This window comes from Haliotis rubra, unplaced genomic scaffold, assembly GCF_003918875.1.
Source record: "Haliotis rubra isolate DU_JTF1 unplaced genomic scaffold, ASM391887v1 Scf523, whole genome shotgun sequence".
Taxonomy (NCBI): Eukaryota; Metazoa; Mollusca; class Gastropoda; order Lepetellida; family Haliotidae; genus Haliotis; species Haliotis rubra.
Window position 1 is genome coordinate 415,931 of NW_025767217.1, and position 144,179 is coordinate 560,109.

The 144,179-nt window shown below is 39.9% G+C and overlaps 7 protein-coding genes across 8 annotated transcripts; 2 read left to right on the forward strand and 5 right to left on the reverse strand.

Annotated features, from left to right (window-relative positions):
- Positions 1–17,194: 17,194 nt before the first annotated feature.
- LOC124252775 (dnaJ homolog subfamily A member 2-like) lies at positions 17,195–32,408 on the forward strand. The gene is made up of 10 exons (XM_046686432.1): positions 17,195–17,306; positions 20,307–20,366; positions 20,978–21,080; positions 21,240–21,372; positions 22,363–22,443; positions 25,850–25,983; positions 28,028–28,170; positions 28,618–28,816; positions 29,778–29,905; positions 31,031–32,408. The coding sequence occupies exons 1-10, from the start codon at positions 17,238–17,240 to the stop codon at positions 31,211–31,213; spliced, it is 1,233 nt and encodes a 410-aa protein (XP_046542388.1). The 5' UTR covers positions 17,195–17,237; the 3' UTR covers positions 31,214–32,408.
- Positions 32,409–37,790: 5,382 nt separating this feature from the next.
- LOC124252774 (xaa-Pro dipeptidase-like) lies at positions 37,791–67,666 on the reverse strand. 2 transcript variants are annotated; one of them, XM_046686430.1, is made up of 16 exons: positions 67,586–67,666; positions 64,028–64,232; positions 59,394–59,521; positions 58,296–58,359; positions 57,031–57,078; positions 54,185–54,246; positions 53,666–53,710; positions 52,303–52,378; positions 51,659–51,705; positions 50,769–50,837; positions 49,884–49,961; positions 47,649–47,797; positions 47,308–47,492; positions 46,573–46,680; positions 44,859–44,942; positions 37,791–38,213 (listed from the first exon to the last, which is right to left on the reverse strand). In XM_046686430.1, exons 1-16 carry the CDS (start codon positions 67,603–67,605, stop codon positions 38,064–38,066), a joined length of 1,518 nt encoding a protein of 505 aa, XP_046542386.1. In that variant the 5' UTR covers positions 67,606–67,666; the 3' UTR covers positions 37,791–38,063. The 2 variants fall into 2 exon arrangements, with proteins under 2 accessions (XP_046542386.1, XP_046542387.1); XM_046686431.1 differs by lacking the exon at positions 50,769–50,837 and adding an exon at positions 50,883–50,951.
- A 6,679-nt stretch (positions 67,667–74,345) lies between these two features.
- On the forward strand, positions 74,346–80,362 carry LOC124252768 (acyl-coenzyme A diphosphatase NUDT19-like). The gene is made up of 3 exons (XM_046686425.1): positions 74,346–75,185; positions 77,260–77,473; positions 79,898–80,362. The coding sequence occupies exons 1-3, from the start codon at positions 74,439–74,441 to the stop codon at positions 80,137–80,139; spliced, it is 1,203 nt and encodes a 400-aa protein (XP_046542381.1). The 5' UTR covers positions 74,346–74,438; the 3' UTR covers positions 80,140–80,362.
- A 2,261-nt stretch (positions 80,363–82,623) lies between these two features.
- On the reverse strand, positions 82,624–90,959 carry LOC124252770. Its single transcript, XM_046686426.1, has 8 exons — positions 90,704–90,959; positions 88,209–88,407; positions 87,507–88,021; positions 86,647–86,707; positions 84,880–84,949; positions 84,482–84,603; positions 84,124–84,244; positions 82,624–83,281 (listed from the first exon to the last, which is right to left on the reverse strand). Exons 2-8 carry the CDS (start codon positions 88,369–88,371, stop codon positions 83,170–83,172), a joined length of 1,164 nt encoding a protein of 387 aa, XP_046542382.1. The 5' UTR covers positions 88,372–88,407; positions 90,704–90,959; the 3' UTR covers positions 82,624–83,169.
- Positions 90,960–107,277: 16,318 nt separating this feature from the next.
- On the reverse strand, positions 107,278–109,232 carry LOC124252759 (macrophage mannose receptor 1-like). Its single transcript, XM_046686411.1, has 3 exons — positions 108,929–109,232; positions 108,160–108,351; positions 107,278–107,572 (listed from the first exon to the last, which is right to left on the reverse strand). Exons 1-3 carry the CDS (start codon positions 109,230–109,232, stop codon positions 107,346–107,348), a joined length of 723 nt encoding a protein of 240 aa, XP_046542367.1. The 3' UTR covers positions 107,278–107,345.
- Positions 109,233–117,551: 8,319 nt separating this feature from the next.
- Positions 117,552–127,892, reverse strand: LOC124252760 (C-type lectin mannose-binding isoform-like). The gene is made up of 3 exons (XM_046686412.1): positions 127,583–127,892; positions 121,228–121,419; positions 117,552–117,839 (listed from the first exon to the last, which is right to left on the reverse strand). The coding sequence occupies exons 1-3, from the start codon at positions 127,890–127,892 to the stop codon at positions 117,610–117,612; spliced, it is 732 nt and encodes a 243-aa protein (XP_046542368.1). The 3' UTR covers positions 117,552–117,609.
- A 2,561-nt stretch (positions 127,893–130,453) lies between these two features.
- On the reverse strand, positions 130,454–130,891 carry LOC124252761. Its single transcript, XM_046686413.1, has one exon. It carries the CDS (start codon positions 130,889–130,891, stop codon positions 130,454–130,456), a length of 438 nt encoding a protein of 145 aa, XP_046542369.1.
- Positions 130,892–144,179: the final 13,288 nt, after the last annotated feature.

Consider the following 144,179-nt stretch of genomic DNA (forward strand, 5'->3'; position numbering starts at 1 on the left):
TATACACCACAGTGATGGTATCGACAGCGCGTGGAGCCGTACAGCCTATGTAAACAAAAGATCACTACAGTAATATGAAAATATATCATTCTGTCACAGATGTTTCGTTAAATGTGCAATCTCGTCAAACAATGAAACAGATGAAAAACGCAATTTAAAGGGGCACTGATCCATGGTAGTCTCTTCAGCTGCCGTAAGACGATTTCCTGCAGACGCAACCGAGATTGGGCTACTGTCTGTAAGGGCAGCGGACATAAACAATGAGAAATGTTTACACGCCTACCAAAAGGCGCGTATATAAACAAAGTATTTTAACCTAAAAAAGCAGACACAAAGAACGGCCATCACATGCCGTTACTAAGTATTTGGAACTATCTCTCGTGGTTCTAGTCTGATCTTATTAAGGTATCCCAGCTGTGAAGACATTTCTAATGGGTGGATGATATGATGACTGAGACTGACTTAGATCCAGTTGCTGTGTTTTGAACTTTCAAATGACCTATGATATTAAAAATACGCTTTTGATTTATTTGAAGCCCTAAACTAAATCAACATCATTTTGTTACTGCTGTAATTACAAATTCCACTTAGGTAAATATGTATATAAAAATAATTATAAACTTTAGTTCACAGCGAATTCTTGTACACATATATGATATATATGCAACAATAAAGTTAAGTTTGTATCCGGGATCGGGTGGTCAGGCTCGCTGATTTGGTTGACAATGTCATCGGTTCACAATTGCGCAGATCGATGCTCGTGCTGTTGATCACTGGATTGTCTGGTCCAGACTCGATTATTTACAGACCGCCGCCATATAGCTGGAATACTGTTGCGTGCGGCGTAAAACTAAACTCACTCACTCACTAAGTTTGTATAATTAAAACAGCAACGACTGTTTAGTTTTTAAGCAACTAAACGTTGGGGCCATAAACCTACACCTGTTTATTTGTCATCTTGTACTTGATGGTCAGTTAATGAATTTATAACAGACATAATTAGTGGTAACACCACTCAGATTACCTGACAAAGGTTCCGATTTGGCTTTTCTCGTGTCTGTTTAACGTTGCAGATGTATTGCATGTTATGTATCATTCACGTGGAGAGAGGAATTATATACATGTACAGTGGATTTGTCCAAAGTTGGTGTTTGTGTATGTTGGTTTACTTACGCGGAAGGAATACACCCATATTCTGTGTCTGTGAAAAAACAACTTTTCCTTTGTTTAAAGAATTAAGGTTGAGCAATGAGACTTTAAGGATGACCAATGAGACTTTAAGGGTGACCAATGAGTCTTATTGCTGAAGAATATTGACAATTATTATGGATATACACATTCTTTTATTCTGTGGAAGGGACGTTTCGACATAGATTCTAATGTCGTTGTCAAGCAAGTGCTTGACTCTACATCAACTCAACTTCTAAAATGCCCATCAAAGAAGAGACTTATGGCTGACCAATGAGCTTTTAAGGTTGACCATTGAGACTATAGGACAATGTGAAAACCAAACAAAGTGTTACAAAGTTACGTGACCGAGAAACTATCACAAGTATACCGAAACGTTATATATATTATAATCTTGAACGACAAAACACATGGAACACGTTTCTTTGTCAGCTGCAGAGATATGGTATTAATGTGAATATTGATGGATACATAACAACGTAACTGCCCGATATTTGTTTGTATCTTATGCCGGTTGTGATTTACGATGTAGAGAGTTGTAGCATTGAACAGAATCATTCCGCTTCATGTTAAAACATTTACATTATCGTTGGGAGTTTCTTCGAGAGTGACAACGCATAGTTGTTGTTTTCACAGGCTTTTTGTTGTAGGTGTGTATGTGTAAAATATGAATCACTAAGGCGCTTTATAACATGCCTAGCTAGATATTAGTCATTTTATAAATTCACACGCATCTGTTTATGAAGCTTTCAAAGCGCTTAAAAACGTCATAATAGATATATAATAAGCTCCAAAATATAAAAAACGTACATTGAATTCCGTTTTTTCCCGATCCTGACACTTGGGAGATGAAACTGAACTTCAAAATGTTTGGAATTGCTATATACTATGTTATTTTGCAGTAACAGTATTTGTTGTATAACCAATTAGCCATCACCGAGTCTGACCTCCCGAAACATTTGTTGACCTCTAAAGACCAGCATGTTTTTATCTGTTCTAAACCAGAACCACAATAGCTCGAGGCCATAGTAACATCGTGACATTCCATTTGTCATGAAAACAAAGGCACACTGGAAGTCACGGTGATAGTACAATCATTACGTAAGACGTTTGATAAGTAACAATGGGCACGCGAAACACTAACGGTATTATCTAGGTATAGCGGTATATATTCCACAGCTGTCCTAAATTAGGGATTAACCCTGTGTGTTGCCATGGGCACGCGAAGCACTAACGGTATTATCTAGGTATAGCGGTATATATTCCACAGCTGTCCTAAATTAGGGATTAACCCTATGTGTTGCCATGGAGATAAGCTACTGCCAGTAATCCGAAATATTAAGAGTTGTGTTTTAGAATACATTAGAATAATGGTAGTGACGATGATGATGATGATGATGAATTTGTTTGTGAATAAAAGTACGCGTACAGTTTTCTTCATTGGGCCGCAGGCCTACATTCTTCATGAATAAAGATCTATCTAACTGAAAATACCGTTAGTTATCAATATCATAATGAAAAATATTGACCGAGCAAAGAATACTCCAACATGTTATTGTCTTTTCAATAAAATTTAATTCAAAACCTTTAAAGTTAAAAACAAGCAGCATAATACACAACTGTTTATGGGTACCTGAGTCATTCAATCTCTATAAAATCAGTAAATTTGCATTTTTATCCTCACATAGATTCGTGGCAAGAAATTTTATTCTTTTATCCCAGTCGTCACTAAAATTTCTTTTTATATAAAATTACCAGTTTACATTTTACAAATTGTTGCAGGAATGTGTGAATAATTTAACACTTCTTCACTTACATAAAATGTCGGAATAATCACTTTTCCCCTCTGCCTGTCATCCTCGATAATCTCCAGTGTATAGTTACGATCACTCTCCACTATACCCTAGATGCATCCACGGCTTGGCCCAATGATCGTATTACCTCCCTTGGCTGGATTTTTATCCAATCAGGTGTCTACGCTGGGAAGCTGAGCGAACCAATCACAACTCACTTTCGCTTCTTAAATTATCTAACCGTTTAAACTTGGCAACACAATTGATGCAGAAGTACTCTGAAAGAGGTAGAAGGAGTTCTTTTATATATTTTTTGAAAGTTTCAGACCTGTCAATTTGTCTGCATTATTTCCTAAAAAATCTGAGTGGCACTGCGAACAAACATTCGCGACTGCGACCGTTATCTTTGTTGACACTGGCAAGCTCGGATGTAACGGCGGCTTATCTGATTGGCTACTGTGAGAATGCGGAGCCAGCCAAGGGAGATAATAACATCATCGGGCCAAGCCGTGGATGCATCCAGGGTTTAGTGGAGAGTGATCGTAACGTATACCCTGGAGATTATCGAGGATGTCTGCCTGTTTGTCCGTTGTTCATCGTAGTGATGTATACATTGAGTGAAACACGCTGTTTTAACTTTTATCTACGACTACATACGTTTAATTATCACTGCCATATAGCTGGAATATTGCTGAGTGCGGCGTAAAACTAAACTCACTCATTTAATTATCACCTGCCAAACGCTCAGTTACGTGTAATACAGGTAACACTTTGCCCTATTGTGAAGTATTGAAAAGGATATCACTTGCCATTCAGACATTGCCCTTATAACAGTAAACTTAATCTGTCCATCGTGTAATCCGCATTGCTATTTCTCATCCACGACACCCGTGAAGGTGCGGGTTAGAATATTCGCCTTCAGTAACCCATGCATGTCGTAAGAGGCGACTAACGGGATCCGTAGGTCAGGCTCGCTGATTTGGTTGAGACATGTCATCGGTTCCTATTTGCGCAGATCGATGCTCATGCTGTTGATCACTGGATTGTCTGGTCCAGACTCGATTATTTACAGACTGCTGCCATATAGCTGGAATATTGCTGAGTGCGGCGTAAAACTAAACTCACTCACTCACTCTCATCCACGAGCGTGGTGGGATCTGCTCGTCACGCCAAAGACCCGGGTTCGATTCACACATTGTGCCCATGTGGGAAGCCTATTACTGGTGTCCGTGATATGCTGGAATATTGTTAAAAGCGGCGTAAAACAATACTCACTCACCCTCGTCCACATAAAGACATGTTGTGTTAGTCTTGGTCGAATTCTGTAAAGAAGATGTCCAAATGATTCGACGGCTTTGCATGTATGACCTTTTTCGGAACAACTTTTTCGTAGTATTTATATAATCTAGAAATTATTATTTAAAATGATAATCATTATCTTATAGATTTGCTTGAGCCTAATCTCGTATCATATAAATTTCATACAATTTTAAGCTGTTTTCTATCTTTCCATAAATCATGCAGATCATTAAGACCGTGTCCTTTGTACTTTGTATAATCGTTTTTTTAACTTTTGAAATATTTGTGAAATGTATGACAACAATACAGAAGAGGGGAAATCCTGTTACGGCAGATTTCACCTTCTGTGTTTTTTGATACATTAACAGCTAAATTCGTATTTTCAAGGGGAAGAAGTAAGAAGAACTTTCAGTTATTGAGGCAGACGAAATATATCACGTGGCAAATATGTCCGCAAGAGTGATTAGCTTGATCTTTGTTCTCCTTTACTCTGCTGTGGGCGTGAGAGGTCGCCGAATAAAGTCATTCGATTATTTAGATGAGTAAACAGCTGATGCAGGGTTTCTTTGGCCTATCTTGATGACGCTCTCTTTCTCACAAAAGTGTAGGGACGAGGTTGCATGCAGCGTTGACAGTGACGATATGTAAATAGTAATAAGTCAATGTTTGATGTGCCAAATTCCACTCATGTTCATATAACGCTACATAGATATTACTCAGACAACGGATCAGTTTGGACTCGCTTTTCTTTCTCGGGGACACGGTTACCCAGGCGCAACAGTTATCTCACGTCAGAAATTTATGATCATGGGTTCGGGTTTTAGGAGATGAGAAGAAAAAGGTACGTAGCTAATGAGAAGGAATCTGAAGAGCGAGCCCGATGGTGGTGGTGATGATGATGATGATTTGGAGATTCAAAATGTTTCCCTATTTCGCACACGGCGTAATTGAACATGGCGAGAGCGACACCAAATATTTTCAAACATTGTAGTGAAAACACTACACGTATTTTTAAAGTAAGTTCTTACATAAGCAACGGTTTTTGGTATTCTATAAAGATTATTTAAAGGAGATTTCTTTTGTGGCATTTTGAGAATAACATGTACGCGGGTTGAGCTAAACTGTTCATAAAAGTAAGAAAGTGATTTGCAAAAGGATTAGTTCTAATAGTATTTTCTTAATTATACATTCTTTCCAAAATAGCTCATAAAAATTTAGTACATACTCTTCTGTTCATTGCACGGAGTAATGTGCTAAATGGCTTGATTAAAATAGAATTCGTATTGTCACAAAAGGTAAGCTTGGCGGGTATAAGGAACAGGATTTTCTATCTCTACAAGAATGTCTTCAGACAGACTTGCGTTCAATGGAAGTCTATCAAGTCCACATGCAAAGGGAGAACGTCCACAGCAGGGGATTCCTGAGAGATGCCACTGATCACATCCACGAGGCAACAGGAGTAACCTCCGTGTCATCAGTATCCCCGGGAAACATGCACGAGCAGAAACAACGCCTGTGCAGTCCACGTACAACGACGTGATTGGCAGACAAGATGATGCCCATTTTTCATCTACGATTTAGAGTTGTAGACATTTTGGGAGAATACTTCAGGTTTAGTTGGGACGTTCCACCTCCTAAAGGGATGATGCGGGAGATTAGCGTGTGCTGGGCTGTACAGCTTGTTATTCTAGTAGGTAGAACCAGGACTGACTGACTGAGTTTGGTTTTACGCCGCTTTTAGCAATATTCCACCAACATCACGGCGGGGGACACCAGAAATGGGCGTCACACATTGTACCCATGTGGGGATTCGAACCCGGGTCTTCGGCGTGACGAGCCAACGCTTTAACCATTAGGCTACCCCACCGCCCCGGTAGAACCAGGAGCGTACCCAGGAAAGAAATGAAGTGAAGGCACAATTAAACGTGCGAAACTTATTGGGGGTTGTGGGCAAGGTACTGAAATTGAACTGCTAAATTTGGTATTCTAACAGTTATTATGGAACATATCTAAGCAATGACAAAATAGCTCTTTCAGCAAAAGTTACATACCAGCTGATTTACTTTTTATCAAAATAAAACAACTTTACATGCATTGTCTTGTTGCATTTTTCAGTTGTTGCATGTAGTGTTGTGAATACATATTGAACGGTAGAATGCTAGCTCCTGATTACTTTATATATAAACATAATTTGAACAAATAACAATTATGTGGATCAATGAGAAAAAGTCTGTACTCTGAGAAGTAAACTTTGTAGCTGTCAGCACGTTATGTAGTCTTAAATGATATCCATGCGCCTCGTCTTCCGAGCAGCAAATTGCTCAATGAGTGAGTATGGTTTTACGCCGCTATTTAGCAATATTCCAGCAATATCACGGCGGGGGACACCAGAAATGGGCTTCACACATTGTACCCATGTGGGGAATCGAACCCGGGTCTTCGGCGTGACGAGCGAACGCTTTAACCACTAGGCTACCCCGCCGCCCCTGGAGGTGCTGGGAGGATAGCCTTGAGACACCCAGGAATCAAGCTTCTGAACGTGGCTACCCATAACACTATTGTGCGCGAGCGGCGTTATTAAACTTGACCAGACTTGGGATCTGGCTTGCACAGGACCAGACGCCATCAAAGCTTGAAAACAATCTGTCACACACACCTGGACTAACATCTAGTCTTCTGAAATGAACATATTTTACAAAAACAAAATTCCTAAAAAATATAACAAAATGGAGCCCTGACACTTTCTTCATTTTCAGAATGTGCCCGAAACTGTGGTGATATAGACTTGCCACATATTCTAGACTTGCATGGGCTGCATTGAGTATATTCGTTCCAGGGTCTGTATGAGTGAGTGACAGACGCAGTCCCTGAACCTAACATGTCAAATACAGATCATGCAAGTGCAGTAAATATTTGGTGGTGGTGGTGGTGGTATTGGGTTTTACGTCGTGCTTGAGAATATTTCGCTCATATGACGACGTGCATGCGTGTGTGTGTATGTGCGGCTGCTTGTACTAGCCCAGACTGAAGCTGGTTTTATAGTGCTAGCTCACTGAGATACCATGCCGCAGTGAAGCATGAATACCCCACTCAGACACATTATACTGACTCCGAGCCGACCAGTCCTTGTTGTACCCATTAATGCCGAGCGCCAAGCAGGGACCAACAAGTACCATATTTTAGCGTCTTTTGGTATGACGCGGTCGGGGATCGAACCCGCGACCTTCCGCACTCCGGGCGGACGCTCTAACCACTACACCACGGAGGCGGTTAAATATTTGGTAAGTCATGAACACTGAAGTTCGGAAAATATAGAAAGTTCTTTGAGAATCATTTTTTTATATTGTATTTAGATAATCTATGAATTTATTTTTCCGTAAACTATTTTCATCTCAGAGACAAGATGTTTGTCTAGGTCAAGCGTTGTGTTGAATGTTAAGCCTTATGACGTCGATGAGTGTTTGGTACATGTGTACGGAAAGATGATAAATTTAGAATTCCCACAGGCAACATTTAGCTATACTGTTTTAACATTTCAGTAGACTAAAGGCTTTACAAATATTTTCAAGCTTCTTTAGTCGGTTTGAAAATAAACTATTACACTTTCTTACAGAAATAAGTCGAGCGGCGGGGCCTAATCTATTGTGACCAGTCAAATTAGGCAAGCGAGTGTGTCCTTCCTAGGGCTGGGACGGGTAGGAAAAAATGGAATCGAGTACCAGCATGTACTTACCCGAATCGGAATCGAGTACCCGGAAATGTATTGAATACAGTGCTACTGTCAACTTTCTGAATATTCAATCACGATTTGACAGAGATTATTATAGAAAACTTGAAAGATTGGCAATAAGACAATGAAACTGATCTTAGACTATACTGAGTCAAAAAAGAAACTTCACATTCTTTCTTCAGGGCACTATAAAAGAACAAGAGATGGTAAGATGGTTAAATGATTATTATTTCATTGCTGTGATCTGTGTACTCGATACACTGACAGTGCCATAATCAGTTCCATTAGGCTACACCGCCGTTCCAAAACATGGGTATAAAGAATGTCAAGTCAAAAGAATAAAAATGCGAAATTCCTCAGTTCAATATCGTGTATGGCCGCCCCGCCATAGGAAATTTCGTGTCAACATCGCGGTATGCGGCCGAGCATTATCATGCTGGAACTGTAGACCTGGGCCATGAGCCGCCATGAAAGGAACGAGTTCAGGGGTGAGCACCTGGTCGCGGTAAGCAGCAGCTGTGAGGTTTCCACGGATGACCAGAAGTCGGGAACGGTTGTTCCCACGGAAAGCACCCCACACCATGCAACTTCCGCCCCCGAATCTGTCGACTTCCTGTACACAACATTGGGCATACCGTTCACGACGTCGTCTCCAGACTCTATGCCTGCCGTCCGCGAATCTGAGGGTAAACCTGGATTTATCGCTAAAGACGACTCGATTCCAGTCTCTCTGGGTCCATCGCAGGTGACGTTGGGCCCACAGCAGACGTTGACGTTGATGAAACGGGTCAATATTGGCCCACGATATGGACGTGGAGAATGGAGATTGGCAGCCCGCAACCGATTTCGAATGGTCTGTGAGGACAGTCGACCTCTAAACATCTCAGCCCTGGTTCGTGTAGCCGGCAGAAATCTGTCACGTAGGTGACGTAGGACGATTTGACAGTCTTCTGCTCGTGACGTCACACGTGGACGACCCGACCTTGGGCGATCAGAAGTGGTGCCAGTTTGTTGTAGACGACCTCGCAAGTCATACCCAGTACGACGGCTGCATCCCATTGCTCTTGCGACGTCAATAACTGATCTTCCCGCTTGCAACATGCCAACGGCACGTTCACGTTGCACATTTGACAATCGTGGCATTTCAAGTAACGTTAGAACTGTGGTTTAAAAGTGTTTTTTCAATTATTGAGGGCAATGCAAACACGTGCATATGAAGAAAACTTCGATGTGTGATCGACTGCACGTGCAAAACCTGATTTGGCACTAACGTCATTTGCACGACGAATGGATGGGTTTGAGTGGGTTTTGCTTACGTTTTTCTAGAGTCGAAAGATAAGGATCCCATTTCGGATACATAGATGTATCATCAGAGAAAAATATTCATTATTTTTCAAATTACATTTTGTGAAGTTTCTCTTTTGACTCAGTATATTTAATTTACGTCTGTTTAACTAATATAAAGAGTAACACCATTACTTACATTCCACGGCACTTTTCGTTCCTGATTTTACCGTGACTTGACAACTCATTGCTCATGTGCAGATAAATTACAGTCGTTAATAATAACCTCCATTAACCGGAGTATACCAAAGATGTAATCGTGTGTTACGTCAATGAAAAAGACTGGTTATTTTGTCAACTAGTAGACAACTACCTTCAGATGTGATATTCTAACTGAACCTAAAAAAATTTACATGTAGACTTTATGTAAACTTAAATAGAATCAAATTTGATTGATGGAATTAGTGACTGCAGAATTCTATACGAGATTTTTTTTCACACCGGCAAACTGTAATGCAACTGAGTTCAGCAACATCGCAAAATGCTTCGCTGGAAAGACTGGTCATGTTGTTCTGTTGCGCAACTCGGTTGCATTACAGTTTGTCTATTATATATTACAGAGTACAGACTAATACAGGGTCGTGAATAACTCATTGGCCGTAAATGAAATATTTGTAGTGATAAAAAGTATCTAAATGCTATATTTTCACGTTTAAATAAAAAAGCCACAAAAACCTGAGTATCCGTCCCAGCCCCAGTCCTTCCGCCTGAACGCGCATGCGCAGTGGGATTACCAGGCTGACTAACTATAGATCTAAACATGTACATGGTAAGATCCAGGAATTTTAAAAGGGGGTTCGAACCCCCTGACACCCCCCTTTGCTTCGCCAACGCAAAAGAAATCTTCAATGTGGTCTTAAATCATTTTCATAGGAAGCGGACCCCACCCTCATCCCCCCCACCCCAATCCGCCCATGATGTGCCTTGCAATTACCAACAATTAACAATGGCGTTGCCCTGGATATGGGACTTACGGATGTGATTACCTACACGGCCCAGGGGATAATCGATTAAGACTATTCATGTCGTAATAATGAGTAATGATTTACTGTGCTGGACCATAGCAAAAGTGGTCGCTGTTATGCATGGATTACGGCGCACTTTAGCTAATCTACTTTTCCTTAATGACGTGTCACTCAGCAAGATATATACAGAGATGCAATAGTCGAGAAGTTCTTGGGCATTAGATATTTACGTCCTCGGAACGGCCATTATAATAAGTCAGTCTATGACTCCAAAATAAAACAGACTTAATGGCATTACAGACGGGTTTTGTGTTTTCTCCATTAGGAATTAATGCCATTTCTTTACGTTTTTTAGGAATTTGAATGTGTGTGTGTGTGTGTGTGTGTGTGTGTGTGTGTGTGTGTGCAAGTCACTAACATCTTTTAAGACTGGCTTCAAAACATTTCTTTTCAAGTGTCAATTTCCATCTTAAGCGCACAGAGCATTTCTTAGTGAATGATGCGTTATATAAATGCAATTCGTTTACTTCGAGGTGACAGGTAGACACATCAAGTTTGACACAACGGATTTGACTCCATCCATATTCAAAAGACGAAACCGGAATCCAATTTCACAACAAGTTCAAACTTTTAAACCATGAAGTTTAAAGTGTCGATGGTACGAACAAGTATTATGGTGTTACATGGCCTTAACCTTTAAAAGTAACACAGTCCCACAAATTAATGTTGTTTGACATAGCTGAATAGGGGTCATCGTGACCCAGCAGTGTTGATTAAACGTTTAGCACAGGTTATGTCTCTTATTACAAATCACGCAATATAGCTGTCATATCAATGATATAAAACAATCACTCATCCCACTTACTCTTTCTATTCCCAAATGTATTACATGCGTCAATCAATACATTCTGATCAAACGCAGCTGTTCCATTCCGGCACACTTATATATCATCGCAAAGCAATATCATCAAGTCTTCTCAGGCTTCAGTTGTCATTGAAGCTCTGTTACTTTTATCCACCTAGTAGTGTTGGTCCGATTAATTGAAATAATCGAAGATTGGTCGTAGTGACTAAACGACCAAGCAATCGATCATAATTTCTCATAATCGAACACAACCAATTTTGGAACACTTGTTTTCATTAACAATATTTTTCACATGGTTGGATTTGTCTGTTACATTTTGTTGGCACTACAAGTTCTTTTAAAGTCATTATTGAATTTATCTTAAAGGCTCCAAGAAATTTATGTTCCTAACATACTAGTCATCCTTTAATAATGTGAAATTTGGCCAAAACGCCCCAAAAGAACTACATGTTTTTTCCTTATTTTTATGTGCATTAACACATTTCATAAATGACGCTAACCAATTATTTTCGATGATTGATCGGTTGTAATGAACCAATAATCAATTATGAGATTTTAACCAATTCCCAACACTACCAACTAGTAATCAATACTGAATTTGTATATTTTCCAAATACTGTATTTTTAAACATTATGGCCAAGGAGTGAGCAAGTTTAGTTTTACGCCGCACTCAGCAATATTCCAGCTATATGGTGGAGGTCTTTAAATATTCGAGTCTGGACCAGACAATCCAGTGACCAACTGCATGGGCATCGATCTATGCAACATGTGTCAAACAAGTTAGTGAACCTGATCATCCGATCCCGTTAGTCGCCTTTTTGACAAGCATGGGTTATTGAAGGTCAATTCCAGCCCGGATCTTCAGGGGTCCTTGGTCAAAGAAACACTGTAGATTGTATGAAGTATATTGAGAAATGTTGAAAGTTGAAAAGGTGCACATTGTTTTTCTTGGTTGCTTGAATTGACAACTTGAACATGCTTAAATCGTACTTTTGACGTCTGAGAACACCTGGTGAACGTCCGCCCCTTGCCCTAACACATCAATCTCGTGTCCAGACACCGAAACCACAAACAACAACAACCCCAAACTCCACTCCCTCCCCCAACACACACACACACCTCATTGTCAGCTCCAGGGTCCCTTAGTACTCGAGGCCCCTTTTGTGTAATTATTTAATTCAACCTTATACATAAGTCTCGACAACACCAGAGTACCAAAGCCTCAACAATATGATGACATCATCAGTGAATGAGTGGCCAACTGAACCATTAATTCAACATCGCCGCCCGGATGTAAGACAAGCAATAGGGGTTGTTACTCCTGGTTATAGCTTGTTACACCACTTATGTAACTGTGTATGGTATCATGCCTACCGGTGGTGTACCGTTTGGAAGACAGGCTGGTGACGAGTTTTACCCGTGGCGCAGATCAGCTGGGGCAATAATACTCAATTACATACACAGTTGGTTGGGCTGCATTATTAAAACGGTTTATGTTGTAATAGCAGCCGCATGATGGCTGTTGATACCAATGTGTATACAGTAGCACTGATTTTTTAACTTTAAAAAAGTCACAGGGCACGAATTGTGAGATAAAACTGAAGATAAAACTGAAATATATGGATAACAAATATAGGTGAGGTGAGGTGAAATTGGGTTTAACGTCGAGCTTGAGAATATTTCGCTCATATGACGACGTGCATACGAGTGTATGTGTATGTGCGGCTGCTTGTACTAGCCCAGACTGAAGCTGGTTTTATAGTGCTAGCCCACTGAGATACCATGCCGCAGTGAAGCATGAATACCCCACTCAGACACATTATACTGACTCCGTGACGACCAGTCCTTGTTGTACCCATTAATGCCGAGCGCCAAGCAGGGACCAACAAGTACCATATTTTAACGTTTTTTTGGTATGACGCGGTTGGGATCGAACCCGCGACCTTCCGCACTTCGGGTGGACGCTCTAACCACTACACCAAGGAGGCGGCCAGAACAAATATAGATGCGCGGACACACTACAGTGGCTATAACGATGAATCGCCATGAGATGCGTGTCTTTCAAGTCCTAACGAAATGGATGAAGATATAAATCATCTTTCTCCTCTTGAAGACAATCCATTCCTCTATATGATTTGATTCGCGGCTGCTTTTGTAATCAGTAAATTTCAAGTTTATTTAACCTTTGGCCCAAGTCTGATTCGAATGAGGAGACATCCAAGTAAAACTGTCCAATTAATATCATGCATTTTAGAGACAATTTTCTTGGGAGGTTGAGAGGGAGAATGTAGTTTTACGCCGCCAGTAGCCATATTCCAGCTATGTCATGCCTAGGAATACAAAGGACTGACTGACTGACTGACTGAGTTTGGTTTTACGCCACTTTTAGCAACATTCCAGCAACATCACGGCGGGGGACACCAGAAATGGGCTTCACACATTGTGCCCAAGTGGGGATTCGAACCCGGGTCTTCGGCGTGACGAGCCAACGCTTTAACCATTAGGCTACCCCACCGCCCCGAATACAAAGGAAGAGGCTTCACACCATTCACTCTTGTGGGGAATTTAGTTGTTGTTCCTTTTAGATATATCAACACCACCGCAGTGAGGCTACTGCAGAATCATTTATTGCCGGCTGTTGTGGAACATTTGAATAAGGTGTACGTGGCATATGAAGTCAGGTGGAAACAGTGTTCCTGGCAGATCGGGGTCGGGTGGATCTTGTGTTCCTGGCAGATCGGGGGTCAGATGAATTTTGTGTTTCTGGCAGATCGGGGGTAAGATGTATCTTGTGTTCCTGGTAGATCGGGGGTAAGATGATTCTTGTCTTATTGGTAGATTGTCGGTCAGACGAATCTTGTGTTCCTGGTAGATTGTCGGTCAGATGAATCTTGTGTTCCTGAAAGATCCAGGGTCGCACGAATATTGCGTTTCTGGTAGATGCGGTGTAAGAAGATTCTTGTGTTCCTGGTAGTTCGGGGATCGGACGGATCTTGTGTTCCTGGTAGATCGGGGACCGGACGAATCAAATCGGAACATGAGTCTCATTAACCTGTTCAGAAAATGACCTACTTTTCAGCCGATCCGAATTTTCTCGTGTGACAGTGAAAATAGACATCACAAACAACTATGGTTACACTGAATTCCAATTCCTTGTTTCATAGGAAAATGGGATTTACAAATGAATTTTAATTTTAAACTTTAGTAACATCGTATTTTTACATTTTATGGCGAGGTGTAGGCAGCATGACCTTAACTAAGACGTCACAGACTGTCCCTGTTTGATGAGGTCGTAAAATGATTCACAGTGCATCTGGCACACTGGTTACACCTGTTATGTGTTTATTTGCGCTTATTCAATGTAGTTCTGTAACGCACAGTGTGATTGATATAATATCAAGTTCGTACCAGACCGCCAAACTTTTCTAGCGGGAGAGCCTCGTTTTGAGATTTCCATGTTTCCGTTTGTCAGAGTTCGCTGTACGACAGAGCACGCTGCACGCCGTGTTTGCAAGGATTACAAGGAGCGTAGTGTTGCAATATACAAGTGTTTAGATGTATCAAATAATACTGATAAATAATTTATATGTATTCGGTTAAATGAATTGGTCCCAAAATTCTGGACTGGTTATTGTACGAAGTTGCGCAATAGGACGGGACCCAGTCAACAGGAAACGCGACTGTTGTGTAACCAATGTTTTGACTTGCTTGTGTTCCTGGTAGATCGGGGACCGGACGAATCTTGTGTTCCTGGTAGATCGGGGGCCGGACGAATCGTGTGTTCCTGGTAGATCGGGGGTCGGACGAATCTTGTGTTCCTGGTAGATGAACCAAATGTGCGCTTGTTATTTTTCTCTACTAATAAACAAAATAGAGTCTTCATTTTATTCATGGCGAGACAATATAATAATGAGAATAATAATGAGAATATTTATAACCCGCCTTTTCTAGGCTAGATATCAGCTCAAAGCGCACTATCCGATCATTATTACTCCGAAGCTGTTTGTTAGGCGCTAGAAGGTTTTTAATTGTCTTACGACCTATTTCACCGGGTACCCATTTACTGCTGGGTGAACAGAGGCAATTTTGAACAAACTCACTTGCCTAAGGTGAGACCATATGTATCACATGTGCTTCATTGTGGGGCAGGACTGAAGTCCTTGAAACTCTCAGGAGTCAAACTGCCAAACACAGTCACCCATCCAAGGACTCTCGGCTCCCAACGTTTTAAACTTCAAATGATTGTGACCTGAGCTCTTTGGACAGGACCACACGCCACCACAATACTAACTGATAACAACATTTTAAAATAAGTTTCATTGTTGTTTCATTGTTGTTTCACAATGTTGCAGCTACGTGATCACAGTCTGAAAACAACAGTCGATCCTGTTATCATTACAACACTACGTCTGATTGTTATGATTGGACGCATTCGTGACCAACTCGGGTTATTCCGGGACAAGCCGAATAGCGACTCGTGCCCCTCTGGAAGGATTTCATATTGGCTCATGAACATCAGAACTACTTTAAACTAGAACGATAACTCTATCCCTGTTTGAAAATCACCGAAGCACATGTACATTGTATTGCTAGGTTGTTTGTTTTGGGGGTTTTGTTACTTAATTGTTTTAAAGAATTAAACTTCTTTGATACAACCAAAAGAAGGAGAAAAACATATTTGTTAAAGACATATTCTAATGTAATTATTACCTGCTGTTCACCTTATATTTCCAATTATGTTAATTTTCTTAATAGCGTTTAATCATCACAAATGGGAATTGTTTTATTGAATATACAAATAAAATAATAATTTTTCAGCTACATTAAATCCCAAAGCAGATACTCCAAAAATGACTTTAAAATATTTCTCAAACTGAACATTCGTGTAACCTTGCTGTCACACCCCCAGTGGAATTTTAAATGAATTCGCTGAGTAAAATATGAATGACCAAAAAACGTCGCCCCGTTATTTTTGTAGCCAAAATATATTTTACAAAGTCAGACTAAAATATCCCCAGAGCTATGAAATATAAGCCCAATGTTAAAGATTAAGGTTGATTAGTTACATACAAATACGATAGTATTGTTTTGAAACTCGTAGCGATTATAATTACATTTCCTAAAATTGGTCGAAGCGCACGTACAATCTCCATAACAACCCCCGCAAGATCGTCAGAAATACACTCAGTTGGACCCATGAGAGCAGTTATGTCAACAAACGCACGTGCGTGTATTTGAATCTCTCACCTTCAATCGCATGATTCGTATTAAAAACTTTATAATAGGCAGAAAAATCCTTTTAGATACGTTCTTTGTACTTTCAATATGACGATATATATTTTTCATGATTTTTTAAACAACGACATAATGCCATAAACGATTTAAAAGCTCGGGATTATTTTTATCAAAGCACCGCGCTCATTTACGGGCGTTCTGACTGATTTTCGCACATAACAAGTATCGAGTTGGGGACTTCTTGAGGCTACGGAAAGGGGCGAAATGTGACGAATGGACGAGGTGGGTCTTGTGGTCATGCTCGGATAATCGTCTTACAATTAGGGAGAAAAATAATGCTCATAATATCAATCACTGGTCCAGACTCGATTTTGTTTTTTACAGGTCACCATCGTATAGCTGGGATATAGCTATTGCTGAAGGTGGCGTTGACAATAAACGAAGTGAAATGCTGGAGCTTTATTTTGCTCACAGCACGTTACTGGTCATTTTACGTGTGCTTCTAATCATTTCAGCATGGCGAAAAAAACAAAAATAATATACACATTCTTTGCTGTAACTGGTAAGCGGTCTGAATGGTGGAGCTACTGTCACCGTGAATTATGGACATAACAAAAACACATCAAGCAGTTAAAATCTTAATTTTGATGTATGCAATGCGGGGCTCGAACTCCTATAATCGATAACGACAGTTTTAATATATTATTGTGAAGAATTTGGGGCAATGCAGGATAGCCTCCCTTAGATATACGATTTTCATAATAGAGGGCGCAGTTGGGTGACGTCACTTATATCCTTCTCGCTAACCTCGTGTAAGATGGCAGACACAAAGTTATACGAAATTTTAGGCGTCAGTAAAAACGCTTCCGATAATGAAATCAAAAAGGTAAGAACGGTTTTCGAAAGGGGGAACGGTATTCTTATAGCCTAACACAGTTCCTAACCCGAAAATCTGGTCTTTTATTGGCTTTTGGCTGTCATTTTGCACGTGACAAAGAATGTTCTTCCGTTTCTAGAAAGATTTTTTCGTCATACGTCCATTCATAGCCACCTATTCGCATCGCATTATTTTTACATAAACGTCACGGGGTTTCCCAAATATTTTCCTAGAATTATCTAATGAATTGATAGTATATTTTCAGAAGGGCAGAATGATCGGAGATGGTTTGAACAAACGCTTGGGTACATGTTCAGACGTAGCGATCGAACATGACAAACGCATAACAAAATCTGCTTGCTCATTCACCCAGCATGTTTTCATTCTAAGGGAGTTTTATCCACGACCTGCATATAATCATTTGTTCGAAGTGACAATGATTCTGATTAAAATTTAGAAGACATTGACCGTTATTACCAAATCATTATTGAAGTAAAAGTGGATTGTGATATTTGACCATTATTTGGGCCCAATACCAGAGGGTATTCAAACATGAAGAAATTTTTAGAAAATTTATCATTCCCATTCAACCTACAGAGAGTTCACATTCATATTTCCTTGATTTACTGTCTATTTCATTTTATAAATGTGATATAGGAACGTGGAAAGTCATACTTCCTGTTTTAGTTGAGATTCAGAGGATTTAGCCAGAGGGCAAACAAGATAGCTAAAGATATTTCACAATATCAAGCTTTCTGTATTAAGCCATCAGTGGGGAATGGTTTCTTTTGTCAAAAATACCTGGTATCAATATTTGATAGTTATTCATAAACACATGCTGATGATAATGACTTATGTAATCAACACTGCTTTGGGTAGAGATTTCTCACGGACGTCACAATGCTATGGCATCGCTGCACTGCAAATCTAGTGGTAATACTGTGTTGAGAGATTTGGATGATGAATAGAATATCACCCTCGTGTCTACTGATATCAATTATATCAACACTCGTTGATAAAGGTGAAAATATCCTCGGCAAGCCTCTGATATTTGTAACTTTATCAACTCGTGTTGATATAATTGATATCAGTAGACACTTGGGTGAAATTCTCTATTTACCCCCAACTGGTACATATTCTTCTCCTCATACTGTCCTGTCACCTGTTGCCATGGAAACAGTTTTCATATTACTTTGATGTTACTTTCTGTTTCGCACAAGAAATGCTTTACATTGCTACATGCTGGATAACATTTAGCTCTTCAAAAAATAAAATCCCAATATCCCCATAAATCATAATAATTGCCCATGTTCGTTTTAGTAACATGTTGCTATGTGGGTTTCACATTCATGTGTACCAGTAAAGAATCAGATTGGCAGATTAAGATGTTAGAAAATTTCTTTGATGGTTTCTTATTTGGGTTTCTTTATGGGCTGCTGTAAATGATCAGTGGCAGAACAATTGTTTTTGATAGTATTTTTCTCTAGGTGTGGAAAGTGTATCAGTAGCAAGATAAAAATCCCAGCACTGTCAATTTCAGTAGAACACGGATATAGCGTACAAACGGATATAGCGAACAAATTTAAAAGTCCCGTCAACAGTCCTTTATAATATCATTAAAATTATACGCGAATAACGAACTCGTGAGTAGCAAATTAACGGCTATAGCAAACTGATTTACTACCCCCAAGCCCAAATAACGACGTGATTAGCGAACTCACTCAGTGTCAGCTCAGCCACTTAGCTGTATACATCAACCTTGTTGGCGGCGAATCAACATTGTTCGATGGTCATTAACGTGTTTAACAAAACAAACATGCCGTGTTTAAAAGCTTGACTGGTATACAGGTTTTCAGTGCACTCTCGTCACTATGGCAGGCAAACGTAAAGCCATCACTTTTGACACCAAGCTTCAGATAATTCAGGCTGTAGATTCAGGTGTAAAATCTAAGACAAACATCGCCTTCGACTTTGGCATTCCAAAATCCACTCTCAGTTCCATTATTAAGAATCGCGAATCGATTCTTGCAAAATCTGTGTCAACTGATTTTGGCCCCGCCCGCAAAAGGTTTAGAGCTGCCAATCACCAAGATGTAGAAGATGCTCTCTACAAATGGTTTCAAGGGGCTAGAAGTGAGAACATTCCCCTAAATGGTCCCATGTTGCAGACTAAGGCAAATGAATTGGCATCTAAGTTAGGTCATTTAGATTTTAATTGCAGTGGTGCTTGGATTGACAGATTCAAACAGAGGCGTGGCATCGTATGTAAATCAAGTCACGGGAAAAGTGCATCCCCGACTGATTGGCTGAAACTCGCCTGCCTGGCTATCTTGAAGAGTACAAGCCTGATAACATTTTCAATGCTGACGAAACTGGCCTCTTCTACAAAATGAAACCAAACAGAACTCTTCACTTTAAATCTGAAAAATGCAGTGGGGAGAAAAATTCTAAAGAGAGAATAACATTGTTGGTAGCGGCAAACATGTCCGGGAGTGAAAAACTTCAGTTGTTAGTCATAGGCAAGTCAGCAAAGCCTAGATGCTTCAAAAATGTATGCAGTTTGCCAGTAACGTACAGATCAAATACCAAGGCCTGGATGACTGGTGAATTATTCACAGAGTGGATCAAAATATTTGTTACTTCAGCATATACGTGTCTCTACATCACTACAATCCAAGATGGCGGTCAAATGTGAATAACGAACACCGGATATAGCGAACTAAATTTCGTGGTCCCTTGGAGTTCGTTATATCCGTGTTCTACTGTACTTAGTTTTCATTGTGGCTTGGAAACCATGGTAACAGGTAGTAATACATCATTCATGGCAATATGACAGTTTTAACTTACGGAAATGGAATGAGAGTGATGACTAACATTGTCATGGCATGCTATGCATTTTGATGCAAGTCATTTGTTTTCAGTCACTAAACAGCTTACACAGTTGTGTAAAACAAGGTTATTTGAGGACGTTTGATGTATTGGCTAATCATGTAATTTCTCTTGTCACAGGCTTACTACAAACTGGCAAAGGAATTTCACCCTGACAAAAACCCAGAATCTGGTGAAAAGGTAAATTATTTGCTGTTTCAAAGGCATGTTACCCCAAGAACATCAGACAATATAGGTAAAATGTTTGTGAGTTTGTTGAATGAAAACATTGACAATTTAGATGAACTCCCAGATTTTGTAATCCTGTATGGATAGCAAGGACAACAGCGGGGAAAAGATGTATTTTCAGTTCTTAATATTAAAAGTTAGTTACAAATTATCAAAGCAGAGTGTTGTTTTTTTCATTCACATTATCATGTAGGAGTTCTATTCAAGGGGCAATTAATGGGATCAGGTGGTCAGACTCACGGACTTGATTGAAAAAATGTCATTGTATCCCAGTTGTGTGCCTGCCATCATATTGCTGGACTGTTGATCAGGGGCGGTGGGGTAGCCTAGTGGTTATAGCGTTGGCTCGTCACGCCGAAGGCCCGGGTTCGATTCCCCACATGGGTACAATTTGTGAAGCCCATTTCTGGTGTCCCCCGCCGTGATATTGCTGGAATATTGCTAAAACGGCGTAAAACCATACTCAGTCAGTCTGGACTGTTGATGAGTGCTGGTTAAACAATAGACAAACAAGACTAGTTCTATTCAATGTGGTTCATCGGTCATTCTTGAATCTATTTCAGTTTAAGGAAATAAGTTTTGCATACGAGGTACTATCTAACCAAGAGAAGAGAGAGACGTATGACAGATTCGGTCTTCAGGGTTTGAAGGAAGGTGCATCTGCAGGTAAGCAGACGTGTTTTATTATGAAGTTAATCTGTTTCAGCGAAGGTTTGAGGAACATTTGTTTACTAAGTCACAGAAATATATGTGACATTGATAGGAAAAACCCAAATCAGTCATTCATTTTGTGACTTCATACATGATATACTGAACTTGTTTCAGGGGGTGGCTTTGGAGGCGGCCTCTTCGATGACCTGTTTGGAAATTTCTTTGGCTTCCCTGGTATGGGAGGTGGTGGCGGCGGTGGAGGAAGGAACCGCAGGAGGCGTGGGGAAGATACCTTCCACCCTCTCAAGTAGGATCAATATTTTCATATGTCCATGTAATAGAAAATACTGTGGTTTGATTAGACTTGTAGGAATAAGAAATTCATTATTCTTCTAAAGCCTTACAAGATTCTGGATGACAAATGATCAGTGTCCTGGTAGTATATCAATTTGGACAAGCTGTCTTTATTCTTTGGCAGACTGATGTGCTATTGAACGTTAGTAACTCTTTAATCTGTTTAATAAATTCAAGGATAGAAATAAACCTAGAACATGTAAGAAACTTTCATTGGAAATTGTGACATATGGACAACCTTGAGTTTGTTATTCTGTGATCACCTATGTTGTTACCGTTAGCATTGAGGAAACTAGTTTGGTTAATCCTCAGAGGGTGACTATTTGGCACCCATGAAGATCAGGGTTAGAATTGGTCTTCAGCAATCCTTGTTTGTCGTAAGAGGCAACTAATGTGATGTGGTGTCAGACTCACTGACTTGGTTTACACGTCATTGTATCCTATTTGCATAGTTCGATGTACGTGCTGTTGATCACTGGATTGTCTAATCCAGGCTCTGTTTTTATATTGTATTGTCCAAATAGTGCTATCAGTTTAACTTTCCACACTAGTTTTAGTTGTAATTGTGATATTCTAGTTGTCTTACTGTCTTTTGTCGACAGGTTTTCATAATATACATATATTCCATTTCAATGTCAAATATGTTCTCGCGACGATATAGCTGAAATATAGTCTGTTACGTTAAATATTAACTCACTCACTCACTCACGTCCAGGCTCAATTATTTACAGACAGCTGGAATATTGCTGAAATATTGCTAGGTGCTGCATTATACAACAAACAAAATGTGATGATAGTTAAAAACAAAATCTCAAAATACTGTTTGGTTTTATTTGCATAGAATGTATGACAGCACATAACCCCAATATGATTTATCATAACAGTGTTTTGTATGTGTTTGTTTGAATGTGTTTAAGAATGGAACTTGTCTTTTATTTTTCAGAGTGTCTTTAGAAGACTTGTACAATGGTAAAACTGCCAAACTTCAACTTAGCAAAACTGTGATTTGTGGAAAATGCAATGGGTAATTACATCATTTCCTTTCTCTTTCGCGCTGATGTTATATTTTATTTCTAAATATTTTGCACGACCGCCTCCGTGGTGTAGTGGTTAGAGCGTCCGCCCGGAGAGCGGAAGGTCGCGGGTTCGATCCCCGACCGGCCATACCAAAAGACATTAAAATATGGTACTTGTTGGTCCCTGCCTGGCTCTCGGCATTAATGGGTACAACAAGCACTGGTCGGCTCGGAGTCAGTATAATGTGTCTGAGTGGGGTATTCATGCTTCACTGCGGTATGGTATCTCAGTGGGCTAGCTCTATAAAACCAGCTTCAGTCTGGGCTAGTACCAGCAGCCGCACATACACATACACACACATGCACGTCGTCATATGAGCGAAATATTCTCAAGCACGACGTTAAACCCAATTTCACCTCACCTCACCTAAACATTTTGCACAACCTTGGATGTAGATTCTACCTGGTAAAGTGATAAAATGTCTTTGTGATGGATGATCTTAATGACAGTTTTCAATCAATCAGTGTCAGGTGAATTTCCAGACACGTACATGTTTTGTGTACTACACTGCCCTTGAAACCACACATTGCTAGCTTATATCAGGAATATCAATTGAACCCTCTCCATTACCCAAAGGGGCGACAGTGTAGCCTAGTGGTTAAAGTGATCGTTTGTCACAACAAACACCCATATTTCCCACATGGGTACAATGTGTGGAGTCCATTTCATATGTCCATCTCCGTGATATTGCCTGAATATTGCTAAAAGCGTCATGAAACAAAACACGCACACACTCACTCACTACATTACCCTAAACAGTAAACACTATTCAAATGTCATAGTTATGGCCTGAAGAAACGTCAGTTAAACTGAATTCATGTTGTGATGTAAATGGTGTCAAGAGAATGGAATTGTGTATATTTTTGTGATTAACTAACACTAAAGTACTGTCGGAAATAGAAAAACACTGTATTCTCTCATTTATCTCTACAATTTATGTAGTTGATATGTGAAAGTGTGTAATATCTGTTAAACTAAGTTCCGCCTAACTACAGTCTCAGTGGTAGAGAGATGGGAAACGGAGAAAAAGGACTTTACTGAGGGGAAATTAGTGCAGAAATGAGCTATGCGGATTTTTACTAAGTCCAAAAAGACTTATTTGGAACAGACCATGGCTTTATGCAAATTTTTGTGCGATGATATTGTATTACAAAGGACACTTTTTAAATGCCCAGTTTGAAATTAGGCGTAGGTTCATTATAAACGATAGCTGACGTAAAAAAATAATAACTTTTATGCTGAAACTATTAAGGATGTAGCTACCATGCAGTCTCACTGTCACTATAAATACAAACAGATAGGAGGGGTCGCCACAAAAGCAGAACCTGGGGTCGGGCTTGGGGATAGAGATATCAGCTAAGATAAGATAATCCTTTAGGGCAATTATACTGGGGGAGGTACACGGCAGGTCATAACAATTTACAAATAATATCCAGTCCTGTCGATCTTCGGGTGGTCATGCCACCTATATACTATGATGCGTTTCTATAAATTTCGAGTATCATATTCTTTTACATATCTCAACATAAACTTTATGAATGAAGGACACATAAGATGTTAATCAATAGATGAGACATAGTCAACACACATGAAAAAGCACAAAATATCTTTGAGATGACCCTTTGTGCCTGTAGGCAGCACGTGCATTTCATGCCAGGTGAGTCGACGGTCCGTCGTCATACCTGGCTGAGCGACCTAATTGCCATCTATAGTCTGATCTATTGTTTTCAGCAGCTATTCGTATTTTTTGCCCGATTTTACTAGTAAACATGCTTTTCTGGATATCGTATTACGCACCCCACTGAGCGCCCAGTTAGGCCGAAGTGGGTCATTTCGACATATGCTATTTGCAATTGTGTAATTTTTAGGGATACAGAGTCACAGCCTAAAAACAGTTTTTTTTTTCTATTTCCGACAGTACTATAGGAATAGGACTAAGTGTCCTGTCAAGTAATAGGATGTTATTCATACATACTTGAATGTCCAGGTACATTATAGTAGTCATGTGTTGCTTCAATCTAAAGATAGTGGAATCAGGCTAGAAATACTGCCTTGTTTATCACAGTATATTGTGGTACACTACACCGCTGTAAAGAAGTTGATATTTTAGTTTTAGTTTCAGTTCATTTAGTCAGAGGAAAGCCCACCTAATATATGTTTCCAAATATTTTGTACTATACTTGGCATGTTTTATCATGATTTAAAATCAGTTTCTAAAACACTATTCTTTTATTAACTTGTATCATGTATCTTCTTTGTGTGGCATTTACTAGCTAGTATGATGAACAGGAACATTGTTTTATGGATTGACAACTTCTTAAATGCAATGGATGCGATATTTTGGTGTAGATGCTAACACCAGGATCACTTGCCTGTTCATTGTATCATGTATATGACCTGTATGAGATGAGAAGAAAATGGTTGGAAACACAATGATGAATATTCAAATACAGCAAAAGGAGCTCTCAGTTTGTTCCTAATGTTAGTGCATGAACTTGAGCTAGAGCTATGATCTCTCTGTTTATATGTTGCTACTTTATAGAAATAGTACACATAAAGGTCCACGTTAGAATATTGATCTTCAGTAACCCATGCTTGTTGTAAGAGGCAACTAACAGGATCGGGGCTACTTTATAGAAATAGTACCCATAAAGGTCAAGGTTAGAATATTGATCTTCAGTAACCCATGCTTGTCGTAAGAGGCAACTAACAGGATCAGGGCTACTTTATAGAAATAGTACCCGTAAAGGTCAAGGTTAGAATATTGATCTTCAGTAACCCATGCTTGTTGTAAGAGGCAACTAACAGGATCGGGGCTACTTTATAGAAATAGTACCCATAAAGGTCAAGGTTAGAATATTGATCTTCAGTAACCCATGCTTGTCGTAAGAGGCAACTAACAGGATCAGGGCTACTTTATAGAAATAGTACCCATAAAGGTCAAGGTTAGAATATTGATCTTCAGTAACCCATGCTTGTCGTAAGAGGCAACTAACAGGATCAGGGCTACTTTATAGAAATAGTACCCGTAAAGGTCCAGGTTAGAATGTTGATCTTCAGTAACCCATGCTTGTTGAAGAGGCAACTAACAGGATCGGGTGGTCAGGTTCGCTGACTTGGTTGACACATGTCATCGGTACCCAATTGCTCAGACCGATGCTCATGCCGTTGATCACTGGATTGTCTGGTCCAGACTCGATTATTTACAGACCACCACCATATAACTGGAATATTGCTGAGTGTGGCGTAAAACTAAACTCACTCATTATAGAAATAGGCCTATGGTCTTGTTTGAATGCGTCAAGTGGATATTTCCATGTTGTGGAATGCTGAAAGAGTTTGTTTACTTGCAGCATGGGGGGTAAGCAGGGAGCAACAGTAAAATGCCGTAACTGCCAGGGCCGGGGCGTCAAGATCACACTGCGTCAGCTGGGCCCGGGGATGGTGCAGCAGATGCAGTCTATATGTAATGAGTGTCATGGTGAAGGTAAGTTAAGTGGAACATAGTATACGGTTTCGTATCTCCTAGTCATTTATGTATTCTGATCATGCTCACAGTCCGTTGCATTTATTTTATACAATGAATGATAAATAAAGAATTATTACCTTTACAAATTATGGATGTATTTTCATTGCTGAAAAAGTGTCACGTTGGATAACCAGTGAGACTGTTTTGACCTTTGACCCTTGACCCACCTTGCTGTGTTCAGATGTGGCATTTTCATGCATGATTAAGCCAGTGGACTGAGGGAAAGAAATATTTTCAGCCAGCAAGACTTTTAATGCATGACTTGATGTTCACCTCCTCATTACCTCTTGGCACTTCTCTTGATGCTGGCCTTGGTCAATATCAGTTTCTTTGGTCCATGAAAACAGGATATTGCCCTAATGAATGGTCAATAATTGATCAACAGTGTCAAGGTTAATCTGGATACTCTATACTGAAATTTTTGGGGTGGCACAACATTCTGGTCTTTGAAGCTAATGATTTGTTTTGTCATTGGGTCAGAAGCTTTAATTGAATTTACGCAAACGTTGTTGCTTTACTGGCTATAGTAGTAGCATGACACTTCTAAACATGACATTCATTAACATCAAATTATCAAAAATACATAAACTAGAATCCCATATATTGATGAATGCATAATGCTCATGAAACTTGTATAGCCTGTTGAAAATGTACTGACTTGTGGCATACAGGTTTTATTGGATAATGTAGATTAGTCAAATGGTTCGGATGCGTCAAAATGATGTTGAATGATATTTGGAGTTCACTTGGAAGTAGAGGGTAATGTCCGTGTAACTCTCCATTCCTTAACAATAATGGAGCCGAGGCACATTATTTTTAAGGAATGGAGAGTTACAAGGATATTACCCTACTTAAATTACATTCGAAGTATTGGAAATATTTCTGTTTTCAAAATTAAATGTCAAAATGACAAAATGAAGGTTTTATTTTGAAACTGGTACACATCGCTCCATTCCTGAAAAGTAATGGAGCGAACAGACAATGGAATGACGTCACGAATGTAATTTAACTTTTGCCAATGTTTACAATTCATGATGTATTTTTACAAGTTGTAGACATGGCCCCATTAAACAAAGTTATCTTGGTGCTATGGCTATCAGTCATTCGTAAAGAATGGGAGTAACATAGAGCTATGATTGCTTTGTGGAATGAGATCCAGATCTGCTACTTGACAAAATTAAACAGCATGTGGCCATAGTAAATAGTACCCATGTAGCTCAGTGGCAGGTAGTTGGGGACCGCTGTTATTAGGTGCTTGAATTGTGGACCAATGGTCGAAGTTGCCAGATTAGTAGATGTGGTGTAGGTGCCAGAATTATGGACCCAGGTTCAAATCCACAAAGCGTTCGTAACGTTACGACCTATCGTATCTCTATACTTTATCGGGCGGTGGGGTAGTCTAGTGGTTAAAGCGTTGGCTCGTCACGCCGAAGACCCGGGTTCGAATCCCCACATGGGTACAATGAGTGAAGCCCATTTCTGGTGTCCCCAGCCGTGATATTGCTGGAATATTGCTAAAAGCTGTGTAAAACCAAACTCAGTCAGTCAGTCTATACTTTATCATTGGCTTACAAATGGCATAGTGCTTTGAACTTTTTGTGGACTAGTGGTCACCCCATGTAGGGCTATCTTCCCCTTGATCTACCAGAAACTTATGATCCTGGGTTCGAATACCTGTTTTTAGCAGATTGTTTCTAGGTTTTCCAGCGCTATACCTGTGCTCATAGATGACATCAAAGTGTTAAATGCCTGAGACATGCATATTCATCCCACATCAAGGTGGCATGTTTAAAGTCCCATTAACCTCAACTGGCTCATCCAATCCCAACTGTTTAAAATGTTTACTGGTGCTTGAGATTAGATAGTCTTATTTGAATGTTGGGACCCTAAATCTTCAGATTTATCCATTAGGTCATCTCAAGTCCTTGACTTTTATGTATTATTTTCCAGATTTTATACCTTTTACCACTGGTTTAAGATTGGTATGAACTGTTTTATTCAGGTGAGACAATAAGTGACAAGGATAGGTGCAAGTCTTGCAAGGGGAAGAAAGTAACGAATGAGACAAAGATTTTGGAAGTACATGTGGACAAAGGAATGAAAGATGGCCAGAAGATTCCATTCAGAGGAGAAGGAGATCAGCAGGTAGAGTGGAATAACCCATTGTTATATTATATATTCAGCAAAACAATAATAAAATAATTATTTGACATTTTTTGTTATGTTGACAGTATTATCTTTATGAGATAATGTCGAGTGACCACATTACTGTCAAACGTCAAAAGAAGCAAGTAACAATCTATGCCAAGGTCTGGCTGATTTATTTATTTTTATGAATTTACGAAGAATTCTTGTTCCAGTACTGTTAACAAATGCTCCAATGAAATTGGGGTCAGAATTGGCCTTGGGCAACAATTAAGTGGCAGGCTTGCTGTCTTGGTAGATGCATGTGGTTGTATTCCAAATGCATAGATCAATGGTTATGATGTCAGTTGCTGAATTGTCTTGATTATTTACAGACCATCATCATATAGCTGGAATATTGTCGGGGGGCGTTACACAAACTGTTATTTGAAACATTTCTCCTTGCAGCCTGACATGGAGCCAGGTGATGTGATTATCGTCCTCCAGATGAAGGAGCACTCTGTGTTTTCCCGAGATGGTGTTGACCTGTACTGCACTCACACTATAGGGCTTACAGAGGCTCTGTGTGGCTTCCACTTCTCCCTCAAACATCTAGATGGCCGGGAGCTGGTCATCAAGAACCCTCCAGGAGATGTCATTCACCCAGGTACTTGCCTTTCCTAATGTTGAAGGGGTATAGTAGTGGGGTAGCCTAGTGGTAAAAGCGTTCGCTCGTCATAACAAAGACCCAGGTTCGATTACCCACCTGGGTATAATGTGTGAAGCCCAATTCCTGGTGTCCCTCGCCGTGATATTGCTGGAATATTGGAACTTAACTCATTCACTCCCAATGTTGAACCTTGCCTTGTCCCCGGGCTGGCCCACAGGCTGTTGGGTATGTGGTTCATGTGCTTGCTTGTCACGTTGTAGACAAAGGTTTAAACCCCATAATGGTACAATGTGTAAAGCCAGCTTTTGGTGGCCCTGTCAGGATATCCATCATCTAGATGACTTCCCAAATTTTCTTTCAGAATTGTTTTCACATTCTTTCTTTCCCACTGTTCAGCAACCTGACACCAGTATTGTTCTGGCCATAGTGACAAGTTTAGTAACAATGGTAACTGGTATCAGCCAAAGATGAGGAAGTAGATTCATAGGCTTGGTTTACTATGAGATGTGTGCTTTTTATTGCCAGAAGTTACACCCATGTTGGCACCAGTCATGGTCCAGATTAGAATTCTTGTCATCAAATCCCAACTGCCTAGATTAGTAGTCAAGATGACAAACACTAAATTGTCTGTTCCAGACTTCAGTATTGACACGTCATGTTCAAATAGTAATAACATTGTTTGTTCAAACAAAATTCAGGGCCTAGATTTTCGAAGCTCTCTTAGCGCTAAGATAGTAGTAAGTGCCATACGTTAACATAAACTTAGGACTATCGTAGCGCTAAGAGAGCTTCGAAAATCTAGGCCCAGAACTTGAAAATGGTTGAGAGTTACATTTTCAATATCCTTCCACATATTGATGGCATTTATTGTTGTAACCGATACACTATTTGAAGACTTCAGGAAATATGCCACAATATTTAAATGATATTTAGTCTGATAATCAGATGTTCATTCCAGGCATGATAAAGACAGTGCTCAGTGAGGGCATGCCAATCTACAGAAGCCCCTTCGAGAAAGGAAACTTGTACATAAAATTTGACATCACTTTCCCGAAGCAGAACTTCACAACAGAGGCAAAACTTAAGGTGAGAGTGAAACAAGTGGAGTGATCATAATACCAGGTGATAAGAGATCATTATTTTGTAAGATGATGTATAGTCCGTTTGGCTCAAAAGCGGACCGATGAATTGCAATCTAACTCGAAAACTAATAAACATAAAATGCTCAATGAAACGCTGATCATAATCAAAACATCAGACCAACTCTGAGAGGTTTTTGCAGAATTTATAGCCTAAAAAAAAAAAGTTGTTTAACAAACTATCATTAAAATATCGACACAGTTCACTATTTGTTACGAGGGAGGAGGTGCAGAGAAAGTGACAGCCAGCTGTTAGAGAAGCAAGTGCCGACAACGTTACTGATTCATTAACCTGTGCTGTCCCATCTCCATCCTTTCTCGCACACCTGGCTGTCCCTTTCTCTGCACTCCTCCCTCGTAACAAATAGTGAACTGTGTCGATATTTTAATGATAGTTTGTTAAACAACTTTTTTTTTTAGGCTATAAATTCTGCAAAAAACCCTCAGGATTGGTCTGAGGTTTTCATTATGATCAGTGTTTCATCGAGTATATTATGTTTATTAGTTTTCGAGTTAGATTGCAATTCATTGGTCCGCTTTTGAGCCAAACGGACTATAGTCCAGATCAAATTGAACTTTGGTGCATGGAAATTAGGGCAGGTGTAGACCATTGCTGAAACCAAAGAATGTACAGTTCACTTTAGACTAGTACCGTAAATCTCCATATGAAGTTCCCTTCTCCAGTAACCATCAGAATCGTGAGAATAGACAAGAAAGCTGGAATGGTGAACGTGTAAAGAACTGTGTACAGCACTCATGCCTGTCATATACCTTACAACTGGTAAGGCAAATGGTATCTGACAGATGCTTGTGTCGTAAGCTCCGTGAAGATCTGGGTTGACACGTGTCATCGTATCCCATTTGTGTAGATCAGTGCTTGTGCTGTTTGATCACTGGATTGTCTGGCCCAGACTCAATTATTTACAGACTGCCACCATATAGCTGGAATATCGCTGAGTGCGGTGTTATACAACAAACAAACTAACAAATGTAATCTGTTTCTGATCAACTGCAGAATGTGCAGTACAACTCACTTTTTAAACCTGACACAGTTGAATTTATCCGGTTTCAGGAATTGGAGACATTGCTTCCAGTTCGTGAAAAAGTTGACATCCCTATCGGTGACCATGTTGAGGATGTTGATCTCGTCAACTTCGAAGATACACGAGGTAGTGATGGCCGTCGAGGCGAGGCGTATGATGAGGACGATGATGAAGATCACCATGGGCCAAGAGTACAATGTGCTCATCAGTAGTAACTTATTACCTTCACATTTTATGAGAAGACATTTTTTACTCTTGGATATTTAACTGCAGAGGATGTCGATCTGAACTCAGCAAGGTCAAAGCAAGAACGATATTGGAATCAGACCTTTCAACTATATTGGTACGAATCTTCCCACGTCTTAACGTGGAGGCGTTTGATAGGTTTAACCAATAACTGTAGAGTTGCTGCAACTGTGACATGCCTTTTTAAACCTAATTGGACATAAGTCAAGATTACCCATAACTAATTCAATGCCTGCTGCTCTTGAAGAAGCAACGTGTTAGAGGACAGTGAAGAGGATGAGTTTGGTAGATGTTTTCCAGCTGTCGCAACTCTGTATACCCATCTAGCTGAGTTTTTCCAAGTTGAAAAGAACGTTCATGTTTGATACATGTCAACATGGATATCGCCCAATGCAACAAGAGATATGTCTGTAATTTAACAAGGATGAACACTTTATCACTGACAAACTTGTCACAGAGGACCGTCACAGTTTGAAGTGTACATGGAATAACTACTATTTTAAAACGTTCAAAGAAAGATTGATGGTCCTGTTTATGGGGCTTGAATATTTGCACAAACTGTGAATTTGTTTTTCATGTTTTATGATGAGAGTGTTGTACCATGAGATGGATGGATGGTAAATATCTGAGGCCTGTTACACAAAGTGATCGTAGCGCTACAACTGTCGTAAGTATATGTTAAAGTATGCTAGTTACAATCATCTTAGCGCTACGATCACTTTGTGAAATGGGGCCCTGCTCTGTATTCTCTACCTGGCTTTCAGTTCACAATGTTTGTGATGCATTTAATCATAGTAACGTGTCCAGTATCAATGTGCAGGCTTATGTCCCTCATTTCAAGTATCGCCAGCATTACAACATCTGTCCAAGGGAAGGACATGCATATGGATACAGCAGACCTTACCTGTGGATGTTAAGTGTTTGTACAACTGGTACTTGTAGGTTTGTGTCCTTTAATCTATCCATGTATATACTGATCAGTATGTTGTAGAGTTCTGTGAAAGCAAATTATACAAGCAAAGAAATCTAAATGTTTATAATTTGTGAATTGATGTTGAAAATATGAATTAACAAATTCCAAGATTACAGTCCTATTTAAGACATTTGTGCTTGTGGTTTTTTAGTTGAATATAAAGAAATAAATGAGAATATTAATCTTGATATGACTATACTGTATAGAGTGTTTTTCAACATGTTGACTATGTGCCCAACTGCGTGTTGTATGGAGCTGAATATTTGGTCTGATGTGTTTAATGGGTAGGGCTGGCTTAAAGGATCGATAATTGGAAATATCGTAAATAGGAAAAGTTATTAATGATTATCGATATGAAGATTTTGTCATCAAGATGTACAGAAACTATTGTAATGAAATAAAGTTTTTATTTACTCACATAATACACAAAGTCAGGTGTTTCTTAATGGGCTGTTTCTAATTATGTTCTGGGCCCCGTTTCTCAAAGCGATCGTAGCGCTAAGGTGATCGTAACTCCCATACTTTAACATAGGCTTACGACTGTCGTAGCGCTACGATCGCTTTGAGGAACGGGGCCCTGGACACTGTTTTGGTAGTTGTCCATGCATAAATATGTCTAACCAGTGATCTGCTTATCTCTTTCAATTTTCATTTTGTCTCAAGGTAATTTTTCCAATGTTTATCGATAATCAGTCGATATTTAGTTCCCATTATCGATCCCTATGATCTATATCGAGCCAGCCCTATTAATGGGGTACTCAACCACAAACGACCTATGAAATATGTATTGAAGGATTAATATATTTATCACACATTCTTGGTTTCCAGAATGTTTTGGGGGGTAATGTATACAAACACATTAACTTACTTCACTGAAGTTAACACCAACGCCCACTTTCATTTGTATATGTAACATTGATCCAGTCATTGTATGGCAGAATATTTCACATAAATACATGTATTTTATTAGTTCATTTTATCTTAAGTCTCAAGTTCAGTGTGTAAATTAAATAAATGCATCAGATATGTCCGTGTTAAAGTGTTTCAGCTGCATTCTCTAAGCGGCCTTTTGGATGGTCGTGCTTTAGGATGTGAGCGAGTGAATCTTGAAAAGGCCTTTCACTCTTAAAAGTTGGTTTGTAAAATCTTTGATTTCTACTGTCGACTTTTCCGTGCATCAAAAACAGAAGCAGATGAATGGACAACAAACAGCACTGGTCACAGCTGTTTGTGTTGAAGTATGATTGCAAAATAATACCAAATGATTATTGCTGTAGAATCAAGATATAGTGTTTTTTGTTAGTCTTGTGAACTGAAGAAAGATGTATGGCCTTAGCAATACACCCAGCAGTATTCCAAATATATAACAGTGGCCTGTAAATAATACCATGTGGGGAACAGACCGTCCAGTGGTCGACGGATGGTCAAAGTATGACGTGCAGTCCACAGTCACGGTGTCTAACCACATGATACATTTCAGTCCTTGCTTACAAGTATTTTAAATTAGGTCCATGCAAGTTGAATAAAGTAGTATGTAATATTGAAGGAAAACCAAGTTCTATGGATAGTCAACTTCTTTATTGCAATGGACTGCCTCCGTGGTGTAGTGGTTAGAGCGTCCGCCCGGAAAGCGGAAGGTCGCGGGTTCGATCCCTGACCGTGTCATACCAAAAGACGTTAAAGTATGGTACTTGTTTGTCCCTGCCTGGCGCTCGGCATTAATGGGTACAACAAGGACTGGTCGGCTCCTAGTCAGTATAATGTGTCTGAGTGGGGTATTTACGCTTAACTGCGGCATGGTATCTCAGTGGGCTAGCACTATAAAACCAGCTTCAGTCAGGGCTAGTACCAGCAGCCGCACATACACATACACAGGCATGCACGTCGTCATGAGCGAAATATTCTCAAGCACGACGTTAAACCCAATTTCACCTCACCTCACTTTATTGCAATGAGTGTGACGTTTGGTGTAGGTACTAACACCATTATAAAGCAAGTGATACAAAGAGTTGAAATGTCGCACACATTGCAATAAAGAAGTTGACTAACCTTAGAACTTGGTTTTCCTTCATCCATACAACTTCTAAAATGCCTCTCAAAGAAGTATGTAATACTGTATGTCTGTTGAACATTAGGCTACCTGTCTGTTTTGCAATGTTTGCATCCCTTAGACTTGCCAGAAACCAGGGCCCAACCATGGTTCATCCTACTGGTCAGAACCATACATGTACATAATACACAGCAAAACAGATGCATCACTCGGGACTTTCCTCTCAAGAAGCTGACTTTATGTGAAATTAGAAACACTCTTCCACATGGTAAATGTGTGTACAATGACCGTTACTACTTCTTAACAAGATAATTTTTTTCCTGCAAACCTCCCCAATATTGTTCGAAGTCATGAACTTTTGTAGTATTAATAATAAATTAATATTACATGAGAGATGCATGTAGTACGTACCCAGATTATCCTTGATCATGAGTTCCTTCATGTGACCTCTTGAGAGAAGTCTGTAGGATTGACTGAAATCTGCTGACATCCTTGGATCTATTGTCATCCACTGGAAGCCCAAGTCCATCGAGTATTCAATCCCTACTGAATGTTGTGTTCTTGTATGTTGTTCTGATTGGTGGCACCACCACTGCACATGGTTCATAAAGGCAAGTCAGGTTGAATCTGCTGGTTGTGGAATATAGCTGTGACGCATACCACACCAGAGAGCAGTACTTAGGGTTATATCACTCTGGCACGTGTGGGCTTCAACCATATGCCAGATCTATTTCCAGGTCAGTGATGGGTTACTCCATGGGATTACCTAAGCCCATTTTATGACAGATTAAGTTTGTTTCGTAATTCATTGATAAGTTATAGGGGCGGTGGGGTAGCCTGGTGGTTAAAAGTTGGCTTGTCACGCCAAAGACCTGGGGTTCGAATCCCCACATGGGTACAATGTGTGAAGCCCATTTCTGGTGTCCCCTGCTGTGATGTTGCTTGAATATTGCTAAAAGCGGCGTAAAACCAAACTCAGTCAGTGATAAGTTATACTTACTTCAGCCAAATTCAAATATGTCAAGACTTAAAGGTTTCAGACAGTAATAAATGTTTTTCGGTCTTTCATATCATCATGGCCTTGATAATCCAGGTGTTTGCACTTGTTGCAGTGACGCTGCCACAATGGTTTGTAGGCCAGTGTTTCCATAATGGGGCAAACATGACCTCACTAGTCTCTCGTCTGTTGAAGCTGGTTAACTGTTCTTTTCACGAGCAAGACGCTGCTAATTATTGATTACAAACTGAAAAAGTTTGGAGAATGATTTATGGAGCCTCAACATTAGATATTATTATTATACGGGTATTTATATAGCGCTGTAGTCCATCCCATTTGCATGCACGCTCAAAGTGCTTGGTTTTTCAACTCGTTCATTGGATGACAATCTCGATGGCACATTTTTCAGTCTCAGCTCTCTAGGGAGCATACAACAGTTATGTGGCTTTCCCATTTTTGCTTTGTCAAAACTACTAACAAATTACGGTGAAATCTTGATAATGGAACTATTGGCCTTTTGTCCCTATGGGACTATGTATTTGGCGGCGTCCGTCCTGATTCTTGATTTGGTGACAGCCTACATTGGGGGATTACGCAGACACCAGTTGATTTGGGAGACCGTGACCTTATTTTCAAGGTCACCACGGCACTTTGACCACTTTTCAAACTCTTGTTAACGCGATATCTCATGAACTGTTGTACCTAATGTCTTCAAATTTGGTGACAGCCTACATTGGGGGGATTACCCAGACACCAGTCGATTTGGGTGACCTTGACCTATTCGTCAAGCTCACGACACTTTGACCGCTTTTCAAGCTTATTTAAACATTGCACCCAATGTTTACAGTTGTGTTGTCAGCCTACATTGGGTGATTATGCAGACACCAGTCATTTCAGGCATCTTGTATGTGACCAAAAAATAAAAAGTAGTAAATATAGATATTCCTTTCTTTAGCGGCGGGGGACATTGCCATATCAGTGGCAAACACTTGTTAAATTGTGTCATCACATGGATGATCGGAACCTTTCAACAGGGCCCACTTTCAAACCAATTGTTCCAGTAAAACTGTTGAACTTGTGACATACAGGTATACAATATATTCCAATAGGTCTTCAGCAAACAATACTTGTAGGTGACTATCCTGATCACGTGGTCAGTTTTATGGTACAGATATATAACCGAATTGGGGGCGGTGGGGTAGCCTTGTGGTTAAAGCGTTCGCACGTCACACCGAAGACCCGGGTTCGATTCCCTTCGTGGGCACATTGTGTGAAGCCCCTCACCAATCAAGTGGTCAGGCTTGAGGATTTGTCATCGGATCCAAATTCACGAGACCAGACTACTGTCGTACATCCGGATCCTGCTAAGTGTTCTAACTTGCTTAGCAAATTTACTTCAACCGGACTGTCCTTTAAGTCCTTGACATATCCATGGAAACAAATTTAAAATTAGTCAACAATATGTAAGCATACATTTAATAGTATCCTGTTACAAACCACAAAATAAAGAGATTGCAACAATGACTTAATTACAGTGAAAAAATGTTTTTCGTAACACATGCAGGTGGTCACAAGTACACCTTACGTCATTTACTAATATTTGGCCTAGTGAAGATACCTTTATCTGAGTAATGTGTAGCATATTTTCAGATATATTTTATGGCCATCTTGATAGCTTAAATGCAGGAATGATTACATTTCTGGATTAAGATGTCTTGACATGTCATCCTACTTGATGTGTCATGTTCATCAGGATCGTAATGATCTAATGTGCAATCTACATGGTGTTAATTATGAACCATCATCCAAAAAGTTAATCAAAGTCAAGATATACCACAAATATTTTCCCTCCAATGTACCTTCCTTAGGCCAGACCAATTTTATTTCTTGTTTAACGAATCCTCCTTCCGTATTTTTCAAGGATAAGAACAAAAATAAACATTAATTTTCCCCGCTCAAAAAAAACTTGTACTGTTTTTATTGGCCCAAAATTTAAACTTACACAAAAAAATATTTTAGATTGTTTTTTGCCCCATATACAATTCATAAATTGCCAAAATTAAAATACTTTTAGTATTTAGAAGGAATATTACTTTGGTGATATCTGGGGAAGGAATATTACTTTGGAGATATCTGGGACTTCATCATATAAACAGGAATTTTAGATTCAGAAGCTGAATTTTCCACATTAGAGGGAAATTACATTTGTAATTACTCGCCTCTTTCCGTGACCTACAAGAAGACTCGTACCCCTATCATACGCCATTATTGCCAAGAATCGTGGCAAACCAATCAAATCGCGAGTAGTAAAACGCATTTTGAAGCATGAAAATGGCGGCACCATTGAAGTTTGAAACTTCACTGAACTATGCAAAGCACAATTTAAAAATAAACTTTGAGCTAAAGGATCAGAAACTTTAAACACAGAAACATATTTACAAAGGGAATAACTGTATTGCTGTTTTGCCCACGGGATATAGGATATTCTAGGAGCCATGTTTGGAAATTCAGAGTTATGTTTCCTTGGTAATAGTACTAGACTCCATGCCCGCTTAGACAGGGCCCAGTCGTAAACATGGCCACGAGAGGGGTACAAGACGCCATCTGGCTTGCTGGAATGACACGAGTAGTTATGAATGAGGGAAATTAGTCGTGAACTAGTACTGTAATGAGATGAAATGTGCATGATTACTAATTTCTACAGAATGAAGATCACAGTGAGATATAAATCATGAAAGAGTGGAATATCATATTGTTGTATCACAATGGCTATAGAAGGCACAATGGCAAGGCTGTTCAGTTTCCCTTTGTTTCCTGAGGCAGGGGCCGCTGGGGGAGTTGTCTCCCCTGCTCCATCAAGGCCTCAATTTCCTCCACTGTTCTCGGTACACAGGTAAGTACTTCTACACCATCTTCTGTGACAGCAACATCATCTTCAATACGCACCTGAAATACGAGAGATTCAGAGAATGAAAGATGGACTGATCAAGATTATGTTTTCCTGACCACCATTTGATGAATTGTTGATAGTATTTGAAGAACTGCAAAAAAATATCAACTACATTTGAAAGTTTCAACCATGTGTGATTCAGAAAGATTTTCCCATGAAGTGTTGCAAGCATCAAATCTCTTATCTCAATCCTGACACAGATATTGAACATTTCTGAGAGATCAATGGTAAGCAAGTATTTTCAAAATCGAAGGTGGAACACTTCTATTCAAATTCCCACACAAAAATGTAATTTTTGGAGTAAAATTGATATTTTATACTTATCCTGACTCATGCTCTTTTTGCTTGTCTTCTTCTTCTTGCGAACATAGTGGAACACTTGTATCTCCCTAATTGAAGCTCCCTTCAATTTAAAATCACTAATTAGTATTCACCACGAGTTACCTCCTTTCCACAAGCGCGGGAACGAGGGCGCCACCTCTACCCATGTGCCTCACTCTCTCCTCATATACTGAGCCCAACATTTGAATTTACAGGAAATCCAAAGTGTTATTTGGGGAGGAGGATGGGAGGGCTGACCTCATGAGTCAGGATAAGTATAAAATATCAATTTTACTCCAAAATTACATATTTTTCCTTATCCTGACTCATCTCTTTGCTTGTAGCATCCTACGAGCGGGAGGTGGGAATATCTAATACTTTGGTTTTTAATAATTAGTGATTTGAACTGTGATGATTGTAATAACCCTATGGGAACTTCATAAAGGCACTGAACTGATGAATTCCTGCTGCTAACTTATCAGCTGCCATATAAAAGGTTATTACCATGTACTTCTATTATGATAAAGTATATATAACATTAATACAATGCTTAAGACTAATAGACTTAAGCTTGTTAATATGCTAGTATAAACTCCTTAGAGTTTGTTAGCTAAAATACTTTAAGATATAACATAGTACTAAGCTTAAGATATGATTAAACTTAAGCTAATTATATAATAGCAAACTCTTTAGAGTTTGTTGGTTAATATACTTATATGATATAGATATAATGCTGAGCTTAAGATATGAATAAGCTTTAGCTACATATATAATAACAAAAAAAACTCTGTAGAGTTTGTTAGCTAATATATTTTTATAATATGAGTATAGTACTGTGCTTAAGCTATAATTAACTTAAGCTACATATATAATAGCCAAACTCTGTAGAGTTTGTTAGCTAATATATTTTTATAATATGAGTATAGTACTGTGCTTAAGCTATAATTAACTTAAGCTACATATATAATAGCCAAACTCTGTAGAGTTTGTTAGCTAATATATATTTATAATATTAATTATATAGTACTGAGCTTAAGATATAATTAACTTAAGCTACATATATATAGCAAAACTCTGTAGGGTTTTGTTAGCTAATATATTTTTACAATATGAGTATAGTAGTGTGCTTAAGATATAATTAACTTAAGCTACATATATAATAGCAAAACTCCGTGGGAGTTTGTTAGCTAATATATTTTACAATATGAGTATAGTAGTGTGCTTAAGATATAATGAACTTAAGCTACATATATAATAGCAAAACTCCGTAGAGTTTGTTAGCTAATATATTTTACAATATGAGTATAGTATTGTGCTTAAGATATTATTAACTTAAGCTACATATATATAGCCAAAAAACTCTGTAGAGTTTATTAGCTAATATGTTTATAGTGTAACCATAGTACTAAGCTTAAGATAAGATTAGACTTAAGCTAAAAGTATATAGCAAAATAAACTCCTTAGAGTTTATTAACTAATATACTTTTTATGTTAAAAACATAGTACTGAGCTTAAGTTATGATGAAACTTAAGCTATATATATATAATAACAAAACTCCATCGAGAGTTTTGTTAGCTAATACTTTATAATGTAAACATACTGCTTAAGATATGATGAAACTTAAGCTAATTGTATAATAGCGAAAACAACCCTTTAGAGTTTGTTAGCTATGATATAAACCTAGTATTGAGCTTATGAAGGAAAACTTAAGCTACATATATAATAGCAAGAACTCCGTAGAGTTTGTTAGCTAATACATGTTATAATGTAACCATAAAGCTTAAAATATGATGAAACTTAAGCGAAATATATAATAGCAAAACCCTCTTTTAGAGTTTTGATAGCTAATATACCTATATGATATAAACATAGTACTTTTAAGATATGAATAAGCTTAAGTTACATATATAATAGCTAAAACTCTGTAGAGTTTGTTAGCTAATACATGTTATAATATAACCTTATTGCTTAGAAATATGATGATACTTATAGCAAAAAACTCTTTAGAGTTTGTTAGCTAATCTACTTATATGATATAAACATAGTACTAAGCTTAAGATATGAATAAGCTTAAGCTACCTATATAATAGCAAAACTCCTTAGAGTTTGTTAGCCAATATATTTTAATAATATGAGTATAGTACTATGCTTAGGGTATAATTAGCTTAAGTTACCTATATAATAGTAAACTCCGTAGAGTTTGTTAGGTTAATTAACTTAAGCTATGTATAAAATAGCCAAAAACTCTGTAGAGTTTGTTAGCTAATGCATTTATCATGTAACCATAGTATTACTCTTAAGATATGAATAACTTAAGGTAAATATATATAATAACAAACTCTGTAGAGTTGTTAACTTATATATTGTATGATGTAATAATCATAGTACTGTGATGATAAAAGGAACTTAAGTAAATTATACATAGCATGAAGCTATTTAGTATTGTTATAAGATAAGTAAAATCTGTTAGATTGACTTATCTTCTCGAGAACTGTCAGCTGTTGTCTGGGACCATGGGATCGAATTGGTGTATACCTGAGGCGATCCTCGGTGGTGATATCTCTCAGATAATGGTTTGCAACCACCATATCAGGATTCCAGAAATAACCCTCCATTATTTCAATCACATTTGTGTAGAACAATTGTAGAAGTTAGCGCTATAATATCATGAGTATTAAGCTCATGGAGGGCGGAATAGGTCCATCCATATATGCACGTGAGTATGACAGTTCTGATCCAAATGGAGATATAGTACATGAGACTTCACTCTGCGTTAAGTTGATGATAGAGGAAATAATCTGTTGCATTTTTCCTCCTGTTTGGTTTGGTGGAGATAAATTTACAGTGCTCTTGCTGGCCAACTTGATAGAATCATCGTATCATGGGGTCCAAGTATGTCATCCAGGCGTGTTCATAAACCTCACTTGTGAGTGTTGGAGCACTATATTCATATCCCAGGTTGGGCGTGAAATTTCCGTTTATTCTCCAAACAGAAGTTTAGTAGGTTTACTAACCATCTAGTTGTGTTAGTTAAACGATGAAATTCAGCTGTAGTCAAACGCTGTGGATTTAGATCCACTTGTATCTTCGTCTAGGTAATTAAGCTCGAAGTCCTTGACGATGTAGGTGCACAACCAGGTGTGTCTGTCCTCGTTGAACTTTATGTAAAATCGCTGACTGCCGATCCCTCGTCTTAACTTGACAGGGAGGTCTCTAACTGAAGAAAGGCAGTCTAATCATGAATGTTCAGGTTAACTGGACTGTAATGAGGCTTGCTTTCCTTCACTGATATATAGTTGTCACTTGTAGTACGTAAGTCTTGAACTGTGAATTGAGATCGACCTCTGTGTAGGTCGTTGTCCCTCAGCGGTCCAATCAGAACAAGGCATTTTGATTCTGTATAATACCCGCTGTGATGTCACCACCGTGTAGCGGAAAACCCACCTTGAATAAATTCTTGTCGCCGCTGATATTAGCATAAGCGTCGGTCTTCACCGTGCTTCCTCGAAGTTATCCGGTGACCACGTGTTTCGAGGGTTAATGGTAATCGCTCGCTCCGAAAACCTCCGGCGAAATATCTCGCTTCTGTAATTTTATGCTGGGTAGGTTATTTTCCTGGTTGTCGTGAAAGTAATTTCAGTTTTGAATATAATTCGACTTCCTTATATATAAGGGTATAAACAACTTGCAAGTTGTGAGCTTGTGAGACTGTATACATGAATGTATCGCCATAATTGTAGAATTAACGCTTGAACTTGTTGTACATATTTCTTCTCAGAAACTTTGGCGATTAAGAGTTATACTCGCTGTAACAAGGCTGCTGTTCAATTTCGATATATTGAATTGTCTGCAGATATGCGTAATGGTCACGCATGTAGATAATCGTATCGTCGTCCGGGATTGTATATTAGCAATTTATCACGGAATAGTTGATTTCTGTGAAGATCTAAGAAATGTCGTTGACTAATAATACAGCGACGTTCTGTGTTGTAAATAGCCTGAGCAATTATCTTCGTAGAGCTTATAGACGGCATCTGGCATACAGTTGATAATCAACTTATGCGACGTCTTGAACGGACTGACAGTAGCTATATATGACCAGTGGCTAGTATATGGAAACCTTGGAGGAGACTTCCTCGGTGAACGCCGGAGACTTCGCTGAAGTTCTCAAGTATCCCTTCTAGATCTTCTGGGTGAAGTAGACTTGGAGCCACTTAGCCTTAGCGACCATCGCGAAGGTGTCGAAATCAAAGCCGATTAGTATATATATATATATATAAATATATATATGAGCTTTGCCGTGAACAGCCCCTGTGTTTAACAGGATGTGGGATCGTGGCGCTTGCCTAAGGCTAGGGCCGCGCATGGATCATCTTATCATATTCAGAAGTGCGTGATCAAGTCTGGTGATAAGTGTCTAATTGATCGTTCTAGATCTATTTAGGCCAGCGAACATACGTCTCGTCATGGATTCAACAGAACCAATATACGTTGTAGTTCTTATACTTGATATCGATGATCAACTTGTCTATGGGTTGATCTTCTCGGAGACTTGTGAGGGGAACGTTGATAGTTTCAGCCGAAGCTCTTGTTTAGTCCCTCGATGTCCTTCTAGATGATGATGATCTGGATTCAGGTGTCGCTTGCATGCCTTGCGAAGCTTCCTTCCTGCGTCCGGTCCGGGAACGACGATATGACCTTCAAGGCTTCCGTGATGTCTGATGGTCCGAGTCCACATCTAGGGATGAAACCGCATAAGGTGATGATCTATCCTGCCTTCGCCGAAGTCCTTCGGCGAAGGCTGTACATCTAGGTTCTTTCGCCTTCGCCGAAGGCTGTACATCTAGGTCCTTTCCGCGCCACAAGGCCTTAGCCTTCGCTGTACATCTAGGTCCTTCGTCCAAGGTGGTCCGTGACTTCCTTCGCGAAGGTGACATCGGCCCTGGCTGCTACGTTGACGGGGGTGCCTCTGGGGTGCTGTCACGTTGGAGCCTTCAGCTTTCGGACCCTGCTACGCGAGATATAGTGGTCCTCCATGATGTTCATAATTTGTCGCATCATGTCTTCTGGGATGGTCTGCGCACGCAGTGCGTCGGTGCTTTATCTGCGGTGTTAATGGAGGGTCCACCGAAAATCGTCCGACATCAGTGTAGAGGCATCAGGCTGCATGGTGATCTCTGCTGATGTCGTTGTAGCTAATCACCAGTCGTTTCTTGTGGCGTGCGTCGGGGATGATGATCAGCTGATCATCGTAGAGGTCCAGGTCATCGGCTGGAACAATCTCGGTTGAGAAAGTCCTAGTAGACTTCGTTGATTTTCCCTCAGAGGTCGACGCTGCCCTGGGTGTGCGACGTCTGCGTTGAGTGTTGGTAATGATGGTATCTGCGTTGGTACATCAGGCTGCATGCTGATCTGAGCCGACATCGGTCAATCTTTGATGTACATCTGGTATGATGACCGGCTGATCATCAAACAGGCCCAAACTGCGATGGGAACGGTCTCGGCTGTTGAGATGTGGTAGAAAAACCCTCTAGTCTTCTGCTGCGACGATGGGATGTCTGGGGAAGCAGGATGCTTCTTGGAGATGGCGGACTACGTCCCACACCTCTCCACCACTCTAGCGGAACACCACACGGGAGGGGAGTCGGCCAACAGCAGTAGACTGGCGAGGGGTTCCGGTGTATCAGTCATACTAGAGTCTGCATACGCGACCTATCTGCTGTGCGTGCCAAACGCAAAGTAAATATTAATAAAAAGGTAGAATTGGATAAATTAGTACCGCAACTGCAATGTGAATATAATAAACATGGCGCCGTACATCATATTAAAGGCGGATCAGCAGCAGCATAAAAAACGTAATCTGCAATAGTACAGAATTTTCATCAACGTAATCCACTGAAACAAACACGGCGTCCCCGTGAATAAACTGTAAAAAACGACTAAATATCAATATATAATCGTTGAAGGATACTAGCTAAACCTCTATAGATGTCTATACGAGGTAACTAACTAAATATATTTCAAAGGATATAGTGTGTCGGGAGACACAGGCGCTCTCACGTCCAGCTCACTGGGCGAAGAAGGAGAGAGTGAGGCACATGGGTAGAGGTGGCGCCCTCGTTCACGCGCTTGTGGAAAGGAGGTAACTCGTGGTGAATACTAATTAGTGATTTTAAATTGAAGGGAGCTTCAATTAGGGAGATACAAGTGTTCCACTATGTTCGCAAGAAGAAGAAGACAAGCAAAAAGAGCATGAGTCAGGATAAGGAAAAATACTGTAATGTTTATCCAGTCCAGCAATACAAGGACATGGACCTACCCCTCCAAAACCTCTGTGATCGTCAATCTGTCCCCGATTCAGGAATTTGGCCTGGTCGGTATTGGCAAGGGCTTCATCAAGCAGCTGTGAAGTAAACATTATATGCTCAAAGTTGGCTGAATGAGCACTCCAACATTAGAAAGATATTACTCAAAAGTACTCAAGAACACCTGATTTTTTCATATGACTATAATTAATTTATCATCAGTCAGCCACTTTATAATTAATTTATCATGTACAGTCATGTTATGTTTATCATGTTCGGATAGTGAAACGTTCGGTTTATTGAAACAATTAAGAAAACTACATAGTATCACTTCGTGTGGACGAACAAACGAGAAGACAACTTTGTCAGTAAAGACGTCAAATTTGCAATTTAACATCGCAAGACCAGATTATTTACCTATTCAGTTCGAATTTGTTTTTGCTAGGCATTGTCTTATATGTAGGGATTACCATGTGTAATTGTCTCGTATACAGTGCCGGAAATAGCAATTAGGTGTGCAGGGCACACATTCCCATACCGGTGATTTAGTTAAAATGTGGGGCGGTGGGGTAGCCTAGTGGTTAAAGAGTTGGCTCGTCACGCCGAAGACCCGGGTTCGAATCCCCACATGGGAACAATGTGTGAAGCCCATTTCTGGTGTCCCTCGCCGTGATGTTGCTGGAATATTGCTAAAAGCGGCGTAAAACCAAACTCAGTCAGTCAGTCAGTTAAAATGTACCCGATAATATAATGAGATGAATTCTGAAAAATATAGTATCTGAAACTATTATTTTATAAAGAGAAATATATTGTAGTATTAAGTCATTTTAGTTGCAGATTGTGCTCTGTAAATGTAAAATATTTAGAAGCATCACTAAGGTTATGCGACAGCTTTTTGGTGCATTGCCTGAATGGAACAATTTGACCTGTCACCGATGAGGTTTCGCGGAACAATTTGACCTGTCACCGATGAGGTTCCCCAGAACAATTTGACCTATCACCGATGAGGTTTCGCGCGAATCTTGCTATTTTCACAGCGAAAGCAGTTTTGTTGACATGTGATCGTCCATCTACACTAATTATGACTTTTGGTGAAACAAACAATGTACAGTCGAACCCCAGTGTCTCGAACTCGGTTGAGACGAATTATCGGTTGTGTTGAACTCATCTCTCGGTCCCCGCCGATTTCCTTATATTTATCATTATTTCTATGTTGATGGATGTTTCGAACACTCGGATAAGTCAAACTGTTCCCTTGGTCCCGACGAGTTTGACACAACGGGGTTTGACTGTATGTATATCCATTTACTATCAACTACACTTCATTTCAAGACGTGAGTAGACGCAATAAGTTTGTGATTGGCTATTGTTAGGCAACATGGCTGCCGTAGATACAGCCGGATTAATGAAGCAAAAACAAGTACAATTAGCTCGGATTAGGAGCCTGAAGCATCGGATTAATGAATCAACAACTGAGATTGGATACATCTTGAGTCTGTTCGGATAGCGTGGGAATCGGATTATCAGGGACCAGGCTAACGTGGCCTGACTGTATATATACCGTGTGTCAGAATGTGTTTCAAGGCTCGGATAAACTCAGATCGCACGGCCATGTAAAGCTCTAACACACTACATCCATAACTCACCCAATGGGTGGGTGGGCCAAGTGGTTAAAGTACCTGTTCTGGATTTGATTCCCAACATGGGTACAATCTGTGACACACTCACCTGATCTATGAAGTAGCACCCTGGTTCCACTGTCAGTACCATTCTGTGTTCCAGGTTACGGACTGTTCGGAGCGATCGCAGTCCTGGCTCGTCTATTCGCTTAGTTCCCTGAAGACAAGGAGCCATTTTTACTGTTTCAGCAATAACTTTGTTATCCTGTGGCATAGGTGGAGCTCCAACACATGAGAAGGTAAAAAAGATACTCGATTTATATACATTGCATGGGGCACTGACCTTGAAACCAATGGGTCATTTAATTTAATTTAATTAAATTAAGAATATTTATATCACTCCTTTCCGGGCTTGATATCTTGCTCAAAGCGCACAATCTGATTATTATTATCCCGGATAACCCAAGCTACCTATGAAGCGCTAGAAGGTTAATAGCCACATGACTTATCCCACCGGGTACCCATTTTCTGCTGGGTGAACAGAGGCACTTTTGAACAAACTCACTTGCATCACATGTGCTTTGTTGTGGAGCAAGACTCAAGTCTCAGAAACTCTCAGGAGTCAAGCTGCCAAACACAGTCACCCATCCAAGGACGCTCCGTGACCGACATTAGCTTAACATCAACTGATTGCTCACCTGAACTCTATGTACAGGACCAAGCACCATCATTTGTAGATAAATGGTCTTTCCCCATCATTGCATACTGGAGTATGCCGAGCCATAAAACAAATTTTAAAAAACTCAAAATAAAGATTCAAGTGTATTTATGGCCTAACCAGTACCTCAGGATATCCTCCAACATCGTGAGTGTCAATACCCATGAAGTGGCCGAGGCCGTGTGGCATGAAGACAGCACCAAGCCTGACAGCCATCATGTCTTCCACCTCCCCCTGCAACAACCCCAACTCCTTCAGAGCCGACAACATCGCCCTCTCCGCCAGCTTGTGCATGTCCGCGTAGTTCACACCTGTTGGAAGTTGGAGGACTTATTCAACAGCACCATGTCTTAAGGCCTACCTTTGACTACCTTTAACCATGTGAACTTCCACCTAAAAGTCACCCTTTGTTTTTAAGAGCCATTACATCTGATCATTCTATAATTGCTGAGTGTGGCAATCAGTACCTGGTTTGATGGCATCGATGACTGCCCGACTGGCCTTGTACACGGCGTTGTAGACTCCGGCCTGTTTCTGGGTGAACTTGCCGTTAGCTGGGAAGGAGCAGGTGATGTCTGATGTGTAGCAGTAGTACTCCCCGCCCATGTCGAACAAGCTGCAACACACAACACAAACTACGTCTTCAGAGTCATCCTGGACAACAGCCTGCTGGACAATGTTTATTCCAAACAATGACCTGATACATATACAATATTTATCTCAAACTATGAGTGAGTAAGTGAGTTTAGTTTTACGATGCACTCTCCTATATATTCTAGCTATCGAGTCTGGACCAGACAATCCAGTGATCAACAGCATGAGCATCGATCTGTGCAATTGGGAACCGATGACGTGTCAACCAAGTCAGCGAGCCTGACCACCCGATCCCGTTAGTCGCCTCTTACGACAAGCATGGGTTACTGAAGGCTCATTCTAACACGGACCTTCAAACTTCAAACCGACTAGACCATGTTCTTCAGAAAGGTTCAGCTGCACAAGGATAATCATGGAATATTTTTATCCAAGACAATGATTATCCATGACCATGTCGAGTTGTTCATCCTAGACAAAGACCAATTGGTTCATCCAAGACCCTGGTTCATCCAAGGGACTATTGTGCTGAACATTGTTCATCTTAGACAATGATCTACTAGATATTGTTCATCTTAGACAATGACCAACTAGACAATGTTCATCCAAGGCAATGATGTGCTAAACATTGTTCATCTTAGACAATGACCTACTAGATATAGTTCATCCTAGGCAATGACCAACTAGACAATGACCAACTAGACAATGTTCATCCAAGGGAATGATGTGCTAAACATTGTTCATCTCAGACAATGATCTACTAGATATTGTTCATCCTAGACAATGACCAACTAGACAATGTTTATCCAAGGCAATGATGTGCTAAACATTGTTCATCTAAGACAATGACCTACTAAATATAGTTCATCCTAGACAATGACCAACTAGACAATGTTCATCCAAGGGAATGATGTGCTAAACATTGTTCATCGCAGACAATGACCTACTAGATATTGTTCATCTTAGAGAATGATCTAGTAGATATTGTTCATCCTAAACAATGACCAACTAGACAATGTTCATCCCAAACAATCTACTAGATATTGTTCATCCTAAACAATGACCAACTAGACAATGTTCATCCCAGACAATGACCTGCTAGATATTGTTCATCTTAGACAATGATCTACTAGATATTGTTCATCCTAAACAATGACCAACTAGACAATGTTCATCCCAGACAATGACCAACTAGATATTGTTCATCTTAGACAATGATCTACTAGATATTGTTCATCCTAAACAATGACCAACTAGACAATGTTCATCCCAGACAATGACCTGCTAGATATTGTTCATCTTAGACAATGATCTACTAGATATTGTTCATCCTAAACAATGACCAACTAGACAATGTTCATCCCAGACAATGACCAACTAGATATTGTTCATCTTAGACAATGATCTACTAGATATTGTTCATCCTAAACAATGACCAACTTGACAATGTTCATCCCAGACAATGACCCACTAGATATTGTTCATCTTAGACAATGACCAACTAGACAATGTTCATCCAAGTGAATGATGTGCTAAACATTGTTCATCTTAGACAATGATCTACTAGATATTGTTCAATCTAAACAATGACCATCTTGACAATGTTCATCCCAGACAATGACCTACTAGATATTGTTCAATCTAAACAATGACCAACTTGACAATGTTCATCCCAGACAATGACCTACTAGATATTGTTCAATCTAAACAATGACCAACTTGACAATGTTCAACCCAAACAATGACCCACTAGATATTGTTCATCTTAGACAATGATCTACTAGATATTGTTTATCCTAGACAATGACCAACTTGACAACGTCCATCACAGACAATGACCAACTGATGCCCATTACAGAAAATCAACTAACAAACAATGCACTGTGAACCTTCCAGAAGTTACATCAGTATAGTGAGTTGGCTTTTACACCGCTTTAAGCAATATTCCAGTAATATCAAAGCAGGGGACACCAGAAATGATCTTCACACAATGTACACATGTGGGGAATCGAACCCGACCTTTGGCGTGACGGGCGAACGCTTTAACCACTTGGCTACTACACCACCTCTTCGTATTGTATAAGTGTCACCAAGTACATCTGTCGACTTACCACATGTCACCGTTGTTGATCAACTTGCTGTTGGGGGCTCCAGCATGGCCGTAATGGAGAATTGATCCATTGTCACCACTGCCAAAATATAGCAATCAGTGATCAACACCATGGAAATAACATAATAATAATCATCTTAGCCATCTAGTTGTGTTACAGATGATTAACTGATGTGTTGGGAGTCTAAATTCTACAAAATTCCATTTAAATCAATAACATCCCACAATCATGTGGGTCACTATTTTTTAGGTTCTTCTGTAACAACACACTCAAAGATATTCAATCTTATCATATTCTTGTGCAAATAGTCCAATTCCAACCAGACAATACAGTGATTGTCATCAATATCATAATTAATTTCATACCCCCAGCAATATTCCAGCTGCATGGAAGCAGTCTGTATATAATCAAGTCTGGACTTGATGATCCAGTGATTGATATCATGAGCATCAAAGGATGCAATGACATGCAACAACAATTATGAAACCACCTGGTTCCTTTCACAAACATCATAGGTTACTGGGAATTAATTCTAACCCAGAGCACTACAGGGATCATCATGTTGCCATGGAAACAAATCATCACACTTTTACCATCACGTTTCCTATAAAAAAAACAAAGCATACCAAGGTACCATGGTTTAAACCTATACACGATTAGCATCCAATAATATACTGACCAGCAAAAGAAACGCAATTCAAGAAATCAAAACAATCGTGTGAAAGTATCAAATCCAAACTCATGCTGAAGAAGCACAATTTTCATGAATTCTGAGTTGCGTTTTTATTCCTGGTCAGTATATGTACACAGTTAATTCACGCTGAAAGTAATTTGGTTTCAACAGTTCAACAACACTATTTCAACAGAGAAGTTGACTTCACCAACCTTCCACAGATACAGGTATAGGACATATTCCTGAGTCCACCGTTGAAATGAACATAGTGACAGAACACACTGAAACAAACGTAAGTCAGTCTGACTACGAGACTTTAAACTAACCTTCCGCAGACACAGGTATACGACAAATTCCTCAGTCCACCGTTGAAGGAAAGATAGTTATGGAACAGACTGAAAAATAGCAAGACTTTCACATACTGGTGGGGGCGATATCAATCTTTAGGGGCAAATTTAAGGGGATTGATATACTGAAGGATTAATATTGTGAATGATTGACGTTTTGAATGATGATTGCATGAATGACTTTTGGCCCATGTCTAAGAAGATTTGTAGAAATAAGTCAGAAATAAGAAGATTGAGTATGGTTTTACACATCTCTTAGTAGAATTTTATTGTACTCATCTGGGGAATTGAATCTGGGTTTTTGCAGGGTCACTTTATCCACTATGCTACCCAATTGCCCCAAGAAAAATACAGTTTCCATTAAGAAGCCCCTTGACCAGAGGTCAGTATGTGTAAAGCTCAGAGTATTACGTCGGACACTTTAAAATTAAATTCTGGAATCATGTCATACACTGTTTCAGGGAATAATTGAGAGGTTGTTCTATGGCATTGATGTTGATAATTACAGAAATCTTCTTCAAAAGTGTGAAGTACATTTAAACATTTAAAATAAAGAAAATGTAAATAATTTTCAAAAATAAGACCTTAAATGATTTCTTGAAAGAACTGAAGGCTGAGGAGGATGCTTTGGGAATAACAAATGAGGATATTAAATTGCTTGAAATGTTGACCTTGTATGAGTTTTTTAAATTTTACAGTCTGTTAACAAACTAATTAAAAATGCATCATCTTTATCATTATGATGTTGACCTCACCTTTCTGCCTGATATTCATACAGTCCAGGCCGCATGCCTTTCATGATCTGAAACATGAGTGAGTGAGAAGACAGAAGTGAGTGAGTGAGTGAGTTTAGTTTTACGCCGCACTCAGCAATATTCCAGCTATATGGCGGCGGTCAGTAAATAATCGAGTCTGGACCAGACAATCCAGTGATCAACAGCATGAGCATCGATCTGCGCAATTGGGAACCGATGACATGTGTCAACCAAGTCAACAAAACTGACCACCCGATCCCGTTAGTCGCCTCTTACGACAAGATAGTCGCCTTTTTATGGCAAGCACATGGGTTGCTGAAGACCTATTCTACCCCGGATCTTCACGGGTCGAGAAGACAGAAGACCTGGGTTCAATTCCCCACATAAGTACAATGTGTGAAGCCCATTTCTGGTGTAGTTTTACAGCACTTTTAGCGATATTAATGCATCATCACAGCAGGGCACACCAGAAATGGGCTTCACACATTGTACTTCTGTGGGGAATTGAACCCAGGTCTTCTGTGTGATGAGCAAACACCCAAACCACTAAGCTACCCCACTGACAATATATCACGAATCTAACCATGGATGAAGTTTGTTTGAGTAATCGAGCTACACATTAATGCCCTACTGATGAAGCCTACCTCCTTGTGTCCCTCGCTGCTGATTCTGTTCACGTATCTCAGAACATTAAGTTCAAGGTCAGTCTTGAACACTCGGCTGAAGCAGAAATAACAAGTTTATTTTGCATGATGAATCACAATGAGTCAAGTCACATCTAAATCTCTTCAGTTGGGCCTTGGGGTATTATACAATATATAATCATGAGGTATTTTTGAGTGAGAGTGAGTTTAGTTTTACGCCGCACTCAGCAATATTCCAGCTATATGGCGGCGGTCTGTTAATAATCGAGTCTGGACCAGACAATCCAGTGATCAACAGCATGAGCATCGACCTGCGCAACTGGGAACCGATGGCATGTGTCAACCAAGCACTGAATCTGACCCCCTGATTCCGTTAGTCGCCTCTTACGACAAGCATGGGTTACTGCAGGCTCATTCTAACCCGCACCTTCATGGGTCAGGTATTTTTGAGGGCTTGTCTGATGTAAGAACCAATCATGATCAAATTACGAGGTGATGTGAAATGGGGCTAACATCGCATTCAAGATTGTGCCTCTTTTAAAGAGACGCACATGCATGAACACATGCGTGGCCTCGTGTACTACTATGACATGACTGATTCTTAATCTGCAAGCCTACAGTGATAATACCCTGCCACATGACAGACATGCCCCTACAGACACAGTAAACTGACTCAAAGTTGACCTGTCCTCACAACTCCTCGATGGCAGACCACCTCCGTGGTGTAGTGGTTAGAGCGTCCGCCCGGAGAGCGGAAGGTCGCGGGTTCGATCCCCGACCGTGTCATACCAAAAGACGTTAAAGTATGGTACTTGTTGGTCCCTGCCTGGCGCTAGGCATTAATGGGTACAACAAGGAGTGGTCGGCTCGGAGTCAGCATAATGTGTCTGAGTGGGGTATTCATGCTTCACTGCGGCATGGTATCTCAGTGGGCTAGCACTACAAAACCAGCTTAAGTCTGGGCTAGTACAAGCAGCCGCACATACACATACACACGCATGGACGTCGTCATATGAGCGAAATAATCTCAAGCACGATGTAAAACCCAATTTCACCTCACCTCACCTCACCTCGATGGCAAGTTCCAGGCAGGGTAACAATAGGTACCATCTTTTAACATCGTTATGACAAAGCCAGGGTCCCAATCCACAAAGCATTCGTAATGATACGACTGATCGCAACTCTGTGCTACATCATTGATTTACGAATGATGTGATGCTATGACCACTTAGTGGATAGGATCCCCAGAATCTAACCACAGGCATAAACATAATCATATGAAAGCCTTTCTTTCTTTACTTGTAGATATAGAGAATTGAATAAAAAACATGGATATGAAGACAATGAATCTGTTATTTCTTACCATTCTGTGATGACTGGATGAAGAAGCTTATTGTCCACTTTGAATCTGTGAACAAAATGGAAGCAAATTGATCAAGAATAATGTACTGTGTTCAGGGCTACGCTATTACACATAACACTCCAGAATTGATACATCAGATATATCTTATCCCAATTCATCTGCCAGGAAAGACCCACATAAATCTAATAATATCCAAGAATTTTCCTCTTTGTCACTTATTTTAAGCCTCAGTCCAAGAGCAAGCAGCAGAATGTATGAGTGAAATTTGTCTATACTGCTAATCACAATATTCCAGCATTATGAAGACAGGGTACACTTAAAATGGGTTTGAGTGTGAGATGGGTAGGTCGAGTGTGAGATGGGTAGGTCGAGTGTGGGATGGGTAGGTCGAGTGTGAGGTGGGTAGGTCGAGTGTGAGATGGGTAGGTCGAGTGCGAGATGGGTGAGTTAAGCAATTCACATTGACACAATTCCAGCCAGATTGCGACTGAACTGAATGATATCGAGAAAAGAACTCACTCTCCTATTCCGTCAAATGCTGCCTCTTGACTGTATTTGCCGCTGTCAGTATTCAGTCCGTGCTGAAATTTGTAGATATGTATCATTAATGCTGAATTGTAAACTGAATGTGAGTGTGAAATCTGATTGGATGAAAAATGTTAACTGGAAATGTGTCAGAAGTTTCATTGCATTTTCATTGCAGTTTCATTGATAATTATTTTATAATTTTCACATTCACAAACTTGAAAAATGTGCAATTTTGGCATGTTTGGCATGTTGTTACCTGATGATCAAAATATTCCGTCCAATATATATTCAATTCTTAATACTTGGCCAATTATCTAGGACAGTTTCACTTCTCACGTGATATAAATTTCTTCTTCTCTCCAACTTTGCACAGAAATGTGTCACACAAACTGTGATTGGACAAGACCCGTGAAGATCCGGGGTAGAATAGGTCTTCAGCAACCCATGTGCTTGCCATAAAAAGCGACTATGCTTGTCGTAAGAGGCGACTAACAGGATCGGGTGGTCAGTTTCGCTGACTTGGTTGACACATGTCATCGGTTCCCAATTGCGCAGATTGATGCTCATGCTGTTGATCACTGGATTGTCTGGTTCAGACTCGATTATTTACAGACAGCCGCCATATAGCTGGGATATTGCTGAGTGCGGTGTAAAACTAAACTCACTCACTTGATTGGACAGCTATTTTAAGCATCGTGTCATTCAACATATTCAAGCAGGATTAAAAGCCATGGTGGCAAGTGCATTTGTCTGAATAAATAGGAGACACAGATATTGGATAATTATGCATGACTCTAATTTGCTAGAATTCTGTTATTACACAACGTTACATGTTCTCCAGAAAAAGACAGACAACACAATTGGTTTAACTACCAACACAAGAGGGTACAATACCTTTAACAATGAGATAAGCTTAACTAAAGCTTATAACACAACTCTGTGTTCTGGGAACCACTCAACTGGTGGGTTAATCAGGTTTGTCGCTCTATTTAAAGGCACAATGTCACACCACATTTCTCAAAATATGCATAAGGCATTTCTCTCAGGCCTCAGGGAAGCTACAATATAAAAATTCCAAAAATAATTATGTATTTAGATTACAATATTAAATTAAAAAGTTTGAATGAATTAATGCAACATTGCATTAAATCGACTCTGGCGCCCTCTACCGGCGGAACATTATCTCAAGTGAACCCCATAGAGTGGATTGCTCTTTACAAATATCCTATAACTCAACTTGTTGGCAAACACTGACAACACTGTGTGCGACAGTTTTCGATGTACGGAGCAATCGTTTACATTCCATACATGGCAAGGGTTTATCTGTTTGGAAACTGTTCGCCTCAAAGTTCAAGTTATCGAGTTCAGGCAAGTCGTAAGGAATAATAAGTCTTTTATTGCATCAATAGGAAGCTAAAGTGAGTGCATATGCCCCAGAGATGCCAACCCTGAATCAAATGAAAGCGGAATCATGCCTTGCTAGTTCCCGAGCCCTGAAGGTGCAAGTTGGGGGTGAGCATGAGAGGGGCGGAGCAATGGTGCTATGGGGCCTCCCCCATGAAAATCTCTAGATTTAGCCTGGAAATATGCAATTTCTGGGCATACTTAACCAGATAATACATACCTCAAACGAAACAAATTTAAATGGCTATTTACTAAAATTCATTCAAACATTCTAAATTTATAAACATATTTTTATTTTCTAACAAACTGAGTGTTTTATAGACTAATCAGAGAGTGGATTTTGCTGGGCAACAGATAAGGGGCGTACAGGCATAATGTACACCTAAAAATCTATTAAGTACGACATAATATAAGATTTGAAGTGTATCATCTACGCACATAAATACCTTTGTATATCTAACATATATGAAGTTTAATAGCTGAAAAGTTGTTTAACATTATAAATAACAAGTGTATGCCACTGATATGGCAATATCCCCTGCCGCTAATGATGGGAATATTGATATGTACTACTTTTAATTTTTTGGTCACATACAAGATGTTGCAAATGACTGGTGTCTGTATAATCACCCAATGTAGGCTGTCCACATACTTGAAAACATTCGGTGCAATGTTTCAGGAGATATCGCGATTAAATAAGTTTGAAAAGCGGTCAAAGTGTCGTGGTGACCTTGAAGATAAACTGGTGTCTGCGTAATACCCCAATGTAGGCTGTCACCAAACTCAAAAAACATTGGGTACAACAGTCCATGAGATATCGTGTTAACAAGAGATAGAAAAGTGGTCAGTGTCATGGTGACCTTGAAAATTAGGTCAAGGTCACCCAAATCGACTGGTGTTTGCGTAATCCCCCAATGTAGGCTGTCACCAAATTTGAAGACATTGGGTACAACAGTTCATGAGATATCACGTTAAAAAAAAATTGGGACGTAAGTACAGACGGACGGACAGACGCCGCTGAATACATAGTCCCACATTCCGCATTGCGGCGGGGGACAACAAACCACATCACCAACTCGCTCACACAAAAACATGTCAGTACTCCTTCAAAATTCTCAGCACACCTCCACTTGCAATATGAGGTGTAAGTACACCCACACACCCAATGGTTATCTGGAGCCCTGTTTTGTATTTGAAAATCGGAGAAACTCCTACAAAATTGGGAGTGGTTGGCATCTCTGATGCCCCCATTATATAAAATAAAGGCCAAAATATTGTGCCTTTAAATATACACACAGTGAAAATCAGTTTTGTATATCAAGAAAGATCCCAATTAAAAGTGGGGAATTATAACGCTGAAACTGTTAAGTTGGGTCTTTCTGCTTACTTTTATCCTATTTCATCTTCATTAAACACCGAAGCATCTCACTTACCAGAGTTAATATTACAGAGGGATTCTTTTCCTTCAGCACCTTGGCAATCTGAAAACATGATACAGATATGATCATGATAAACGTTACAAAAACACACTGGGCCATATTGATTCAAGTAAGTACTAAATTTTGCTCTGAACAATATTTTATTAACAACATGGAAAATGTTTGCAATATACCAAGTGTCCTAGGTGAGCTTTGTAAACAAGTCCTTATCATTAATATATCTAGCTATCAATACTATACACCCTTGGCAGGCAAACTTGGGAAAACATTGTTCATTTTTTTAATACAAATAACAACAGCATTTAAAATTGCCTTCAATAAAGCAAAGACATTACTGGTCCTGTTTTCAGTCACCTCTACAAGACATATCATTAGTTATAAATACATTACGTGAATTGGGAAAAATTTCCATTTGGGAATTTTCAATGGCATTGGTTGCAGACTTACATCTGTCTATGGTCACTGGAGCATGTCTAGATAGATCACTGCTTGTGCTACTAAATCTTACTTAAGCGTGTCAAATGGGTTTAGTGAAGCTTTTGTACAAGTTTCCCGTTATCAATATATCATGGCATCTGCCTAACATGGGGGGGGAACACCTGGAAGGGATACAGGCTTTGCTGTTTATGACTTTGGTGAAACTCACCATTTGTAAGCAGTGTGCGAAATAGCCCCCTGGCCCGCTAGCCCGTGGCTAGTATAAATCCAGTTGCGCCAGTAAATTTCCACAGCCACTGGCCCGACTGGCTAGTGAATATTCATGGGGTCATTTTGTAAATATATCACTCTCTCTGACTTGTTAAGTTATAATACACTTTCAAATCATGCAAGATTATGGCCTGATAAAAATGCATCATATTAGCAGCTTAATGAAGAAACCCATGTGATGCCGACAATATCTTAGACCCATATATTTTTGTAATCTTTTGCTTAGTTTCTACATTCACATTTGTTGGCTAGTGAATTATTTTGTGGGCTTGTAGCTTTCAGGCATAGCTAAAATTTGGAAACTATTTCTCACACTGTAAGATGTCGACAAACCTCGGAAACATGGCTCAAACAGACAATCATTTGTTTCTGTCATACCCAAGGGAAGTAACTCTGCACTGCAAAATACAGCACGTTAGATATATGGGCCATCGGTGCTCCCAAATCTTATAAAATACCAGAAATATCTGTGTAAAGCTTGAGCAGATTCCACATAAACATGGCAGAGAGGAGTGGAAAAAACAAATGAGGCAAATACAAACATGACATACATCTGGTACAAAATGGACCTCATCTACACCGTAACGCACACGGAAATCTTCACATGTGAGCAATCTGTGACAAGAAAGACAGCAATGAATCATACAGATTTCTGAGTGAAACAAAACCATGTCATAACTGCATGAGAAAGGGTCAGTATAAAGAACATAATGAAATTGCACCATGGGCATGATGACACAATAGTGAGTGAGTGAGTTTAGTTTTACGCCGCACTCAGCAATATTCCAGCTATATGGCGGCGGTCTGTAAATAATCGAGTCTGCACCAAAAAAATCCTGTGATCAACGGCATGAACATCGATCTGCGTAATTGGGAACAGATGACATGTGTTAACCAAGCCAAGCGAGCCTGACCACCCGATCCCGTTAGTCGCCTCTTACGACCTGCACGGGTTACTAAAGGTTCATTCTAACCCGGACCTTCACGGGTTGATGACACAATAACCTAGGTGCATCAGACAAAACCAGGTTGTACCCTGGTCCTATAGATTCATCAGTTGAAACATAGATCCATAAACTAGTCTACATAAGTAGAATTTCAGATCTCAGATGTCATGAATGCACATAACACAGGGATTATTAATGTAGAATGGTAAATTTAACTAAATGTTTTCATTTTCTTCTTGCACTTGGTGCATGCAGACATTAATATTAGATTGCATCTTCAGCAACAGGGCCTAGATTTTCGAAGCTCTCTTAGCGTTAAGATAGTCATAAGTGCCATACAGTAACATTAACTTACGACTATCTTAGCACTAAGAGAGCTTCGAAAATCTAGGCCCAGGTTATTTCTCAAAGAAAGCTTCTGATAACCAAAGTCAATGATGATTTACAACTAAATACCAAATTCGAAACAAAATCTAGAGCCCCGTATTTTGATTGAAGATTTAGTGGGACTTGCATATCAAACCGACTGTTGTATCTAATATTAACAGTATCGTTATAGCTATTGGAATCTCACACTTGCCATGTTATTGTTGTTCAAGTTACTAGAAGTTACAGGTTAAGCTACTGTCTCTAAAACACCGCATGAATGGTAGACAAAAACTGGTACAATACAAAATTGAGAATGCTAAAAGATTTTCTTACTTGCCCATCCAGACACCATAAGAGGCTGGGAGTTGGGGAGCAAAGAGAATGGTCCTTCCAGTTGACACCTCCACAGCCCCATAGAAATCTGGTTCCTCCACGCCAAACGCCCAGTGGAAGTAAGACTCCTGGAATCAGAGAGGGTGTGAGTCAGTGTGTTGATATCATTTTTGTATCGATAAAGTAAATACCTGTGGGCCTGTTTTTAATTAATCAAATTCTAAATATGAGCAAGGCTATTCCATTAAATGTTTCAAATTGAATTTTCTGCACTTTTATTGTCAAACTGTGTTAACTGTGTTCATCTTAACAATGAACATTTCTATGGCAGTGAAATATCAGTATTGATTTGGTAAATTAGTACTGTATATGACCGTCTATAAGCCGAATTTTGAGGACCAAAATAAGCAGTCTGTAGAAGGGGGTCGTCCTATCCATGGGTTACGCTTTCGTCAAACTTTTTCCAGGGGTAAGAAAACAACATCGTATCACACTTCGTGTGAACAAACAACAGAAGACGACTTTGTCAGTAGAGACGTCAAATTTGCAATTAAACATCCCAGACAAGATTATTTACCTTTTAAGTTCTAAGTTGTTTTTGCTGGGCATTGTATCATTTGCAGGGATTAAGATTACCGTGTGTATCTGAGCCGGAAATAGCAATCAGCTGTGCACATGTTTCCCGGCGATCAAGTTCAAACATGCACAATAATATAACGGGACGAATTCTGATGCAGTCATCAGTAAAATATAATACAGAATACATGTACTATTATTTAACCCAAAGAAATATATCCTAGCATTGCGTAATTTTAATTACAGTTTTTGCTCTTTAAATTAATTAAGATTAAGATTACCGTGTGTATTTGAGCCGGAAATAGCAATCAGCAGTGAACAAGTTCAAACATGCACAATAATATAATAGTCCGCTTATATGGCGCTCACATCCATTCACATTGCCTGCTCATGGTGCTACGTACATTACTATCCCTGGTCATAGGACGCTATCGTACTTTCCGATACTCTTTCAACTCCCTGGGGATAATACATCCATGCCGCCTGTTAGGCGCAATGAACTTAGCACTCGCATTGCCAGCACATCCTTATGGGTACCTATTTTACAGCTGGGTGAACTGAGACAATGTGGATCTAAGTATCTTGTCCAAGGATACTACACAAATGTGTCCAACTCGAGACACGAAATTTGGTGACACCAGAAATGGGCTTCACAGATTATACCCATGTGGGAAATCGAACCAGAGTCTTTGGCATGACGAGTCTATGCTTTAACTACTAGACTACCCCGCCGCCCCACACAATTTAAGTCATACATTAGACAATATAGTTTCACTTTTTCCACCATTTAAGCCATACATTAAACCATAAAGTTCCACGTTACACCATTTAAGCCATACATTAAACCATAATGTTCCACGTTACACTATTTAAGCTGTACATTAACCCACAGGGTTCCACGTTACACCATTTAAGCTGTACATTAAACCATAAAGTTCCACATTACACCATTTAAGCCGTACACTAAACCATAAAGTTCCACGTTACACCATTTAAGCTGTACATTAAACCATAAAGTTCCACGTTACACCATTTAAGCTGTACATTAAACCATAAAGTTCCACGTTACACTATTTAAGCTGTACACTAAACCATAAAGTTCCACATTACACTATTTAAGCTGTACACTAAACCATAAAGTTCCACGTTACACCATTTAAGCTGTACACTAAACCATAAAGTTCCACGTTACACCATTTACATTAAACCATAAAGTTCCACGTTACACTATTTAAGCTGTACACTAAACCATAAAGTTCCACGTTACACTATTTAAGCTGTACACTAAACCATAAAGTTCCACGTTACACCATTTAAACTGTACATTAAACCATAAAGTTCCACGTTACACCATTTAAGCTGTACATTAAACCATAAAGTTCCACGTGACACCATTTACATTAAACCATGAAGTTCCACGTTACACTATTGAAGCTGTACACTAAACCATAAAGTTCCACGTTACACCATTTAAGCTGTACATTAAACCATAAAGTTCCACGTTACACCATTTACATTAAACCATAAAGTTCCACATTACACTATTTAAGCTGTACACTAAACCATAAAGTTCCACGTTACACTATTTAAGCTGTACATTAAACCATAAATTTCCACGTTACACCATTTAAGCTGTACATTAAACCATAAAGTTCCACGTTACACCATTTAAGCTGTACATTAAACAATAACGTTCCACTTTACACCATTTAAGCCATACATTAAACCATAAATCTCCACGTTACACCATTTAAGCTGTACATTAAACCATAAAGTTCCACGTTACACCATTTAAGCTGTACATTAAAACATAAAGTTCCACGTTACACCATTTAAGCTGTACATTAAACAATAACGTTCCACTTTACACCATTTAAGCCATACATTAAACCATAAAGTTCCACGTTACACTATTTAAGCTGTACATTAAACCATAATGTTCCATGTTACACCATTTAAGCCATACATTAAACCATAAAGTTCCACGTTACACCATTTAAGCTGTACACTAAACCATAAAGTTCCACGTTACACTATTTAAGCTGTACATTAAACCACAGGGTTCCACGTTACACTATTTAAGCTGTACATTAAACCATAAAGTTCCACGTTACACTATTTAAGCTGTACATTAAACCACAGGGTTTCACGTTACACCATTTAAGCCATACATTAAACCATAAAGTTCCACGTTACACCATTTAAGCCATACATTAAACCATAAAGTTCCACGTTACACCATTTAAGCCATACATTAAACCATAAAGTTCCACGTTACACCATTTAAGCCATACACTAAACCATAAAGTTCCACGTTACACCATTTAAGCCATACATTAAACCATAAAGTTCCACGTTACACTATTTAAGCTGTACATTAAACCATAAAGTTCCACGTTACACTATTTAAGCTGTACATTAAACCATAAAGTTCCATGTTACACCATTTAAGCCATACATTAAACCATAAAGTTCCACGTTACACCATTTAAGCTGTACATTAAACCATAAAGTTCCACGTTACACCATTTAAGCTGTACATTAAAACATAAAGTTCCACGTTACACCATTTAAGCTGTACATTAAACCATAAAGTTCCACGTTACACCATTTAAGCTGTACATTAAACCATAAAGTTCCACGTTACACCATTTAAGCTGTACATTAAAACATAAAGTTCCACGTTACACCATTTAAGCTGTACATTAAACCATAAAGTTCCACGTTACACCATTTAAACTGTACATTAAACCATAAAGTTCCACGTTACACCATTTAAGCTGTACATTAAAACATAATGTTCTACGTTACACTATTTAAGCTGTACATTAAACCATAAAGTTCTATGTTACACTATTTAAGCTGTACATTAAACCATAAAGTTCCACGTTACACTATTTAAGCTGTACATTAAACCATAAAGTTCCCTGTTACACCATTTAAGCTGTACATTAAACCATAAAGTTCCACGTTACACCATTTAAGCCATACATTAAACCACAGGGTTCCCTGTTACACTATTTAAGCTGTACATTAAACCATAAAGTTCCATGTTACACCATTTAAGCTGTACACTAAACCATAAAGTTCCACATTACACCATTTAAGCTGTACACTAAACCATAAAGTTCCACATTACACCATTTAAGCCATACATTAAACCATAAAGTTCCACGTTACACCATTTAAGCTGTACATTAGACAGTATAGTTTCACACGTAACACCATTTAAGCTGTGCATTAAATCATATAGTTTGGCGTGTTACATCACATGATAGACCATTGAACTCAAATGTTATGTTAGATCATTTAATTCACAGGTCAGGGTTCGAAATACAGTGGAAACCTGATAAGTAAAATTTCACGGGACTCGCAAAAATTGTTTACTTATCAGGTATTTTACTTATCCAAACTTATTAAAACCTGCAAATGACAACCATATGCATGTATAATATATGTATGCATATGTAACAATGAACAACTTATCAGGGCTGGCCTCCAGTTGTCAGTGTATTGTCAACTGCATGACGCCAGCGAGCTGTAAATAGCTTGTTTGACTGGAGACTGACACGACTGCCCCTCATGTCGGACTATGTGGTGATCGCTAATTTAGTTATCTAGTCTCTTTTGTTAAGTAATTTACTTCCAGGGACCGTGAGAAGATGTTTAGTTCAGCGGTATTGTTTATTTATCCGAGTTTAGTTAACCAGACTCTAATAGTGATAATTAATGAAGAAATTTGCCGGGACCAAAGAAAAGTGTTTACTTGTCAGGTCTGTTTAGTTAAGCGGTCTTTACTTAGGCGGTTTCCACTGTTATTATTAGACTGTTGCACTGTACACATATTAGACAACGCTTAGTCTCTGAATATATATAACTTTGATAGCAACAATCATTGTTTGAAAACTGAAAAGGAGCTCTAGTGAGATGGGAGATCCTTAACCTGAGGAAATCTAGACTTGTGTCATTTAGGGCTCAATTTGGAGAAAGGGCTGGGCAGAAGGTAAAATAACATGGTACAGGGACTGTGACACAGATTGTAGTATTTGTACGCCTACCTGTCTGAAGATGGGTTCATTGTCAGAGCAGTATCTAGTGGTCGACTCTCCACCTTGAAGCAGGACGTAGGCACCGTCAGCACGGTCAGTGACGTCCTTGTTCTGTTTCAGCTTTTCTGTCAGCTGTTCACTCAGGCGCCGACAGTTTTCCCTGAACAGTTCCATTGGAACTGACAGGGTGTGAGTCCCCCGGCAGAATGTAGGCCTGGTAACCATGGTAACACAGAATTTCTTTAGTGATGGTGCAGGGGTGGAAATAACTTTAAAATTGCAAGAGTACTCAGGTACAGTAAAATCACTTGCCCTGATAATTTTTCCACTATACCAGCCGATTTTCTTGCTGACTTTTTAAATAAACAACATAATTAACATTGGAAAGTCAACTGGACACCGCTGCAGCGTGATATATAAATGGTAATTGTGCGACAGAAAAAAACACTGGACTGTGATGTTGGGCAATGCAGGGTTGGAATAACCCATTGCCCGACGTCCGAGTCCAGTGTTTTTTTCTGTCAGGCAAATAAATTTGTATATCACTCTGTACCAGTGTCCAGTTTGCAATGAGTTTATGCAAGCTATTTATAGCCCTTCAGTATATGGTCACATGATCATTGTTCCGTACTCACAAATAAAAACTCGTCTCTGCGTACTTGAATTTATTGTTTTCTTCGTTTCCAAACTACAAACTCCGACGAACAACGATGAATCAATGGCGAACGTGAAATTGTGTAGCTTTCACACTTCGAAAAAGACACACAGACAGACTAACATTTTGCCGCGCACTGTTCTGGTCTAAGGGAGATAACTCGTCATATTACCTGCTACAATCATCATAGAGAGCCTCGTTTTGGGGGATATAGAAAAAAACATGGCGTCTACGTAACGCTACATGACATTGTATTTGACCTTGGAATGAATGTTGCAACTTCCATGAAGGAATAAAACATTACACAGTTGACTTTCCAATGTTAATTATGTTGTTTATTTTAAAAAAATCAACAGGAAAACGGCCGGCATAGTGGAAAAATTATCAGGGCAAGTGATTTTACATGTGCCACTGTTCCGGAGTACACTAGCAATTTTAAAGTTATTTCCACCCCTGCAATGGGTTATTTCCATCCCTGTGGTGTTTCTAGGATACTGTGTCATTTATGATTTCACTTTTGCAAAAAGAACAGAAATTGAGTTGGACATGAATAGGATGGTCCTTTAGTGTGTGACCAGCATAATGGGTCAAAGGTGAACAGGGCATGAGGTGAATATTATACAGATTATGAATATGATACAGATTATGAATATGATACAGATTATGAATATTGGGCACTGACTACAATCAGAGGTCAGCAGTTGATGTGTTATTCATTATAATCAATGAAACAATATCAAAATAAATTCTTTGACCATGTTGACAGAGACCCGTTAAGGTCAGCAACTCATGCTTGTCGTACAAGTGACTAACAGGATTGGGTGGTCAGGATTGCTGACTTGGTTGACACATGTCATCGTATCCCAATTGCATAGATTGATGCTCATGCTGTTGATCACTGGATTGTCTGGTCCAGACTCGATTATTTACAGGCAGCCGCCATACAGGTGGAATATTGCTGTGTGTGGCGTAAAACTGAACTCACTCACTCACCCATGTTGATAAGAGTTTATTTATCACAACAGTGACATTACCATCAAATTTAATATATAGAATGTTGATTGTTATATCCTACCTGGTTGAATGTATTCCATTTTTCATGTCTTGCTTTGATAATTAACACCAAAAATGAAGTAAAACTACTCCTTTTTGAAGATTTATAAATATTTTATTCTAGTGAGGTGAGGTGAGGTGAGGTGAAATTGGGTTTAATGTCGTGCTTGAGAATATTTCGCTCATATCACGACGTGCATGCATGTGTATGTGTATGTGCGGCTGCTTGTACTAGCCCAGACTTAAACTGGTTTTATAGTGCTAGCCCACTAGATACCATGCCGCAGTGAAGCATGAATACCCCACTCAGACACATTATACTAACTCCGAGCCGACCAGTCCTTGTTGTACCCATTAATGCCGAGCGCCAGGCAGGGACCAACAAGTACCATATTTTAACGTCTTTTGGTATGACACGGCCAGGGATCGAACCCGCGACCATCCGCTCTCCGGGCGGACGCTCTAACCACTACACCATGGAGGCGGTCTTTATTCTAGTGACCACAAATATACAGAATGTATGCAATTCACTGATGACGTGGGGTATTTGTAACAGCCCAATTGCTCATAACCTCAGTCACTGGATTGTCTGGTCCTGATTCCAATTTTTTACAAACCCTTGAAACATACAGCTGAAATTTTGCTTACCACTGCATTAAACAACAAACATGCTCTTAAAATATATCTTTGAGGTACTTATTAGTTGCTATTAGTATTCTTAATCAGTTTCATTGTTTGTTGGTTGGTTTATATACATTTCCAATCAAACCAAACTTTCTCAAACATATTGGGGGGGGAATTATTGAAACAATGCAGTAGTTATGTCTAATCATAGGTTTTGGGACATCATAGGTTTTGGGAAGACAGTGCTTATGCAGACTTTGACAAGCAGTGCAGCATCACTTAGAATTTGTAAATTCTTGCATGATGCCTTGCATTTAGGAAAAAATTATCTTTTATAAGTAAGAGAGATGTTTTACAGTCATTCATGTGATTAGAAAGAAAACATAGAATGTTTGTTAAGTGGTCGAAAACGCATATGAGGATACTAGTTAGACAAGATGATATTATGAATAAAGAAAAACAATTCACCTCAATTATACCAAATTGAATTCGGTGGTTCCAAATATACTAAAAAGTAATTTCTGAAGATTGGTCAGTTAACTTGTGAAATACTGGTATCACAAGAAATAATAAGCTAAAAATGACACAATTTAAACCGCAAGGTCAAATTGTGACATCTGAATAATTAAAGAGCATATTCGATTTATGAGAGTTAATTTTTCTGTCATCAGTGATTGTTCATAGTCAAATAGTTATTTTTTTATTCCTGTAACTGTGTACATGCAGTTGTATTAATCATTTACCATGGACAGCATTTGACAAACAAGGCAACGACAAACTGCTCAAATTACAAAATAGAGCGGAAAACAAATCAGAATCAGTTAAACAAGACAAGGGCAAAAGTGAAAGCAGAGACCATACGTATAGACTATAGAGAGTATGGTCTCTGGTGAAAGTAGTACATTCAATCTCCAGAACCTGTCCTTAATAATAACTTTCAGAAACAGGAACATAGTGTTCACTCATGAAATATTCATGAAACTGACTAATTATCATCTGTCATGTGTTTCCGACGAGAGTCCAAAGGTAAGCAAACGTGTAAATTGTATTGACAAGCCCAAGGCTGTGTTGGCCCAGTTGAGATGTTCTCATGTATGCGATTTCTGTCTAATTTTGTTGTTATGCTTAAGACCATTAATGCAAACGAGATTATTTATTTCCTACTTGCTAAACTATACGCTAACAAAAATGGCATTTATCATATATTCGTGATCTTAATACAAGTATAGACTCACTCTGTTCTTGCTGATGCCATCTCGGTAGGTGTATGTTTTTATCACGCGCCGCTCCCAGCTCCGCACAGCGTTGTGGTGGCATTAGGTTAAAACGGCACATGGCCAAAAAGGCATATATGGGCGTTTATAAAACGGCGCCGAAGTCATTGAGTGAGTTTAGTTTTACGCCGCACTCAGCAATATTCCCGCCATATGGCTAATAATCGAGTCTAGACCAGACAATCCAGTGATCAACAACATGAGCATCGATCTGCGCCATTGGGAACCGATGACACGTGTCAACCTTAGTCAGCGAGTCTGACTGGTGCACCCGATCCCGTTAGTCGAATCTTACGACAAGAATAGGTTACTGAAGGCCAATATTCTAACCCGGACCTTCACGAGTATCTGAAGTTATTGAAACGATACGGCACTAGTGAGTGAGTGAGTTACATAATGCAATCAAATGCATCCAATACAACAGTATGACAGTTCCGATCAAGAAAAGGGCACAATGCAGAATGGAATCGTTCTAGGGTAGGGGAGACCGGGGTCATCTTGTAATTCGATACTAGTCGACCGCTCACCAATTTAATCGGTACTAACTAGTACATTGGCATCTTGGTTTTAAACCTCAGTGTCATTTAAAGTTCACTATCATGTCGTTACAAAGTTATTACGTATCAAATGCAATGACTGCAAGTGTTACAATTGACCCCTAGCACGGGGCAATTGTAACAGGCGGATGGGGCAATTGTAACAAAGAAGGTTCAAATGTAACAATCTGTTTATTTTCCAAATAAAATCAAAAATAAAATATGGAAAGATGTTATCTTGATCAACTGAGGTGGAAATGGATTAACATTAAACCTTTATCACCATCGACATTTAAAATGTTTTGGTTTAAAATCTTGTATTGGTATGCCCAAAATATAATACAAAGACTAACACCAAAATATATGTCACCCGAGGGCTAATACTATCAACATAACACTGAACATGTTCTACTATGATAAAACTAGTAAAGAACTAACATAAAACCTTCATCATAATTTGCTTCATTATCATAACACAAGGAAATTACATGGGGCGAATTGTAACACAGTGTTACAATTGCCCCGATGGCAAGTAGCCATGTTTCATGCCACGTCACTCGTTAACAACTTTGGGCTTCTCAAATATTTCTACTTCAAAATATGTCGTAATACCTCAATTTTACACTTGTTAATTAATTTCATGCCAAGCAACATTTACTGCATTAAGAACCATTTATTACGTTTTGTGAACATTTTACTTTCCTATGTGAAAAACGATTCTTCGTCAACTGTATCTCGCCATGAGCGAGCAGCTGAAAAACGGCTGGATGTGTACCGTAGGAAAGTAAAGGGAAATAACTCTACTCACCTACACTATGCTTGAGCGAAAACGTTTAGAGTAATCGCCCTTGTTACAATTGCCCCGTGTTACAATTGACCCCGGTCTCCCTACGTTTCTGTATTCTGATTTTGGCTATGGTACGTTTCTGTGTATAAAGAATGAGTGAGTGTGTTTAGTTTTATTAAAGGTCACATGCAACGTAAAACACAACTTTGCAGATTCTGATACCTTTCGGTATGGACTTACCGAAACAAATCGTCAAAAATGCAAATTCAACTTATAAAGTTGAAAAATAACGCGATGAAAAAACCGCGCGAAATCGGAGTTCAAACGTTTCACTAATTTTCCCCAGACTTTTCTGGGGAAAACGGGTTTCAACAGCTGGGCTGCGCTTATAGCACGTGCGCAGTGAAGTAGGTTCGCGCAGCTTGGAAGCGGTTGTCCGGTGAATACTCGGTGAAGGCTTTGGTGTGAGCTATTTTTCTAATGTTTTGTTGATATCTCACAGGCGCGAGCTTTTTATATGTTATGACAGTAAATTAACTGTTTATATAATTTCATTTGTCTATTTCACCACACGTTCTTCTTACCGAGTCACTTTCTCAGTTCGATACTTAAAAGCAATGCCATTATTTAGCGTTGACAGAATTTCCAACTGTGATATAGATATGTCGTTGTCACAGACTAAACTCAATGTCTTGTTTTATTGACACCTGTGTGTCTGCCTGCCTGTCTGCTAATGACAATATTCAATACACAGCTGCTATCACTGACCACATGCAATTTGAACTTAACACCAATCAGGCTATACACCATAAACAAAATGCATTGATTTATGGCCCGAGTTCGGTCTCTGTCACATTATGTAATTACACAGACAGGCAGGTGTGATACTTGAACACATGACATGTTATGATGTCTGTTGATTGCAAAATGTTATACACAAAAAATGAGCATGTATTTACAAAACCCAACATCTCTATATATACACACACACAATGACCCGTGAGGGCATCTGCAAATGAACCAGCCGTTACACTTGAGTGCACACCCACCCGCTCTGACTGGGTTCGGTATCCCGGCTGCTTCGTTTCTTGGGAAGTAAACCGAAGTACACAATATTGCACTTTTGATTTGCGATTGTACGCTTATAATTTTGTTTATATGTTTTTTCATAACCAGCAATGTATATTATATGTCATGAATAAGTGATAATTGTGTTTTAATTATGTTTGATTTTTTGGTTTGGAGACAGGTCACATCTAAGACGATCGCCAACTGCTATCGGATGGGAGGCTTTGTCCTTCCTGAGCGAGATGAAGATTCGTCAGATGATGAGACAGACAACATGGTTCTTTCCGACCTCAGAGTTATGTGGAATGAACTGTCAGATAAAGCAGAGGAAATCCCGGCAGATGTCACGTTGGACAACTTCATCAATGCTGACAATCAAGTTGTTACAGCCGAACGCCCTACTGAAGACGAGATTGTGACGTCAGTAGCCCAGCAGTTTGCCACGCCCACTGTCACATCCGCTCCCAACTCTGATAGTGAAGATGATGAACCTCGCCCGAAGCCATCCTTTGCTGAGGCCAATGACAAACTTAAGTTGACAAAATGAAGTCTGCAAGACGTGGTGTGCAGAGCAAAATTGTGGACTTTGTTAAACGTAATTCAGTTATATACATGTATTGTTGAGATTGTTGTGATTGTTAAACATGTTCTAGCTAATGTCTGTGAATGATAAATTCAGAATTTTAATGTTATGTCAATGTACAAGAAATGTGCTGTCAACTCTTTTTTTTATTATTCAAGAAAAAGTTATATTGGTGTTTTTACATCATATTAATCAGTGGTTCATCTGGTTAAGATATGATGTTTAACTATACCTGTAAAGATCCGTTGAAGAGTTTATCTTTAATCCATGCTTGTCGTAAGAGGCGATTAACGTCGTAAGTGCCACACATTAACATTAACTTACGACTATCTTAGCGCTAAGAGAGCTTCGAAAATCTAGGCCCTGGTGACTTGTTTGAGGCATATCATTAGATCGATGGTCATAATGTCAACCGCGCATTATTTACAGATAGCCGTCATCATGGCGTCATGTGGTTGGAATATTGCCGAGGGGGCTGCCTTAGTCAGGTAAAAGACTGATAAACAGAAGACCGCACGTGTTCATAACAAACATGCATAACATTTAAACTTTATCATCTCAACAACATATGTAAACAATAAACAGCACACAGACATGATTCCATTACAACCGTTTTGACCCAGTGCCGTTTTAGGTTGTCATCACGTTTTGAGTTCGGGAGTGTTTACATGTTTGCCAAAAGGGGTTGTATATACGACCTACAATTTGGACTATGGCTTACTTTTGTGTTTATGTTGGCCTAGTTTTGTATACTTCCGGCACAGCAACTCGGTCTTTGGCGATTTGATAAAAACCATCAAATGCATCACCATGGGAAGCATGTGTATATGCCTCCTACACACATCAGAAATATGGAAAAAAGCTTTTGATATTTGTGAAACCTTTAAAATAAGATATATTCATTGACGTGTGCGTAATTCTCCGGTTTTCGATCATGTCACCGTATTTCTGTGATGAACCTTTACTCATTATATAGTAGGGGGTGTGGATACTGAACCGGGGCCTAGTTGATCGATTTTCTGACCCGCGGTGGGGGCCTATGCATCAAGACGCTCTTTCTTGGTGTATATATAGCTTTATCATCCGAAACTGTGTTGCACAGGAGATATGGCTTGTGTGAGATCAAACGATATCTCCTAGGAGATATCGTTTTGACAGTAGATTTTGTACAATACCCTGACAATACTATGACGTCATGAGCATGATGACGTCACAATGCTATGACATCGCTGCACTGCAAGTCTAATGGCAGAACGGTGGTCAGAGATTCACTTTTTTCAATGAAAACTAATGAAGAGTGATTTTTGATGATAAATAGAATATCACCCTTGTGTCTTCTGATATCAAATATATCAACCACTCGTTGATAAAAGTAAAAATATTTGTAACTTTATCAACTCGTGGCGATATATTTGATATCAAAAGACACTCGGGTGAGATTCTCTATTCTCCGCGAGTACCGTACGCCCTTATTACGCATGATCAACAAGTTGATTTTCCAATTATAATTTATATGGAGAATATCATATTTTTACTTTAATTCCTTGAGGTTTGAAACAGCCGTTTATTACCAACGACATGTGACCTTTTGAACTACTTTCTCAGTCGCCTCTTTCGACAAGCTTGTGCTGCTGGGAAGGCAAGCCCAGAATACCCAGTTCGTTATGTGATAAGTGTCACTACACCGGGTGCGATACGAATCGACCGTCAGAATTATCTGTTAGTGTACATCAAATATGACTGACCAAGATAAATAGCGTACCGCGGCAGGGCGGTGAGGTAGTCAAGTGGTTAAAGCGTTCGCTCGGGACGCCGATGAACCGGGTTCGGTTCCTATCAAGGGTCCAGTGTGATTAGTTTTGGTGGGGTTGTTTTTTCGTTTAACGACACAATCAGCAATATTCCAGCTTAATATGACGGCGGTTAAGTAAATAATCGAGTCTGGACAAGACCAAGTGATCAACAGCATGCACATCGATCTGTGCAAAGGTCCAGTGTGTGGAGCCAATATCTGGCGTCCGATTGGCTGCAAAGCATATTTGGCTTTCGGCATTCACACCTACAGTGAGTGAGTTTAGTTTTACGCTGCTTTTAGCAATATTCCAGCAATATCACGGCGGGGGGACACCAGAAATGGGCTTAACACATTGTACCCAGCTTTCCTACAGAGTGAACTTTGATTCAAGAGCCCGGTACATACTAGTTTGGGAAAGCAAGATGAAGTCCCCATGAAGCACCTACCACTACCCATGCAGGTAGTGCTTCACAGTCCCTGAACAGCCCTTCCGCCCAGCTCTTTCAGCATTAGTCTAGTAAACAGACAAAGAAGGTTGCTTAATGTCTTTCATTCCTTGTTTACATAAAGTAGATCATTGATCAACAGAGACTTTGACACTTTCAGCTTCCGTAATGGTGCGGGGTAGTCGAGTGGTGAAAGCGTTCACCCGTCACGCCGAACACCCTGGTTCGATTCCCCACATGGGTACAATGTGTGAAGCCCATTTTTGGTGTTCCCCGCCATGATATTGCTGAAATATTATTAAAATCGGCATAAAAATAAACTCGCTTATCTATCTTCCCTAATCCAAAAGGTCATTGATTCACATCCATTGACAAGTGAAATTATTATAATTACAGTTAATGTATATACCCAGGTGCCACCATCGGCCCGACGTCGTGTGCATTATTATAAGGGTAATGCTATTTTTGAGGGCATTATCATTTGCAGAAGCCCGAGGTCTTCCATTAACTGCCCGACGAAGGAGGGCAGTTGAAAAAGACCGAGGGCTTCTGCAAATGATAATGCCCTCAAAAATAGCATTACCGTTATTATTGCTAAAATACATGGAATTTGTGTTGAAAAGAAAAAGGAAACAATGAAGGAATTTGACTGTAAGTTTACCAAAATCAACTTCTGACGGGCCTGACTGCCCGAATGCAATTACGTCATCGAACAATTCAAGTGACGTCACAACAGAAAGTGACGATATTCGACCTTGGCCTTTGACAAGACCATAGCCTGCAGCATGTCAAACTATGACAGTGTTCGGTTTTGGTCCATCAACAGTCTTAATAGTGCAATTGTTAAGGTTAGCACCAGCAAGAAAGCCAATATTACCGCTATTTGAAGCGGGAATTTGGGTTGCTTTGACTTGTTTGACCCAGAATATCTGCCAGTCGAAAGCAAATTAATGTCGAACTATGACGTCACTTGACAACAGAACTGATAGTGGCCCGTCGTTAAGGTTGAGCGGTCCAATATCATTTGCAGCGGACCGCAAATTTCTGATAATGGGAGGGCCGTTTCATGATAATTTCATGTATTTTAGCTATAATGACCCGACGTACATTATCGGACCGATGAAGTTTTGCTTATGGGATCGACGCTAAGGTGACCGTAACTCCCATACCTTAACATAGACTTAAGGTAGTCTTAGCGCTAAGGTTGTTTTGTACAACGGCACCCAGGGCTCCGTTGTTCAAAACAACCTTCGCTGAAGAGTTCGGCCTTAGTTAAGGTTACGGCTAAGGCTCGAGTCCGAGTTAAGGTTGCCCTAAGCGCCTAAGGTTGTTTTGTGCAACAGGCGTAATTTTTTCTTAAGGTGATCGTAACTCTAACCTTAGTGTTTGAGGTTGACGTTATAGCTAAGGTTGTTTTGAACAACGAAACCCAGAGCCAAGCCCATTTGAGCCGTGCCGACTCCTCTTAAATGCGGTGTTAGGAGCTCGATGGACTTTGCCCCCTGTGACTCCAAGATGGCAGTGTTTGTGTAGGCTCAGCTGTTTCGAGCCCTAATAGCAGTCGTCAGAGATAAGTGCACATATTGTCAGAGTGCGATCATGGCTGCTCTTCTGAAATCATGGCGAGAGGCCGCTACTCTGATTCTTGTTTCAGCAAACAGATGCCGCGGTCGTATAACTTTTAAACCAGTGGGCTCAAGTCAGACGACCGCTGAACCAAAGGGAGATAACTTTGAGACACTGATGCTGAAAAGAAGCAGCAAGTCAACTTTTATGCCTAATCTCTATGTCTTCCCGGGCGGAGTAGCAAGTGATGCAGACTTTTCTAAAGAATGGTACGACATATTAGGTCAAGCTGGCGAACTTTCAAGGTCCAACCTGTTCAATTTTGTGAAGGGAAATGGACCAGGGGCACCGATGTTTAATCGAATTCGAGATGCAGAATTCACTACAATACCCAGTGAAATAGCTTTCAGGATATGTGCCATACGAGAAACGTTTGAAGAATCGGGCGTTCTGCTAGCGAGAAATGTTTCCGACATGAAGCAAACGACTGTGATTAATGTAGACTCTCCAACATACGGCAATGCATTGAAATCAGATTCAAACATTAATACTTGGAGGAAGAGAGTTGAAGAAAACGCTTCAGAATTCATCACAATGTGTCGTGATATGAATATTGTACCAGACGTGTGGTCACTGTATGAGTGGTCAGACTGGCTGACACCAGCCCAGGAGATCATTCTTCATCGTAAACCCAGAAGATACGACACAGCCTTCTTTCTGTGTTGTGTGGACGAAAAACCAGATGTGGCTGAGGACAAGGGAGAAACTGTCCATAGTCAGGTACGAATAATGAACAATGATGAAGAGGAATCTGACAATTTGATGTTTATGATGAACAACTATTGTCATGCTTATAGCGTCATCAAGTACGTTTCATTTGACCAAGCATTGTGTCTTCAGAGCTTTCAGTCATGGGTTTTGTTTGTTTAATGCAGCGCTCAGCAATATTCCAGCTTATAGGATGGTGATCTGCATTAAATTGAGTCTGGACAAGTCAGCAAGGCCACCCGATCCATGAAGGGTCTTTGTCGGCACGGGTACTGCCTATGTGTACCCGAGGTACGTTTCTTTATACAGAGGGATCGGGTGGTGAGGTTCGCTGACTTGGTTGACATGTTATCGGTTCCGAATTACGCAGATCAAAGTAGAGGTCAGTTACAGTACCGGACAAGATCCATTAAAAGTTTCCGTGGTAACTGCTCATGGGATGGAAGCCTATTCTACCCTCAAACAATTTTGTTCCCATGTAGATCTGGGTTAGAATTGGTCTGCAGCAACCCATGCTTGTTGTAAAAGGTGACTAACGGGATCGGTTGGTCAGGCTCGATGACTTGGCTTGCAAATATTGCTTAAATCGATACTCGCCGACTTGGTTGACATGTCATCATATCCCAGTTGTGTAGACAATGGTGTTGCTTACTGGATTGTCTGGTCCAGATTCAATTATTTACAGACCGCTGCCATATAGCTGGAATATTGCTGAGTGCGATGTAAAACTAAACACACTCACTCATTCTTTATACAGAAACGTACCATAGCCAAAATCAGAATACAGAAACGTACCCTAGAACGATTCCATTCTGCATTGTGCCCTTTTCTTGATCAGAACTGTCATACTGTTGTATTGGATGCATTTGATTGCATTATGTAAGAAACAAGTATACAAAGTAAGGAATATTACTTGTAGCACTTTATCACTCGCAATCAGTTGAACGGGGAACAACTACATACGGCTTCAGTTTTGGGTTGCAGAAGATGGACTCGTCCACTGTGTAGGGTACTGGGTACGTTTCTGTATTTTGACATTGTTTTACGGTACATTTCTGTATACAGGTACATATCTGCCGACAACTAGTTGTACCCCAGTCACCTTTTACGACAAGCATGGCTTGCTGAAGACATATTCTTACCCAGAATTTCACGGTTATGCATCCATCGGAGTGATGCCAATTTACACTTGTCAGAGTGGAACACAAAGTATGTGATCTTGACTACCAGTTGATAGACTTCCATTTTTGCGGACCTAACAGTGGCTGAGTGGGTTACCATTTCAGCTAACATCAGTCTATACAATAGCAGTGTATGAAATAAGCCAAAAACCCAGCCAGACATCTGGGCTGGTAAGTTAACCAGTCCTTCTTAAATACCAAATAGACAGTAGTGGCGGTCCGATTAATTGAAATAATCGAAGATTGGTCGCAGTGACTAAACGACCAACCAATCGATCATGTTTTCTCATAATCGAACACAAACAATTCTGGAACACTTGTTTTCATTAACACTATTTTTCACAAGGTTGGTTTTGTCTGTTACATTTCATAAGCACTACAAGCTTGTTCCAAGTCATGATTGAATTTATCTTAGACTCCAAGAAATTAATGTTCCTAACCTACTAGTCATCCTTGAAAGATGTGAAATTTGCAAATGCATTTTGTGCAATTTGCAAAAACACCAAAGAATTACAAGTTTTTTTCTTTATTTTTTTTGTCCATTAACAAAAATAATCAGGAAAATTTCATATATGACGCTAACCAATTATTTTCGATGATTGATCGGTTGTAATGAACCAATCATCAATCATGAGATTTTAACCAATTCCCAGCACTAATAGACAGTGCCAGTGGACACGTTATCTGAATATATTTTTTTCACTCGTCCATCGGGCTGGATAGCTTTAAAATTAGACCGTCCGGCAGAAATCTAGCCCGTCTCGGGTGGTCAGACGGACCTTATTTCATACACTGACAATAGAATGTATAACCTTCTTAGAATCGTCTGGATTTTATGCCACTAGTGTAAATTTTTAACTGTTATATATTAGGAGTTTTTATTCAAAATAATGTTTTTGTTACAGTGGGGATCTCCACTGAATATTTTGCTGGAATTTGAAAGAGGATGGGCAGGCATAGCACCACCTCAGATGTACGAACTGGCTCGTTTGCTGAACATTGGCAGTATGGAGGAATTGGTTCACTTCTGCTGGTCACGGGAACGGTCAGGGAACAGAATTGAACGATGGCTTCCTGTCAGATTTGAATGTGCAGACGCAGTCCTGTACCTTATGCCTGGTGAGTTGATTTACTCAATCAGTTAGTTTTAGATTTACAGGTCACACTGTGCCCAAAACTTTTCGACTCAACTGGTCCCTGGTCATCATTTTGTAATAGTCCGCTTATATATGGCACTCATATCCAGTGACATTGCCTGCTCACGGCAGTACAGACATTACTATCCCCGGTCATAGGACACTGACGTACATTCTGATACTTTTTCAACTCCCTAAAGATTATACAGCCATGCTGCCTGTTAGGCGCAATGAGCTAAGCACTCACATTGCCAGCACATCCTCACGGGTACAAATTTTACAGCCGGGTGAACTGAGACAATGTGGATCTAAGTATCTTGTCCAAGGATACTACATAAATGTGCCCACCTCGGGACCCGAACCTAGGTGCCTCCACCAGGGATCGAACCTGGGCCTTTAGGGACTGTTCATAATTTATGGCTAGGGGGTTGATGATGATTTTAAGGGGGGGTCACCCATTTTTCGGTGTGTGTGTGTGTGTGCGCGTGCGTGTGTGTGTGTGCGTGCGTGCCAGCAATTTTGTACACACGTACTAGGGGGGGTCAGCAATTTTGTACATAAAATTATGTTTAAAATTATATTTTGAAATTATGGGAAGGGGAAGGGGGGTCACTGATTTTGTACACGACATGCACATAATTTTTTTAATTTTGTTTTGTTTTGTTGTTGTTGTTTGTTTGGGGTTTTTTTTGGGGGGGGCATTCACATTGTACATGCTTCTCCATAAAAATCATCATCACACACACCCACCACCCAGCCATAAATTCTGAACGGTCCCTTAGCGTGATAGGCAGACACCTTACCACTGCACTATTGCGCTCTACCATTTTGAGAAAACCTTTGAGATCATCTACCTTGTGCATAAGGCTACACCCATTCCTGTAATTCAAGCTACTAAAACTTACCTTATATACAGCGATATATGGTAGATCTTAGTGCTGATGCATGAAAATTTATGCCTAAAAGATGAAAGAAATTTTACTAGAATTGGGTTTCCTGTTCAGTGTGCACCGGAACATGATCTGGAAAATTGTGTAAAGGCCACAATTAGGCAAAGTTCCATGAAATAAGTCACTGACTGCTCGCAGTCAGTTGAACTTGAAGAAAAGCGATGTTGGTTGTGAAGTGCAGTGGATTGGTCACTGGTTGGATCCTTAACTTTAGTCTTTGGTCCTGTTCCACTCTGATTTGCCTGTTTCATGTGGGGTCTCGACCTCCTCCGTGGTGTAGTGGTTAGAGCATCCGCCCGGGAGAGCGGAAGGTCGTGGGTTCGATTCACGACCGCGTCATACCAAAAGACATTAAAATATGGTACTTGTTGGTCCCTGCCTGGCGCTCAGCATTAATGGGTACAACAAGGACTGATCGGCTCGGAGTCGGTATAATGTGTCTGAGTGGGGTATTCATGCTTCACTGTGGCATGGTATCTCAGTGGGCTAGCACTATAAAACCAGCTTCAGTCTGGGCTAGTACAAGCAGCCGCACGTACACATACACACGCATGCACGTCGTCATAAGAGCGAAATATTCTAAGGCACGACGTTAAACCCAATTTCGCCTCACCTCACCTCACCTCACCTCGCCTCACCTCACCTTATGTGGGGTCTCTTGAACCAGGACCCGATTTCTCGAAACAAACTTAAGTTTTTACTCAAATTTCAAACTGAGTTGACAATTTGAATCAGCTGAATTTTAAACTCAACTGCATTTTTTTAAATAAAAAAGCCGAAACATCTTAAGTAATCTATCCACCAAACTCAAATTGTCTACTATGTTTGAGTTTATTATCGATTTAAGTTCATTCTGGGAAATGCATTTTCTCAAATTTGAGTTAAAACTCTAACTTAAGTCAAAACTCAGACTTAAGTTTGTTTCCAGAAATCGGGGCCAGGTGTCTGAAATATGCCTGTTGATCCACCAGTGAATGGATACCTTGTAGGATAAGGTTGTAATTTGACTGTTAATCTTCTATTGCCTCATGTTATATCTTATACTCCAAAAGGAGTTGAGAATAGTATTCAAAAGTGCATTGATCTTTTGCCAGGAATATTAATGGCATATGCTGCTTATCATTATTATCATTATTCACATGATTCATCTATCAACTGTCACCTAGCGAGCCATGTAGATCCAGGTTAGAATTGGTCTACAGCAACCCATGCTTGTCGTCAGAGGTGACTAAGGCTCGGTGACATCATCACCATCATCAAAATCTGTATTACGTATGAAGGCCACAGGCCCATATACATATTAATATACATTAGTTGACACATGTCATCTTATCCCAGTTGTGTAGATGGGTGTTCATGTTGTTGATCACTGGATTGTCTGGTCCAGACTCGATTATTTACAGCTGGGTGTGGCATTAAACAACAACCAACCAATCTGATGATGCCAATTGTTGCAGGTGATGAGCTGTACCCAAAGGTGCCGGATATCTACGGAGAAGGGGAAATACTGAAAAGCAGCTTGACGTTGGAGGAATTAGAGCAGAAATACCCTTTACAACACCGAACACGATATGAGGTTGACAGTGAGGGAAAGCGCAAGGGACGTGTCTCCTGCAATATTGAAATGGCAGCAGGACATGTAGCTCCATATGTGGACTTTGCCAATCTTACAATAGAATCCACAGAATCCAAACTGTGAAGTGGTTGGATAATGTTTATCATGTTTATGGTGTGAAAGATGTGAAGTATATTATTATGATTATCACTATGTTAATCAGTCAAAGTCAGTGAGTTGGGTGTTATGCTGCTTTAATATTCCTGTAATATCACGTCAAGGGACACCAGAAATGGGCTTCACACATTGTATCCAGAGGCCCAGATAAGCTGCGGATCCGGGTAAAATACGCATAGAATTACGCATTGAAAAATAATTGTTGCGTACCAATTATGCATTTAAAAAGGTAGATACGCAAAAAGTTTTAAAATAATGGGTACGGAATATATTTATAAAATTCGCTTGCATAATGAAAAAGACATTGATTGCTATCAAGTTGGTCTGTTAGTATAGGACAAGTGTTGTAATGTCAGTATAGGATGAGTGATTTTTTATGAAATCATTTCCATTATATTTAAGTTGGTTTTGATTAGGTATGACATAAGGCAGAACATACCTGCTTAGTAAACTTGCTCAATGACATAATACTTAGGTGAGTAAAGTGACTGAAATACGCACATATTTGAAAGCAGTGGGTAACGGAAAATGAAATACCCACTCAACATTCATAATACCCACTCCAAACAGTGAGCTAAATCTTATCTGGAGCTCTGGAATCCATTTGGGGAATCAAACCCGGGCCCTCAGAGTGACGGGTGAACGCTTTAAATAACAAGGTTACCCCACCACCATTTTTAATCTGTCTACTACTACTACTAAAATGGGGTAGCTTAGTGGTTAAAAAGACATGACAAAGACCTGGGTTTGATTCCCCACATGGGTACAATGTGTGAAGCCCAATTTCTAAATATGGGTGGTGTATATATGGTATAGATATATAAAAAGATAAGTCCAGATATGTCTTCTTGTCAAAAACACCTTTATCTGCACAAGCTCTTTCGCCATTCAACAGTATAGATATATAAACTCGTTGTATAACATATTTATCCTCTTTTGACAAGGAGTAAAACAAATTGATAACTGAATTTGTTCACAATATTGTGTTAGACCACATTTATTCAATGTTCCAGCTGTACTTTGGCAGGATTTGCTAATGAAGACTAAATTATTAATCAGAAACATTTACACTGGTTGAAAGTTCATAATTGTAGGGACCCGTTGATTCCTTAACTTAAGGAGCAGAGGGGTAATGGCCTGCAAGTTTTCCATCTGTCAAATCAATGTACCTTATTTATTAAAATTTTCTAGAGTAACTTTAATGTGCAAACACAATCCTATTTCACCTATCTGTTTATTAGAATAAAATCATTATCGCTGTTGAGTTAAGTGCAACAGTACTCTGCTGCAAGCTCTTAGCAGTGCTTGTAATGTAAACGGTAATGCACCAGGTTTTGCCTGATATTCGCTGTTAATTGTCATGAACTACATTCAGTCTCTGCTAAGCATATATTGTTCCCTGTGTTAACATTCTAGATTATTGTTTATGTTATGTCAGTCATATTTCCTGACAGTGATTTGGGAGTATGCAAAGAATTCAACTTTTTTTGAATTTAGATTTTTGGGAAGGGGGCAGGGATGTCGCAAAATTTAAGGAATTAGATTTTATATCCTACTCTGAACTTTTGAACAGGTGCCTCGTCATGAGGCCAGTCATCAGGTGTAGGGAGTTATGTTGCCTACTTCTGTCTCCATGTTATATCCCCTCTGGTCAAGCTGAGACTTTCTAGATGTACAGTGTATTCAGAGGAGCATCCAGTGAGAAACACTGTTTGACTGGAATATGGCATTCAATAAAGCGCTGTGTGATAGTCTCTGTGTTGATTGTTTCTGTAGTTCCTGACCAAATCATTGTAATATTTACATGGGGTGTCTACTCTGCATTGTTCCTGACATCTTGATGCTTGGAGCTGATCTTGGATAAAGGCGTGTTCTCTAGTGGTGGTCCGATTAATTGAAATAATCGAAGATTGGTCGCAGTGACTAAATGACCAAGCAATCGATCATGTTTTCTCATAATTGAACACAAACAATTCTAGCACACTTGTTTTCATTAACACTATTTTTCACTAGGTTGGTTTTGTCTGTTACATTTCATGAGCACTACAAGCTCGTTCCAAGTCATGATTGAATTTATCTTAAAGACTCTAAGAAATTTATGTTCCTCCATACTAGTCATCCTTTAAAGATGTGAAATTTTGCCAAAAAAACCCCCAAAGAACTACATGTTTTTTTCTTTATTTTTTTGTGCAATAACACATTTCATAAATGGCGCTAACCAATTATTTTCGATGATTGATCGGTTGTAATTAACCAATCATCAATTATGAGATTTTAACCAATTCCAAACACTAGTGTTCTCAGGAGATGTCATGAGACTATAAATCTGTTGTACTGATCACATGGTTGTACTGATCACACGGTTGTACTGATCACACGGTTGTACTGATCACACTGTTGTACTGATCACAATATTCTACTTATCACACTGTTGTACTGATCACTCAGAAGTACAAATATTTGATCAGATATTTAATCATACTGCAAAAACATCTCTGGTGTCTCACTTAGTCCTGTGAAACAATTTGCTTCATCATACTGAAGTCTCTGCACAACCTGTACCATTCTTTGTCCTGTTTCTGACAGCAAGTAATAATTCACATCTTTTCCTCCGCAGGGCACAACTAAGTCAAGTGTCCTTCCAACGGCACTGTCATTTCACTCTGGCTCCTGCGTGGTCAGTCTTTGTCCAACAATCAGTAAGTGATCCTTGAGAAACTGTTGATCTTGTTCAATGTCTGGACATTGATTTTACTGAATCTTGCCACAACTGTCCCACGAGTCTTGACCAAGTTGCAATAAAAGAATAATGTTTCATCATCTACTGCATCGTCTCATTCCACCCAGGCATTTAGTTTGAGACTGTTGATGTAGATTGAGCACCATTACAAACTGCTCTAAAGAATCAACTCCTGCTATAAATTGAGATTGTAGTTTGTATAATCAACTCCAGCTCCCAGGGAGATGGGATCGTAGTCTGTTTAATCTAATTTGAATCTACTTTGGCTCCACAGTGAGACTGGATTCGTCCAGACACACAATCCTCGACTTCATATCTCTCCTATCTTGTTTCCCGACAGGACGCCAGTTATGGAATCCGACAGTACACCTGGAAAATAAAGACATTACTCTTTGGGAAGTCTGACACCAACATGTGTTAACCATTCTGTATTTCCTTGCACTTGTTCTTGCAGGAATAAGAAGCTGAAATCTATAGGCTAAGGCTGTCTTTATTGATACTACAGCTTGCTTCTTCTATGCCACTTTATGACAGAGTGCACTTGTGGATTTCAGCTTCTCTCTACCCATGAAGGTCTGGGTTAGAATTGATCTTCAGTAACCCATGCTTGTCGTAAGAGGCAACTAACGGGATCGAGTGGTCAGACTCGCTGACTTGGTTGACACATATCATTGTATTCCATTTGCGTAGATCGATGCTGATCACTGGAATGTCTGGTCCAGACTCGATTATTTAAAGACCACCGTCATATAGCTGGAATATTGCTGAGTGCGGCATAAAACTAAACTCACTCAGCTTCTCTCTATGTGACATTGTAGTTCAGGTGCTAGTAGCTTATCAGAATCCTTGTATCTTCTGTGCAACATTTCAGCTGCTGACCAAATCAATAGATTCTCATCCATTTGTCACAAGGCTCGATAAAAGCCTAAGGTCTAAAGCTTGCATGGGAGTTCAAAACTTTTATCAATGAATGTTCATTGATATATTTGATGTAAACAAACACGATGGTGAGATTCTTATTGTCCTACATCATTCTGTTACTTCTGTTTGTATACACTAACAAATAGTAGCCTCAGTGTAAATGTTCATCTAAACAACATCAGTTGAAGAGATATAAGTGATGTCATTTCTTGTGATGTCATAGTCATGGATGATGTCACAATGGTCTGAAAAGCATTGTGATGCAGTGTATTGCATCTCCACATACATACCCAGTCTGTGCATGTTCCTCCAAGGTAGCGTTGGCTGTCTGGGTTGCCAGGTCACAACATGTCCACCTGTGATTTGGCATCTGCTTCTTGCCCCCATTGGTGCTTGTCAATTGATCTGCAACTATAACAGGGTAAAATCATGTTATTAACAACCAAATAAACAATCACAATTTTAGGGCGTAAGTTGGAGAACCTTATCCCATTTACATTTTGTGAATGATCAAATCAAATCAAACCAAACCAGGATAATATGATACTTCAAAATTAAATGGATGAGGGTGATTATCTGCACAAACATGCAGCTTTGTTTCCTCTCTGTCTCCGAGATCTTTGGATGAGGCAACAAATATTTTAATACCTATATATCCCGGATGGTAAGTGCACTTGGCAGCCTTAAACAATGGTGTAGTGTAGCCCACCAAACAGTTGAGGCAGCGACTCCCATCCAGTTTGGAGACGTTCCCTTGTCTGCCATGACGTCTGCAAACACAAACCCACATTCATATATGATGAATTATAAACACAAAAATATAGTCATACATTCACTCAGTCCCATGATGCTCCATGTAAGGAGATGACACTTGTGTTGTTTGACTTAAACTACAGCATTAACGCAACAAAATGCTGAGCTACACCGATAATTATTTTTAAGGATGCTACACAAATGTGCTGTACAGAATAATTTTTTTTCCAAAAATGATAACCAAGGTAGCCTTTTTTGGAATCCCTATATCAAGTAATAAGGTAGGAACGTACTGCCTGTTGTTGTTTTTGAATCTCTTCTCATATTTCCTGACGTTTGACATCTTCTCATTGATGTTGACATCTGTACAAATAGAATAAAAGAACATAACAGTCAGTTTCTTCTGTACATTCACACCTATTCCACTACCTGTATACTATTAATGTTTTGACTTGTCGCTACACAGGCGTACAGGTTGTTCCACAATGTTTCCCAATGGATTTTTGGCTCGGAACATATACAATGTTAACTGCAATAATATTCTTGCCACAATCTACATGAACCTTAACTGCATAAAACTGAACACAATTCACTTCTTAATACACTTGCCTTGATGTATACATATAATTTCAATTGTGCAGTTTCATTGTAATTATGGAGTTGTAATCACCGAACGGGCTGAGATGTTTCGTTGCTGTTGCAGACAAGTATTCTTCACCTGTCCGATTTCCAACTCGATAGGTAAATATATTGTCAGATTTGAAGGCAAGTGTCCAAAGAAAAGAATCATTTAGAAACCATTTTGAACAAAAACGTGACCTATATATTAATGACTAACATATATGAACTTTTAAATGACATAACATTTCATGAAATCAACACTTGCAGTTTCTTCCTATTCCATCGCACACTGTATTCGAAAGACACATAGAAAATTGACAAATAGACCTAATTAGAACAAAATGCGAGATAAATTTATACGAGTTAAATTTGTTAACAAATTTAGTTTAAACATGAAAGAAACTGAAATTGACTTGACAATTACATCAGGTGCTTGATTGGCATTTTAGAAGATGATATTTGATGAACATAGAGATTTTCTGGGTTACAATAAAAAGAAGATGTAACCCAGAAAAATCTCTATGTTCAATTACATCAGGGTTCGAAATACCCCATATATTAGCATGCCATGGCACAGTAAATACTGAAATGGCAGGGATAAGAAACGTTCTTGGTGCCCTCAAGGCACGCGCCTAAAGTTTTAGAGACATAACTCACCTCTAGTCATTTAATCCCCAAAACAAAACACTTACGCAATGACAAACAGGCAGAAACATTTATTGACTTTATCGCCCAGGAAATCACTGGAATTATGATGGATGATATAAAAAAATCTGGTTGTTTTTCCATTTAGAGTGATGGGAGTACTGATAGTTCAAGTATTGAGGAGGTAATTGTGTATGATTGATATATTGAACAAGTGAACCTGTCACAAAATTCTTCAAATTATCATCATCATTGCTACAGCCATTTATTTTGAAAAAGATGTGGGCACACTTGATTTCTGAAAGGCACACTTAAAATCTTTGCCTGGTGCCCTAAGGCACACTTAAAAAAAAATGTATTTCTATCCCAGTACATTGACCTTTGCATGGATATTTTTCTATGAATACTGTGTAACATGTACACAAGAAAGTATGGACTGTGATACTTAGATATTGGTTTAGAAGTTATTCAGAGAGTGGTTACTGTGGTTATGTTAGCAGGCTGATTTATATGGCAGTGAAGATCCGGTTAGAATTGGTCTTCAGTAACCCATGCTTCTTGTAAGAGGCGTGGTCAGGCTCGCTGACTTGTTTGACACATGTCATTGTATCCCAATTGTGTATTTTGATATTCATGTTGTTGATCAATGGATTGTCTGGTCCAGAATTGAGTATTTACAGACCGCTGCCTGCCATATAGCTGGAATATTGCTGAGTGCGGCGTAAAACAATGAACAGACAAAACAGGAAGTAGAAATGTTATGTAACTGTGGACAGACTTCAAATTCTATTTACCTTTTGAACGGTGCGTTTTCCTGACTGCCCTTTCACCCTTTCTCCGATAGTACTCCAGCGTCTGATAGAAAGATCACATCATCTGATATTAAAGTTCAAAATGTCTTCTTTTAAAAGACAGAATTCTAGCCTTAATGTTTAGTGAAGTCAGTAATTGAATGTTTTTTAATGCTACATTTGGCAATATTTCTGAGGCTTCAACTAAATGTTTGGACAAGGCAAGCCAGAGGGTGAAAGAATGAACACCGATCCATGCTTTTTCGACAAATCTCACTGAAAATGAAATCAGATCTTTCATTTCGTACGATACCTCTCTGCATGAAGATCTGAGCTCACCTCATTGGGAAAACACTTCAGGTGAACTTTCTTTTATTGTGGAGGCTCCGTTAGATCTTCACATGGAGAGGTATTGGATCGGAGAAAAACATCTGATTTCAGTTAGAGTACAGCAAGTGCAGGTCAGTTACAGCGCCTGACAAGATCCATTAAAGTTTCCATGACAACTGCTCATGGGATGGAAGCATATTCTAACCTCAAACAATTATGTTCCCATGTTAGAATTGGTCAGCAGCAACCCATGCTTGCCGCAAAAGGTGACTAACGGGATCGGTTGGTCAGGCTCGCTGCCATGGCTCGCAAATATTGCTTAAATCGATACTCGCCGACTTGGTTGACACGTCATCATATCCCAATTGAGTAGACAACTCGCTCGATGCTCATGCTGTTGATCACTGGATTGTCTGGTCCAGATTCATTTATTTACAGATCGCTGTCATATAGCTGTAATATTACTGAATGCGGCGTTAAACAACAAACAAACAAAAATAAAAATATAACAAACAAACAATCCATGCACCTACCTTCAGTCGACAGTATTCTCTTTCCACGGCAATCCGATTTGCTTCCTTCACAAGATACTGAGAAACATCCTCCAAATTTAGAGGATTCCGTGCAAGGTATTTGATCTCAGCAGCAATGGTATGGTCTTGTACACTGACAAACTCGACCTTCAGGTTTATTTTACACCCAAACTGTCTCTCTATTTTACGGATATTTTGACCCCTTTGCCCAATAAGAAACCCCATGAAACGACGCTCAGATGTCTTCACTGTAAACCTAGCTGTTTCTGATGTCCAGATGTCCTGGCTAAGCTTGGAGCCATCAGCATTAACATCAACACAATCGATCAGAGCAAAGTCTTGTCGCAGTGCACATTGTAGAAGGTAGATGAGACGTTTTGCACTTCTACTTCTATGTTGTTCTTTCCAGATGTCGCACCCATACAGATATTTCACAAACTCCCTGGCCTCTATGTTTGGAATGTCTTTGATGGTAATCTCAGACAAGACCTTGTTAAAATTCTTTGGAAATTTTTCTGTAACAGGAAAGGATAAAAATCTGACAAATGTGATAAAATATCTCTCATGTAACAACCATAATGGATGGTGCTTTCCATGACATAAATCGATTCAATTAACTTCACAATCCAAACTACATTAAAAATATGTTTATAATGAACATGCTTGCCAAAATTGACAGTTGCAAAACTTGAAGGTAATTACCTGGAGATTTACAGGTACACACAAGCTTTTTGAACTTGGCAAGGTAGATGACAGGTACGATATTCCCTCTTATTTGATTGATGAAGTACTGAAAACGGCCTCTCCATCGTTTGTCATGGTAGAGACAAACGTTTTTGGGGTCATCACCTCCTTTACTTTGCATTGTAAAAGTCGTGGTAGGCTTGTCTCATACGACTTGCTGAAATGGAGGAGAAGATGAGTTGTGAGTGAGTATGTTTTTAAGCTACTTTTAGCTTTTAGCGATATTCCAGCAATATTACTGCAGGGGACACCAGAAATGGGCTTCATACACTGTACACATGTGGGGAATCGAACCTGGGTCTTTGGCGTGACGAGTGAACGCTTTAACCACTAGGCTACCCTACTTCCTATGATTAATAACAAGTGCTGGTTATCGCCCACAATATGCAGATAGATAATCAGGGATTTACATGGACTCCTGTATTTGAGGGTCCCTGGGACTCATACTCTTAATTTTCAGGGGTCCTGGGCAACAAAATTGGGGTCAAACACTTAAATATTATTATTAAAACTGTTATATTATTGTGGATCATGATCATCACTTAAATTGTTACGACCCGTGAAGGTCCGGGTTAGAATGAGCCTTCAGTAACCCATGCTTATCGTAAGGGGCGACTAACGGGATCGGGTGGTCAGGCTCGCTGACTTGGTTGACACATGTCATCGGTTCCCAATTACGCAGATCCATGCTCGTGCTGTTGATCACTGGGTTGTCTGGTACAGACTCGATTATTTACAGAGCGCCGCCATATAGCTGGAATATGGCTGAGTGCAACGTATTACTAAACTCACTCACTCACTTAAATTGTTACAGTAATCAAATTGCAAATGAACTCAGTGATAACTTATTGTTACTTGATTGGAATTTTTACAAAAAGTATTTGGACTTTTTCTGAGTCCCTGTGGACTCTCTAACATCTTGTAAAATCATGTCGTCAATATATAATAGGACACAATCGTAACATTATGCAAATATTAATTAATACTTCGATCAAGACGATTGTTGATACTTCCTGTAGAAACACACATGCAAGTATGTTGTTTACATTGCTGTTTCATGAGTCAGGAAACTACATCAGTTGTTACCCGTGAAGATCTGGGTTAGAATAATGATCTTCAGTAACCTATGCTTGTTGTAAGAGGCGACTAACGGGATCGGGTGGTCAGGCTTGCTGACTTGGTTGACACGTCATCAGTTCCCAATTGCGCAGATCGATGCTCATGCTGTTGATCACTGGATTGTCTGGTCCAGACTCGATTATTTACAGACTGCCGCCATATGGCTGGAATATGGCTGAGTGCGGCGTAAATCTAAACTCACTCACATCATTTGTTTATGTCATGGTTTAACAAAGATAATAAGAAACATACTTTCTCAACTTTAATTTCATGTTTCATTTTTATGAGTACTGATTAGTCTCTGAGGCAAGTGAGATCGATCAAATGACGGATTATCCAGTCAACCACTCGATATATAAATAACCAGTGAATAAATAGTGTTCAATTAGATTAAAATAGAACCATATTTTGCTAACTGATGTCTTAGGATGACAACATGAATAATTTGAACAAGTATGAAAACAACATTACCAGTAACTTTGCAATGTTGGGATGCTCTCAGGCCTTACAGTCACATATGACCCGTGAAGATACGAATTAGAACTGGTCTTCAGCAGCCCATGCTTGTAGTATTAGGTGACTAACGTGGTCAGGACCTAGGGACCGTTCATAATTTACGGCTAGAGGTGTGTGTGTGTGTGTGTGTGTGTGCGTGCGTGTGATGATTTTTATGGAGAAGCATGACTGCCCCCCCCCTACATTTTTTATGTTCAAAGTAAGTGACCCCCCTGCATGTCATGTACAAAATCAATGAGCCCCTCCCCCTTTGCCATATTGTAAAGCATTATTTTAAAATAAATATTTTTATGCACAAAACTGATGGCCTCGCTAATCCATGTGTATAGAATTGATCCCCCTCCCAGAACAAAATGGGTTCACCCCACCCCACCCCCACCCCCCAGCCATAAATTATGAACGGTCCCCTAGTAGTTGGTGACGTGTTCAAGGTGCATGTCATCGTATCCCATTTGTGTATATCTGCTCAGGGGCGGTGGGGTAGCCTAGTGGTTAAAGCGTTAGCTCGTCACGCCGAAGATCCGGGTTCGATTCCCCACATGGGCACAATGTGTGAAGCCCATTTCTGGTGTCCCCCGCCGTGATATTGCTGGAATATTGCTAAAAGCGGCGTAAAACTAAACTCAGTCAGTCAGTATATCTGCTCATGATGTCATATATTAATTTTGTAAACACATTAAAATTCTGCTTACACATTTTAACGATTTGTCTATTTTTCACTTAGCTCAAATTCGTCCCACGTCGAAGTAAGCTCGTCGAAGTCAGCTCGTAAAACAGCTATCCATGTTGAATAACGTTAAGGTTAATTATAAACTTACCAGAACTTCAGCTGTCAGTTCAGTCGTGACATTGATTCCCACTTTTCAATATACCCGTACATGAAATTTCAACTGCTCTGTCATTTCAGGCAGTCGTGTCTCAGATGGTAGTGGTAGGACTGAAATGATCGAACTATCGGTTAATATATATACACTGGCACAAATGATCATGTCAGCATATATTACGCTAAACCCCTACTAAGAGGTTAACCATGTCTATCCGTGGTTAACCTCGATATGACGTCACTTAGGAATACTGAAACACTACAAACTCTGAACACTGCCTGCTGTATTGTTTAGCTTTCAGCGACACCTACTTACCAGTGTGTAGAGCTTTCGAAGTAAACATTCGCACGTGGTGAACAGTACGTCATAACAGAAATAAGGAACCTGACTTTGCGTTTCGTTTGAAGAAGAAAAGCGGAGAAGCAGTACTTTTGTTTATGATAATCCATCAACACTGTTTTCAATGACTACATCGTTTTACACACTCAGCGTTTTGACGTAGCAGGTTGTAAACATAGCCGAGAGCCGCGATTGGACCATTCCGGTCAGGATTTCTTCACAGGGGTGACTATTGAAGGGGAAACAACCATTGCGATAGCGTTAGTCTGTTGCAACATACTATTGCGACCTACCTATTGCAATACTATTGCAATAGTTTGGGGGTGTTTTTGAAGTCATTTCCCAAATGAATATGTATAGTTTATATACTACCCATCAAAAGTTTAGACTCACTTAAGCATTCACTATATGTTATGCATATACATATGGTTACATTGAAGATGAATTTCTCCACTAACTTGGGGGCACCAACTGCAAACTTTCTGCAGATGAATTGCACGAGGATCATGCATCAAATTGCTGAAAAACATGTGCAAATATCGTGCATGTGAACAGCTGCGTTTTGGTGTAAAGTTTTCTTAAGAATTCATCAATTTTCACTGAGTTTCATCATTTATTGAACTCATGACAATAATCTTTTCAACGTTACGAATTTGTTTTACAATACATCAGTTCATGTGTAAATATGGTATGGAATACTTTTCAAAATCTGGTTTAGGGCAGTAGACTGAAGTAAGTGGCTACATTTACGCTAGTAAGTCTACACTTTTGATGGGTAGTATACGATATAAAAACAAACTGAAATATATAGTTTCAATCTCTTTTAATTACTGACAAGAAACTTGAAACCCAGATCAAGTAAACAGTTGAAACATAAACTCAATGAAGCTGCAAGTCTGCACCCAAACAATAACAAAAACCAAAAAACAAAAACCACTGTATTTTGCACAGCGTATTTATCAACTCGGAAGTCAATTACTAAGCTATCAATAGTCACACGATTGCGGACCAGGGGTGTGTGTGTGTGTGCGTGCGTGCGAGCGTTTTTTCGTTTAATTAAAATCGATAGTTTTTCGTTTCTACCATCGATGAATTGCTATCGGAGACTCTACAATTGCATTCCATCGATAGCTTGATGCATCGTTACAGCACTAATAAACATAACATATTGCCCGTTTATCACTTCTAAGGCCAAGCGTCTAGGTTATTTAAGAATTCAAGACGTGAGTTGCCTGAACTTTAATTTATTATTGAGTGGCTGAGAAAGCGTTGGGTCTCTATTAGCTGTCCAGAGTTGCCTCTCTTAGACTGATTCTACTCCATGAAGATCACTGTAGCAAGACCGATCTGTCTCACATTCCTTGAATCACATTATTTCCCCTACTGCCTAGCCCACCCTGCACTGCTAAAGCCCTAAATGAAGCAATCTAGATTTCCTCAGGTACTGAAATTCCCATCTCACTGGAGCTCCTTTTCAATTTAAATGGGTTTGTTACTATCAAGATTATGTATATTCATAGACTAAACGTTAGTCTATGATAAGATTGTTATGAAGACAAATGGTATGGACTATTTTCTTAGCACATGGTGCGACGGTCTCATGTGGATACGGGGTGGTGGGCTATAGCCTAGTGGTTAAAGCGTCCGCTCGTCAGACCCTGACGAAGACCTGGGTTCGATTCCCCACATGGATACAATGTGTGAAGCCCATTTCTGGTGTCCCCCCGCCGTGATATATTGCTGGAATATTGCTATAAGCGGCGTAAAACTGAACTCACTCACATGGTGATACACTATATTAACTCAAACCGTAATATACAGGTTCGCAACATGTTGATCTTCCTATATCTAAACTTATGGAGGCGATTTACTTTACGTTTGGGTGAATTCTCGTATCATGAGATGAGAAGCAGGAAAAATGCCTGTTTTGGTGAGACGCGCATCCAAGAGATAAACTGATTAAACATTCAGCACGACTGCCAAAACGCTAATGTGATGCCAGTTATGTTAAAAATATGACCCTTTTATCAGTTTGATGTTTTGCGCCACACTCAGCAGTATTCCAGCATATGACGGCGGTCTGTAAATAATCGAGTCCAGACCTGACAATACAGTGATCAGCAGCATGAGCATCGATCTACGACACTGGGATACGATGATGTGTCAACCAAGCGCCTTGAACTATTCGTCTTCCATTAGAAATGGGTTCTGAAGTCATCACCTGTACCTCCCCAGTGTTCGAACAACAGCATACCCGCAACGGATAATGCCATTCAAAGAGGTGAGGTGAGGTCAAATTGGGTTTTACGTCGTGCTTGAGAATATTTCGCTCATATGACGACGTGCATGCGTGTGTATGTGTATATGCGGCTGCTTGTACTAGTCCAGACTTATGCTGGTTTTATAGCGCTAGCCCACTGAGATACCATGCCGCAGTGACGCATGAATACCCCACTCAGACACATGATACTGACTCCGAGTCGACCAGTCCTTGTTGTACCCATTAATGCCGAGCGCCAGGCAGGGACCAACAAGTACCATTTTTTAACGGCTTTTGGTATGACGAGGTCGGGGATCGAACCTGCGACCTTCCGCTCTCCGGGCGGACGCTCTAACCAGTACACCACGGAGGCGGTCCCATTCAAAGAACAGCTCACATTGAGAGTGACAGAAACAATTTCATTTAATTGAGAAATTTGATTCCGTGGAGATGATTTTTAGTTGTAATGATTTAGTTGGTTCCCGTTATTCAGTCGAAAAGCCAGAAATTTGATTATAAACATACATAAAAAAATAACATACATCGGATACTTAGAAAGCTCATGTAGAGAAAAGGGATCAGGCCCCGATTTCTGGAAACAAACTTAAGTCCTAGTTTCGACTTAAGTTAGAGTTTTTACTCAAATTTGAGAAAATGCATTTCCCAGTATAAACTAAAATCGATATTAAACTCAAACATAGTAGACGATTAGAGTTTGGTGGATAGATTACTTAAGTTGTATGGGCTTTTTTATTTAAAACATGCAGTTGAGTTAAAAATTCAGCTGTTTCAAATTGCCCAACTCAGTTTGAAATTTGAGTAAAAACTTAAGTTTGTTTCGAGAAATCGGGGCCAGAACCGTAAGAAAATTCAAAATGCTCCAGGCCAACATCAGGGATGTCAAATTGTAATCCCACGCGGGTCGTCAGTGACAAGTGAGTCCCATAAGTTCGAAGGAATAAAATGAACGTTCATATTGCATTTTCTGGTCTGCTGTTGCTGGAGCTGAGGATTTATGCCTGCTGGCAGTAAGTGAAATTAAATTAATTAATTTAATTAATTAAATTCAAAATGATTTTATTACAATAAAATTTGATGCAACCCACTAATGTCAAGAACACAGTCAGTTACTTTCATTTGAAGTGTGGTAGGGTGTAAGAAATAATCACCTGCTACAGAATCGTAAAGTCTTTTATTATATTACCATATCACGGGAATCCAGTCAGCTGTGATGTGAGGCCTCTACGTGAGTATACTGTTTTCTTTCATGTGTTTACGCAATTCCTTATTTGTTTCTTCTTTTGTATTGCCTTTTTCCTCAGCATAATGGCAAATATAATGATCTTGGTATAAACCATTAACCTTAAAGACCATTACATGTACAGGAAAAGGCATGCAGTGTGTCACTGAAACTCAGTGTTATAATTCCATGAGATAGATCTCAAGATACACCCACGGAGGGTCGCACCATGTGAAATTCTAATCAGCCATGTCAGGGCACATTTCTCATCAGCCAAGGCTTCTATATTTCAGAGTGAGTGAGTGAGTGAGTGAGTGAGTGAGAGAGTGAGTGAGTGAGTGAGAGAGAGAGAGAGAGAGAGAGAGAGAGAGAGAGAGAGAGAGAGAGAGAGAGAGAGAGAGAGAGAGAGAGAGAATTCCAGCAATATCATGGAAGGATACTCCACTCAAGCATATTACATTGATTTCTCTCCTACTGCCAAGCAGTAAGTACCTTCTTTCTGTTGATTTCCGTATCTCCATGATCTCTAAAACGCATTAGAAAGACCAGTTCCGAATGCAAAACATGTCCACATCATAATGTTGGAGATGTTTATATATATAAAATGTGCCACGTACTATATTACATATCCACCATCAAGTCGAGAAATGTAACTTAACAGCGTCATATTCCGATTATGGGTAGTAGGTGAGTGTGTGTGAGTGAGTGAGGGAGTGTGTATGGTTTTACTCTGTTCATAGCAATATTCCAGCAATATTAGGGCTGTGGACACCAGAAATGTGCTTCACACATTGTAACCATTGTGTGGACTCGAACCCGGGTCTTCGGCGTGACGAGCGAACGCTTTAATATAGGTAGTGGAGATGCTTGTATAAAGATTAATGTAGAGGGTTACAGGTTCGATTTTGTGAAGACAAATTCACCCTCAGTGTAAGGGGGTGTTGGGGTAACTTAGTGGTAAAAGCGCTCGCTCCTTACACCGAAGACCCGGTTCGATTCCCCACATGGGTACAACGTGTGAAGCCCAGAATATTGCCGAGTGCGGCGTTATAAACAAAATCGTGTGTTCAGACTCGCTGACTTGGTTTATGAATGCAGTCGTATTGCGTAGATCGCTGCTCATGGTATCAATCACTGGATTGCTCTGGTCCAGACTCGACCAATTACAAACGGACGGAATATAGATGGGATATTGTGTGCGGCGTTACTCAACAAACAAACTAGGGATATTGGGTTAGTGTAGGTCCCACACTACCTATATTGGTCCTTTGAGGTACTAGTGAGTGTCGATGCTCATGCTGTTGATCACTGGATTGTCTGGTCCAGACTCGATTATTTACAGACCGCCGCCGTATAGCTGGGATATTGCTGAGTGCGGCGTAAAACTAAACTCACTCACTCACTTACTTGTCAGTGAGAAAGGTTTACGCCGTTTATGGCAATATTCCAGCAACATCGTCACGACACCAGAAATGGGCTTCACACATTGTACCCATGTGACGTTTTCAGCGTGACGAGCGGACGCTTTAACCATTAGGTTACCCCACCGCCTCTTTGAGGGCGACGTAGTGATATTTTTCCATAGTTCCTGTGGGATCAGCGACTCTGTACACCGACGTGGGATTTTGCTCATATTATCCGTCTATGCCCCTATGGATTTTCGTATCTGCAGTAATTGCTTTAGCTGTAGTTACACAAAACAGATAATATGCAATGGTAATTTATTTAACAATCTGGCTACGCTAACATACTTTGGCATCTTTGGAGGTCATTCTGGTTTCGCTCTCAGAACTGCATCCACACCGGACGCTCGTTTTACGACGTCCTTTACATAATTAATCGTACGTTGCCGTACACGTTTTTCTAAGTAGGACCAGGTGATGTATCTTATGAATAATTTTGACGCCAGGTTATGTGGAGAAAGCTGTGGCAGAAATAAAGATTAGATCTGACAAACTAGATGCTGATATGCTGCTTGCATCTAGTACTAGGAGTAAGGTCTACATACCTATGTGTCTTTCTAACGCTGTTTTTAAGCGTGACACGCCCCCTGTGATAGACAAACAATATTTTATTATATTACCATATCACGGGAATCCAGTCAGCTGTGATGTGAGGCCTCTACGTGAGTATACTGTTTTCTTTCATGTGTTTACGCAATTCCTTATTTGTTTCTTCTTTTGTATTGCCTTTTTCCTCAGCATAATGGCAAATATAATGATCTTGGTATAAACCATTAACCTTAAAGACCATTACATGTACAGGAAAAGGCATGCAGTGTGTCACTGAAACTCAGTGTTATAATTCCATGAGATAGATCTCAAGATACACCCACGGAGGGTCGCACCATGTGGAATTCCTAATCAGCCATGTCAGGGTACATTTGTCATCAGCCAAGGCTTCTATATTTCAGTGAGTGAGTGAGTGAGTGAGTGGAGCGGAGTGGGTGGGTATTGGGTGAGTGAGTGAGTTTAGTTTTACACCACTTTTAGCAATATTCCAGAAATGGGCTTCACATTTCGACTACGAATGAGCGAAACATTCAAAGCGAACATGTTGATTTCCGTATCTATATGATCTCTAAAACGGATTAGAAAGACCAGTTCCGAATGCAGAAACATGGGTAGTGAAGATGCTTGTAGAAAGATTAATGTAGGGGGTTACAGGTTCGATTTTGTGAAGACAAATTCACCCTCAGTATAAGGGGTGTTGGGGTAACTTAGTGGTAAAAGCACTCGCTCCTTACACCGAAGTTCCGGGTTCGATTCCCCACATTGGTACAAACTACAACGTGTGAAGCGTAGAATATTGCCGAGTGCGGTCTACTCCCATTTGTGAGAATTCCCAATTGTGAGACTCCCAGTTATGAGACAGTGGAGTAGGTAATTAACAAAGAAAACACACCATACTAGCCTGTCTGATAGAATGGATTAACCTAAGCTAATTACTGATTTGCTATGTAACTGAATCTTGTGGAAGTCTTAATGAAACTTTATAAGATAAATTGATTACAGAGGTACAGATAAGCTGCGTATCTGCGTAAATTACGCAAACATTTATGTGAAAACCCAATTCCTATTAAGTCTATTGCGTACAAGTACGCTTGAAGTTTTGTAAATACTCAATAAATGTGATCCTACATGCGTACACACAAAAATGTCAAATCTTAGCTTGCGTACCGGTGGATAGATAAAATAACTGACGTATATTGAGAGGTTCTATTTTAGGACATGAACTTGACAACCTGCAGTCTTTTTTATCGTTTCTCATATTACAGATCAAAGGTAAATCACAAACACTAACATTTAAACTATACATGTATTATATTTTTAAAATTAATGGAAATTGGCACAATACCCAAATGAGTTTGATTGAGGTGAGTACAATTTATTTCGTTACTCAAATGAGAATTAGGATACCCAGTTGACATGAACACAAGGGAGTACATAACTCAACGACCCTAAATGTTATCTGTAGCTCTGGACTGATTAACATACACTTTGTGTAGGTAACTTCGTGATCATTTGAAAGAGAAATTAATTTACCTACTCAGATTTACATCCTTCTCCGAAACTACAAGATATAGTTTAAGAAATAACTCTGAAATACAAGTTTACAGTCAAACTGCCTCTTATGCCAATTCCCTTTTACCCGGCACCACACGTTATAACCTGGATACCATTTTGAACGGAAACAAAGAATTTACTCCTTGTGTCAACCAGAAAATAGTTGAATCTGTCCACGATTATGTCATCAAGACACAACGCTTCAAATTTCTCAGGAAAATACTTAAATTAACTCAACAACCTTCTCATGATTGATTTATATTCCTACAATAGCTTGTTAGACTGACACAAGTGTAACTCTCTAATTATGACTACTTAGAGAATAGTTGTATTTGATGTATACTTAAAACTATATTTATGCAATATAGTCTGGTAGGATGGGTACAGGATTCAAGTCCCGTGGAAGTTTTGTGATGAAAGCAAGACATTGTGTTTTTTGTATTCGTCAGACATGCTAGTTAAATAAAAAGTTTGGTTCCAAGTTGAAATATGGTGCAAATAGTTCTTTTGAGCACTGTACAAAGTGGTTGTGGAAAAGGTTGCTAAAAGGTCAGAAGGTCAAAATGGGAGAGTTGAATATTTAAAGTTTGAGGTTATTAACTTTATCCAAGTGTGTTTCTTTATTTCATGAAATAATTTATTAAAGAAATTTCCAAATATATTTTTAAATTAAAAATATATATAATGAACTCCTCTCTCAAAATGGCAGCTAGCAGACGAATTTAAGCAGATGTAGGTTTTGTGCATTTTGTAAGTATATGATTGCTTCATTTCATCAACTCAATGTAAATCAAGTTATTAAAGAACAGTTATGTATGAAACAAAAAAGAGATGTTTATTTTTGTTTGGTGAGACTGTCAGTAAGGGAGCAGACCTTATTTCAAAATGTAGTATGTCAATATCAGATTATGATTGATCAATTTCTTATTATTACGCTTGAAGTTTTTCTTCTAAAAGAAGAGTTCTTTGAAAATAGATAAGAATATAATGAAATGATGGGGAGAAAAATAATTTTCAAGTAATCAGATCGAACTTTCTAAATTGGTTATAATCTTTGAAAAAAAAGGTATAAAAATAAATGTGGGGAGAAAATATTTTTTTATCAGCAGGATAGGAGACGACACGGTGTCCATATTTAGCTTGTTTGACTTTGGGGATAACAAGAAGGTGTTGATTCACTGATCTGAGAGATCTAGATGGTGCATAAGCCTGAAGAAAATAGGAGAGTTAGACTGGAGCCGTGTTAGTCATGCACTGGTATGCGAGACAGAATAGTTTGAAGGAGATTCTTTGTTTCACGGACAGCCAATGAAGGTCCTTTAGAGTTGGTGTGATGTGCTTTTTTCTGGTGATCTGGGAGGTAATGCGAGCAGCTAAATTCTGTATGCATTGGAGTTGGTCAGTGACACAAAATGGAGATCCGGCCAAAAGGCTGTTACAGTAGTCCAAACGAGATGTGACTAGGCTGAGGCAGAGAGTTTTTGAGGCATCTTTGGTAAGAACGGTCTGGCCTTTGATATTGTGGAGATGGGAGTAGCAAGTTTTAGTAACATACTTGACGTGTTCTGTCATACTTGGATCTTGATCGATGACAACATCCAGAACGTTGACAGTGGAAGAAAGAGGAATGGTTGCTCCACAGACACACACACTAGTAATGTCACACTACTTGCGTTTTCCAGCCTGTCCCAAAAGAATGGACTCTGTTTTCTTTTAATTTAATTTCAAGGCATTTGATGACATCCATGAATATCTTCTGGCAAAAGTCTGATGTCTGACAGAGAGACGCTCTATAGCTGACTCTGTGATTGGTTGAAATAACTTCCACAGCTGCGTGTCATCTGCGTAGAAGTGGCCAAGATTAAGGTTTGCTAAACAGAACCAAGTGGAACAGTGTAGAGGGTGAAGAGGATTGGACCAAGCACGGATCCTTGAGGGACTCCGCACTCAAGCCTAGATGAGGTTGACACAGACTCACCACCAACAACGGTTTGAGTCCTGTCCTGTAGATGAGATGCCAGCCAGGATAAAGCTGAGTCCAAGTTCTGTGTCAAGTCTTTTGAGGACTCTCTGGTGATCAGTCGTGTCAAAGGCACTGCTTAGGCCAAGTAATGTGAGCAGGGCCACTTGTCCTGTGTCAATATCACATCGTAGGTCATTCGGGATCTTCAGCAGGGCCGTCTCTGTGCTGTGGTGTGCTCTGCAGGCTGATAGGAACACCTCATAGAGGTTATGCCAGGACAGGTGGCCCATGAGACAACTGGAGATTGCACGTTCAATGAGTTTGGATATAAATGCTAAGTTTGAAACAGGCCTGTAGTTTTTTGGATCCTCCTAATCAAGGCTTGATTTCTTCAGATGTGGCCTAACTAGAGCTGACACTTGGGACATAACCAGATGAGAAAGAGTTAATAATCAGCACTAATGTTGGTAAATATCAGTAAAACTATCAATATGAGTAAGAGGCTTGCCATCAAACATTTTTGGAGGAATATCAGCTTCATCCACAGCTGCAGAAGACGAAATCTTGTCATGAATGTTCTTTGATCTTTTTGTAGAAATAATCCGAAATGTCTGTGCTATTACTTCATTGTCATCAGATGTCGGAAGTGTCGATTAAAAGTGTTTACTCAAGATACTGAACAAAAGTTTGAACAGCAACTTTGGACTTGACTCGTTGGCTTCACAATCTTAGAATTGAGATGTTGATTTGTCTAATGACCGTTGTTGAGTGATTTTTGGCTGAAATATACATTTGGAGATGAATCTCCAGGAAATATTGTTTTCCATCTGCGTTCTGCTTTCCTCTTGTCTCTTTTCGCTTGTCGAACTTCAGGTGTGAAGTCCCAAGCAGATGTTTTAGTGACTGGTATGACTCTGTCCTTCACTGGTACATGTTTGTCTATATAGCAGCTCAGATAGAACTCTATTGTATAGCAGAACGGAACTCTCAGCATCAGATGGTGGCTCAAGTATAAGGTCTGAGTTTAGCAATTGTCTTTAAAAGTATCCATATCCAGGGAGCGCATGTTCCTAAAGCGAGTAATCTTCACATTTGGACTTGGTATTGAGAGGTCCAAGCTCACAAATATATGGAAATGGTCAGAGAGCTGTAGATCCTATACAGGTACACAACTGACACACGCGTCTGAAGCACGGGTAACTATCCAGTCCAGAGTGTGTCCACCTCTGTGGCTTGGCTCTGACACGAGTTGTACACAGTTGTGGACTTCAAGATGATTATTATTCGTTTAGTGTCATGGTTATCCTTGTTGGAAATTGAAGTCGCCTATGATGATAATAGTTACTTCGTCAACTTATCCAGTCTGTGCCAAGACGGTGCCGAGCAGTAATTGCTGCCAATGGTGGTCATACAAAGAACTGACTTTGACGCCATCTTGTGGACTCAAGAGAACAGAAACACAACAGTAAAGGCTTTGTCTATAGACGTTTGAATTTTCACCTTTTTACCATTGGGATTACATGAAATAATAGCTTTTAAACTAAAGCAAGAAATTCTTCTAAAAAATGGCCTGTGCATTTCCTTTTTTGAAGAGTATATTTCTGGATCGCAGTTCCATGTAAATACCTCTTCTATAGTTGATAAACAGGGTAAAAAGTATATTCCTTTTTCATATTGTATTAGTTCTATACAAAATAAATGCCTTGTGAAGAAATGGGGGGTTTATTCATCATTATAAATTTTAGAGCTAAAAATGACACTTTAATGTAAATTTAAGACTAAAATCAAACTAAAAAGATCTGATGACTTACAGCATATGAGAATTATATTCCGTAACCAAATATGCATGGTATTTGATATTAAAACCATTGTTTTGTTCAGAGTTTTTGCAACTTTTTCGGTTCCCGGTTACATTTTGGCGGCCATCTTGGATTTTGAGCTAAATATAGCTTTCGCATCAATATTCAGATTGGAACCAAACATTTTTTTAAACTCCTTTAACATATAAACACAAAAAAATATATGATTTGCTTTCATCAAAAAACTTTCACGGAATCCCATAAGCTCCTTGACTAATAGTCAATATCGATGACGTCACTTCCTCCATAAGCAGTAATGCTTGCTCACCGGTCCCAATTCATTTTCATAAATATTAATAAAATATGTTTAAACCAAAATGTCTATTTCTTCTGTGTAAATAGAATCTTTGATAATCTATTTCATTAATCTACTCATCAATGACTCCTGTGGGTACTCTTCAACAACTGGGCTGATCCCACTTTCATTGTAGGGACGTGGAAACACCACCTATGTGCACTGAACCATTAATTAATGTGTCTCACAACTGGGAGTTCTCACAAATGGGAGGACACCGCCGAGTGCAGCGTTGTAAACACAATCGGGGCGGTGGGGTAGCCTAATGGTTAAAGCGTTGGCTCGTCACGCCGAAGACCCGGGTTCGAATCACCACATGGGTACAATTTGTGAAGCCCTTTTCTGGTGTCCCCCGCCGTGATGTTGCTGGAATATTGCTAAAAGCGGCGTAAAACCAAACTCAGTCAGTCAGTCAGTCAGTAAACAAAATGGTGTGTTCAGACTCACTGACGTGGTTGATGCATGTAGTCGTATTACGTAGTTCGATGCTCATGGTATCAATCACTGGATTGTCTGGTCCAGATTCGACCAATTACAACTGACTGACTGACTGAGTTTGGTTTTACGCCGCTTTTAGCAATATTCCAGCAACATCACGGCGGGGGACACCAGAAATGGGCTTCACTCATTGTACCCATGTGGGGATTCGAACCCGGATCTTCAGCGTGACGAGCCAACGCTTTAACCATTAGGCTACCCCACCGCCCCACCAATTACAAACGGACGGAATATAGATTGGATATTGTGTGCGGCGTTACTCAACAAACAAACTAGGGATATGAGGTGAGTGTAGGTCCCACACTACCTATATTGGTCCTTTGAGGTACTAGTGAGTGTCGATGCTCATGCTGTTGATCACTGGATTGTCTGGTCCAGACTCGATTATTTACAGACCGCCGCAATATAGCTGGAATATTGTTGAGTGCGGCGTATAACTAAACTCACTCGTGAGTGAGTATGGTTTTACGCCGTTTATAGCAATATTTCAGCAACATCACGTCTGGGGACACCAGAAATGGGCTTCACACATTGTACACATGTGACGTTTTCAGCGTGACGAGCGGACGCTTTAACCATTAGGCTACCCCACCGCCTCTTTGAGGGCGACGTAGTGATATTTTTCCATAGTTCCTGTGGGATCAGCAACTCTGTACACCGACGTGGATTTTTGCTCATATTTTCCGTCTATGCCCCTATGTATTTTTTATCTGCAGTAATTGTTTTAGCTGTAATTGCACAAACAGATAATATGCAATGGTAATTTATTTAACAATCTGGCTACGCAAACATACTTTGGCATCTTTGGAGGTCATTCTGGTTTTCGCTCTCAGAACTGCATCCACACCGTACGCTCGTTTTACGACGTCCTTTTACATAATTAATCGTACGTTGCCGTACACGTTTTTCTAAGTAGGACCAGGTGATGTATCTTATGAATAATTATGACGCCAGGTTATGTGGAGAAAGCTGTGGCAGAAATAAAGATTAGATCTGACAAACTAGCTGCTGATATGCTGCTGCATATAGTACTAGGGTAAGGTCTACATACCTATGTGTCTTTCTAACGCTGTTTTTAAGCGTGACACGCCCCTGTGATAGACAAACAATATTTTAAAGTCGTATTGATTGCTTGAAAACTTCAGGTGAGAACCTCTACTTAGAGCGGCGGCCATTTTTCTTGCAACACTTTTAGCACCACTTGGGGGTGGGTGGGTGGGGAGGTAATTCACATTGCTTCTCCATAAAAATCATCATCACCCCCTAGCCATAAATTATGCATTATTACGAACATTTGTTCGTGTGAATAGATCTATCAGTTAATTGTGCATTGAGCACGCTCTGAACCCTGTCAGCATATGTATATTATTTGGGGGGAGGGGGGATGGAGAATGGCGAAAGGAAATCTTTCTCAGATCATGCAACGAAAATTCACATCAAAATGTCTTGCGCAAGTCTTTGTGAAGGGTGAAATTGTATATAATTTATTTGAACTTTTATTTATTTACAAAATGTGTAACTTCACTAATGATTCTTTGATGGGACAATTAACAAAACTGCACCCATAGACTTTCATTCTTACACTGGTTTGGAAGGCATGTGATGATTTATGTATCTTAATGGTTAACATGTTACATATAAAAGAAGTATCTTAGTAAGGAACATTTAATTATGAAAAATAAGATTTATTTTTAATGGAATTTGCAAAAATATCATCTTCGAAGATTGGGTGGCATCAATTTTGTGAATCACATAAAAGGAGCAATGCTAAGGTAACAAGTTTTTATCCCCTGTCGCGCGTTTAGCGCGAAGCGGGGGATATGGTATTAGGCTCCGTCCGTCTGTCCGTACGTACGAATTGGAATATCTTAAGAACTGGTGACTAGATTCTTTTCATATTTGGTACCTAGGTTCAAAACAGTATAAGAAAGGCCCAAGTCAGGTTTGGTGACCTTGATCTTCATTTCAAGGTCACAATGGGACTTTAACGTTTTACCCTTGTCAGCCAGCTATCACAAGAACCGTTCTTTGGATTTTCTTCAGATTCAACACCAAGCTTTACCTAGGGAATGCGCAGGGCCCAGTCAATTTGAGGGATCTTCGCGGAAATTTCAAGGTCACAGCGACACTTTGAAGATTCCAGCATGTTAAGCTTGTTAAGGAGCTATCTCAAGAACCGTTGACTGGATTTTCTTCATAGTCAACACCAAGCTCTACCTAGGGAAGGCGCAGGGCTCAGTCGATGTTGGTGACCTTCACTGAATTTTCAAAGTCACGGCGACACTTTGAATATTTCAGCATGTTAAGCTGCATGTAAAGATTGTCAGCGAGATATCTCAAGAACCATTCACTGGACTTTCTTCATATTTGACACCAAGCTTCATCGAGGGAAGGTGCAAAGTCCCTTCGATTTTGGTGACCTTCACGTAATTGTCAAGATCACAGGGACACTTTGAAGATTTCAGCATGTTAAACTGCATGTTAAGATTGTCAGCGAGATTTCTCAAGAACAGTTCACTGGATTTTCTCCATGGACTTTCAAGATTTCCCTGGAATGTTTTTCAATAAGCAATTATTACTATTTTTGCATATTTCATACACTAAGACGTTCATGTCAAGGTCAAAGTGAGTCTTGTAAATATTTGTGCGTTTGAACAACTACAGAACAAGATATCAAAAGAGGTTGACTGGTCACGTTTTTGTTCACATTTAACTTCATCTTAAATTACGACCTTCACTTTCATTACTTTTTAAGTTTGATTTCATAATTTGCTGCGGGGGGATTATGTCACCTTAGTGACAATGCTTGTTAACATTTCACTTGTTTGCCAGTATATCCATCACAATGTTTAAGAGAAAGATGATAATGCTCTTTCATTACCACCCACTTTGTTTTCTCATCATTTAATAAAAAAATGCCTTTTGTTACAATTTATGATTCCTGTGAGCAAAATTGCTACATCAGTACAACTCCTATTTAATTTGAAATAATCATTTCCGGGAATCTCTAACGAAAACTAAATCTGACAGAATAACAACAAACTTCCATTGTTTTGCAGGACAATGTCAAACAATTTGATGTCAAGAAAGAATGTTGATGGGCAAACGGCAAGTTTTCTTTTAAGAATACAAGGTTGGATTCAATCATCTCTGGTATGTTAATTACCAAATGCTCTTTGTCAGCATTTTCATCATGACCATAGCAAATAATATATGACAGTAAAGCATCGTCTAATTCATCATAATTCATAGTCTAATTGAATAATCAACTTGCAATTGTGAATTTTCTTTGAAAATGTTTAAGAAAACTTCCATTCCTTTAGTTAAAAATATAAATTGTTTACACTGTAAAAGTACTTTTCCTCATATGTTGTATGTATGCTGTTCATACTCATGTTACATATGTTCACATGCCAAGTTACAGCAGTGAAATGAACCTAGACAATATATCTTCCATATAAAATTATACATGTATCTAAATACAAATATTTCAGAATGTGAATGTGAATGAGATGGGAATGCATCCAAAGCAAATTTCAAGAAAGAGTTAGGAACGTTTCTGAAGTATCTACCTGACCGCCAGGCTGGGAGTGGCAGAAAGAAGAGGAGCTAAAATAATTGTGTTTTTGGAGTTGTAATTGTGTTGAAAGATCTGAACTGTGGTATTGCACTTGGCGTAAATGTCAGTTTAATGCTATATGCAGATGATATTGTGTTATTAGCACAACAGAGATCACCTACAGACTATGTCATGTGTGATGTTTTACATTATGCTTTAAACCACATTTCTGTGTGTGTGTGTGTGTGTGTGTGTTAATAAAGATTTCATGAAAAAGTGACTTGTTTTATGTGCTGTCTTCAGGTATAGTTCCTAGTCATCTTGGATCCTTTCATGGTTAAAGTAACTGCATTGTGTTTACTCAGGGGGTCTATCTAATAGCTGAAATTCAGACAAAATGCCTCCTCGGGACAATTTCCATATTTTCAAGATAACAACACAACAGTAAATAGTTTTTCTTAATTTGGAATACTCTTCCCTTCTTACTGGAATTATACGTCCAACTGACATGAAACTTAAATGAACATTATAGTGAATGTGGAATTTTAACCAAGTATTTTATCAGGTTAATATTTTTACTGCAAATTTCTGTTTGAACACTGTTTATTGCAGGTAGCTTTTTGGGGTATTTTAATTGGATGCAGGAGTTTGGTGCAACTTTAGCGTAGTTTAAAGTGGAAATGCGAGTCTATTTACAGGAAAGCGGGATACAAAGTATTGTAATCTTGTTTGAATTTTCATGTGTTTACGTTAGATTTCTAAAAACTCCCATACACAACCACGGAACAACCCATATTCAACGTTGATAATAGGTCAAACTTCAACGTTGATTCCACGTCGGATATCCACGTCTAACAAACTTTCATATACAACCTTTTTTCAATCTAATTTTAACGTTGAGGACCAACCTATTCTCAACGTTGAAACAACGTTGATGTGCCCGCTGGGCCCTGTGTATAAAAACAGACACACTTTTCAGGATAGAGAGTTTAATATCTTTAATGCCGCTTTCAAAAGCAAACTACGAGACCTCAGACATCTGGGGCACCCGTGGCTTCTAATACGCGATGGGCTTTTCACAGATGAACTTTCCACGATGATAGCAGCAGCCGTCGTCCATGCACATGTCGCTGCCCCGTCGCTGAGAAGTGAGTGTGACACACGCTTTACCCTTGTTCGGGGAACCAAGACACCAGTTGGCGTATTTCATTGGGCTGCCGTCCATCCACGTGTAGTCTCTTCCCCTATTCTTGGTGGAGCCGATGGCGAAGCTTGATCGAGTCCCTGGAAACAAATTATTATGAAATATGTACCCGACATTCTCCTCTTGTTACTCATTCGTAATTACTCGCCTCTTTCCGTGACGCCACCCGGCATTCGTGACCAACCCGTGTTATTCCGGGATAAGCCGAATAGGAGGATACGGAAAGGGGCGAGTGGTGACGAATGCTCCAAGGAGATCGCAATTCAGCTTGTCCCGGAATAACACGAGTTGGTCACGAATGCATCCGGCTTGCCGGAATGACACGAATAGTTACAAATGCTTGTTACTGAGCGAGATGGAAGCCAAGCACTGTGCAGACAGAAATGTCTCTATCAGGGTGTTCCTGTGTCTGTAACAATATGGACACCCGTGAAGATGCGGGTTAGAATTGATCTTCGACAACCCATGCTTGTCATAAGAGGCAACTAACGGGATCGGGTGGTCAGACTTGCTAACTTTTTTGACATATGTCATCGGTTCCCAATTGCGTTGATCGATGATCATGCTGCTGATCACGGGGTTGTCTGGTCCAGACTCGATTATTTACAAACCGCCACCATATAGCTGGACTATTGGTGAGTGCGGCGATAAGAATAAACAAACTTACCATGATTTTTGCTGCTGATAGTTTTTGTGAGTTCCATCAGTTTGTCTCTTGTGTCCGGCTGGACAAGTCGACCTCCCTTGACCATCCGCTTACATTTCTTCTTGGCACTGTACGTGGAGGATCTCTCAAAAATCACTTTGAAACAGAACTTCAGCTTGGCGTTGTACACAAAATCCCTCGGACAAGACGATTCTAAGTTTGGAAAGGGAACAGTAGATAATACATGCTGAATGTTGACTAATTGAAAATTGAAGCTATTTGTCGTCTTTTAACTGTTAATAAGATGCGTCTGGTTCACAGGTCGATTTTGTTTCAAGTTTAGTTGGGTCAATCAGTAGAATTAGGAAATGAACTAAAGGACCCAATATTATCTCATCAGCACATTAAGCTTAAATTCCCAGCAAAATAGTATATTTGAAAAACAAACAGCAAGGAAGAAGGAAGATGGCATGATTGGATCTCATTGAGATGCACGCTGCTTTCCATATTATGTCCTCTCCAACATTAAACCCTGTTATCCTTCAGGAAACACCGAACAAGAATCAGTACCGATAACTTACCCCGATAGGAAGACGATACAAATCATAATTACCTTGCCTTGGATTCTTGTTGAACTGTGTGGAATGCTGATTTCTTCTACCATTCCCTCTCCTCCTGTTAACGCGATTTCGACCATGTGTGGCCTTACCGTGCGTGGAATTACCTGTCCGTTTTGTTCCAGTATTATCTGTCCTCCTGTTAACGCCATTTCGATGATTTGTGGCCTTACCCTTACTGAGATTGTTCATCCATTCTTGTGCAGCGTTCCCTGTCCTCCTATTACCGTCATCTCGGAGATTGCTCATCCATTCTTGTGCAGCGTTCCCTGTCTTCCTGTTAACGTCATCTCGGACATGGCTCATCCATTCTTGTGCAGCTTTCCCTGTCCTCCTATTAACGTCATCTCGGACATGGCTCATCCATTCTTGTGCAGCTTTCCCTGTCTTCCTGTTAACGTCATCTCGGACATTGTTCATCCATTCTTGTGCAGCTTTCCCTGTCTTCCTGTTAACGTCATCTTGGACATTGTTCATCCATTCTTGTGCAGCTTTCCCTGTCTTCCTGTTAACGTCATCTCCGAGAGCTGTTAACTCATCTTGGACATCCATTCTTGTGCAGCGTTCCCTGTCTTCCTGTTAACGTCATCTCCGAGATTGCTCATCCATTCTTGTGCAACGTTCCCTGTCCTCCTGTTAACGTCATCTCGGAGATTGCTCATCCATTCTTGTGCAGTGTTCCCTGTCCTCCTGTGAACGTCATCTCCGAGATTGCCCATCCTTTCTTCTCCAGCATTGCCTCCTCTGTCTTCAGCATCTGTCACCTGCCCCTCCCTGTACTGCACGCTTGTTTCTTGTCCTGTAGGTGCCTCCCCTGACGATATCAGAGCGTCAATTTCATCAACGTCTACGTTGTTCGACATGCCGCCGTGGTCTATAGCTATAATGACGTCGACAATGGCCACCGCGACGAGAAAGAAGAGGTGTCTCATTTTGAGAGACCAAGCTATAGAAACTTTACTGATCTCACATACGCGAAGTATACAAAGCTCCTACTGACTCACCAGGTCTGTGTTCCTCTATATATACCGCCTAGCTCCTAAATGGGATATGTCAACAAATGGCAAGTCGTTGATTGGTTTATTCCGAGGTTAAAAAATCCATTATGTTCCAAAGGAACTACTGCGTATAGAAAGCAGTATTTCAATAAAACTGTACACGTGAAAATACTCAGGTGATAAAATTAATATGTAGAGCAGTTTCCGGTAATACAGCGAAGGATATCATATAATTCAATATGTACTGTAGGTTTTGTTCAAAGAAATTAAGGGCGGTTGGGTAGCCTAATGGTTAAAGTGTTCGCTCGTCACGCCGAAGACCCGAGTTCGATTCCCCACGTGGGAACAATGTGTAAAGCCAATTTCTGGTGTCCCCTGGCGTGATATTGCTAAAAGCCGCGTAAAACTAAACTCACTCACTCACATATAATTGTGTGGTTGCATTACACAATTATATGTATTATCAATACGCCGCACTCGGCAATATTCCAGCTAGGTGATGGCGGTCTGTACATACTCGAGTCCACACAATCCAGTGATTGACATAATGAGCAGTTGGGATACGATGACCATATTCAGTTGTGAGTCCAGACCTTTGAACACGTCAGCGACACATCAACATCATAGGCAACCGACTACATTGACATTCGTCACCACTCGCCCTTCCCAGAGGAGCACGAGTCGCTATTCGGTATTTCCCGGATTAAAACGAGTGAGTCACGAATGACACACTGACTGAACTTGGTCTGGCGCTGCGAGAGGAGTGAGACAGACTTCCTCAAATCGCCATTGATTGGGTGATAAAATGAAGGAATGGTGATCCCAACACGTCAACTTTCAAATTCCTTTGATCATAACATCTACTGTCATACTGTCTACCGTGTTCCCAGTTCGGTCAATGTTATCATACAACTGTTACAGTTACTAAAATGTGCAATTTGGCAACTTTATTTCTCCTTGTCCGTTTTTTTCAAAGAGTATATACTTAAGAATGTCAAAATTCCTGACCTAATTAAAAGAACACTTCATCATGTTTTGTGACTTCTAACTGACTGATCTGTACTTAATATTCTTAACATCTTTTCACTCATGTCATTGATAGTTTATTAAATTCAATGGAACAACTATAAACTAATAGTAGATTCTGAATTAAATCTCTCCGTATCCAAAGGTGGTCGTCCGATTAATTGCAATAATCTAAGATTGGTCGCAGTGACTAGACGACTGAGCAATCGATCGTGTTTTCGCATAATCAAACACAAACAGTTTTGGAACACTTGGTTGCATTAACAATATTTTTCACAAGGTTGGTTTTGTCTGTTACATTTCATAAGCACTTCAAGCTCGTTCCAAGTCATGATTGGATTTATCTTAAAGACTCCAGGACATACCTAACATACTAGTCGTCTTTTAAATATGTTAAATTTGAAGGAAAAAAAACTAACAATTAAAAAACAAAAAAAACCCAAAGGATAACATAACCAGGAAAATTTGATAAGTGACGCTAACCAATTATTTTCGATGATGGTTGTGATTAACCAATCATCATTTTCGAGATTAGAACCAATTCCCAACACTTGTACCCACACTATATATAAGCTAACGTATATTTGTTTAGTAAACTGCAGCGTTTCTTGTTGCGAAATTGTCTCAGAATTTGAAACCCCGCCATACAGCTGGAATATTGCTAGGTGCGGCATAAAACTAAACTCATTCACTCACTATAATTAGTCACCAATGCAGTTTTCTTACGTGAGTGTAAATACTGAATTTGACAATGTGTAACAAAATACTGAATTTGACTACTTGTAAAGGTAATACTGAATTTGAGTACTTGTTAAGAAAAACTGAATTTGAGTACTTTTTAGAAAAAAACTGAATTTGGCAACCTGTAAGAAAATACTGATTTTGAGTATTTATAAGAAATACACAATTTGAGAAACGGTAAGCAAACACTGGTTACTGAGTTTGACAACCTGTAACAAAATACTGAATTTGAGTACTTGTAAAGAAATAGAGAATTTGAGAAACGGTAAGCAAACACTGGTTTTGACAATCTGTAACAAAATACTGAATAAGAGTACTTGTAAAGAAATACTCATTTTGACAATCGGTATACATAAAACTGAATTTGATTACCTAAAAACAAAATACGAATTTGACAACAGAAAATATTGAATTTCGATTAACGGTACACAATCTGCGTAGAATTGGATTGAGAATACATATGGTGCTATTTCCTATAATGGCAAAAGTGTCACAACCACTGTTAATATGTTCTTGCAAGTATTGTGATCTGACCACTACCATAGGCCAAAATTATTATATTACTGAATAACAATGCCTTGAAATGTCACTTACATACTTAATATACTTAATATCCAAAAACGTTGCGTGCTGTTAGCTATTGAAGTCCCAAGGATATATATACAACGGTGATATTAGCCTGTTGCACGTGACTTGAAGGTCAAGAAAAATCTATCAATGTACAAGAAATGTGAATTTTCAGCAAATAATCATAAAAAAATATAATCTTGAATTTTGATATTTTTTTCTGCTTTAGAATCACGATTACTGATATGGATCTGTAACCAACAAAAGAAACCAAACAGAAAAACAACATATGCCTCCCTTCGTAGAAGGTCTGCTTTGAGAAACAACAAATTCTTTCGTTACTAAAATGGTAAGGGATGGTGCTCTTCCCACTTCAAGAAACGGCTGGAATTCTGGCCACCGGTGTCCACATGTGTTGTGTTTGTTTTTGTGAGGTATGTTAGTCATGCGTACTTAAAAATTAGGGACTAGTCATTTATTATGAAGGGTGGGGGAATTTAGGGGAGTTATGGCAATAGTATAGTCGCAGCAGCAGAAGTAGTAGTTGCAGCAGCATTAGACGTGGTTGCAGCAGCAGTAGACGTGGTTGCAACAGCCGCAGCAGCAACTGCGAAAATAGTAGCCATAGCGGCATGAATAGTAGTAATATATATAGTAGCAGTTGCAGCAGCGCACTAAATATCAGTCGTAGTGGATATTTGGCGAAGTTATCATGTCCCAGCTCTGATTTTATGACATAGCACAGCATGAGGATGCGTACAAAATGGAAACAGAAATGCATTTCTGGATTACCATACATTTTCCTCAGGCCATGGAGAGACTGGATATGAGACACTTGTAGGGACAGCTGCCCGTTGTAGTTCTCTTAGTAGCTCAATAAATAGCAGCTGACCGGGAGCAGAGTCTAAGCTGAGCCTGATACGGCTATGCACGTGCAACTGCATGTTGCCCATACACCTGTTATTAAAATTCACTTTCCTTTTTCACAACGTAATGGTGGTTTTTCGTTTTGTAATATCAGTGGTTTCGACTTGGTATCGTTTCTTTTGCCCAATAGTATATAATGTTAAAGGACCTAGAGGATGTTTTCATTTAAGAAAATAAACAAACCACCGTGAGTTTGGTATAACATTGCTTTAGTATTCCAGTTATATCTTGGTGTGTCAACTTGCTGGCAGTGAATGACTGCTGAAGTGAATGAGTGAGTGAGTATGGTTTTACTCTGCGTTTTTTGCAATATGATATCACGGCGTGGGACACGAGACAAGGGGTTTTAAAAATTGCATCCATGTGGGAAATCGAACCCGGTTCTTCGGCGTGATAAGAATCGACGCGGAACCAACGGGATGGTGCAGACAAACCGAATCTGAACGATCCGGGTTCGAACTTGGAATAGTTCTGGTCACTGAGGTACCATGCCCTACGCATCCTTATTTTATAATGATGATAATTATAGTCCATTTATCATGCACATTTCTATATACACAATGGGGGCGGTGGGGTAGCCTAATGGTTAAAGCGTTGGCTCGTCACGCCGAAGACCCGGGTTCGAATCCCCACATGGGCACAAGGTGTGAAGCCCATTTCTGGTGTCCCCCCCGCCGTGATGTTGCTGGAATATTGCTAAAAGCGGCGTAAAACCAAACTTAGTCAGTCAGTATATACACAATGCATGGTCGAAACGCCCAAACAATCTGATTATTATTATTATTACCCCGCATAACCCAAGCTGCCTCTTAGGCGCTAGAAGGTTATAGTCACATGAATTTATCCCACCGGGTACCTATTTTCTGCTGGATGAAGAGTGAGTTTAGTTTTACGCCGCACTCAACAATATTCCAGCTATATGGCGGCGGTCTGTAAATAATCGAGTCTGGACCAGACAATCCAGTGATCAACAGCATGAGCATCGATCTGCGCAATGGAGAACCGATGACATGTGTCAACCAAGCCAGCGACCCTGACCACCCGATCCCGTTAGCCATGGTAATCTATTTAACAGCTTGGCTATGTAAACATACTTTGAGGTCATTCTGGTTTTCACTCCCGGAACTGCACCCACCGTTAACATCGTACACTCGTTTTACGACGTCCTTTTACAAACGTACATCGTACGTTGCCGTACACATTTTTTTCTGAGATAGGACCACCTGACGTATCTCATGAATATTCATGACACCAGTTTATTCGTAGAAAGCTGTGGCAGAAAAAAAAAGATGGGATTTTGTAAAATCTAAGAAGCTAGCTGCTGATACGGGTGGGGATAAAACCCACAAGAGGAGAATGTCGAATGCCACTACATCCCTAAACGATTCTGATTCACTTTCAGACATTTTTATTCCTGAAAGAAAGAAGTGAGTGAGTTGGGTTTTACGTCGTCGCTTTTATCGAAATTCCAACAATGGGCTTCACGCATCTTGTCAATCAGAACCGGGCCTTCGTTATTGGGAGGTAACACTTTGACCATGTAAAGTTGTTTCAGAAGCTCCTTCGTAATTTGCTGGAAAAATTCCGAGTGAGTGAGTTTTACGTCGTTTTTATCGATATTCCATCAATGGGCTTCACATATTGTAGTCATCTTGCCAATCAGAACCGGGCCTTCGTTATGGCGAGTTAACACTTTAACCATGTAAGGTTGTTTAGAAGCTCCTCCGTATTTTACTGAAAAAATTCCGTTCCTAAGACAGCAATGGGGTGGCCTAGTGGTTAAGGCGTTCGCTCGTCACGCCGAAGACCCGGATTCCATTCCCCACATGGGCAAAATGTGTGAAGCCAATTTCTGATGTCCCCCGCAGTGATTTTGCTTGAATTTTGCTAAAAGCGGCTTAAAACTAAACTCACTCACTGTTCGTTCCAAAGCTTATGACAAAGGCCAGGTGATGGGGCGGCCATGTTGGATTCAACATTTACAGATCGTATTTCACGTTTCGATTTAATGATTGTACTTTTTGTACCCCTCTCACAAATATGAATGGGATTTGTGTGTTCAACTGAATGATATGAATGCCAATGTACCAGAATTACTGATCTAATGTAATCCCAAATAGAGCATTCAGTACATTTGACCATGTTCCTTTTGTCGGCCATGTTGTCATCATTGGCTAAGTGGAGTAGACCGATGACTTATGAGTGTGTGGGTTCGAATCCTGGATGGGACTCGATCCCAAGAACTCACATGTGAACTAACCCCAAACTTAAAAAGTTATGCTCAGCGGTTTTGTTACGCGTTACACTGGGACCATGAATTTCGTTTTGGTAAAGCGAGGATGTTTCGGGTTTTTTTAAACCGGAAGTGACATAATCCAACTTTGATTCCAGCGTCATGTTGCACACAGATGGCGGACGTTAGACAATTCAAACACTAATAGCTATGTTAGTGAGTGAGTGAGTGAGTGAGAGAGAGAGAGTGCTGACTTAATCAAGACCAAGAGGGATCCGAACCCATGTTTCTGGCCACACAAGGTGAACAGCTTAGGCGACTGGCGTACCCCGTGACGCCATTGGTGAATGGATGCCTCTTTGCTGCACAGGTTGTTTAGAAAAGAAGATGATAACATGATCCCATATATTTTGTGACTGATTATATAGTTTAAAATAGCTCATGTTTGAATATAACGAAATGTTGGACCTATCTTTCTGGGACATATAATCACAACCGAATCATATACTAAGCAGCATAAGAAACGTCGGTTTGGAATTTTCCTTCGCAGAAACGGATAACTGTAAACTCATTTAATGTTTTGATTGTATATTTTTTACAACATCTCCAACTTTACCTGAGCAAAGACATTCCTTCCTAAACTCAGAATTGAACCCAGGAAATGGTCTCAAAAACGCAACCTGATCTCGGAGATGGTTCTCCATGTTTTTTATGCAACTCATGCTGCACGCGCTGTTCACAAGGACCAGCCCTATAAAATGCACATCCAATCCTGGTTGAAACATTCACATTACAACGTCAGCAGGATGCCGCGACTCACGACAGCTCAGAGGAACCAGGCGCTAGGAAGACTTGAAGCTGGCCACACTGCACAAGCCGTTGCCAATCACTTCCAGGTCAACGTTCGGACAATCTACAGGCTGCAGCAACGTTTCCGGGCCACCAACACTACAAATGATCGCCCCCTTACTGGCAGACCAAGAGTGACCACAAGACGCCAAGACCGCCATGTTGTGCGACAGCATGAACAGAATCCCTTCATGCAGGCATCCGAAACAGCACGCCAGACAGTGGGAACACACGGAAGACCAATCAGTACTGATACAGTACGCCGACGTTTTAACAGTGGGAACCTCCATTGCCGTAGACCTTACCGTGGACCTATCCTCACCCCTCGTCATCGGCGTGAACGTCTACAGTTTGCCCTACAACACTAAAACTTGCGATACAGGCAATGGAGAACTGTTCTGTTCACAGATGAGAGTTGGTGCTGCGTATCAACTGCAGATGGCAGAACAGAAATATAGCGGCGACGTGGCCATCGTTACTCAGACCAATGTGTTATGGAAAGAGACTCATGGGGAGGTGCAAACATCATGGTATGGCGTGGAATAGGCCTGAACCAGGTCCTGTGGTGTTCCAGAACCTTGGTCCAGGGAGAGGAGGCGGCATGACATCGGTGCGCTACATCGACCAAGCTCTCATACCCCACGTCATACCACATTTCGCACGAGACCGGAACAACATTTTCCAGCATGATAACGCCCGGGCCCATACTGCCAGAGCTACACGGGACTTCCTACAGCAGAACGGTGTCAACATTATGCAGTGACCAGCCCTTAGTCCTGATTTAAACCCAATTGAACATCTTTGGGATGAAATTCAGAGGAGACTGAATAATGTCATACCAAGGCTGAACACAGCCGATTTATAGCGCAAGGCCTTTCTCAGAGTGTGGTTCCAGGTGCCAATGGCCTTCATCAATCGATTGGTGCACTCCATGCATAGACGCTGTGCTGCAGTTATTGCCGCTCGTGGTGGTCACACTAGATACTGAAGTCAAGAGTCTGAATGGACTGCAAACGTTCACGTAATGTCTTAAAATTGTGCTGAGTTATTCATTGATGTGTAAAGATATTGTACACAAAAAAAATGTTCTTGATCCGCTTATTATGTCCATTTCTGCAATGATTTGATTACAGTGCCTATCTAATTTTGAATTCGTACTGACGTGTTTTTTTTGCTGCTGAGTATATTTGAAAATTCACATCTATAAAATAAAATCCTAAAGGAAACCCAAATTGTTCTTAATTTCAGAGCTGATTCAATCTAGACATCCCTAAAGATTCAAGACCTGAGTGGACTTCTTTTTGGTGTAATCTTTAGTGTCTCTGAGACAGATCAGGGCAGTAGAGAAAAGTCAACTCCCAAGCAGTTCACAGATACATATAAATGATATAATCTAAATAACTGTGGATGCATATAAAGAATACGCTCGCATTTTTGGATAGAGAGTGATATGTTTAATGCCGCTTTCAGAAGCAAATTACATGGCCTCAAACAAATGGGGCGCTCTTGGCTTCTAATACCACTCGACAGGTTTTTCACAGATGAAGTTGACATGTTCAAGGCAGTCTCCGTCGTCCATGCACATGTCGCTGCCCCATTGCTGAGAGATGAGTGTGACACAATGTTTACCATGTTTAGGGGAACCATCACACCAGTTGGTGTAATCCATTGGGCTTCCGTCCATCCACGTGTGCCACTGTCTCCTTCTCTTGATGGAGCCGAAGGCGAAGCTTGATCGAGCCTCTGGAAACCAATTCTCATGAAATAGGTACCAGTGTTGGGAATTGGTTAAAATCTCATAATTTATGATTCATTACAACCGATCAATCATCGAAAATAATTGGTTTGCCTCCATTTATCCAATTTTCCTGTTATATTTGTTAATGCACAAAAGTTTTGTTTTTTTCTATTGTTGCAAATTGCACAAAATGCATTTGCAAATTTCACATCTTTAAAGGACGACTAGTATGTTAGGAAAATAAATTTCCTGGAGTCTTTAAGATTACTTCAGTCATGACTTCGAACGAGCTTGTAGTGCTTATTAAATGTAAATTGAATGACACAGACAAAACCAATCTTGTGAAAAATATTGTTAATGCAAGTAAGTGGTGCAAAAGTGGTGTTCGATTATGAGAAACCACGATCGACTGCTAGGTCGTTTAGTCACTGCGACCAATTTTAGATTATTTATCTTCAGCACCCCGTGCTTGTCGTAAGTCGCGAGGTGGTCAGGCCCGTTGACTTAGATGACACATACCATCGTATCCCAAACACAGTTGCTTGTAACGCCAAAGACTGGTATATTTAGGAAATAAACGAACTGTGTTTGGAAATTAGATGAAAGTTAGACCTAATTGATAGTCTCTAAATTAATCACTTGAAACCTCACGCTACGCGTTCGGCTTCAAATGAAATGAAACTACTGTTTATTCAATGCAATAATGCAACACTTAAGAGCTTGGTTTTTATAATCATAACTCGACACGACCGAAACCGGCCTATTGTTTGTGTGCCGTGTTACTGTACCCACCTGGCCACACTATAATGGAATCGTCTGACCTACTTATTTTCTTGGAAGTAGACAGTTAGGCAACAGTTTGAAATGGCGGATGAGCCAGTGTTTACATTTTGCGAAAGGTCGAAATTTGAAGTGACAGTGGAAAATACTTGACTGACTGTCGAATTTGAACCCTGCAGAATCGAAGAATATATATAGATCCTTTTTCTGATCGACCTACGACCTGAAACTCATCAAGGACTGTTGATTTTTATGACCGGCGAGTGTCAATCATGATTTCACGTACGTGCCTCCACCCAGGCATGCGACGAAAGAGTGACAGTGCTGCTTTGTGTACATGCGACTAACTTGGGATTCCTTGGAACATTGTTCTCATCATTTGGGACTGGATTGTGGCCAAGCTTTTTTCAAAGTGTACGAACATAGCAGTGACAGCCTTGTGGGGAAGGTGGCAGGGAGCGGAATTCTCGTGGTTCAAGTTTTGACATTTTGAACGATGCAACGGGACATGATGGAGTATGAGTGGCATAAATATTGTGTTTCGCCTGACCGTTATCTTGCGAATTTCCCATTCGTTGGTTTCACAGTAATTGTTCGTTTCGCTGTGCGCATGAGCAGAGCGTGTAAAAATATCCACTGGCCAACTTCCGGTTTGGTCGTATGCTTTACCGAGTGTAAACACACTCTAAAGAAAACAAAAATCAAAACAACTATATAGTTTTATGCCAAATGCAACTGATCCCAATTGATGTATGAAACAAAGGCTGGGATTAGTTATATAAATAGCTTAAATTATGTTAACAAGCTCTTGTATAAAGACATCTCACCACCACCGTCCTTCCCGCACATCCCCTTCTGACAACTAAAAAAAACCCACATCTCTGATGGAATTACAACCAAAATGGGACATCAATTATTGAAAAGCATAGGCAAATGGAAGTATGTACTCAGCTATGAACTGTTGTCACAACGTAAATAATTTAAAGCTTTTATTTAGAGTGTATTTACACCATCAGTAAACATACGACCAAACCGGAAGTTGGCCAGTGGATAGCTTTCACACGCTCTGCGCATGCGCACAGTGAGTCGAAATGTAATGTGAAACCAACGAATTCTAAACGGAAACAAATATACCATTTACCAGATAGGTAAAAATGTTTACGAACATTTTGCTGCACAAATAGGGATAGATAGGGATGTATTTTTACAAGGTTTTCTGATTTATATGTTAGATATTGTTTGTTTATGTTTGGGGCTGTGTATTGCAATTGAGTTTGAATATTTTTATAATAGAAGGAAATAATTATGATAGTGAGGTTCCCTAATAATTGTGGAGGAGAAATCGTATAATTGTATTTTTCGAGTTTTAATAAATGTTTTATCAGCATTTCCATCACGTCTGTTGTGTTGATGTTAGTCATGTTGGTGGCCAAGCTGAAGTAGTGCGGCAGTGATTTATACGTGCGCAGTGAAACGCCGTGAAATCAATTGTCAATCCAACTTTGAAACCGTCTGATTTTATTGACTGACCAATCAAATTCGAGCATGTCACGTAGCCATGGTAGAATGAGGTATATACTGTGGCTGACGGGGTCTGAACACTATAAAAAAAAGGATAGTGTTGAGAACCCGTCAGTGACAGGATATACCTTGATGGCAGTCTTTTGCGTTACAAGCCCCTGTGATCCCAACTGCATAGATAGATGCTCATGATGTTGATCACTGGATTGTCTTGTCCAGACTCGATTATTTACTTGACCGCCGCTATATAGCTGGAATATTCCTGCGTGCGGCATTAAACCTAAATATGTTAAATTGTACAGTATGGAGGTCTTAAAAATGCATGTCTTGTGTTACGTGATTAGAAACTGTGAGAACAGGAATATGGACTTCTGACAAAGGTTTTGATCTCTTATCATCACTGAGAAAAATTCGTGAATATATTGCCTTGACCTCTGGTAACCTTGACTTTGGAGACTACAAGGATAGATAAGAGTTAAATGGAAGATGGGTCGATGAAATGTACAGCCGTGGTTAAATAAGTGAGTGAGTAAGTGAGTTTCACCCCAATTTTAGCAAAATTCCAGCAATACCACGGCAGGGGACACCAGAAATGGGCTTCACACATTGTACCCAGTTGAGAATGGAACCCGTGTAATCGGCGTGACGAGCGAACACTTTAACTTTAAGACTAACCAGAAGCTTATTTCTGTTGTACCCCTTCGTCATATGCTGGAATATTGCTAACATATAACCTCACTCACTCACTCACTCATTTAATCATTAAACCCCAATATTCAAAATCGGAAATCAGTTACCCTTCACTTCAGTTTTTCATTGCCTCTATGATCTACTGGATAGATCGATGGTTTTATCCCCTAACGCGTCCTACCAATAGCTGTTTAAAGATGGTACTTGTTATTTCTCTGGATGTCTCTCGGAAGTGAAAGAAGAAAAAAAATACTGGTCGGCTCGAATTTGTTAGGTAATTTCATTATTAATTTCATGTATAATTTGACAAAATATTATCCTAAATGTAAGGTGCGGGCCAGACAGTTGTTATTACTATCTATGAAATTAATACTAAATTGGAGACAAAGCATAACATCTTACCACGCTTATTGCTGCTGATGTATTTTGTGAGTTCCCTCAGTTTGTCACTTGTGTCCGGCTGGACAAGTCGACCTCCCTTGACCATCTGTTGACATTTCTTCTTGGCACTGAACGTGGGGGATCTCTCAAAAATCACTTTGAAACAGAACTTCAGCTTGGCATTGTACACAAAATCCCTCGGACAAGATGATTCTAAAATTGAAAAAGGAAGGAGGGAATAATACATGCTGAATGTTAAAGAGCTGTATAAATATCAGATTTAGTATCCCCCAAAAGGACAAACGCTTATAAATTAATCTCTGAATACACATAAAAAAGAAACGCATAAATGGTCTTAACAGTATTGGACTTATGTAGCTGCGGCAAAAACAAAACAAATATACTATTTCTTTCCAACACGTCATCTCTGTGTGATTGTAAACAGCTTCAGTGTCAGGACGCAGAAAGTTTAACTTTTCCCCCTGTTTTATAAGCATTTGAAGAAATATTCGCCAAAACGTCACCGAGAAAACATGCAGAACAAATTGCAAGTAAGCGGAAAAGCATGCGGTATCGATAATTATAAAAAGGCAAACGTTGTGTTCAATTCTGTCATTCGTTTTTGTCTGGAAAAGAGAAAATCATCATGCCACGACTGAGTGCCCCCAATCGAAACATTGCCATAGCCCGCCTTGAAGACGAGGAGTCCCATTCGGCAGTTGCCCAACATTTCAACGTTCATCAGAGCATCATATCTCGCCTTTGAGATCGTTTTCTGCAGAGCAATTCCGAGAAGCGGTCGTCCAAGAGTTACCACCTAAGCCCAAGACTGCTACATCCGGGTTACTCACTTGCGTCGTCGTCTTGCCACAGCCGTGGAGACTGCCCAACGCATGCCTGGTTTCAGAAGAATGTCCGACCAAACTGTCAGGAATCGATTGCTTGAAGTTGTCACGCCTGTTCTGTTTTGAGAGACTTACATCCATGCAATTGCTAGCGTGGTGTCGTAGAGTCCGGAACTGGAACCTTAGAAACTCTGGGCGAGTCTGGCTCAGTGATGACTCACGATTTCTTCTTCACCGACGGAAAAATGAACGTTCGACATGTCCACAGATTCGGTGGAGGAGGTGTCACTGTGTGGGGTGTGATATCCAGCACCCAGATATCTGATTTAGTGGTGGTTTCAGGCGAATGCAACGGAAGATTGACGTTTTAAATACGTTTTGTCTCAAGTGGGCACTATAGTCCGTTTGGCTCAAAAGCGGACCGATGAATGGCAATCGAACTCGAAAACTAATAAAAATATAATACTCAATGAAACGCTGATCATAATCAAAACATCAGACCAACTCAGTGAGAAATTTTTGCAGAATGTATGTCCTAATAATAGAAAAGTTGTTTAACAAACTATCATTAAAATATTGGCACAGTTCACTATTTGTCACGAGGGAGGAGTGCAAAGAGGAACAGCCTAGTGTGCGAGGAAGGATGGAGACAGCACAGCACAGGTTAATGAATCAATAACTTTGTTGGCATGTGTGCTCGTGCTAATGAAATAGTTGTTTAACAAACTATCATTAAAATATTGACACAGTTCACTATTTGTTACGAGGGAGGAGTGCAGAGAAAGGGACAGCCAGGTGTAGGAGAAGCACGAGCACAAGTGCCGACAAAGTTATTGAGTCATTCATAAACACATGCAAGGGCAAATCAAGAGGGAAATTTGAGTATGACTGTATTGAATTGACTGACTGACTGACTGAGTTTAGTTTTACGCCGCTTTTAGCAATATTACAGCAATATCACGGCGGGGAACACCAGAAATGGGCTTAACACATTGTGCCCATGTGGGGAATCGAACCCGGGTCTTCGGCGTGACGAGCCAACGCTTTAACCACTAGGCTACCCCACCGCCCCTGTAATGAATTGAATCAGAGATACATTTGATAACTGAAGTGATCGTTTAACGCCCTTTGAAATCTTCGTAGGAGTATGTTCGACTGTTTCTCAAAATCTGTTAGATATTTGCCTATTATTGATCGATATAAAGGGAACGTTGACTGATCGTGAATTGAAGGTTTGAGGGCAGTCTTTGTCAGTCTAAGTTTTGTGCATAATCTAACTATGAATCAGATGAAGCTGTTTCATAGGTCACCTCTACTCCTAGTGTTAAGTTAGGTCAGTCAGTGGAAATGAATTAGAAAATTAAAAATAAATTACCCCCATTGGTTGGTTGGTTTGTTGTTTTTAATTTCGCACTCAACAATATTCCAGTAATATGACGACCTTCTGTTAATAATCGACTCAGGACCAGACAATCCAGTGATCAACAGCATCAGTAACGATCTACGAAATTGGGATACGATGACATGTATCAACCAAATCAACAAGTCTGACCCTGTCCTTCTGTTAACGTAATCTCGCAGATTGTTCATCCATACTTCTCCAGGGTTCCCTGTCCACCAGTTAACGTCATTTCTGACATTTCTCATCCATTCTTCTCGAGTGTTCCCTGTCCTTCTGTTAACATCATCTCGGAGATTTTTCATCCATCCTTCTCCAGGGTTCCCTGTCCACCAGTTAACACCAGCTCTCACATAGCTCACCCATTCTTGTGCAGCGTTCCCGGTCCTTCTGTTAACGTCATCTCTAACATTTCTCGTCCATCCTTCTCCGACGGTACCTGTCCTCCTATTACCGTCATCTCTGACATTTCTCCCAGTCACGTTGAAATTACGAGCGCTTTATGCACGACAACCTGATGTATTAGATACAGAGAGCAATACCGGCTTTAAATTCATTTGGGATAGCAATAAACTAGAACAGTTTAGGCAAAACATTTTATAAGATGATGTACAGGAACTCCTAGATAAATCTTTGGACTGCGCATTTACGTGCATTGATAGTAGCATTGATTATGTTGTAGAGGCACTTAGTCTAGCCGCATCTGATATGATGAGAAAACTTAGGAAAACCAAACCATCTGTAAATGACTGGTTTAATAAAGAATGCAGAAAATTGAAATTGAACGCTGTAGATGTCTGAACAAATTTAGAAAACATAAAAATAGAAGCTCATTAGTAAACTATAATAAGATAAGAAATGAATACAATTCCGTGTGCAAACAAAAACGCACCGAATATTTTAAAAATAAACAAGCAATGATAGAAAATAGTATAAATGATTCAAAAAGATTTTGGAATGATTTAAAACGTCTAAACTCGAAGCATGAGACGAATAAAATTGATACAAAACATTGGTTTTATCACTTCAAAAATTTGTTTTCGTTCAAAAACTGAACAGATGGTGAAATATCCGAACGTAAAAATGATAATAATACCGTACACTCTGACGTAAATTGCGAACTCACAGAACAGATACTAGACTCGCCTATAACTAGGAAAGAAATATTAGACAGCATCCAGAATCTTAAGCTTAACAAATCCCCAGGAATAGACAATATGATACCTGAATTGCTTAAATATTCGTCTGACCTTTTAACCCCATACTTAGATCTATTATTCAACCTGATACTTGAAAAAGGTAACTTTCCTAAAGACTGGTCAATGGGAATAATAGTTCCTTTGTACAAAACTGGCGACTTAAACAACGTTAACAATCATAGAGGGATGACACTTCTCAGCGTTTTCAGTAACATTTTCACTTCAATTATCAATAAGAGGTTAGTATTCTGGGGGAAAACAATGGACAAGTTAACTGAATGCCAGGCAGGTTTTAAACAAGGCTACGCAACCATTGATAATATGTTTGTCCTACAAAGTATCGTCCAGAGATACCTTAATATTAAAGGGTGGATATTTTATGCGTTATTTGTTGACTTTGCTAAAGCGTTTGACTCTGTGGAAATAAATAAATTATGGAATCTTCTAAACACAAGTAGACTAAGCCCCAAAATGAATAAACTCTTAAGACAAATATATGAGAATGTTAAAGCTTGTGTCAGAAATAATAATGTAGTATCAGAAACCTTTGACATACAAGCAGGAGTCAGACAAGGCTATGTGTTGAGACCCTTCTTATTTTCTTTTTTCATAAATGAATTGACAAAGCAGATCGAGAATAATTGTACACACGGCGTACAATTACATCCTAATATCTTGCAACTATTTCTGTTGCTTTTTGCTGATGACATTGTATTGATATCAAGTACTATTATTTACCTGCAAAGGCAAATATATATAAGGAAAACTTTTGTGAGGAGTCAAAGCTGACAGTTAATTTGGATAAAACAAAAGTAGTGGTATTTAAAAATGGGAGAAAACTAGGAAAACTGAAAAATGGTATTATACTGACTGACTGAGTTTGGTTTTACGCCGCTTTTAGCAATATTCCAGCAACATCACGGCGGGGGACACCAGAAATAGGCTTCACACATTGTACCCATGTGGGGATTCGAACCCGGGCCTTCGGCGTGACAAGCCAACGCTTTAACCATTAGGCTACCCCACCGCCCCGGTATTATAAAGATTGTAAACTTGAAACTACAAATTCTTACAATATTACTACAATATCTTGGTGTATATTTCACTAATCAATTATCCTGGTCATTGCACGCAAACTATGCAGCAGTGCAGGCACAGAAAGTACTTCTTGGAATCATAAGACAAATACATATTGTTGGTGATCTCAGTATGAATTCATTTTTCAAAATATTTGATGTAAAATTATATCCTCTTCTTTTATATGGCGCAGAAATTTGGGGATTAAATACACTTAGAAAATTAGAAATGGTACATTTGTATGCCTGTAAAAAGTTCCTGGGTGTTAAACAAAACACTCTAAATATCAAGATCTATGGAGAATGTGTCAGGTTTCCTATATATGTACACTCTTATTGTAAAGTAATTCGGTATTGGATAAAGTTAATACACATGCCAACCTATCGCTACCAAAGAAATGTTATAATATTATGCTTTTATGATAGAAATGAAAAAAAAACAAAAACTGGATGACTGAGATAAAACAATTTTTATTTTCTACTGGATTTGGAGATATTTGGCACAACCAAGAAAATGGAATATATCCGGAATTCATCAAATCATTTACTCAAAGACTAAAAGATATGTATTTTCAAAATTGACAAGAAAAACTATCTATTTCAAGCAAATGTGACACTTACCTAATGTTTAAAAACAATATCCATACCGAATTCTATCTATCATGTTTAAATGTAAACAAGTATAGAGTAAGCTTAGCACGATTCCGATGCTTATCTCATGAACTTCTAATCGAGAAAGGTAGATATGTAAATATGGATAGAGTACATAGAACTTGTAAATTATGTAATACCAATGCAATTCAAGACGAGTATCATTTTCTTTTTGTATGCCCTAACTACAGTAGTCTTCGAAGCAAATATATAAGAGAAAAATATTAAGTCCATCCAAACAGGCTTAAGTTTTTCACTACTGCTAAACAGTTCAAATCCTAAAGAAATTGAAAACCTGTCCATGTATATTTCTACTCATTTGTACATAGAAAACGTTTTGTTCGTTGAACGTGTATAAAGCAGTGTATATACTGTACTATAGGCCTGAGGCCTCTTCAGTACCGGAATACAGATTGAGTCTGACCACCCGATCCGGTTAGTCACCTCTTACGAAAACTCATTGTAACCCGCATCTTCACGGGTAAATTACCACATTGAACGATGTACATGAAACTTAAATTCCCGTGTGTTGAATTTGCCAATGCTGCAGAAAAGTATATTTTAAAAAATTACAGCTATAAGAAGATGGCACAATTGGATCACAATGGGATGCTTACTCCTTTCCATAAATGAACTCTCCAACATTTTAATGGATGTTATCCATTAGGAATTTCAATAATGTCACAGTGAACGCCAGATGCCATTTTCTTTCATTTCTGACAAAACTCCCTGAAGATTCCCCACAAACCTAAATGTAAAATCGGATACATATTGGGATTCGAAAGAGCACCTTAGATGACTCAGCCATACTATTGAAAGGAATAGTGTGGAACAAGGATATGTTCACTGTAACCCACAGATGGGTACCTAGTCTGTCTCACCGCATTATTTTCGCATCCGTCCAGCTCATTCTGCAATGCTAAAGCCCTGAAGCAAGCCTGTATTTCCTGCGGGTCGGGTTCTGAATCTCCCATTCCATTGGGGCTCCTTCAGTTTAAAATGACTAATATTTGATCTTATCAAAAGTATATATATTCAGAGACTAAGCGTTAATCTAACGGGTACCTGACATTGGGCACGTTGAACTCACTGATGCATTAAATATTCCATTTTATGCTTCGTCATAATAAAACCAGTGTCAAGACCTGAACAAGAATCAGTACTTATTACTTACCTCGACAGAAAGAATATACAAATCTTGGTTACCTTGTCTTGGATTCGTATTAAACTCTGTGGAATGCCGATTTCTTCTACCATTCCCTGTCCTTCCGTAAACGTCATCTCGGAGATTGTTCATCCATCCTTCTCCAGCGTTCCCCGTCCTCCAGTTAACGTCATTTCTCGTCCATTCTTCTCCAGCGATCCCTGTTCTCCTGTAAACGTCATCTCTGACATTGCTCATCCATTCTTCTCGAGCGTTCCCTGTCCTTCTGTTAACATCATCTCGGAGATTGTTCATCCATCCTTCTCCAGGGTTCCCTGTCCCCCAGTCAACGTCATCTCTGACATTGCTCATCCATTCTTCTCGAGCGTTCCCTGTCCTCCTGTTCACATCATCTCTCACATTGCTCACCCATTCTTGAGCAGCGTTCCCTGTCCTTCTGTTAACGTCATCTCTGACATTTCTTGTCCATCCTTCTCCGTCGGTACCTGTCCTCCTATTACCGTCATCTCTGACATTTCTCGTCCATCCTTCTCCGTCGGTACCTGTCCTCCTATTACCGTCATCTCTGACATTTCTCGTCCATCCTTCTCTGTAGGTACCTGTCCTTCTATTACCGTCATCTCTGACATTTCTCGTCCATCCTTCTCCGTCGGTACCTGACCTCCTATTACCGTCATCTCTGACATTTCTTGTCCATCCTTCTCCGTCGGTACCTGTCCTCCTATTACGGTCATCTCTGACATTTCTCGTCCATCCTTCTCCGTCGGTACCTGTCTTTCTATTACTGTCATCTCTGACATTTCTCGTCCATCCTTCTCCGTCGGTACCTGTCCTCCTATAACCGTCATCTCTGACATTTCTCGTCCGTTCTTCTCCGGTAGTACCTGTCTTCCTATTACCGTCATCTCTGACATGTCTCGTCCATCCTTCTCCGGTAGTACCTGTCTTCTTATTACCGTCATCTCTGACATTTCTTGTCCATCCTTCTCCGGTAGTACCTGTCTTCTTATTACCTTCAGCTCTGACATTTCTCGTCCTTCCTTCTCCAGTAGTACCTGTCTTCCTATTACCGTCATCTCTGACATTTCTCGTCCATCCTTCTCCGGTAGTACCTGTCCTCCTATTACCGTCATCTCTGATATTTCTCGTCCATCCTTCTCCGGTAGTACCTGTCTTCCTCTTACCGTCATCTCTGACATTTCTCGTCCATCCTTCTCCGGTAGTACCTGTCTTCCTATTACCGTCAGCTCTGACATTTCTCGTCCATTCTTCTCCAGTAGTACCTGTCCTCCTATTACCATCATCTCTGACATTTCTCGTCCATCCTTCTCCAGTAATACCTGTCTTCCTATTACCGTCAGCTCTAACATTTCTCGTCCGTTCTTCTCCGGTAGTACCTGTCTTCTTATTACCGTCATCTCTGACATTTCCCGTCCATCCTTCTCCGGTAGTACCTGTCTTCTTATTACCGTCAGCTCTGACATTTCTAGTCCATCCTTCTACGTCGGTACCTGTCCTCCTATTACCGTCATCTCTGACATTTCTCGCCCATCCTTCTCCAGTAGTACCTGTCTTCCTATTACCGTCAGTTCTGACATTTCTTGTCCGTTCTTGTCCGGTTGTACCTGTCTTCCTATTACCGTCAGCTCTGACATTTCTCGTCCATCCTTCTCCGGTAGTACCTGTCTTCCTATTACCGTCATCTCTGACATTTCTCGTCCTTCCTTCTCCGGTAGTACCTGTCTTCCTATTACCGTCAGCTCTGACATTTCTCGTCCTTCCTTCTCCGGTAGTACCTGTCTTCCTATTACCGTCAGCTCTGACATTTCTCGTCCTTCCTTCTCCGGTAGTACCTGTCTTCCTATTACCGTCAGCTCTGACATTTCTCGTCCTTCCTTCTCCGGTACTACCTGTCTTCTTATTACCGTCAGCTCTGACATTTCTCGTCCTTCCTTCTCCGGTAGTACCTGTCTTCCTATTACCGTCAGCTCTGACATTTCTCGTCCTTCCTTCTCCGGTAGTACCTGTCTTCCTATTACCGTCATCTCTGACATTTCTCGTCCTTCCTTCTCCGGTAGTACCTGTCTTCTTATTACCGTCATCTCTGACATTTCTCGTCCATCCTTCTCCGGTAGTACCTGTCTTCTTATTACCGTCATCTTTGACATTTCTCGTCCTTCCTTCTCCGGTAGTACCTGTCTTCTTATTACCGTCATCTCTGACATTTCTCGTCCTTCCTTCTCCAGTAGTACCTGTCTTCTTATTACCGTCATCTCTGACATTTCTCGTCCTTCCTTCTCCGGTAGTACCTGTCTTCTTATTACCGTCATCTTTGACATTTCTCGTCCTTCCTTCTCCGGTAGTACCTGTCTTCCTATTACCTTCATCTCTGACATTTCTCGTCCTTCCTTCTCCGGTAGTACCTGTCTTCCTATTACCGTCATCTCTGACATTTCTCGTCCATCCTTCTCCGGTAGTACCTGTCTTCTTATTACCGTCATCTTTGACATTTCTCGTCCTTCCTTCTCCGGTAGTACCTGTCTTCTTATTACCGTCATATCTGACATTTCTCGTCCTTCCTTCTCCGGTAGTACCTGTCTTCTTATTACCGTCAGCTCTGACATTTCTCGTCCATCCTTCTCCGGTAGTACCTGTCTTCTTATTACTGTCATCTCTGACATTTCTCGTCCTTCCTTCTCCGGTAGTACCTGTCTTCCTCTTACCGTCATCTCTGACATTTCTCGTCCATCCTTCTCCGGTAGTACCTGTCTTCTTATTACCGTCATCTCTGACATTTCTCGTCCTTCCTTCTCTGGTAGTACCTGTCTTCCTATTACCGTCATCTCTGACATTTCCCGTCCGTTCTTCTCCGGTAGTACCTGTCTTCCTATTACCGTCATCTCTGACATTTCTCATCCGTTCTTCTCCGGTAGTACCTGTCTTCTTATTACCGTCATCTCTGACATTTCCCGTCCATCCTTCTCCGGTAGTACCTGTCTTACTATTACCGTCATCTCTGACATTTCTCGTCCGTTCTTCTCCGGTAGTACCTGTCTTCTTATAACCGTCATCTCTGACATTTCTCGTCCGTTCTTCTCCGGTAGTACCTGTCTCCCTATTAAAGTCATCTCTGACATTTCTCGTCGGTTCTTCTCCGGTAGTACCTGTCTTCTTATTACCGTCATCTCTGACATTTCTCGTCCATCCTTCTCCGGTAGTACCTGTCCTGTTACCGTCATCTCTGACATTTCTCGTCCATCCTTCTCCAGCACTACCTGTCCTGTTACCTTCATCTCTGACATTTCTCGTCCATCCTTCTCCGGTAGTACCTGTCTTCTTATTACCGTCATCTCTGACATTTCTCGTCAATCCTTCTCCAGCACTACCTGTCCCCATGTGATCTCGGACTTTGCTCATCCTTTCTTCTCCAGCATTGCCTCCTCTGTCTTCAGCATCTGTCACCTGCCCCTCCCTGTACTGCATACTTGTTTCTTGTCCTGTAGGTGCCTCCCCTGACGATATCAGAGCGTCAAATTCATCAACGTCTACAGCTGTGATAACGTTGACAACGACCACCGTGACGAGAAACAAGAGCTGTCTCATTTTGAGACACAAAGATTCAGGAACTGTATCTGATCTCTCATACACGAAGTATACAAAGCTCTCACGTACCGACACACCAGGTCTGCGTCATCTCTACATATATACCACCAAGCTCTTAAATGGGATTTGTCAACAAGTGGCAGGTCGTTGATTGATTTATTCCGGGGTTAAAAAAATTTAAATTTCCCCACTAAGCGGGGAGGCCAGGTAGGGCCATACTTAACGTCAAGCAGGTAAGCATGAAACTATAAGAAATTACTGTTATTCTATTAGCTTACTCTGCTTCACAACAAATGCAAATACCACAGCTCGGAGGTGGGAACTGATGACATAATGCATAGTGCAAACTCTGAATAAAATGAACCAAATTAGAGATACACCACGACAGATACACAGGACAACGCCAGAGCAGTCTTACTTAGAATTACTTAAAACATTCTCAATATGTATTGAATATGTTTGAATTTCTATTTGAACATATATATTTACACATCCAGGGTCTGTTTTTGAAAATGTCTACTAGAGGTGTGACAATACAAACTTGATACACATGTCAAATTCCAAATACCCTGTGGTTTCCTTGATCTGGTAAAGACCTGTCAGCACTTGCCATTGGGACAATGCTGTCATCAGTGGTGAGGGTAGCAGGTGAGGTAACTGTACAGGAGTTTGAGGAAGTGTTGTGTAGTGCATGGGTGAATGAAGCCGCGAAAACTGGTAATTTGTGGCGTCTCCACTGGGGGTTCTTCTTCACATGTTGAGCATGTTCGGACTGAAATTACATCATATATATAATCAATAAAATCATTACAGTATGTGTTTGGCAAAATGTTCTGAAAGACCACTTTATTGTATGTAATGCATTATAGATAAAAAAGGATATATTTATCTCACATAAATAACAAACACGTAAACCAACATTTCAATTTTATTAATTTTTTACAATTAACTGAAAATGGCAAAATACCTAACTGAGCTTGAGTGAGGTGGGTACAATTTGTTTGGTTACTCAAAGGAAAATTAGGTTACCCAATTGAGATGAATACAAGCGAGTACATAGCTCAATGACCGAAAAACTTATCTGTAGGTCTGCAATCATTATATACTCTCCAAAAAAAGAAACTTGACATCCTGTTTTTAGTTTAGTTACTGAGTGCATATAACTATTATAACTGATTCAAACATGACGTCATTTGCTCATTTACAGCAAAATCATCATTTTTCAAATTTCCAAAACATGATTATCCAGAAAGTGTTTGGTAAAACCACAGGCTATGAAGCGACTTGTTCAGAGTAAAATGTCAGTATCTGGTGTGAACACCATGAGCATCGATAATAGCATGGCAGCGGTGGCCCATAGAAGAATGGAGATGCCGAATGCTGTCTTGAGGAATGTTTTGCTACTCTTCCTGAAGTGCTGTGTGCAGTTCTTGTAGTGTCTGAGATGGCGGTTTACGCTGTTGCAAGCATAGATCAAGAGTATCCCATAGATGTTCAATGCGGTACAAATCGGGTGATCGAGAAGGCCAAGGTAACACCTGAACATTGTTTTGCTGGAGGAAGTCCTGTCAAACACGTGCAGCGGGAGGTCGAGCATTGTCATGCTCCAAAGATCAACCGTTGACGTTGATGAAGGGAACGACGTGACGTTGAACTGGTCTTCTGGCAAAAAGTCTGGCTTCCCATAGCCAATTGCGCACTGTCTGGTCTGAGATTCGACGCAGTCCAGGGATTTGGATTGTTCTGGATGATGCGGTCGTGGTGTTTGAACGAAAATGTCTCAACCGGATGTGGCGATCCCGGGCGGCGGTGGTAACTCCAGGTCGACCTGACCCGGGTCTGTCATTAACACTCCCAGTATTGTTGTATCGGATCCATAGATCTGAGATGGTCTATCTGGACACGCTGAAGTGCCTTGCCACCTCATGCTGTGATGCCCATTTTTGTAAACGGCCGATGACGTTGTGTCGTTGAGGTTCGGTCAGTCTTTTCATTCTCTTGTCGTCTATAGTGGCTTAACGCAATGCATGTGGAGTACCATTGATGTGGCTTTTTAAAGCCTGCAGTCATAGGCATCAGCCCAGGGTGAAACACAATTTCATGATGCACGTGCATGTCATGTAGGGTGCGTTTTAACGATTCACTACAGACGTCAGTGTAACGTTACGTTTCTTTTTTCAAACGGCAACCATTCGTTGCATGCTGGGATTCAGCATGGATTGGTTAGTGTCAAATACTTTCCTAAAATTCAAAGTTTTTCTATGTCAAGTTTCTTTTTAAGAGTATATTTTGAAGTTTACAATATATAATAAGGTTACTGAGATACACATTATACCGTCACTCAATTCCTCATCTAAACCCACAGGACATAATATCATTGTAACGATTAACGGCATATTTAATTGATTTGAAAACAAAACGTATAATCATATCAAATTATCAGGCTTACTACAGCAGATAAACATTTTTATTTATGGTATTAATTCAATAATAATCACTTCTCTTGTGTTCAACGTCGCTGAGGGATTCCGGAAGTCAGTTGCCTTCTTTTTTACCTGTGATTATATACCTATATTAGATTAATGATTCCGTTACTCAGTCAGAATCATTATTTGATAAATTCCTTTATCAATTCTTAGAAAGAGCAATTTTTATACAACGCACACTCATCGATAAAACACATATCAATCTATAAGTATGGCCAATTATAATACCATGACAGAATTACCTGTATACAATATAACAAAAGTAAAGGCAATTAATCAAAAGTAGCATAATTGAACACTGATGAGCATTACTAAACATTTTTTAAAAATAAATTGAATTCCACTTATTGCGGATCTGTTGGCCACTCCTTGCATTTAATCTGGAAATAAAGAAAAACTTGAAAAATATTGAAAGAACATACTTTAGACCTAGATTGTCTATATCCTGAAATATGTGTTTTGTATATACATGGGAATATTTGCAGGTTATTTTAAATTGGCTGTAGGGGTGTTTTCAAATAAAGCCAAACATTAATTTGGATGATATATTGATACATTAGTTGACATTACAACAGTTTGGATGATATATTGATACATTAGTTGACATTACAACAGTTTCGATGATATATTGATACATTTGTTGACATTACAACAGTTTGGATGATATATTGATACATTAGTTGACATTACAACAGTTTGGATGATATATTGATACATTAGTTGACATTACAACAGTTTGGATGATATATTGATACATTTGTTGACATTACAACAGTTTGGATGATATATAGATACATTTGATGACATTACAACAGTTTGGATGATATATTGATACATTTGTTGACATTACAACAGACAACACTGCGAGCAACTTACTAAGATGCAATGGCGTCCCACTCCTTCATCTTCGATTGATTCGTAACGGTGTTGGAGAAGGATGAAAAGAGGACATGACTTCTCAGCCTCACCTCATCAGCGATGATGGAGAGTTCATATTGGGAGAAGTTGGCCTGTCTCGCCCGTTTCCTCTGATTATTATGATCAACAGACTGCTGTGACATTTCGTAATGAAGGCTGCAATAAGTCGAAAGCAGATGCGAGCAAGGCAGATCACTCTTCGGCGTATCTACGGAATAGCCCTTACTTCAACACAGAAGAGTTCCAACCTTAGCTAAGGTTGAGGTGTAAAATCCGTCAGAGATAAGGTGGGCCTAAGGCTGATTCGTGAAACGGGTGTAACTTTATTTAAGGTTACCTTAAATGCCAACTTTAGAGATAAGGTTAGCCTAAGTAAAGGTTGTTTTGTGAAAGGAGCTCCTGGGTGCTATTGTACAACCTTAGTGCTAAACAACCTTAGTGCTAAGACTACCTTAAGTCTGTGTTAAGGTATGGGAGTTACGGTCACCTTAGTGCTAAGACTACCTTAAGTCTGTGTTAAGGTATTGGAGTTACGGTCACCTTAGTGCTAAGACTACCTGAAGTCTATGTTAAGGTATGGGAGTTACGGTCACCTTAGTGCTAAGACTACCTTAAGTCTATGTTAAGGTATGGGAGTTACGGTCACCTTAGTGCTAAGACTACCTTAAGTCTGTGTTAAGGTATGGGAGTTACGGTCACCTTAGTGCTACCTTAAGACTACCACCTTAGTGCTAAGTCTGTGTTAAGGTATGGGAGTTACGGTCACCTTAGTGCTAAGACTACCTGAAGTCTATGTTAAGGTATGGGAGTTACGGTCACCTTAGTGCTAAGACTACCTTAAGTCTATGTTAAGGTATGGGAGTTACGGTCACCTTAGCGCTAAGACTACCTTAAGTCTGTGTTAAGGTATGGGAGTTACGGTCACCTTAGCGCTAAGACTACCTTAAGTCTGTGTTAAGGTATGGGAGTTACGGTCACCTTAGCGCTAAGACTACCTTAAGTCTATGTTAAGGTATGGGAGTTACGGTCACCTTAGCGCTAAGACTACCTTAAGTCTGTGTTAAGGTATGGGAGTTACGGTCACCCTTAGCGCTAAGATCGCATTGTACAATGGCACCCAGGTCTTCCAGACGGAACTTGTTGTGGATAGCTTTAAGCTCAGGGGCTTTCTTAAGAGAGGCGCCACTTATAGACAGCACAGAACCCACAGCAGAGAGATAAGAGGTAGTGGTGGTCCGATTAATTGAAATAATCGAAGATTGGTCGTAGTGACTAAACGACCAAGCAATCGATCATAATTTCTCATAATCGAACACAACCAATTTGGAACACTTGTTTTCATTAACAATATTTTTCACATGGTTGGATTTGTCTGTTACATTTTGTAAGCACTACAAGTTCTTTTAAAGCCATGATTGAATTTATCTTAAAGGCTCCAAGAAATTTATGTTCCTAACATACTAGTCATCCTTTAAAGATGTGAATTTTTGCCAAAAAGCCCCAAAAGAACTACATGTTTTTTTTCTTATTTTTATGTGCATTAACAAATTTCATAAATGACGCTAACCAATTATTTTCGATGATTGATCGGTTGTAATGAGCCAATCATCAATTATGAGATTTTAACCAATTCCCAACACTAATAAGTGGCGATCGTGGGGGATCTGAACTTTCGTTTGTTCCGGAGGAAAAGGAGGCAACGATCTGCCGAGACTTACAGTAAGTAAAACGTGAAGCCACTGCTTGTCACAGAGCATCCTAGTGGAGCCCCCATGTACCATGGAAATAGCTGAAGCCGCACCTTGAGAGAATCCTCTCTTCACTAAACTCCCCTCAATATGACCCATGTGTGCAGCGGAAACTGTTCTGGCTCCGGGTGAAGTCTCCTCATGTGCGTGGTCCACAGAAGATCCACCCGATCCGGCAGAGGTAGAATTGGACCGTTTGTCAGTTCTGTTAGTGCCACAAACCACTGGCCTGCAGACCAGAGTGGCGCTAACAGACGCAGATTGGTGGACTGAATTTTCTCCACTACTTGAGCATGATGCCTGGGGAAGGTGTACGTATCCAACTCATCTCCAGCTTCTTGATACAGATTCAGATTCATTTTTTATTCAGTATTTCGGGCCTGAAGGCCTATAGTACACATACACTTTCCACAATTAAATGCACGTGGTGGTGGTGACATTTCTTGCACTGAAGACACGTTTTAAATAAATTGCAATAGATTTGATATCAACTTCTTAGAATTTAACAGACTGGACAATATTTGTTTATCTCTTACAGGTGCTGATATAAATGATAAATACTTACTTCGTAAATCTGAATACTAGTACTTGGTACACACAAATAATACATGAAGTTCACTTTCAATATTACCTGTATTACAATTTTTACAGATGGATTCATTATCATCCCTGAAAGCTCTTCTGAGTTTGCGTAAATAGTGAATTCTAAAATCATGAAAGCCAATTCTAAATTTACACAACGCCCGTATTAACGATTTGTCTTGTAGATTCATAACATAAAACTCCGGTTCTAACAAAGATTTATGAGAAGAATAGTGTTCTAAAATACTTGAATTATATATTGACATAGACCATTCTTGGAATAAAATGTCCTGAAGGCGTTGCATAAAAACATTTAAAAAATACATTCATTTCCAACCTCTTGTGAAATCCACACATGAGAAAATCCAGTCGAAAAAGGTAACTGTCTAACCTCTGATGCCCAATTAAGCTTGCCATTATCATCATGTATGTTTAGGAAGATATAACTTTGCCTAGAGTACCTATAAGAATCCATTTTTAATCATTTCAGCCAAACTTTTATTACTCTTAATCTAGTGAGTACAAATATACTCATGCCAAAAATGGTTGCCACCCCCTCCACCACCCCAACCCCCACACACCTCACACCCCAACCCCACACCCCTCTCCAATTAAAAAATTGAAGGGGTGACAACCATTATTGGCATGAGTAATATTGCAACGACCAGTTTCCCCTAATACAGCCTTATTTGAAGCATATTTTCCTAAATTTAGGAAGCAATTAAAATATGATGCATGAACCTTTTCCATACAGTGAAAATATTTAGTTCCCCCAATTTCTGACCCATATAAGATAATCGGTAAAATCGTACAGTCAAAGATGATACAAGCAGTTTTGAAAGAAATAAAAGAATTCTTTTTGAATAACTGGTATACAGATTGCATAGCCTTTGATGTTTGAGCAGGCTGTTGACCAATTTAGTCTGGATGAGAATATTAAACCCAAATATTTATAATACGAAACACATTTCAGCCTTGTATTACCATAATACCATACCTCATCCTTTTTTAACACACCTCCATTTCTAAACACAATAATATGAGTTTTCTCAATATTAACACTCAAACCCCAAGTAATACAAAATTGATGCAAACCATTAAGTTGTTGCTGTAAACCTGTAACTGTATAGGAAAACATATTTACATCGTCATCAAATATTAACATCATAATATCATCAATGTCATGAGATATGAACACACCATGTTTACAGGATTTATATATTTCTGCAGCAAGTTCACTTATAAAAAAGATGAAAAGAATTGGGCTTAAAATGCAGCCTTGACGTACTCCAGAACTTGTTGAGAACATATCAGTTTTACAATTACCAACCTTTACACAAGATGTTACAGATGAATACATATTATGAAGAAGATTGTATAATTTACCATGCTTCTTGTTGTGTCTTGTGACGAACAGATCTATGATGGGTCGACCCCAGAGATCGGTTATCTGGCAAAAGACGGATGGATGCAGTTTCCACCCTGTCAGTGGAGGAAGATCTGGTCGAGAGAGGGCGTCTGCCAGAACATTGGTTACAGCTAGAATGTGATGCGCTTTAAGTTGAATCTGAACTCGTCGATAACGAATAGACCGAAGGTCAGGGTCAGTAAAGACGGCAACCTTGTTGAGCCCTCTTTGCTGATGAATGTCGTGACTGACGCATTGTCGGTTACAACCATCACTTGTTTGTCTGCCAACTGAAATTTCCAGCAATCTAAGGCTAGGATCATTGCCAAAAATGTCCAGGTTGTTGATGTGAAGACCTTGTTGTTTTTCTCACCACAACCCAGCTGATGTTGCCCTGTCCAAATGAGCGCCCCACATGGGCGAGTCCATGAAAAGATAGTGAGTAGCCTCGAATGACATCAGGGAGATGCCACTAAGGACATTCGATGGTTGGAGCCACCATTCTAGGTACTGGTGGAGACTGCAGGGACAAGGGATCCAGGCGAAAAGGTCCTTGCGACCGACCCACAGAGTCAGACACCTCTGAAGTGGTCCGAGCATCAGGTGTCCTTGGGACGTCAGATCCTGAGCGGAGAAGGACTAATAGGCGTTGCCACTCTCTCTGAAACGCCTGCTGGATCAGGGATTGGTACGTGTGAAGCTTCTCTTGGGGAACTACCAGATGACGGGGGTCCATCCGGAAGTGACCCCGATGACGACGACTGACTGACGCAGAGTGCGATCTGAAGACTGGCGCCAATCTGATCTTCACCACAGTCACCACAAAGTCCACTGACCTCTACTGAGGGGGGTAGTGCAAGTCTACCACCCGTGAAAGATTCCCTAATCCGGGGGGCAGCATTATAGGTTCGACACAACTTCTTCTCCGAAGATCTAAGTATGACTGGCTCCACTTGGAGTAAAACTGCATTGACCTGGACGTTTGAATATGGATGGAATACGGGGAGGAGATACCAGATCCTCATCACCAGAAGCACGATCCAGAGAGGCGACAAGCCGCGCCAAGACTGACGGACGACCAACGGGAGGAGGCTACACTCATCCTCATTCTCATCCTCAAAGTTGGGCTCCAAGGAGGTGATGGGAGTCTAAGAAGAACCAGCAGTCAAAGACTGAAGACACATTTTTGGTGGCTCCGACAAGGAAGACACCCACGCTGCGGCGGTGTCCAGCTGCCTCTGAAAACCCCCAGACCGTCTATCCAACCTGGCCTTGAAATCTTAACAAATATCTCTCCAAGTCTGGAAGACCTCGGCTGGCGACCTGGGAAGTCTCGACAGGTGACGACTGGCACTGACGAACGGGTAAAGTGGAGACCTTGAACTGTAGTGTCTAGGACTGGACGATGGCAGGTGGTCCCTAAAGCATGAGTGGCGCTTGGCGCTACGATGTCTGGTGCCAGACCTGCACCAACCGTCTTATCTGTGAGGAGAACGACCGCGACTCTTTCACCGAGAGTGGTCACCTGACGACTTGTTCCCCACAAAAGGTGATTCTGAACGACGGTCTGCAAAGGATTAATAGACGAAAGGCACTGCTCAGGTGACTGGCGCTGGTCAGAAGACTGGCGCTGGTCCACATGCTGAGGCTGATCAGTAGACTGGTGTTGCTCAGAAGACTGGCATTGCTCAGGTAACTGGCGCTGCTTAGGTGATTGTCGCTGCTCTGATAACTGGCACTGGTCCATGCTGACGCTGCTCAGCTAACTGGCGCCGATCAGAAGACTGCCACTTGATCTGGTCAAAAGACTGTCGCTGCTCTGATAACTGGCAGTAGGCTGGTCACGCGGGGCTAACGAGTGGAGCTGATCCGGACACTGCCTGGTACCGATCCAAAGGTGTGCGTCTAGACTGCTGGTGCTGGTGCTTCTTGACCTCCCTGAGGTTAGCTGTAAACTCCAGGGCCTAGATTTTCGAAACTCTCTAAGCGCTAAGACAGTCGTAAGTTAATGTTAATGTATGGCACTTACGACTATCGTAACGCTAAGGGAGTTTAAAAAATCTAGGCCCTGGTCCGTTAGGTAGTCGAACCCCGGGCACTTATCCTCCTTGGTGCACGTCCTGTCCAATCAGTCGGGACAACAGTCATGTGGATCCTTTCACTCTTGGGGAGATGACAGTTGTCACACTTGGTGGTAAACACCGACAGTGTCGCCGACTCCGAAGGCTCGAGCAACAGGGCCGCCATTTTCGACTAAGCCACCAGTAAACAAACTCCATTCGTGACCAACTCGTGTTATTCCGGGACAAGCCGAATAGCGGCTTCTTGCAGGTTACGGAAAGGGGCGAGTGGTGACGAATAAACAAAGTCATCAAAACAGGCAAAGTGACAGGAAACACGAGTCCAATGCCAATATATGTAGTTGTGTAACAAGCAAATCTTATGTAATTACTTGGCATTGGGTTAGCCCAGTGTGTCAAGTTTAAGAGTTCGTCGGATTCCCACGTAGGAAAATTATGTAAAGCCCACTTCTATTGTCCCTCATCGTTATATAAACTCACTCACTCAGAAACACACTGTAATGCGAGTGTACCCTTGTCAATAACCAGTAATACATGGACGTGACAATCCAGTGATCAAAATCATCGATCTATGCTTTCACTACGTGTAAGAGTCATCATTGCTCACCTCCAGCAATAAATCAAAACACTACCATAATCATTTTTTTGCTTTATGTTTAACGCCGCAATATTTCAGCTGTGTTACAGTTGCCTGTATATACTCGAGTCTAGACCAGACTATTCAGTGATTGACACCATGAACATCCATCTACGCGATTGGGATACGATGGTCCTATTCAGTGGTGACTTTTACTCACTGAACATGCCGAGGACACGTCAGCGTCATAGGCCTCCGACCACACTGAGTGAACTTGGTCAGGCGCTGCAAGAAGAAGGGTACAGATTCCCTCAAATCGCCATTGGGATATTTATACAGCATGCCTCCCGAAAAGGAATGAACGTTTGACAATCAATACTGAATTTGACAGACTGTAACAATATAGTGAAATTGACAGCCTGCAACAATATACTGAATGTGACAACCTTTAACAAAATACTGAATTGGACTACCTGTAACAATTTTTCTGAATATGACAGCCTGTAACAATATACTGAATTTGACAAACTTTAACAAGATATTGAATTGTACTACCAGAAGACAAAATACTGAATTTCATATACGATACAGAATATATTGAATTTGATTAACGGTGGACAGTCTATTTGGAGTTCAATTTTTCAAAACCACTGTTAACAATATATTCTTGCAAGTATTGTCTTCTGACCACTGCCACACATCAAAACTAAGTATAGCACGGAATAACAAAACCTTGAATGTCGTTTACCTGTGTATGAACCAGACCAGACACCAAGATATGGTGAATTTACTCAGATGTATAGAACATCTAAAACATTTACCAGACCATCGGACTGGCTAGCTGTAAATCTAGACCGTCCGTCAGAAATCTAGCCCGTCTCGGGCGGTCGGCCAGGCCTTATTTCATACAACTGCATTTACATACTTAATATTCTAATATCTGAAAACGTTGCGTGCTGTTAGCTATCAAAAGTCCCAATCACAATTACACAACCGTCAAATTAGCCCGTTACACGTGACTTGAAGGTCAAGAGAAATCTGTCAAGGTGTACGAAATGTGCATTTTCAGCAAATAACTACAGTGTACAATGAAATATAATCTGGAAATCTGACGTAAATAAAGACGAATTTTTTGCTTCTTTAGAATCACGATTACAGTTATTGATTTGTAACCGACAAAAGAAACCAAACAGAAATCCATATAGAAATCCATATAGAAATCCGTATAGAAATCCATATAGAAATCCATATAGAAATCCGTATAGAAATCCATATAGAAATCCATATAGGAATCCATATAGAAATCCATATAGAAATCCATATAGAAATCCATATAGAAATCCGTATAGAAATCCATATAGAAATCCATATAGAAATCCATATAGAAATCCGTATAGAAATCCATATATAAATGCATATAGAAATCCGTATAGAAATCCATATAGAAATCCATATAGAAATCCGTATGGAAATCCATATAGAAATGCGTATAGAAATCCGTTTAGAAATCCGTATAGAAATCCATATAGAAATCCGTATAGAAATCCGTATAGAAATCCATATAGAAATCCATATAGAAATCCGTATGGAAATCCATATAGAAATCCGTATGGAAATCCGCATAGAAATCCATATAGAAATCCGTATGGAAATCCGTTTAGAAATCCATATAGAAATCCGTATAGAAATCCGCATGGAAATCCATATAGAAATGCATATAGAAATCCATATAGAAATCCATATAGAAATCCGTATAGAAATCCATATAGAAATGCATATAGAAATCCGTATAGAAATCCATATAGAAATACGTATAGAAATCCATATAGAAATCCATATGGAAATCCATATGGAAATCCGTTATACAAGGTCTGCTTTTATACAAAGTCATGAGAAACAACAAATCGTTTCTGAGGTGAAAAGTGAGTAAGCGTCTAGTAAAAAAGATTATTGCTAGTATATTGCGACAAGCATACACGTGTGTGTGTGTGGCTGTTTGTAACAACGTGATCTGCTTCTGAATAGAGCTAACCCAGCGAGGTGCCATGACAAGGTTTAACACGGAAATCATACCCAGACATGATATACCTATTCCAATTTCCAAGCCGACCAGCCTGACTGAGTTTTGGTTTTACGCCGCTTTTAGCAATATTCCAGCAACATCACGGCGGGGGACACCAGAAATGGGCTTCACACATTGTACCCATGTGGGGATTCGAACCCGGGTCTTCGGCGTGACGAGCCAATGCTTTAACCACTAGGCTACCCCACCGCCCCGACGTATCGGCGAAGTAGGCGGTAGGGTAACCTAGTGCTTAAAGCGTTCGCTTCTCACGCCGAAGACCCGGGTTCGATGACATGGGTACAATGTTTGAAACCTTTGACAAGACTGACTGACTGAGTTTGGTTTTACGCCGCTTTTAGCAATATTCCAGCAACATCACGGCGGGGACACCAGAAATGGGCTTCACACATTGTACCCATGTGGGGATTCGAACCCGGGTCTTCGGCGTGACGAGCCAACGCTTTAACCACTATGCTACCCCACCGCCCCCTTTGACAAGATGATATCCTTAATGTGCAAGGCAGGCCGTTGCTATCACTATTTAAGAAATTAAAACTTTCAAACCTGTTGACATTGGTGGAATATTGTTATAAACGCCGTACAACTATAGTCGCTCATTTATCCGCATAATTATATGCGTCACCAGACATGGCAAAAACAAGTATCCTCTTTAAACGATTTTTGTGTGACGAGGACTCGGCTCGAACCCGGACCTATACTTTGGGTAGACGCTTTATTTACAATGGAGGTGTTCGAACTAACAATGGAATTCAACCAAGATCATTAAAAAATATTCTTTTCTTTCTCGATTTACGTCATCTGATCTAATCTACGTCTCAAGGCTCAACTTTTATCCATCTTGGCGCACCGTTGAAAGAATCCATTTTGAACGGGAAGCACTACTTTCACTAGTTCTCGTGACCATGATATTCAACCTAAATATGACGCCAGTTGGAAGACTGATAAAATATTGTTAAATATTCAACTGAATGCCTATTTTCCATTTACTATAAAAGTAGTTTTTACACAAATTCGGCCGGCTGTTTACAGGGAAGTCAGTGGATCAAGTAACTGTACCTTGGTCCCGGTATGTAACTCTAGTAAGGACAAATACCGAGTAAACCCGAATGTATCTACCTTAGATTAATTAGAAAGTCTCAAGTTACGCCC

Excerpts from the sequence above, each read along its gene's own strand:
- LOC124252774 (XM_046686430.1), bottom strand. The coding sequence starts at position 67,605 with ATGGCATCAGCAAGAACAGA. Across the intron at positions 58,360-59,393 it reads TATGGTGTCTGGATGGGCAA|ATTGCTCACATGTGAAGATT; the intron begins GTAAGAAAATCT and ends TTCTTGTCACAG. Across the intron at positions 49,962-50,768 it reads TATACCTGTATCTGTGGAAG|TGGTGACAATGGATCAATTC; the intron begins GTTGGTGAAGTC and ends ATATTTTGGCAG.
- LOC124252770 (XM_046686426.1), bottom strand. The coding sequence starts at position 88,371 with ATGCAAAGTAAAGGAGGTGATGACCCCAAAAACGTTTGTCTCTACCAT. Across the intron at positions 88,022-88,208 it reads GTGTACCTGTAAATCTCCAG|AAAAATTTCCAAAGAATTTT; the intron begins GTAATTACCTTC and ends TTCCTGTTACAG. Across the intron at positions 83,282-84,123 it reads GAGGAACATGCACAGACTGG|GTGTACTGTCGGATTCCATA; the intron begins GTATGTATGTGG and ends TTTATTTTCCAG.
- LOC124252775 (XM_046686432.1), top strand. The coding sequence starts at position 17,238 with ATGGCAGACACAAAGTTATACGAAATTTTAGGCGTCAGTAAAAACGCT. Across the intron at positions 22,444-25,849 it reads ATTTGTGGAAAATGCAATGG|CATGGGGGGTAAGCAGGGAG; the intron begins GTAATTACATCA and ends GTTTACTTGCAG. Across the intron at positions 29,906-31,030 it reads CAACAGAGGCAAAACTTAAG|GAATTGGAGACATTGCTTCC; the intron begins GTGAGAGTGAAA and ends ATCCGGTTTCAG.
- LOC124252768 (XM_046686425.1), top strand. The coding sequence starts at position 74,439 with ATGGCTGCTCTTCTGAAATCATGGCGAGAGGCCGCTACTCTGATTCTT. Across the intron at positions 75,186-77,259 it reads GAGAAACTGTCCATAGTCAG|TGGGGATCTCCACTGAATAT; the intron begins GTACGAATAATG and ends TTTTTGTTACAG. Across the intron at positions 77,474-79,897 it reads AGTCCTGTACCTTATGCCTG|GTGATGAGCTGTACCCAAAG; the intron begins GTGAGTTGATTT and ends CAATTGTTGCAG.
- LOC124252761 (XM_046686413.1), bottom strand. The coding sequence starts at position 130,891 with ATGACGGTAATAAGAAGACAGGTACTACCGGAGAAGGATGGACGAGAA.
- LOC124252760 (XM_046686412.1), bottom strand. The coding sequence starts at position 127,892 with ATGAGCAATGTCAGAGATGACGTTGACTGGGGGACAGGGAACCCTGGA. Across the intron at positions 121,420-127,582 it reads TAATACGAATCCAAGACAAG|AATCATCTTGTCCGAGGGAT; the intron begins GTAACCAAGATT and ends TTTCAATTTTAG. Across the intron at positions 117,840-121,227 it reads CATCAGCAGCAATAAGCGTG|AGGCTCGATCAAGCTTCGCC; the intron begins GTAAGATGTTAT and ends ATTGGTTTCCAG.
- LOC124252759 (XM_046686411.1), bottom strand. The coding sequence starts at position 109,232 with ATGAACAATGTCCAAGATGACGTTAACAGGAAGACAGGGAAAGCTGCA. Across the intron at positions 108,352-108,928 it reads GATGAACAATCTCAGTAAGG|AATCGTCTTGTCCGAGGGAT; the intron begins GTAAGGCCACAA and ends TTCCAAACTTAG. Across the intron at positions 107,573-108,159 it reads TATCAGCAGCAAAAATCATG|GGACTCGATCAAGCTTCGCC; the intron begins GTAAGTTTGTTT and ends ATTTGTTTCCAG.